This window comes from Antedon bifida, chromosome 11 (assembly GCF_963402885.1).
Source record: "Antedon bifida chromosome 11, ecAntBifi1.1, whole genome shotgun sequence".
Taxonomy (NCBI): domain Eukaryota; kingdom Metazoa; phylum Echinodermata; class Crinoidea; order Comatulida; family Antedonidae; genus Antedon; species Antedon bifida.
Window position 1 is genome coordinate 365,240 of NC_136236.1, and position 103,968 is coordinate 469,207.

A 103,968-nucleotide genomic window follows, 5' to 3' on the forward strand; every position below is an offset into this window, starting at 1 on the left:
GGCCTAACTAACTCGATTACTAAATATACCATAGAAATATTGACTTACTTTATGTTGTATGCCTTCATTCATGTAACCATCTCTTCATAAATAACAATATACATATGTGTATTTGCGTAAATCCAATAATAATTCCAAATTTGCAATTAGAAAGTTAGACAAAATATAATTAATAATCCATCAAAAAATTAGTCGTCTGCCACTTCGGTGACGTATGTCGCACGTGTTTGTGTTTTTAAATCTAGCGCCACCATCCGGGACACTCTGGAATGTGATAGAGACTGGGACAATTCAATACAAATAATTTTTATAATAAATCTTAATATTCTATGTTGTTTTATTTCTTGATAATAAACAATAATGTGATGGGCGCAACATTTAATGTTCGGGTGGTAATTTGTCTAGGAGTTGTCCGCATACGCTCTAGCTAGATGATGAAGAAGATTTTAACACCCCCGTTTTTAATAATGCTATATTCCAAATGTCAAGGTAGGCTAATTGAGGTCACCAGGAAGTTTGCTGACACAGTTAGAAAAAGGAATTCCCCTTTTGTTATGATCTCGCGCCGGTTATCCACTGTAATTGTGTTTATCTTCATAGGGCTAATTTCTTCTTTGTTCTACAACATAATACAAGTTTATATATCAACGATTTATCATAGAAATATGGGACGAGTTGACTCTTCATCCTTATCATCTCCAGATAAAGTTATAACCACGAATATAAAGCTAACTTGGGCTGTAGACTTTGAAGAGAAAACAATCAAAGGAACCGCTGTACTCGACATAAAAACACTTGAGGATTCAGTTACTCACTTAGTAAGTAAAAAAACTAGCAATCAAATGTAAATTTTTGTTTTGTAGATTTAGTATGATTACCTAAGTACTAACTAATGCACAGTCAGTCAGTTTGGTTGTGATCGAAAGCATACCGTAATTTTTATCATAAAGTGCACATAAACAGTGTCTTCTTCCAATTGAATTTTAATTTATACTATGATTTGTCATTTAAGGTTTTAGACACGTCTAACCTTACAATCCACTCTGTCCAAGACTTCGAGACTGGACAGAAATTGCAATTTCAACTGAAAGAAACCGTCAAACCATATGGACAGCCTCTAGAAATAAAATTGCCTCTGAGCACACAAAAAAGGTACTACTATAGTTTTAATGTTTTGGGATCATTTAAGACGGATGGAAAGCAATGGATCAACATTACATCAAATAGATAGGCCTATAATATATAAACATGATACCATCTGCAGAGGGAGGGAAGATAGATCTATGGTTAATTTTCAGCATCATGTGTAGTAAAGCTATTACATCATTAGCAATTGTTTATTTACAGGGGAAATGTTGCACAGATTGCTATTGAGTATGTGACCTCTCCAGATGCATCAGCATTGGCTTGGATGGCACCGGAGCAGACCTCTGGAAAGAAACACCCTTACCTTTACAGTCAGTGCCAAGTAAGACAAACAAAAAAAGTGTAAATTGGTCAAGCAGACCAGGTTTTGTTCTGCTGACCATTATTGATAACCGACTCATGCTGCTAAACATTGCAGGTCAATGACAGTGTTAGGTGATAGTGGCAGATTTCTAGAAACAAATACATGTATGAACACAATACTAACAATTTAGTTTTTCTATTTTTTGTTGTCTTTTTAGCCCATACATGCAAGAAGCATTATGCCATGCCAGGACACCCCTGCGGTCAAAGTCACATATCAGGCAAATGTAAGTATGTTTGATCATCTAAATCAATTTTGTAGTAATAACTGAAGGATTTATATGGTAGTGATATGCCTAAATATGATTTGAGTTTATGAGGAAAATCATCATAAAAAATACATATAAAGTGATAACATAAATTACTGACATTACAAATAATACATTTATAAAAAAATTTCCAGGATAGCCCAAAATGCTTATTTCCATTGTGGTCCTTTTATTTATATGCCGAAATATGGAAGTGGTATGCGATCATCATGTCCATATATGGGTACATCACATCCTAAATGTTTATATAACACAGGTAACGGTTCCACAAGAGCTAACAGCATTGATGAGTGCCACTAGAATGGGCAATGACCTTTCACCTACTGATGCTACACAGAGAGTCTACAAATTTGAGCAAAACGTCCCAATACCAAGTTACTTATTTGCTGTTGTGGTTGGTGCCCTGGATAGCAGGTTAGTCAACCCCTCCATCATAAGACATTTCAGATTTCTCCTCCGCAATTAAAATTACTTATATACAGTAGTACAATTGTATACCAGCAGGCCATTGTTTCAAGAAATAACACAACTTTCTTTTTTTTTTTACTACAGACAAATTGGTCCACGTTCATCTGTCTGGTCGGAAGCAGATATTGTGGAAGATGCGGCTATGGAATTTGAAGATGCAAGTGTTTTTTTTTCAAATTCAAGCAAAATTTGTAGAATAGTAGTTTATGATTTGAACGACTCAGTCGCATTCCAATACCGAATATAATAGCAGACGTATTGGCCTATGCCTTTCCTTAGGTCAAGAGAGAAGCCCTTGAACAATGTTAGGACCAATCAAGGTGCTTTAAACAGTCCTGTCTTTGTTTGTATCAAACCTGTTAGTGGCAGTAATTATCGCTGTTGGTTTTGATTGAATAAAATAAAAATTTAACAAATAAAATAATAAATTGGATTAAGCTAAAGAACAATGTTTGTTTAAATTTCAGACGGAAAAGATGATAGCAGCAGCAGAGTCAATAGCTGGTGAATACATCTGGGGTCACTACGACCTTCTGGTGCTCCCTCCGTCATTTCCATTCGGGGGAATGGAAAATCCGTGTTTAACTTTCGTCACTCCGACACTCCTAGCTGGTGACAAGTCGCTTGCTAACGTGATCGCTCACGAGATTGCTCATAGCTGGACCGGGAACTTTGTAACGAACCTCAATTGGGAACACTTTTGGTTGAATGAGGGACACACAGTTTACTTGGAACGGAAAATAATTGCTAAGTTGACTGACGAGAAAACGAGACATTTCCAAGCCATAGGTACACATTATACATATCAATCAAAATACATATTTGTGTCAAAAAAACAGTATACCCACAGTATGGTAATTTTTTAAGTAATTTGCCTTTCGTTTACATTCAGATTAATATAATATAATACTTTGTTTTACTATTTTTAAGGTGGCTGGAAAGAACTGATTAACAGTGTAAGTTAGTATCTATTTATTAATCTAACAATATAAAGACATTGTTATCGCTCCAAACAAATCCAACATTTACAATTGTATTACTACCACTCTACAGGTCAAAACATTTGGTGAGACCCACAAATTCACACAACTCATTCCACCTCTAGAGGGCAGCGACCCAGATGACGCTTTCTCAAGTATTCCGTACGAAAAAGGTCACACGCTTCTGTTTTACCTTGAAACGCTCGTCGGAGGTTCAGGTAAATCGTTTATTAGAAATATGATCTCAGCCCGTCGTGCATGGTATTTAATAAAATCAAAAATGGAAACGCCGTACTATGGTTGCCGTGGGTCTGCAGAGGACCCAATCCCAACTTCTTCCATTTGAAGATAAGTAAATATTGTAATGTTTAGAAAATGTAATTCTTTGAATTTCATTTTGCAGAGGAAATGGACGGATATTTGAAACATTATGTTAAAAAGTTTGCATTCAAAAGCATTACAACTGACGAATGGAAAGAATGCTTTTTGGGATATTTCAAAAACAAGGTAAGAATTATATTTTACATTTATTAATAACAAATGGTTTTGTTAATAACTATACAATTGCGTTAATGCATCCGTTTTAATTTCAGGTCTCTAGCGATGTTTTGGATAGCATTGATTGGGATGCATGGTTTACTAAACCAGGGATGCCACCAGTTAAACCCCAGTAAGTCTTCAGGAAAAAACATTTAAGATCAGAAATTATTCTAATTTTAAACTACAAATTCTATTCAGAGGAAGATATAAATATAACGAAGAAGAAACTTAAGAAATGTGTGCATTGTTTGTTTTTCAGAATAATTTTTACAAAATACAAATTATATTCAGAGGAAGATATAAAAGACATGTTAATACAGTCTAGAAGTAAATGCATTGTTTGTTTTTCTGTTAGGTATAACACCATTTTGGCAGATGCCTGCACCAATCTGAGTGACCGTTGGAGTAAGGTAAGTTAACATGAGTGGCCTACGGCAAATTACAGTAGAAATTTTTTTTAAACACCAAAAAAAGTCACGTACAAAATCACTGTCTTTTTCTAGGCATCTGAAGACGATTTAAAGAGTTTTAGTTCTGACGATGTTGCAGACTTTTCAGCGATGCAGAAGAAAGAGTTCCTTGAACAACTACTCCATAAGGTTTGTTCACTTTCACCAGGAAATTGGTGACAAAAGTAACTTGGCTAAATCGGAATGTTTAAAAAATAGAGGTTAATTATTAATCATTTATTTTAATCACCAGCGGGCTACACTTCCAGAATCTCTTTTAAAAGCCATGGACGAGAATTATCAATTTAGTGCATCCAAGAATTCAGAAATTAAATTCAGGTAAGGTTGATTCCAATATCATTCTATCTAAGAGTGTGGGGTAAAATGAACAGTGCAAAAACAATGCTAACTAACTAATCTGCATATTTTAACAGGTGGTTGAAATTGCAAATTAATTCCAAGCACGAGCCTGCAATCGACCCAGCGTTGGATTTTGTTAGCCGACAAGGAAGAATGAAGTTTGTGCGCCCTCTATACAGGTTAGTTGACGCAGATTATTCCCTTTGTAGAATGCTCCCTATTCTCATTAATCAATTAATTGTTTCCGTTTATTTTTTTCTTTGCAGAGCATTGTATGCATTTGACAAAGCCAAAGATAAAGCTGTTAACAACTTTAAAGTACAACGAAAGTTTATGCATCCAATATCCAGCAACATGGTAGCTAAAGATCTACATTTGGATTAAGACCGTGTTCACACATCGCTCATTTGGATTACAGCTCTATTCACATGTCCAATATCCAGCAACATGGTAGCTAAAGATCTCCATTTGGATTAAGACCGTGTTCACACATTGCTTATTTGGATTGCAGCTCTACCACTGGACTAAAGCTCTATTCACATGTCCAATATCCAGCAACATGGTAGCTAAAGATCTCCATTTAGATTAAGACCGTGTTCACACATCGCTCATTTAGATTACAGCTCTACTTTTGGACTAAAGCTCTATTCACATGGATCAATCCGTGCAGTGATCTATCTGTGCTGAAGCTCTGTTCAAAGACTGACGCTTTGTGAGATTTATTAACGGCCTGTTCAGAATAGAAAATATAAAAGTTAGAATCAATCACTTTTCTCAGAAATAACGTATTATTTTTAAAGTAAATTAAACGTTAATAAAGAGACTCTGTCTTTGTTTTCTTTGTATTTAATACAAAATACATGAAGCCTTGGCATAACTACAAAAAATGTGGCAATTATTATTTTTTTCTTGCAGATGAAATGCCACCATGCTATTAACACTAGTGGACAAAAAAAATCCCACTTTTATTCAGATGACAAAATTAATTTGATTATTATTCCTATATTTAGACGGTAGATGGCACGTTGAAAATTAGAAATACATCCGTATTTAGATTAACCCGAATGCCTCCATGTTTAAAATTGCGAATCTTTTAGGAATCTAATGTTGGTTGTCCATGTTGACTTCTTTGTCTATTTTAATGTTGTCTAGGCACTATGTACAACAAAAGCAAGGCTATGAAAATACCATTCTACATATTACATAATCACTTTACAACAAAGCAGCGTAGCAAACAAACAGCGCCCTCTGATCAATTGTTTGCGCTTCTATAATTTTAATTTGAAATAACATTCTACACATGCTTAATTCTGTTTGAATGCAAGAAACTATTATTTCTATTTATTTGGAATTACTTACATTTTCCCTCAATATTTTGAAAATTAATTTTTCAAATCACAGGACAAAAAGAATTGAGGACAAATAGACACTTGGAAATACCTAAACTATTACCCATAATACCTTGCATGACCTTTCTAAAAATAACATCAAATATAAGTTACAAGGAAAAAATTGTACCAAAAAAAAGGTCATATCGATTCTTGATATACAGTCAGATATACAGTACTAATTATCTATTGGGTATTTTCAAATGTATCGCCAACAACAAAACAGTTTTGTAGTTTTCTTTCATAGCAACAGACAATTAAGAGTATACAGATTACCTTTCTACAATATAAATTTTTTTAACAATCTTAATTTAACTTCAAAGGCAAACGGGGAAAAAGGGGTAGGACAATTTAAGCATTTTGTTGTGTAAGTCTAGAATTGATTTCTTAATTTCTATATTCTGGAGAGAGACTGAAACTGAGCATGTTGTTAGGGGCGGTGGGGTAAACACATCAAGTTCTATAGTATCAACTTCTTAATTTGTACCCAAGAATTAAACGCACTGTTTACGACTAAGGACTGGAGAGGGAGCAAGAACTCTATGAAACGTTTATGTTTCTAGGCTATTTTAATAGCACGAGAGGGTGCTACAAGTCATCAAATTAGACATTCCCATTATGAACTTGAGGAAAACCGTACATATTTTTTTTCAAATGATCCTTTGACCTACGACCTAGATATACTCTATTGAACTTTGACATCAATTAGCATAACTGGTTGAGAGAAATTGAAAACAAACATCAAATATTGTTTCAGTAGACTGCTTTCATTACAAAAATCTTCTTTATACACCAATTATCTGCAAGGCATAAATGCAAGCTTATCGTCACTGTTTACTGTTCTGCTATTTCATAGCTATTTCCTCCATTGATCGTCGCCGTGGCAGCCGGCAGGTCATACCCGCCCATGTGATCATCTCCATATTTGGCATTACTGCCATAGTCATTGTATTCATTAGATCCAGCTGGCGTGTGAAATGATTCATCGTCCTCTTCCGCCTTGTTTTCATCTTCTGGTTCGTCTTTGTAATTATCGTTTGCGACACTATTTACAGCGACCTCTTCAGTTTCTCGTTCATCTCCAACTTCCTGCGTTTCTTCTATCGTAACCCCCCTCCCAACTCCCCTACCCTTGGCACCTTGGTTCCCTTTGATGTGTCTTGGTCTGCGATCACCCTGAGGATATGTACGTCCACCATATCTTCCTCTTTGTGATATCATCTGCATATGAACCTATACAAACAAGACATAAAATGAATATAACATACTTTTTACAATATACAAAATAATTAATAGCGCAGCCCTTTGTTATAAGTAATAAGCAAGAGAGTCCTAAATTGCTCTCCTCAAATTTCCAAGGAGAGCAATCACTCTCCTAAAGAATTCTGAAGTTTGACTGTTTGAAATATTTTTATACATAATTGAACAGTCCAAACATTTAAACATCACAAAGTGACAATGTCCCTTACAAGGATACCGTTTTATTCACAAACCAACCAACCCACAAAATGGATATTCTGGTGTCCTGACATTCTTACCATAGGATCCTGTAAAGAAGGGTGGCCATACATAGACTGAGCACCTTGGCCATAGAAGTAAAAATTAGGGTCATGACTTGGTGACATGTTCCAAGACTGGTGATTTGAATTCCCATAGGAGCCACCATACGAATTACCACCACTATTACCACCACCACTGGAACCACTACATTTAAAGGATTAAATATGATCAAATAATGAATGGTTACGAGGGCAATGGTACAAATAATGTCACGATAAAAGATTGAATATGGTCAGATAATGAATGTTTATGAGTGCGATGGTACAAATAATTTCAACATAAAATATTAAATATGATCAAATAATAAATGTTTGAGTGCGATGGTACAAATAATTTGAAGATAAAAGATTGAATATGATCAGATAATAAATGGTTACAAGGGCAATGGTACAAATAATGTCACGATAAAAGATGGAATATGATCAAATAATAAATGGTTACAAGGGCAATGGTACAAATAATGTCACGATAAAAGATTGAATATGATCAAATAATGAATGGTTACGAGGGCAATGGTACAAATAATGTTACGATAAAAGATTGAATATGATCAAATAATGAATGGTTACGAGGGCAATGGTACAAATAATGTCACGATAAAAGATTGAATATAATCAGATAATGAATAAAATATAATAGTTAATTATATAATGAATGTTTATGAGTGCGATGGTACAAATAATTCAACATAAAAGATTAAATATGATCAAATAATAAATGTTTGAGTGCGATGGCAGAAAAATTATTTCAAGATAAAAGATTGAATATGATCAGACAATAGATGTTTATAAGTGCGATGGTGCAAATAATTTCAAGATTCAATACGATCAGATAATCATTAGTTTATCAGGACAATTGAGTCAGAGCAATTGTATGACACTTACCTTCTGGTGGCTCTCATACCGTCACTACCGGCCCATTCACCAACCACCATCCCGGCAACCTCTAGACGCCCTCCTCTGGCATTCATTGGACGTGCTGAAAGAAATATTTACAGATAAACTTTTAAAACTTAATTTATCCCAAAATGAATTGAGTATGGTATAATAATAATATCCTGGATTTATATAGCGCCTAATGTTGTGAAACCTCTAAGCGCTCAACATTATTACCCCAGTCATTTTTTGGATCAAACACGTATGGAAACATACTCCCATGATCAAGGAATTAAAATTTTAAAAATACTACTCACAGTATATAGAACCTCTTCCTCGTCCCTTGCCGCCTGGACCCTGGTGCACCATTTGCCCAGCTGGTCGGAAGTTCAACCCATAATCCATCGGAGGTATCGGTGGTGGGTATGAGTAGAGGTGGTCGATACCGATGTGCGTTGGTAACGTTGGTCGTGATCTTGCAAAGTCGTAAGCAAGGCCTTCCATAATTGCTTGTCTCATCCTCTCTACTTTCCCTACTTGATCCATCTGCAAGAGTATTATAACTTTATTTTAAAACAAACCATTTGTAGAGATTAGTTACACGTGGAAGCTTGTATGTATGTAATGCAACATTTATATAGCGCTATTTCATGAAGATCAGAGCGCTGTGGACTTAGATGTTACCTTTTCAACAACATTCTTCTCCCCTAATAAGGGCAAATTATCAAGTTGTGTGAATAAAACTAGAGCTACTGTGAATACTGATCCAGCAAGCTCTTATGGAGATTCAAAGTGCTGAAGAACAAAGAGCTATATAAGACTACCATCATTATTATTAGTTCAATAGAAGCCAGTGTGTTAACATTGTTTCAATTATTGGGCATTTTGGTCTATTACACAATCAAACAAGTTGATAGTCATTAAAGAAACACAATCTGATACATTCACATGAGAATACAATGATTATAAATTGTGTTCAGCTTTCTTTTCGGACTTGGGGTAGATACAGAAGCTACCACAACAGACATGTAAAACAATTGCTGTACTACTTTACCTTGCCATCACACATATCTCGCAAGTGACTGCTGTTAATGGCTCTTGATAATTTGTATTGAAACAATTTGCCATCAAAATACAACCATGGACAACATAGTTCCCATGGGATTGGTGACCCGCAGGCATCATTTGCCATCATGGCAGCCTCGATGCCTCGCATGAAGATTGCTCCCAGTTGTATTCCACGTGTTGTGATATGTGAAATCTAAAGATAACAACATAGCATAGTCAGGTTTGATAGTGTAGACAGAGCTGCTTAAGACATACTGTGATATCAACATAGCATAGTCAGGTTTGATAGTGTAGACAGAGCTTAAGACATACTGTGATATCAACATAGAATAGTCAGGTTTGATAATGTAGACAGAGCTTAATTTTTACTGCAATATTAAGTGGCTTAGTAAATTGTGCACACCATTATCTCCTGAAGTGTGTAGAATAGTAGTGTATTGTAAGAACAAAACATTAACAACAGTTAAGTTTAACTTTAAAATGTGTCTGTGAATTTGGACACAAGACTACACTTTAAATACACAATAATATGTCTAACTCTTACAGGGCAGTTATTGACAAACTGGACTGGATTTGACAAATGTTTGTATTAAAGCTCTGTCTACACTATCAAACTAGTTTGACTAAAAAATGTGTGATGTGTCCAAATACGTGATATGACATCATCATGTCCATATATGGGCACATCACATTTTTTTCACATAAAGTTTGATATAAGCACTCTAGGCGTTGTTTACTGTTCTGATGATGAGAATAGTTTCTCGAAACATGTCACATTTTAAGGCAGTTTGCCTTTTTATTAAATGCCTCGCTATAGTCATTTTAACTCGTAAGTTTGATAGTGTAGACAGACTTTGAAATTGATTGGCTTTGTAAATTTAGCATACCTTCATCTCCTGAAGTGCCTTGGGCTGGTTCAGTATCGGTGAGACACTCTGTGATAAGAACGCATCCAGTTCATGTTCTCGTAACATAGGAGGGCTGAAATGCATCATGTATCTATAATAGGGAAAAAGTAAAATGTAGTTGATGACACTGAGAATAATACAGTCAACACTATCAAAACAAGACAATTGGGCTGTCCTTAAGATCAATGGCTGTTTTCACCAATCACACTTAGCTAAGAGAAAAATACATTCTTAAATATTTATTGACTTATAATATGATACTTTGTATTTAAGGGAAATAACTTGATTGATGACTATGACCAGTTTCCAAGAAAGACAAGTTTTGATTTCACTAACTATATCATATTTTAAAAGAATTATCCTGTATAAAAATAAACAAATGAAATGAGTTTATGTATAAAAAGACCTGCTTACCGAAGCACACAGCAGAGTAATATTGCATGACGTGGTACAAAGGCAGTCTTTAGCATAGAGGGTGTATCACTGGACATACATGATAAAAATGCCCTTAAACGAAAAGATTTATCTTCTGACTCTCGTCCAAGCCACATACGACTGATAGGGGGCGCCACCCAGTCGAGTGGCATCGCTTCAACTGGATCAGGTTGCTGCATTGTGTTCTCTTGATATACACACCATTCCTTAATGACAACTCGCGGAAATTCTTCTACAAAAATAAATAAAACAAATCAGTAATACGGAAAAGAAAACACAATATCATTAGAGACATTGAAGGGTATGATCTTCCGCATGTGTATGATGTCTACTGAAGAAAACTGAAGCAGGAGGGGGGGGGGGGGGGGGCAAGCAGAATCAGTAATAGTGGTAGTCTCTCAATAATAATTTACCAAAATTATTGTACTGCAGTTACTGCAGTTACTACATTTTGTTTACTGTATAAAGCTTTTTTTTAAAATAATCATACACAAATGTTTATTGTAGTGACTGCCTCAAAAACTTATACATTGAAACAGATTTAAATCAATCATTACTTCAAATGTAGTTACTGCATCAACTGCAGTAGCATGTTTGCATAATGCCTTACCAATACAATAATGATACATACCTGTGTTGTTAGGACTGTAATACTGTTGAATGCTGAATAGAAGACCATATATCTTTTGTCTGATTGGACGGAACATCAATGCTGAAGGGGTAAACTCTGGTCCCATCTCATCCTCTAGCGTGTAGCCTAAACGGATCTCTCCCTAATACAACAAAAGCAACATTAGAATATATTTAAAATATATATGCTATATTTAGCAGGGCTAACACTAGCTGTAAACAATCTAACAAGCGCAAAATGATATGGAAGTAACTGGAAGCATGTAACTGGAAGCATGTAACTGGAAGCATGTAACTGGAAGTACATTTTGGAAAATTAATTTTAAAAAAGATGATAGAATTTAGAAGATCATGCTACCATAACTTTGCTAGACTAAAACGCAACAAACTGCAGCTAGTTTTCAACTATCAATTATCATTGCATACTTATAAATCTTGGGAAATCTAGGTTGCTAGATAAAACAACACCCTGATCTAAAGCTCTGTCTACACTATCAAATTTGATGTGCCCATATATGGACATGATGTCATATCACTACCATACTTGGGTATATCACTACCATATTTGGGCGCATCACATTTTTTTGTCAAACTAGTTTGATAGTGTAGACAGAGCATAAGACAGGCAAGTAAGATAGTTTAGCAGATTGTCTCACCTGGCTTAATATTTGGTAGACTTGTGGCATAAGCATAGCATTTTCATGTCGATGTCGTGCGATCCTTAGAACCTCTGGCGCTACGTGTGGAAGCGGCGGTGTACTGATGGAGAAGCACGGAGCGACTGGCTGTGACATTAACGATGGTATCTTGGAGATGTCCACAGACTTAGCCAATCCTTCAGCGTCATCTACCGATTCAGAATCGCCATTTGTTTTCGGTTCTTCTTTACTGTTAATCAAACAACATTAATGTTACACACATACACAGTACAATCAACTCTCCCAATACCGGACACCTTTGAGCTGATCAAATATGTCTGGTTTTCCCGGGAAGGCTGTTTGGAATGGTAAAAATGAATTTAGGACCTTTTGAACCTCGCATCAACATGCAGTGTCTGTAAGCGCTAACTGTATAACTCAATAGCCATGGGATGTGGGATCATGGTTACAAGAACCAGTAATCTAAAATATTATAGCTATGCCCAACACGAATGCATACAGATTTCTGTATGGTGCAACAAACTACCTTGAATGGCTGTCTGCATTCGTCTTCTCTTGATCAATGCTGAGGCTAGACATTCTCTGTGATAAGTCAGATGTTTCTTGGCTTTCAAATTGGGACTAAATAAAAACAGATTGTTAATTTAATTGTTGTATGATGTCTTACGGCCTTGTGGAAAAACACCAGATAATTATTTTACCTTTATTTGGTATGTGAATCCAGACTTAGTATGTGAATCCAGATATATATAAAAATATATATGTAATTAGGTACATTATTTTGAAGAACAATCAGTGTCCCCATATATTCATACATTCATCTTTTTATTTCGGAATACCATAATGACATAATATATTCATAGCAAAAGGAAGATTCATCTAAGAAATCATTTTACAGATAACAAAAAAAAATATATATATATATCATATCACACAGCTACTATATCATATCACACAACAATAATGGGTATTGGCAGCTTATAACAAGAGAACAATCATCATGAACCTCATACCTGACATTGTAAATCATCACCTGGTCCAGGAGAACTCGGACTTGGCCCAGTAAAACTTGGATAGCCTCCTGACGCTGACGACGACGTATTGCTCCTGCCATAGTTATCTGAATAAGAGAAAACAGGTGTGAACCCTTGCCATTGATATTAAAGTTGGCAGGGTGCCATACACAATTTCTTTGATAGTATCAGCATCTTTGAAATCTTTCCATTTTTATTTCCAAATTTCAAAAAAAATAGAAAAGGTCTACATCCTGCACATATTGCATGACAAAAAAAAACATTTTTAACTTACTTTTTCTAGAACGACTCCACGCATCCCTCGTACCGTTCCAATAATATTTTACACACGCCTTGAATTTGCTGATCTTCTGTTCCAGACCAGATTTGGTCGCCTTAAATACCTCCCGTGCTATCGCATCTTCATCGTGTATATTGGGGATTGAGCGCACGTATTCGGCGATACTTGGCACGATGACATCACAAGGTGGTAGTACTAACTGGTTTGCTCGTGCCTAGGAGATACAGGACATACATACATTTTAAAACATGAACAAAAATGCGTCTAAATTCAAACCTACATTACAGGTCTTCTTTATTTTAAAATCGGTGTAAAGCTCTGTCTACACTATCAAACTTTATGTGACAAAAAAATTTGATACACCATATATGGACATGATTTTTTGTGAAACTAGTTTGATAGTGTAGACAGAGCTTTACTGCAGAGATTATTTTCCCACATTCCGTTATCCCATAACACTGAATAATACAGAATATCCTCTGGTATAGAGAAAACAAAATTGGGTCGACTTTCAGGGGTGGGACTATACCCGGAGAAACCTTGGTTCAGGAAAAAATGATTGGTAAGCATTTCTTGTAAAAACTCATTTGAACTGGCTAGAAAGATGCCTACATCCAGACCAAAAGTGAATACTGGGACTATAACAGGGGATATGCCTGTTTGTGAAATCAGATATAAATTAGGAGTGGGATTAGACCCATATACAGCAGTAGTTATATTTAGTTCTGGTCATATAACAATAACATTATCATACACTACAGTATGCAATTGCAACATTCAAAACAAAGAAAAATAGGTATGTGTAAAAAAGGTAATTCCCTTTGCTACAATCACCACATTAAAAGCAATATAGCAGGTGAATTATCAACTACATAAAATCTAAAATAAATGTAGCTAAATATTATCAATTTTAGAACTATTATGAAGAGACAAAGTCATTAGACATTTACACATGCTTTGTATTGGCTTGCATGACGAAGTTAAATACTTGGCTTGATGCCAAAACATCACCATTTTCAATCTAATGTATTATGATGCTGAGTAGAATAGTTCCCCAGGGAGGCAATGTTTCTCTATCAACCAAGAATGTTCTCTTACAAAACGCATTCAGCAATTTCATAAGCAGATGTACGCAAGTCATTTTTATTGTTGATGAAATTTCTCAAAGAACAATGTACTGGATTTTAATTTTAAACAATACACAAAATCGTAAGAAAAACATTGTGGGTTAAAGCTTTAGTTGGAAAGTGAATTTAAAACATTTAATATTTAGCAAACTTACCCGCAAACCATTAAGCGGATGCTCAGGTCCTAGCAAGGACCACTGGAACACAGCCAAGTCTTCTTCTGCTAAAATGTGATTTCCTAAAAAAAAAAAACACCAACACATTACATTATTAATTTATATAACATTAATGTTTTAATTGATGCTGACTACCACCCTCCTCATTCTTTACTCTTAAGACCAATTTACACAGATGAGTGGCAACGGTAATACAAATATAGAATCTGTGTTATCCCTTATGACCATTTACACACAAAGCGGAGCGGACAGTTTATACTCGGGATAGATACAGATCCATGCGACAACTACTGTACGCCGTTTTCCGCTTAACATCACCGCTCATCTATTGGCCTTTAGTCACAGTTATAGAACTCCAGAAATGACATTTTATTTATTTTTTCTTTATCGATTTGTCTATTTCTTGGACTAACCACTTTACTTACCTAGCAAGGCAGCAAATACAACAAATCGTTCAGGGTGTAGATCCAATACCTTCAGTATCTCATTCACATGATACTGTAACGTTAACAGTTCTCCCTTCCTTGTTAATTTCAGATGATGTGAGGAGAACACCTGAGGGGGGTCAAAGATGAGGAAGTCAGCACTTTGGGCCAGAACGCCTTGGCAACCATGGTAACGTAAGTAATTAATCACTTCGTACTGATGATCACGGAAGCTGGCGACTGTTTGGATGCCGCATTGACGAAGAGCGAGTCGGATACAAGTGTCTAAAATAAACAAAGAAATTCATTCATACTATTAGTAATTGTATGAGGAATAGAGTTACTATAGTCCATGACATGGAAGCAGTAGTTGAAGCTGAATTTAAGCTCTGTCTACTATCAAACTTTATGTGACAAAAAATGTGATGTGCCCATATATGACATGATGGTGTCATATTATTACCATATTTGGGCACATCACACTTTTTTTTGTCAAACTACTGCACATGTAGTTTGATAGTGTAGACAGAGCTTTAGCTTTTAGAATAGAAATATATTACAGTATTACTGTAGGATGATCATGTGAACATTTTTATACTACTAAGTTACATTTTGTTTACTTCTTAATTATACTGTACGCACTGTTTATTGTTGGGTGACTTTTACAGTACAGTGAACTGACAAGATCATACATTACAGTAGTACAGTACAGTATGTAAATGTAGTTACTGCAGTAAAAATGTAGTTACTGCAGTAGAATCATTTTGCCATGATCTCTTAATAGCAAGTACACAATTCATTACAGTCTATACATGGTACAGTAGTTTTAATATAGCATACAAAAAGGCATGATCCTGACCTTGGAGAAATGTCAAGACATGCACTAGGATAATTAAATATTACTACTGTATGTGTTTTATTATCATTTAAAAAACATTTATTTCTTGATTCAAGGCAGGCTTAGTGTAACGGTATAAATAATTTAATCCATAAAAAAGCAATTACTTAATTTTATTTTATTTATTGTAACTGTGTGTAAACATTACAGCTTACTATTGTCATCGTTATCTATTTTAATATTAATATCAAATTTAACAAACATATCTGTGATGATGCATATCAAATCGAATTACGTATGTATGACCCAATTATAGAGAAGGGTTCATATAAAAGTGGTTTTTTAAATCAACACACAGCAGAAAAAGACTAAAATACCAATAAACCACACATTAACTCTCAATGATTAATTTTTTCCTGGTTAAAAATCAAAATTATAAAAACCGCAAAAACCAACCACCAACCTTCAATGTAAAAAAATCAGTACAAGGTTAATAGTTTTAATGTATTATTGTTGTAAATAACAATAAATAGTGATAATAATAGCTAGAATGATGATTATTAAACAATCACTTATTTTTTTATGACTTACAATACAATAATAATCCCGTAACTACATCGCTAAAGCTGTGTCTATACTCTGTACTGTGTTAAACTTTGTGACCAAAAAAAATGTGATGTGCCCATATATGGACATGATGTCATACTGTATCACTACCATATTTGGGAATATCACTACCATATTTGGGAATATCACTACCATATTTGGGAATATCACTACCATATTTTTTCGTCACATAAAATTTGATAGTGTAGACAGAGCTTAAGACAAAGTTGCTAAATATCAATTAACATACAGTATGTAAACCTGCATCCAGAGCATTTAGTTGGTTTAAATCTTTTAAACTAAATAAATAAACACACAACGAACATGACCACTTGATTATTTAACAATCGTTTCTTTTTTTTATGAATTCCAATTTTGCTAAATATATAGATGTAAACCTGCAATCAATCAATTATTTATCTTTTAAACTAACTAAATACACACACACCAAACATGACCACTTGTGTTACAACACAGCATTGGTATTGTTCACTGTACATCATCTCAAACAACCACCCATCAATGATTTATTATGACACATAGCAATAATTTTATTCCATATTTCTTCTTCAACAAACAGTGACTCACACATGCAGATTTTGAAGATGAAATTACATTTTTAATCAGATTCAATAAATTTATAAAAAATTTGGGTTGAATAATTCAACAACTAATTACTGTAGTTTAATGATTCCAAAGATTAAATATTTTATGGACTTTCTTAAAAACGATGTTCATAATTAATTTTACAGAGGTAATGTAACAGTTTAGCAAAGTAAAACAAATATTTGATGTTCTTAGCAGCCATGGCCATTGACCTCACAATAACGACCTTAGGAAGTAATTAATAATTACAAATATTTATCATAAAATCTAAATACAGTATAACTGCACTTATCTTTGAAAATAATTATTTCTAACTGGTTTCATTGAAATTTTATAAAATCAAAATGTACAGTAGGAACATAGTACAGTACAAGGATACTCATATTTTTATACTATAGTAGTAATATTTAATGTCCGGTCACTGACAGCATTACTGTACAATTAGTTGATTTTAATTTATTAGGAAAATCATCATAAAAAATATACAAAGTGATAACATAAATTACTGACATTACAAATAAATACTGATAAAAGATTTTCCAAGATAGCCCAAAAAAGCTTATTTTCATTGGGATGCTTTAGTTCTGTTCAGGGAAGAATTATTCACTCATATAGATGGGTGTTTGGTTCTAACACAAAACAGTTAATGTAGATATTGTTGTTGAAGCTATCTTAAATTCACAGCCACCCACTCAGCTCAATGAAACTAATCAAAATATTATGCATAAAACTATATCAATTATTACTACTGTTAGATTGTGACATTCAAAACCAATTTCTACAAAATGCTTATTAACTAATTATAAATTCCTTCTCAAAATGTATTGACTTATTTTGTTCATATTTCAATCTACAGCAACAAACAGAACGTCTTCCGTTATACACAGGTCAACAACACTAAGACATGGAGGCATTCTTGGCACAAGTCCAAGAGATCTATAAAGCGGGAGCAAGCCAGTATCTAAACAAAGACTGCTTGAATCAACATAAGTGCGTACAGTTTATAATAAGACATAAAGCAAGAAGCACATACTGCACACATTGTTACTATCCTTTGTTACAAACCCTGGACATTTGAACACATTAACAATTTCATTTCTTTGTGTGAATGTTCTAAAACATTCTACAAGCGTCGCCGTTACATGATTATTGCTAACACACACGCAGAACCTCAGCTCTTTTGTTGTGTTGCTTGTGTTGTAACAGCAGCATCTAATTTTAGAATATAGGACTGTAAAGAATCTATTAATTTACCACATGCAATAACAACTTCCAAAATGACCTTGACTCCAAACCAGGTCTGAAAGCACTTTCTATTATAACACAATAGAAAGCTTGGCCAATATAATAAGGCTAAGAACCTTTTCATTTACATATTACGCTTTGCTATTATTTAAGTAGTATTTAACCATGGAGAAATTTTAACTGAGATTTGGAGATTTAATTGATTACAAATAACGAGAGGCAAGCCATGATTCGATCTTTATTTTGATGATGATCAAATAAAGATCGAATCATGGCTTGCCTCTGGTTATTTGGAGTCAGTTTTATACTATGTTATTTAAACATTATCAGTGCATCAATTGGTGTTAAGTAGTATTTGTTTTTAATTATTTAAAAAATATAGTAATATTTTATATAGTATATTAATTAACTATGGTAGCATTTTAATCTAATTGACAGCTAATAACTTTCACCCATCTGGATTTATTTTCTACCATATTTTCAATGGAACACAATAGGCTTAACATTTTAGGCTACTGCAGTGTAGATACAAATAAGGAATCCAGTGCCTGGGCTGGCTGCCAATTACGAGAGCCTAGAAAGTTGGTTATAAATCAAGTACAAAACAATCAAATAAATTAACGAAAACCAGAGAGAGTAAATCAATTTCAACAATACAGTATTTTGTAGTGTGTATTATTCGTTTAATTCTTGCACAGTATATAAAAATTAACCATTGAACATAATAACTTTAAATTAATGAATTATTTTTTGACTGCCGAATGTGCAGAACGCCACAACTAAACAATCTTGCACACTTCACAGTTAAGTACAAGCTGCATCCTAATTTATCTTTTTATATTTTTATTTAATTATGTATTATTACGGCAAATTAACACTTTACAAATTAAAGTATACATAAACATTGTACATCAAGATTTATTTAATTTGCTTGATGATGTTGGGTCGTTGAAAAGCTTTTAGTTTATGTGACCCATTGCATGCCAACTACAAATTGTCTTTTCTGCTGACTGATGTTATGGGAATTCAATAGATAATTGTGTATGTAAATATATTGGGGGAAAATAGTAAAAAGAATAAAAGTTTAATCATATGAACGTCACATCTTCACGGATAGATAGAATTTTTTTTTTACAGTTATGTATGTTTTTAAATATTTGATCAGTATGAATTATGATCGGTTAACTGAGTCAAAGAAAAGTGAAAACATAAAATACCTACCACCTTTATTTTATATAATAAATGTGATACTAGGCTATTAGTAGGTCCTAAAACTAATGCATTGTTTTCTTCCTATGTTTACAAACATTAACAGGCTACCTACTCTACCATAAAAATGTGGTCAACAAACGACCCTGGTTGGCTGAGCTCTGTGACCACACAACACGCGCCAACTGCCCCACATTTGCATGGAGCGGATGCAGTCAATTCCGAAAGAATCACAATCAAAACAAACCATTTATTTCATATATTTTACTATAATTAACTTACCTAATGCAACGGGAGGCACAAACCATACTTTTGGTGGGGGAGTGCCTTTATTATGAACATGGCAAAGAGCTTGATAAGCCGTGTTTCGTCCTTGTGTTTGTTGTTTTATCCATTCATGTGTGTGGTGAGTGTCCAGGCTCCCTTTGAAAAATACAACCAGTTTGATGTTGTGACTTCTGCATGCTTTTGCAAGGTTATCGATAAACTGGAACATGCTATTCCATTGTCCACCACATACCCAATCGGTGAAACTACCTCCATATAGTCTGTGCAAGCAACTGTCGGCATCAACAATCACATTCAGGGGGTTTTGGCCGACAGGAGCCCGTCCCCGTCGAGTGTTCAGGCGCTTCAACGCTACCTGACCCAAATCGACTCGCTCACATGCTTGCGGACAATTACGTTCTACGTAGTCTAAAAATCCTGTAATTCCCATGATGTCGCTTTGGATAAAAGCTTGAAAAATGCTAATAAATTTACTTGTAATAAGGGAAATTAAATTGCCGTCAAGGCAGGGAAAGGTCAAAACTTTCAGCAAGGGTCCTCACATCGTATCGTCTAACGGGCACATGTGCTCTTCAAAAACACAACATCGCTGGATTTTGCGCGTGCTCTATTAGTGTGCATTGTGGGAAATTTAAAAACAAACGAGCATCGATTGAGTGTATCAAACAAAAATAATTGGGTTGATGTGAAGTGTTTTATATTGGAATTGTTTGAAAGATGTAATAAAAAAACTACTACTAAAACGTATATTTATAAATGAGTTTATTAATTTAATATTATGAGGCGATGTGGTTGTGAATGTCAATACAAATTAAACTTTGAGAGGATAAGTGAACATAGCGCCCTAACTTCTGATGATTTTTTTTTTGTTTGAAGTTTTTAATATCATCCCATGCCAACAGTTTTATAATTTATGCTATAAACAAATCAATATTCAATTCAATAAACACACTGTTGCTTATTCATTAATATGACCTTTTGGTAATAGATTTTAATGCTCTTAGTAAGTTACATGCTGTTGTAATACTGTACAATACAAAAAAAATGGTTACAAAAATGCTGTACAATCATAGAGGGCTCACTTCCATTAAACAGATCTGTCATGATTTTAAATGGATCAATATGCTAATACAGTATATTTTTTTTTCTTTAAAACATGATACATTCGCAGCAAATTTATTAATTCAAATTTGAGTATACATTCAATTTCATGGCCTTAAGTTTCTGTAATTTTTTGCTCCAGCTTTTTAAATTTGTTGATAACATTGATTCATTTCTATACTCTTTTGAGAAAAGACAGTAATAAAAATAAATTGTTTAATATTTGAATTTTTTTCCATAAATTTATTGAGAATCAGGTTTATTACGCTTGCTTCGCCGGCTTTCAACTCCATCCTCGCTACAATGATCATCTTTTCGTTTTGTTCCAACTCGACGAGATATTTTTGCTGGAAACACAGGACTGAAGAAGAAAAAGTAAAAACAAAAAATTATAATGCTACATATTTACAATATTTATTGATTGATTTTATTCGATATTCATAAAATAGTTAAAATATACAATGTACATATTAAAAAAGAATACCAGGATAACCCATTAAGTCGATAAATAAAAAGTAAACTTATTTCCAATGGGGTCCAATCCGTATTAACTGAAAAAGTGAGTGGTTTGGCCTAGTACAATACATGATTAAGTTGGATGCAGTAAAAATGGAAAAACAAGAAAATACATATAAAACTAGACATGAAACTCGTCACTTTGACGAGTTAGTTATCCGCACCACGACAAACGCCACGTGCACGTCATACGTTGGAATATTGCACACAGATAAAGATTATGGCATTATGACAAGAACTGAAGAATATGACATGCTGTTAGTGCTGAATTTTGTGTCATATAGTATATACATGCAAACAGTATAAGCTGTATAATTACATACAGTGTAGAATAGGTGAAATTACGGGACCCGCCATTTATTCCAATTTTTAACATGGCGACGGTATCAAAATGAAACACTTAGATAGCAATTTCAGAAGGAAATTATCTCAGGAACAACATATTAACGTGTAGAAGAAATTTGAATACGTAAAATATAGATGCGCACCCTTTTAAATGTGATGAACTATTACGCAAAATATGAAAATACGACTTTTTTTATTCAACTGGCCATATGATGACATCACAACATCCGATTGGCAAAATGTTTACATGAATTCGTATCTACAATCCAATAGCTTCCAGAAAACGTTTTAATCGTGATTATCACATTTTATTCTTACGAGCTATTACAGATTAAAATTTACTGTAAAGATGAAATTAATGACCCACGTAATTAAAATTTTTAGGCATGATGACGTCATAAAAATTAAAATATTTTTATCTCATGCTAAAGAAAGTTGATTGACCTACACAATATATAAATGTAGGAGAAAAAGGAATACAGATAAGCGCGATGCGCTCCATTGAATGTGATGAGCAATAACGAAAGAGACAAAAATCCTATATTTTACATTCGTGTGGCCATACGATGACGTCACAATGTTTTTTTAGCCTTATTGATGCATGATCCGATATCTACAACTCATCAACTTCTAGATTTTGTAATAAAAATAAACGGTTAACGGTTTACTTTAGAAACTATGACTGTTTAAAAAAAGACATAATTTTGACGATTTTTTAAGCTTTTTCATAAAAAACGCGCACGAATTGTCTAATTCAACGTGTTCGTATGGCGTTATTTAAACTGGAAAAGGTCTAAATTGTTTTCAAAATCACTGGGAAAGGCTTGAAAAATATAATTCAAGAGAAAAAAATATGTTTTTAACGCTATGTGCGCACCGCGCGCATAAAAAATTGCGCGCCCGTGGGAATTTTTGACATGCTCAAAATGACAAGAAACGCGTAAAAAGTTGATTAGAAATTAATTTTGCGCATTTTGAAATTTTAAATGCGCGTGCGCGCGTAACTTCTTGTCAAACATGCCATTTTTAATCCGTAGAAAGTTTGCCCCTGATATGACTTAAATTTTGTCAAAGTGTCAATACTAAATGACTTTTGGTTTTTAATCTATGATCAATCATTGAAATTCATAAAATTGCGCATAAGTCACGTTGCGCAACTATGACGTCATTCAAAAATAGGAGGTGCACAACTTCACGTAAATGCCCATATGTTGTCAAAGTTATGAAATGTTATGTTTACACATTTTAGAGGAACACGACTCACAAAAAGGAAGGAAGGAAAGAAGAATAATACAGAAAAAAAATATTGATCTCATACAATTACAAGGAGTTATCCGCTTGGTATACCAAGCGGATAACTAACAAGATAACATCAAAAAACAAAATTATAAAATAACTTAATTAATAGGGCCTACTGTACTTGTCTGGATCTTTACTTGGCATAAATTGTGTCGATTGACGATTGAAATGCTTGCCTAACAATGCCAGGGTTCTGTCATAGCCAATACAATGCCACTACCTAAGCCTCATGACTTGGTTTAGAAAGCATGGGTTTCCAACCTCATTAGTGAGTTTGCTGTTAAATTTGGTGTATAAATAACAATAATTAAAATCGAGCTGAAAAAAGAAAAGTTCTGCTTACCTTACTACGATGTTACTTTGACCTTTGTCCTCCTCATCTGCAGATATTTCACTTTGCGGTGTTAAAACAAATGCATTAACCGGATTGGTTTCTTGCGTTGCTAGGGAAACAAGAAAACATTTAATATTAGTTTTTTAAATCGCCTACAAAACTCAGTATACACCAAGGGTGTGAGTAAAAGGAATTTAAAAAAAAAAGATTCTTAATCACCTTCTGACGATTCACTTGCCATAAAATAACTTGACTTTGTAGATGATACTCTACTGTCCTCTACAACAAGTTGATTCTCAGATTGTTGCTCTGACATGACCTCTGACATGACCTGAGAGGATTTTGTTAAGTCCGGTGTTTGAGCCTTTGAAGGATCTGTGCTTAAGGTTCCAGCTTGTTTACTTGCTAACTTGTCTTTAATCTCTTTATTTTCAGCTTCTTCTAGAGAACCAATTGACGAAGATGAAGTTGTGTCTGTTGAGGGCGCTTTTGATTTGTTTGCCTTTGCTTTCATTTCTTGTTGCCGTCTTTTTGTCTCCTCTATCATTTTACTGAATTGGCTTTTATGCGATTCCACTTTTTAAAAGAAACACAAAAATATTACAAATACGTCACACAAGATTCATTTATAAAGCTCTGTCTACACTATCAAACTTTATGTGACAAAAAATGTGATGTGCCCATATATGTCATATCACTACCATATTTAGCCATATCCCTACCATATTTGGGCACATCACATTATTTTTGTCACATATGTTTGAGAGTGTAGACAGCTGAAAGTTCATACAATCAAATTAAAAAAATAAAACTTACAATACTTCTTCCTTGATTTATCGAACTGTTCATCAGTGTTTCCTTTTTCAACAACTAATCTCTTTAGAATTAAAGATAAAAATAAATCATTATTTTAGTGCACTTGTTATATATCTGAATAAAGGCCAATTTACACAGACGAGCGGTAACGGTAAGCAGAAAACTGCGTGGCCTGTCTCATGTAGAATCTGTATCTATCCTGAGCAGAAACCGCCTGTCCGCTCCATGCTTTGTGTAAATGGTCATAAGGAATAACATAGATTCTATTTTGTATTACCATTACCGCTCGTCTGTGTAAAGTGGCCTTTAGCAATCAACACCATTTATTATGCATTGAATAAAAATTTCAATACATAAAATTTAAAATAGAAATAATTTCGACGTAAAATAATGTAAATTAATAACTTACATCTTTCACTGTCTCGTTAGAGTGCTTCAACTTCTGTTTTTGAGCAACTGCAAATTCTTTTGAAATCGCCTCCACTAAAAAAAACAAAGGATTGTTACCATATAATAATAAATAATAAAAAATACTTTAATCATCTTTCTTTACATAATAAATACAAAAAAAGTTTCCACAGAAACCATACGACAGTGGAACATAATAATCATGCCATCACAGAAGGAACGCCAATTTTTACAGTTAAATATAATAATGTAAAATATATCCTATCTTTTGGTAATAGTGTAACTCTATAAGTGATTTTCACTTGACTATAGAGGGCGTTGATGGTGGAACGCTCAAATAAAGTTGCATTTGTAGCTACTGGCTGTCAAGTCTCTATTTTCGTGAGGGGCCACTATACAAGGTCAAAGGTTACAATAGATCCATTGTTAAATTAAATACATTTAATATTTAAAATGATACGATACCTGGTTTAGGATTGTCTGTGTCGCAATACGAATTGTACAGAAGGGCAAAATCTTTCAAGCGCTTTATTAAAACCTATAAAATAAAAACAGAAATTTAATCAAGATACTTTACAAATACTACAAAAGACACGAAATCAACAATTTGTAAAAAAAAAGTGCAAAGTTCATCTTACTGGGCGTGTTCCTTGGTTTGCGACGCTGTATTCTTTCAGTTTTTTCCGTAGTTCTTTGTCCGACATCAGATTATAGACAAATTTTAGAAGTGGACGCTTTTTAGATCTAAACAAAACACAAAGTATAATTAATGTGTTTATCATTCATTCATTCACATTTATTTAGTTATAGTTTATAACTTTACAATTACAGTGTATAATTGATGGATCCTGCATAAAGAAGTTTATAATTCTGTTTTCGCAAGACCCTTTTAAATAAAAACATAACAATAAAACATAAATAAAATAAAAGTGAGAAAGAAACGTCATGTGTATAGCCTTCATTAAACATTGTCTAGGTATGTGTACTGTATCCTAGTACAGCTCGCTTGAACCCACTTTTCTGTGATGCAATAGCCTTTAAATAGCCTTATATTTTACCTTAAGGATTCCTTTTTGCCTTCACCAGCTAGACATTTATCTAGGTGATTGTTAATGAAACGCTCCAGTACACTAACGCCACATACTGGGCAAGACGCTGACAGAAAAACAACAAAAAAATGTTTTATTTTTTTTATAAATATTTAGGCAAATTGCCAAGGATAACCATAAGCGAATTAATTCACTATCCTTCTTAAAAGTGGCAATCCTGTTCACAAGACAAACATATACACAAGACAAACATATACACAAGATGCTGTACATAAACAAAGTCTTATTACAAGTCTTTGGGAGTGAAGTTGTAAATTGTCATTAGAAAAATTCCTGACAGGATTTGAAACCAGAACTCTCAGATTGGTAGACAAGGATCATAACCACCAAGCCACAACTCCACTCTATATCAAAATTACACCTAAAAATAAATCATTTTATCGTGACTACTTTCTACTTTTTCCCATGTCTCTCAATCTTTTTAATTTCACAAATACTTGTAAAATGTTTTTAGCCTACCTCTGGTATTGTTATTGGCCACTGTAGAGGGCGTAATTGGTGATGGAATCGTAAGTGAACAAGGGTCGTTCTGGTTGGTCTTCTCTTTAGACGAACCAGGTTTTGCCTTTTCATCTTCTTCATCATCTTCCTCCGTAGACGATGCCAATGTTTTGCAACGTTTTCTGTTGAGGGTTCGCTTTGGAGTACGTACACGAGGGCTTTTTGTAAATGGTTCAAAATCTGGGTCATCAACATCTGAGGAACTTTTTGATGCTGAAGGTGATTTTTTTGGGAGACTGCTTTTGAAGTATTCTTTACTTGAATCTATTTTATCAAAGGTCGTTCCTGAGGCTGACCTGCTAGGCCCATCACTAGATGTCTGTTTAGTTTGCTCTGAGGCAGAGGTGCTGGCAGGAACTTGACTTCCTTTGGCTGTACACAGCTTTAATATCTGAGGCCTAGATGAATAACACATATACAACAGAAAAACAAAATGTAAAGTTCAATATTTAAACACAGGAGAAGTCTAAACAAATTTATAAGTATGTACTGTATTAAGTTTCACAAAAAAAGTGTGATATGCCCAAATATGGTAGTGATGTGACCAAATATGGTAGTGATATGACATCATCATGTCCATATATGGGCATATCAAATTTACTTAGTGTATAGAATGTTGTAACAAACCACAAACCTAACAGCAAGGAAGTTTTTTACAATATCATCTAAAAGTCGATTGTTTTTCAGATTTGTCTCCAGGAACGATACACTGCAGGTTGGGCACTGGTTTTTATACGCCATATATGTTCTTATGCACAGGGAACAGACTGTAAGAGAAATCCAAATATATTATCATTAACAATTTATGTGCCTGCTGGAATTGATAAAAATATGATATAAAAATTCAAAATAAAGGTCTACTCTACTATAGTAAAGGAAGTACTGCTGTATGCCTACTATTCTTTTGACTGGGTGAGTGAGGCTCCCCAACGCTACACTCTAGTCTGTACAAATAATAACCCTATTTTTGTATTGGATAAAAATATTTACAAATTTATAATATCATTATAGGCCTAATAATTATCTACAACAAAGTTTTCTTCTTACAATTGTGAGAGCATTCTGGAACCATCATAGACGTTTTGAGAAATTCATAACAGATGGGGCATCGAAGAAGAGTGTCAATTGTCTGTGGGAAAACGAATTTATTGGATGAATATTAATATTATTAATATATCAACCTAAAATATCTAGGCCTAGCTAGCCTAGCGCCTGCATCATCCCTCATCATGACATGATGGAGGAGGAGGATGATGGTGGGTGGAGGAAGGCATTCAGATTACCGAGACTGTCAGTGACACACACAGTCGAGTCTGTGCATCATAAAAACTGTTACTTCTCTATGCTTTTTCTACTTTCACCTAGCTTAAGTTCTTACCCTAAGTTCCGGCATAGTGCTTGGCCAGTCCGTCGGGTCTGTAACTGTCAAAACTTCCATCAAAATAATGTATTTTATCACCACCGTGGTACCGCGAACATATCGAACTTGGCGGCGGTGAAGAATGACTGTAGTGAGTAACATACGAAACGCACCGACCCACCCTTTATCTCGCGCTCGGTTTTTGTTTGGCCTAGGCTAGCCATATTCCATAAATTATGGGATATTATAGGCTCGGGCCTAGCTAGTTGTATCTCCATTATCAACTTTTAACATAATATTACAAGACATGATAATATTAATAAGCTAATAAGGATTTATATACGTTTTTTAATTGATAATCTACAAAAGTTCGTAATATTTCTTAATTTACTCAATGCCAACATTTTGTTTTTCACTAGGGTTATCTATTAACACGACGGCCGGCCATACGTGTTTCTAATTTATATTTTCTATCAGCACGGCGATAATTTCGTGCGCATGTTGGTTATCGTGTCGATAGAAAAACTGTAAGTTATATAAACGGTCACCGGACGTCTCTGACGTCATCTTCCTTGAAAACTTGAGGGCGACATTCTCTCAAAATGGAAGAATACGCACGTGAACCGTGGTAAGAAAAACACGTAAAAAACTACTATTTCATGTATTTTATTTACAAAATGATTAAATTATGATTTTAGTAAATTATTTCATATACTTTGAATTCCATAAAACGATATTATTTCGTGCCGAATGTCCAAAAAGGATATATATCTCTAGCTAGGCCGCTGCTATATTATTATTACATCATTTGATCATCTCTGCTGGGACTGCTGCTGTGTGAGTTGAGTGGTACTGATGTGGGGTATATGTGGGGCTAGCCTAGGCCTAGCTACCAATTCATGTATTTTTTAGAGTTTCGTACGTATGCTAATTGGAATAGTATTCCAAAAATGTTTTCTAACTCATCTTGATTTCTTAGTCCTTGGCGGATAGTCGATGACTGCGGTGGCGCTTTTTCTATGGGCGTTATTGGTGGTGGAGTAGTACATTCGTTTCTAGGAGCACGGAATGCACCAGCCGTAAGTAAACAGCAAGATATTCATGTGCTGAAATTGTATCAACATAAAACATAAAAATGTTTAAATGTTTGTTATAAATATTGTTTATTATATAGGGTTTCAGGTACAGGTTAGCAGGAAGCTTGATGGCCGTCAAACACAAAGCACCAATAGTCGGTGGTAAGATCAATTTATTTACACAAAGTTTATAAATATTTTACAATTTGAAAAATCAATGAATGTCAAGATAGATATTTAAATAAAAATTGCATTTTGTTCCAGGTAATTTTGCAATATGGGGTGGTTTATTCTCAACGTTTGATTGTACATTAGTTCATCTGCGTCAAAAAGAAGACCCGTGGAACTCGATCACAAGTGGCGCTCTAACCGGAGCAGTGTTAGCTGCAAGAAGTACGTTCAAGAAGTTCTTTATGGCTGACTAGTTCCTGCTACGAGATTTTAAAATATTAAATTTGTACATTTTTGTTTTTTCAGGTGGGGCAGTAGCAATGACAGGATCAGCAGTTATTGGTATGTGCAACAGTATATCAACAGTGGGAGGGGGAGGGGGAGCGGGAGCGTTACATTTATTTCTTATTATTATGGCAAACCTCTTAATCTATATACAATTATTATAGGTGGTGTGCTGTTGGCAATGATTGAGGGAATCGGAATTTTAATGACACGCTTCTCAGCTGAGCAGTTCAGACCAAGTGAGTTCATTTATTAATCAATATTACTAGAACAAAAACCTTATCAATTTTGAAATTTGTTCTACAGTAACTGGTTTGCTGCCCTCCTTTAAGTTATATAACTTTATTTTATTTTGTCGACAGCTAATCCACAGATGCAGGACCCATCACTCGAAAATCAGGAAGCGCCATTATCGCAGTTTCAATGATAAATAACCTTATGACAGAACAGACTTCATTCTGAATTAAAAAATAAACTTGTAATCTTATTTGGAATTCTGTAACTAAAGTACATGCTAAAAGTCATTTAAGTCCAATGGTAAAATTAAAAGGGATCTGGGTTTTATTAAAAGGGATGCACGACTTTGGTGCAAGTGTTTCAGACGAGATGAGAAGCTTTTGATGACAAGTACTACAGTGTCGCCCTCCCACGTTAAACTGCTGTGATGCTATAAATATATTTGATATTAGTCATTTTGGTCAATAGTACTAGTATGACTAGTGCAGTAAGTAAGTAATTAACTGTAAAGCTCTGTCTACACTATCAAACTTTATGTGACAACAAAATGTGATGTGCCTATATATGAACATGATGATGTCTACCATATTTTGTGATTGATATTTTGATAGTGTAGACGTAATGTTTGCTGTACAAGAAGGTATTGCAGTCATGTACCATAGCAACAGTGGTTGCTGTAACTCTAGTTAAAGAGATAAACACTTGATTGGAAGATTTAAAGATTGTCTATATATTGTATTTTGTTATTATTATTATGTTACATTAAACTCTTTTATGGAAATCTGATTATTCTTTGTGAGCCTTTAATTTGCTTCTGGAGTTGTAGTCTAGGTTTTATACGACGAGAAAACATTTTGGCATACATGGCGTGTCATAAATAGACAAAATCAAAACTGAGTTGCTTCGTACCTCCCAAATGAAATGAAATTAGCGAATGTGTTGCCTTGGCGTGAAATGATCTTTGAGTCCCAGGGTCGACGCCACGGCAACTTGGCAACTAAGAGACCTTAGGGAAGAGAGTTGAGGAACTGATTACACTTGCAGCAACTAGCATTGAAGGCTAACATTACTTGAGGGCTTTAACAAACTTTATTTTGTTATAGTTGCTTTTTGCAAATAAAAATGTTTTTTCTCTTTATTGTCGAGCGCATAGAGACATCGTTTATTTGCGCTATATAAATCTATCTATCTATCTATTATTATTATACATATTAACATTGAATATTAACTATTGCAAACATTTTTTGGCAACAATTTCCTTCCATACAATGCTTCAAAAAACTTATTGACGGAAACTGTAGCAAGCTTTAAAGACTGTTCAGTCAGGCGAATTCAGTAACTGTTAATTATGATATCAGAATCTGTAGAGGCCTAACATTCAGGAGTTAATACCCCAAGGGTAATAAATGACATTTAAAGCATTAAAAAAACATTAATGTTTTGCAATTTGCTTTAGATTTATGGAAATACATCTTAATGTTTGTAATGCATAACTATATCATTCTTTTGGTAAATAATTTTTTCGACAACCCACAGATACACTGAGGATACTAAGGCTTGAACTTATTAAAATAAAGCAGTTAAGCCACCTTTTGTTTGATTAATTGCACATTCTGAACAATTATTTTTAGAAAGCACATCATTTCAAAGTCAACAAGAATTTGAAATTTCCTTATTGTATGTTTGTGGACACAAGAAGCAAGCCTTTGCCTTATTGTATGTGTATGTGTGCGGAAACAAGAAGCAAGCCTTTGCTAGACAGATGCTGGTCACGTCACATTGTTTACACAGTCTGCTGCGATTTGTTTGAAATATTTGCTGCTCGTGCTATTACGGCATGACACATTGATGGATGATACAATCCAAATTAAATCCATTTAGCTGCTTTAATGTAATCTACATTATGTGAAATGTCACTAATATTTAGCTCTTTGTGAATAGTTCATCACTTTATTCTTTAGTTTCACTTCTAATATATTCTTTAATACTCTATATCTTTATATATTACGGTAATGATATAAAAAAGTATATAAATTTATTAAATTAATCAAAAAATAATTATCTTAAATTAGCAACAACAAAAATCCAAATGAATTAAATCATTGTTTTTTCAACTTGCTAATGATACAAACAAAGGTACAATAACACTGAGGTCAGCATTGAGGTCACTAAGGTCAGCATTGAGGTCAACACAGAGACCAAACTCAAACTCTTGCATGCAAACTCATTCATTGTCAGCTTATTTGTCCTTTGTGTAAAGCACCCGAAATGTAACTTTGTTTTTAAGTGGCTGGACTTAACACCCAAGTCAAGATAAAGACATTTAAAAATAATATATTGATAGAAATTGGATAAGATTTAAAATTGTTGAAATCCCTGTAGTAATATACATACAGTATTTTAGATTTAATTTGTTTAGCTGGATACCCACATGACTGAGAACACCTGTGAGTTATGTACTGGCTGGTCTATGCACCTTAGATTGCTGGTAAATGGAAGCAGTGATGTGGGTTCGATTTGGTCTTGTTTTTTATTCAGTTTTTGTCAAATTTATCAATAGTATTTAGTATTTAGGTTTAAGGTTAATATGTTTCATGGTTTTCACAAGCGCCTTGAGCACTTTAGTGGATATGTGCGCTGTATAAATCTTATTATTATTATTATTATTACCCGATTCAGAAACCTTACTGTACAATACAACATATCTAGTAGGTGTCTATTACTGTAGGCCTACTAAGACATGGTTAGTACAATTTTACCCGTTGATTTTCTCTGTTGTATATACTTAAATGCTTCGTTAACCTGAAATGACAAATGATAAATTAAATTAAATTATATTATTGAGAGGTAGAATTTTAAAACTGTTAAATTTAGAAAAAGTGGGGCATATTCCTTCCTTTAGTTAAATTAATTACATGCTTGAAAAAGTTCTATGATGTCATCTTTCAGCAAATTCTTAAAGGATAAAACTGTTGGCACTTTTTTAAAATTTAAATGCTTTAAACTAACCTCATGTAGTGGGAATGTACTTCCAATGTGTGGTTTAATTTGTCCTTTTTCAAAATAAGACATAACCTCATTTATTGAGGCCTTCCATGTCTCCAACTCCTTATTGCGAAAATCACCCCAGTAAAGTCCTATAGCAGAGATATTTTTCACCAGAAGAATATTAGCTGGAATTTTGGGAATACTGCCTCCAGCGAAACCGATGATGACAAGTCGACCTTCCCAAGCAATACTGAAAAAGACAGCCATTCATTAAAATTTTATATTTGCACAGTCATTTTTTATCAATGAATAAATACATATTTAGGTTTAGGACTACAGCATATATACAGTATATACAGTAGACCAAACCGGCACTTCATTGATTACAGTAGCCACCTATGTAGCTCTGAGCATGCTCAGAATGTCTTTATACTGCGACCAAAATATGTTATTATATCAGAATTTGTAGATAACTTTCAAATCTTTTTTGTATGATATAATTTATTCAAGATACTTCTGACCTCACCATCTTAAACACTCGTTAAATGCGTCGCCCCCTACAGCATCGAAAATCACATTTGCTCCTCTACCCCCGGTGAACTCTTTCACCTTTTCACGAATACTTTCCGCTTTGTAATCCACAGCGTGGGTTGCTCCTCTCTTCATGACCAATGAGCATTTGTCGGGGCCACCAGCAGCACCAATTACCTTCACAAACAAAAATTATAATTAATTTTTACAGATCCTCAAAGGCAGAATGATTCATACAGGTTGAGACACTAAACAGTTTTTTCCCACAAATTCATTCAAAAATAATTATCAAACTAAATCATAAATGTACTGTGTGCCCTTGACTGCAATTAATTGGCAAGACTTTCTGGCCTGTTGTAAGACTTCTGGCCTGTAGGCCTAAACTGCCTAAACTAATATAGTTTTTTGAAGTAAACATTGGAGACACATCAATTTTAATATTATAATTTTATTTTATATTTCAAAACAAAGTCTTATACTTTGATTTATTCTGTAAAAACTAGGAAATACGGCCAAATAAATGGATCAAGCAGTTATATTACATAGCCTATGTAAATACGTGAACGTGATTGGTTGAAACTGCATCACATGACAACCACTGCGAGGATCGTAAATCGTATATATCCTCGAGAACGATGATATTGACTGAGTAATTTTCGCGTAATTATCGTGTCCCTGTCATTAATCATATAAATTCTCGAGTTCGATGATATTGACTGTGTAATTTTCGTGTGGCAACACTCGCGTTAAACAAAAGTCATCTACTGGATCTTGAACCTGCGATGGAATGCGGTGGAATTGTCACCTCCATCACAAGACAACGCTTCACGCACTGCGCCACGGAACTTGCTTGAAGAAATTGATCAACTAAACTATTTAAACTATGCATACATAGCGCCCTCATTTGTTATTAGTCCTCCCTAGATGTGATGAAAGACCATTTGTGATTGGTTAATACTCACAGTAGTAACCGGTACGCGCGCGACGCACGATACTCTCGCAACTGAACATCCGGTGATTCGGCTCGAAGGAAGAAGACGAATTGTTATTTATTCGGCCTATGATAATATTATTATTATTAATGTAGGCTTATTGATGGAAATTCTTCTGTTATTATTTAAACGACCTAGGCTAGTGAATATTTTATTGCCAAGGAATCATTAATTAGTAATTATCTGTATATTATTCTTCACAAGGTAAGGTGTCTAGGCAGCTTGTTTACATACAATACAACAAGAAGGCTTAGATATAGCCTAGCCTAGCTTCACCCGACCCAGCAGACTTGTTCTTGGCTATGTAATATAACAGATATCGCCTTTTATATCGGTAAAATATAAGATTTAACATCCCCTCGGGATGATATTATGTTCTCGGGGAATTATATATATCCCTCAGCTGCCGCTTCGGGATATATATATTCCCTCGAACATAATATCATTCCCTCGGGGATGTCAAATCTTATATTTCACCTCTAAGTAGGCAATATCTGTATAATATTAACCTTTGCTCCTATAACATTGGTTGCAAGGTCCATGGTTGCCAGGCCAACGCTTCCTGCTGCCGCTGTTACTAGCACTGTTTCCCTGCAATATAAGGAATACATGAACGCTATTTTGTATCATAAACCTCGTTTTTAAATGTGTCTTTTGAAATGATTGCAATTGTAAAGTTTAATGTATTTAGTTGTCATAATGTCAAACTAATAGCCAATTACCAGACATACTAACATAAATGGTAAATTTGAAACGCAACAACTCTTTTTTGTCACCAACCAACAAAACAAAACAAACAAAAAATAAGGATAAATAAATCATTTAACCATTCATATTTAAGCTTTACTTATTATTTACCCATGTGTATAGGACAGTTATTCATCGGTTATGGTGACTATGGGGACATCACAAATTATATAAAATGATTTGAAGCTAAATTCTAACCCAAATTGAAAATGATCGTTTTTATTAGAAACGAAAACATCAAATCTCAATGGATTCAATTAAATTTTAGAACATTTCAAATTGCAAAAACAATTATTCATTTAACACATAAAAGTTCACTTAACAAATACAAGTTCATTTACTTTTAAAATCGAGTCAAAATTAAAATAAATGGAGCCAAAATGAGGTCAATAAATAGTGATGGCCATCAATGACTCAGCCGAAACAGGTGGAGTGATTGTAAAAGATGGAGGCCAGTAAAATTCCTCAAGGAAGAAGAGGGAAGTAATAGTAAAGATGTTTGTGTTTCCATGGCGCCATTTGAATTCTAAGTATGCTAACTCCGTTTTAAGTCATTACCCTTCTTATCATAAATATATTAAAGATGATCTCTTTGCAATTATTATCACTTTCTTTTCTCTAGCGTATTTACATGAATCAATCCATAAAACGTTAGTGTGTCCAATTCGTTTTAGTTACATCATAAGTGAAAACAGATACATAGAACCTTTTTTCTCATTCATGTTTATCGTAATATTTCTTGCTTACGCTAATACGGTACAATTTCTCATATGCCTTACCGACCCATTAAAAGGTAAAATATGTTTTAATAGGTCAACAGTTTTTTCACTTGCTGTTTAAAAGAGATTCTGCTAGATATTTCAACTTAGTATTATACTGTATCAATGTATTTTATTGCGTCAGTATTTCATGTAGAATGATGACCAGGTATTTTTATGACATGACTATAAAAAAATCTGAGGTCACACCCCCAAAATCAAATGTGATCCCTTTGCGTCACCATAAGTAGTATTCTGACAACATTTTCTTAAATTCAAATTTTTAGCCACACCCACAAAATTTAAACTTAAAAGTCAAATGTTGAAGGCTAGATAAATCTTTTCATTGATGTGCCAATAATGTTTCAACTACCAAAACCTTGAAAACTTGAAATCAAGCCAAATTTGAGTGTCTGTTTATAGACCAAATGTTTAAAAATACACAGAAACACCAGACCTGGACAGTTCACTGCCTGACAGGGAATTTAGTCTTTTGTACCGATAATAATTGCATGCATACACATTTTAGCTTTCAGATTCCAGATTTTTGTTTTTTCTTACCCTTTTTTGGTATTTGATTTTCTAGTTAGGCCAAGCCACGCTGTCCCATAGCTTACGGGTAAAGCAGCGCCCTCTTCAAAACTCATGCTGTCAGGTAATCGCCATAAATCCTAATTTTTGAAAGAAAATATAAATCTTGAGTAAAAGTGTCATAATTATAGAGGACAAAGTTGATTCATGTATGTTAAAGTAAAAAAACATTACTAATGTTGTCAATAACAGTCAATGACTACCAAATGTTAAGAAGACTATTTTAAGACTTATTCTAAGATTATTTCAAGATTGTTCCTGCAAGCAATTAAACAGAATACAAGCCAATTCATTTCATGCAGAAGCGATTTTGTGAGATCAACTTTATTTAACCACAGAGGCCCAGATCAACTCATGGGGGTTGTTCTAGAGCCGCAGAGGCTTAACAGCTATGAGCGCTCACTGGTTTAACCCAGGGACCTCGGAGCTTATGGCGGGGGGGGGGGGGGCATGAGCATTAAAATATGCTGAGGAAGGCTAAAAACGGCCAAGGTCTCCAGCGTTGAAACTTGGTGAGCCACTTAGGTTTCCTAAATCAGGGGCCTCGAGGCCTCTGCATTACACCACTGTAGAGTCGTTTGGCACATAAACTTAAACATCCCGTTAATGTAAACACCTTTTTGTACTCTCAAATGAAACAAGTTTTTGTCATGCAACATTGAGCGCCAACGTCGTCGTACCAAGGTGGTCGTGATTAAGTCATGAATCATAACTTCCACCGCTAGAGGACGTTAAACTCTGGCGATAATTGATGCCACAATCAGAAACTTTGATTTCAATTTCCGCTCAGAAACCGCAAATATTCAGAAATGATTTTTAGTAACATTAACTAATGGGTAGAGCCTGAAGAACGTAAGTGAGAACAAGGTTGAAGCTACCAAATGTGTGTGGCGACAAGAATGAAATATTTATTTTTATTTATTTGTTCTTTATACTGGGTGTCCTCTTCAGTAAAAAAACTGTTATCCCAGAGGATTACACCACCGTGGAATAAGAGATAGTTGGAAACAAGAGAAAATTACAGGGTTGAGAAAATGTGGAAAGAAAGAGTTGGCCAGGATATAAGGTTTATTGAAGTGCTATCAAATCTATTTTTGTGCCTAGTTTAAATATTAAAAAGTGATAATTTTTTAGGTCAGAAGGGTGATTGATACAAGGATGCGACTCTCACTTATGGACAATTTTAACAAGTGAAATTAATGTCACAAATCTCGTTTAGAGATTGTTACATATCATGTTCGTTTTACCATTTCTTCAAGAACACATTCTTGTGCATATCCTTGCATTGCTTGTGATAATCCTAAAACACGATCTCCCTGAAAATGACAACAATTGGCGATTATTTACCGTTTCTAGTCAATCTCCATCAAAGGAACAAAATTATATATTATTATAATGTATATCAAAAATAACCAAGTTTTATTTTTATTTTCGATACTTATTTAACTCTACCAATGTTATCAAGCACTGTAACCAGACGATCTAGTTATCTCTTACTCATATTATTATAATATTATATATACAGTATATGATGGTCATAGGAACAGACAAAATATTATATTATATAATATATATACAACTGTCCAATGTGCTTATAAAATTGTTAAGAGCTCAATGAAATGTATTGAGACATTTTAAACACAAATCAATCATTAATTTCAAAAGCATGTAATCTTAAAATGATACAAAAATTAAATAATGACCTTCGAAAACTTGCTCACACTTTTACCGACTTCTACGACTTCCCCAGATACCTCCGTTCCTAAAAATAAAATAAAAAAACTTTTTATATGTTTCAGGGGTTCTTGATACATCAACTGAAAAAAAATTTCACGGTCAGTGATATAAAAATTATTGGAAGTAATAACGTTGGAAAATTATGAAAAAGCAAAATCGAAGGAAATAATTAATGATATCGTTTAAGAGAATTCCTCAGATATGTAAATTATGAACACTGACAAACGCTGATAAACAGACAGGAGGCAACCATAGAGATTTGTATTTCTGGCAACCTAGCCAATTGAATCAATCTATTTTAAACCTAATATTACAGTAAATGCTATAACACAGTGGCTCAAGGCACAAGAACTTTTTTCATGCTTAAGCCTTGTCCACACTATCAAACTTTATGTGGCAAAAATGTGATGTGCCCATATATGGACATGTCATATCACTACCATATTTGGGCACATCACACTTTTTTGTTACATAAAGTTTGATAGTGACAGACAGAGCTTTAGAATATTCTTTGGATTCAAAACAGTTTTTTTAAACTTTTAGTAAGAGAAATTTATTTCGTTTTTTATTTTAAAGTAAAATATTTCAAGAAAAATTAAATCTGAACTGTTTATAATTGTTTAATTTCATTCAGTAGATTCCACTGAGATTTTCAAACTTCTTTGAAACAGTTTCAGATTTATAAATTAAAAATACTTGAATTCTTACTTATTCAATTAAAAGAAAATTAAAAGACAGAAACGTGTCTCCATCAAAATGGAAAATCACTGAAATAATTATATTTAGAATTTATTTTCTATTATTTCTTAGTCCAAAATAAAAGATAACTGAGCCGCATGGATTGCTTATATCTTCATGCATGAACTACGTCGTCCCTCAACCAAATGATACTTTGTTGTTTTTTTGTTTGTATACATATGTTGATTTAGTCTAAATTAATGTTGAATTGAATTTAATATGAAATGTACAATTTGATGACCTGAGATGACCTAAGACCTAAAAAGAAGTCAAATCAACTCGGTCAAATTCAAATGCTTTTCTTAAGCACCTTTGGATCACGGTAGTATTCCAAATATCATTGTTTATTATTATAAATTTGTATTTTATCGCTCACGTTCAAATTACTGTAGGTAACTGAATAACAGAATAAACAATATATAATGATATAAGTCAATTTGCATCATTTTCAAATAATTCCTGGCCGTAAACAAAAACCTTTACACTCGCACACAACACTGATTGTACTTAAGAACTTAACCCCGCCTAGTCAGATACTAATGAAGATGAAATTCTGATGGATTTGACCAGTTGTCCATTCCAGAACGACATTGAAAATTCCTCAATCCTCACGGAATCATAATGACGCCGATGACTAATACGAAATGACAATATTTCATTCATGTTTTAACAAGTAAAGCTGATGTGTCCAATACCACTTCATCAGCAGTCAACATTTGTTGACATTGAGGAGCAGATGTCATTTCTATCTCTAAATTCTACCATAAGAGGTCTTTTGTCAAATTAAAACATTCATAAATATTTTGTCAAATTATTCTTCTATCTAAATTATATTTTTACATTCTATGAGGAAGAACTTATTGACAATAATAAACAAAATACATTTACTAGGAGCAAATAATAACATAACTCAAAGTTCTACCATAAAATATCTTTGTCAAATTTAAACATAAACATTTTTTTTTAAATTTCAATTTCCACCTAAGTTACTACACAATTAAATGTAAATCATAGTGTCTATATTTTAATTATAAACTCAGTACATAAGAAGAACTTGTAGAAAATATCATCTAGTTGTTATTATTAGTTTTAACCAGGAGCGAGTAATAACAACACAAGCCCTAACAGAATAATTGCCCTTACTCCATCATAACACCAATCAAATATACAAAAATGATGTATAGAAAGTTGTACAAAGTATTTTTAAACCAGTTTTTGAACTTTAGAGAAAAATAAAATAAAAAATACAGGAGCTACTTGATCATATCACACGCATTCAGAGGAAATTTGCAACTAAATTGGTTTTCTTAAGCAGTTTGATTGCTTGACTGAGGATCTTATGATAACGAAATGTGAAAACAGGATGAAATAATCAAATCAGAAGTAAAGCGATGATATGCGGGTTTGTCCACGACACTTGGCTGATGCTGTAAGGGGTTTTCCGCTTGAGTGATTTTCCTACTCATGTGTAATAATACACAACTAATATTTTAACCAATCAAATGGCTAGAATACAACACAATTTATTTGAATCCAAATTGTGTTCTTTGGGGACATTTTTTTGGTATTGTCACATGTGACTTATTGTCACACTAAGGATGTAGTTTAGACAAAAACAAATGACAAACATTATTATGATATTAATACTGCGACAAGAAATCTTAAAAGAACCAATAAAAACACTATAAAGTGAGCAGTGCAACACATTACATCTTTCTCAAATTATCTCTAAACGCTTTTCTGTTCCTCTTTGAAATTTTAATATTGAAAAGGTCAAATTCTGAAATGGTTTCAAAGTTTTAATAACCATTGCTAAAGCTTACAAAAGACGCCAATGCGGTGGTAATTCTTTGTTGTTTTAACTGACACGCCTGACGTAAATAATTGTTGAGGAAGGAAAGACGAGTCAATATAAACATTCAAAAAACAATAATGAACAGATTTAAAAGACCAATCGAACTTTCATTTGACAGGTACCAGATAAATGCATAAATTTAACAAATGAATTATGTACGTGCTTATATATCCTAGTGACTAATCCTTGGCTTAGTTTTTTAGACTATGATAATTTAAGCTATGAGAAATACCCTGGACTTGAACCCAACGTTTGAATTTACTGACGTACCTGGTATAAATGGTAAAGGGGGTTTCTCTTGGTACAACCCTGCTGCTAAAAGAACATCTGCAAAGTTTATTCCGCATGACCGAACAGCGATTCGTACCTAGAAAGAAAAAGAAAGAAGAAAACAGAAGATCAAAAAAATTAATAATGGACAAAAATGACACTTTTGTTTCTGTTGATTGACAAGGTAGCTATAAATATTGTTTTGGGTTTTAATATTTGAAGTCTAAAGTTTAATGACATGAAGATGGATATTAATTAAGCAAACCCAGCTTCAGACCCCCGCCCCACCTTTTCCCTTCAAAATACTAGTGGTAATCAGTGACAGATCCAGGGGGATTGTGGGAAGCTTGGCTCCAAATTGGATACACTTATAATTCTTATGATCAGTTACCTGGCTTCCAGTTAGATCTTGTACAGAAGGAACTTGTGTAATCAAAAGAGGTTTTCCTAGTTCTTTGCAGACGGCTGCTTGATGCGTCTTTGTCCTACTAAGCACATGCTTACATTTTATTATTGATGCTTTTCTGAAAGAAAAAAAGTCTTTAATATTAAAGATCAAATCAAGAATAAAATAATTGAATCATCAAATTATTATTATTGATGCTCTTCTAAAAGAAAAAAAAAAGAAAAAACAGTCATTCAAATCAAGAATGAAAGGATAATATAGATTGAATCATCAAATTATTATCGATGCTTTTCTGAAAAAAAGAACCGTTTAATAATACAGTACTAATCAAATCAAGAATAAAAGGACAATATACAATATACATCAAACTATCTAAGTCAAAATATGTATTAAAATTGAAGAAAAATATTATAAAAAAATAATATGCATTCAGAACTTTACTAAGCGGAAGGATGGCGTCAAAACGATTTAAATTAAGTTATTTAAAGAAAAAAGTACTTTTTTTTGTGATTGTATCATCATAGTACTAAAGCCAAATATTTGGCCCTGAATTTCCGGTTGAGTAATACAAAAGAAAGCATTAATGTTCTGAATACATTATAATGTATACATAGTTCCACAAGCCATGTCTCTCAAACATGACACAAATTAATACAATTAGGAGAAGGAAAAAGTTGGAATTAATCCAATGTCATAATTACTTGTAATCAACCGAGAGGCAGCGTTTATTAGCAGGAAGGCGCTACTCAATATAATTACCAACAACTTTATTGGTAAACAGTGCCTGCGCGCCCAAGATTTGCAGTCACATGCGCCGCTTCCGTTTATTTTACCAGTCTAGCCATGAAAAATCACTTAGTGTGTACTTAGTGTGTACTTATTTGGATACTCTGTGCAAGTGTGGACCGCTTTGTTTGCGGCCTCAGTGCTTAATCCCAATCGGCTTTGGACAATAGTCATCTTTCATCTCGTCGTCCGGCATCAGATCAATCATGGAAAATACTAACAGTTCACGCTGGGCGTGTTTTAAGCAGCAGATTTCGAAAAGTTTCCAAAGATCTTTCAAGAAAAAAACTATTTTGCCTAGAAAGCAATTTCCAAAAACACGGAAAATAAACTACTCTTGGACAAAAGGTAAGTATCTAAAACACAATGTGCTTTTAAATTTGTTTGCGTAATCAAAGATATTAAGATACTGTTTTACAGTTAAGGCCAATACACAGACGATGTTATTCCATTTGACCATTTACACAAAATGCTGAGCAGACGGGTGGTTTCCGCTCAGGATAGATATATACAGATTATATGTGGAACAATTAGCTACATGGTTTTCTGCTTACTTTTACCGCTTGTCTCTGTAAATTGGCCTATACTTTGATCTTAGTTAAGTACATCAATTTGTTTTATCTTATTTTTAGCCAAAGTTTAGAACTTTATTCTGTCTGATACTATACCTTGAAGAAGATATGAACAAGACATAGATAATAGACTTTATTTGTCGTATTTGTAAAAAAACATTCTACGAAAGTTGTCTTCAAGTTGGCAACATAAAATATTAAACACTTTTATATACTTTAAAATATTTAAAAATATTTCAAACATACAATTGCAACAAATAAACTATTGAATTAAAAGTTTGAATATAAAATTTAAATCAATTCATTTTCATAATTTCCCGCCTCTGATTAATATCATTAATTAAATACAATTTGTCAAAATTTAATTCAATAAACTTTGACATTGTTATTGTGAATGACAAGATTGTTTGATACTATAAAAGTCAAAACAAGTTTTTATTATGTTTTTGGTCTGCAGTGATGTAGTTCATGAGAAATAAAGTGGTCTGGTTTTCAAAAGAAAAGGGAACAGTCTCTGTTCAAGCCACAGGGTTGTCAAAGGCCTCTGTGAAAAAGTGGTCAGGTTGAAACCTTACCAACCATACTGGTGGCTACAGCCCTGGTCTGTTTATCCATGGGGAATTTATGTTTGATTAATTTAACATGACAAATGAAATATTAAAATTCAACAAAACTACAATAGGAATAGTGCGTTGCCAACTGAGTTGCTGCCAGTAGCTAGCTAAGCTAAGTCGCTAATTGTTTAGAACTAATCACGGTCAAAGGAAAACCTTGACTTAAACAGCATAAACTAAATTAAAACTGTGTCAATCTTAATTAAAAGATGATACTAAAATGGAAAACAAGATTAACACAAGAGATTTTGTTCTTTAAACTTGAATTTCTATTTTAAATATTCTATTATAAAATGTAAGTAAACAAAACAATTTCTTAAATTATCTGTAATAGTTAATATTTAGAACATGGCAGACAAGGCCAAGAACATTTAAAAGTGGAATTTCACTATAAAGGAACTTTGTATAATATGATGGTGTAGTGCAGTGGTAGATCTACCATGTTGCTTTAGTTTTTTATTTTTACAAATAATATTTAGAACATATATGGCAGACAAAAACATGGCAAGTATATTTAAAAGTGGAATTACATCTATAAGGAACTTGTATACGATGGTGTAGGAAAATCCAGGATTTTGCTTCAAGGGGGGTTTAAAATTATTAAGTTATATCTTTTGGCTTGTAATTTCCAAAATTTAGAAAAGGAGAGAAGAGGAATCTGGGCCCTTGCCTATGAAGTGCACTTTTTTAAAAATTCAAATCTGCTGGAAATAATGAAGGAATGTAATATAGTAGTTTTAGTTTTTTATTCTTACAATTAATTAATTAATCAAAGACCCATCAAGACAGCGCGTGTGAATACTGGTCAAATTTGTACATCTGAGTAAATATAGATTATGTGTCACTGCACAATCAACTAGATTATTAAAGAAAAAATGATTGATAACAAAGTACGATTCAAATTAGTGTGGGTAGGAAGAAGGTACAGTATGATATAAACTATCCTTCTTTTTGGATCTACCACTCTGTCGTACTGTATTTTATTTATGTGAAAAAAAAGAGAAATGCGCCATCAAATATTGAATCAAATTGTTCCACTTTTAAACTATATTGTGTAAATAAAATATATGAAGAAATGATAATTGGAACACAATAAAGTGACATTTAATTTAAGAGTTTCACTTTATCAAATTTAATTACTCAAAATTTGAATTCACTGTTTATTAATCAGTAAACATAATCCATGCTTTATATTTTGTTTAGGTTAATGAACTTTTATCTTAATTTATAGAATTTATGGAATTAATGTGGCACCAAGCAGTGTTATAATACAATTTTGATAATTTAATTCTTTAATTTAAAGTTATTTTTTTGTACAATTTGCAAAACAGAATGAAATAAGTGTTTGAATTTAGTAATCTACAAGTTTATGTTACAGGGTGAAAACAAAAACAAATTACGTTGTTAGACAAACCCGTCTTCCAATTTAGTATCTCCCTTATGTCACTTAGTTCATACTTAAATCATGGAGCTATAAATTTATAGCTCCATGCTTAAATGAGGTCCCTCCTGGTACTTTAACAGAAGAAAAACAACTACATTAAATGTCACTTAATTATTCCCTGCCAGACACAATCCAGGTATTTCATTTGTTTTACGGATTTAAACTAAATAAAAATGTAAACTTGATCTTTTTGCAATAAAAATATTAATTAACATATCAATGGCACTGTTGTAGACACAGAAGATATAATTTAGTGATGATATAACTGAAAAAAAAGTCATTTTTAATAACCTTCCAACTTCCTCTTTGAACAATATTATCATCATATCATTGTTAGCAAGTATGGAACGGCAAAATGACATTAACCTTCTCCCTCAATTCTGTAATTGGAGTTTATTAATTAATCACTTATTGAAAATGTTTTTAATTTCTTTCGAAACTAAAACAGAATCAAGGATTCTTCAGTGTTGACATATATTATGGTCTAAATCAATTTCTTTCCTATTTGTAAGAGGAAGGAAACAAGACGAATAGCTTAGAATAGTGCGTGCTAACATTCAAAGTACCCACTTACTCATACCAGACCACCTCATAGTGCACTAGAGTATTCTTGTCAATGTAATATTTTTACACTTATTATTTGACGTTCATTTGTCATTTTCTGGGATTTAATATACAACTTATGCAAAGGAATTAGTAGAAGGTATAGTATATATTTATTGTTATCATTTGTGAATCAGTATTTGAGAGGATTTTCTTTCTTCACAAACTTTAAATAAGTACACTACTTAAGTTTATACTTAATCTAACCATGGAGAACAACATATTTCTATCTAATCTATCTCAAATTTAAAAATAAATTGTTTGACCAAATTTGCTAATCAATCAATTAAATTAATGACCTTTTAAAGAAAAGATATCAAATTAAAAAAACTTTTATTATTTTTACTCTATTCTTCAGCTTTTAGTTTTTTTCTTCATCCTAAATTTTGATTGATAAGTTCTTGTTGACGTTGAAAACAAGATTAAGTTGCCAATTTGCAGGTACTTAGTTAATTCCTAATCTGATGGGAAATTGCCCCATGGGCTTAAATAAGATACTTGTCCTTGAACGACGGTAGAAGCTAAACTCAGTATGACGATAAAAAAAGTAGTAGATGAAGACTTAGTGAATAAAGACTGGGGGATGAGTAGGGACTAACTAGACACGCTTAAGTCAGAAGCAAAATGGATATACGGGATTATTACGGGATATGGCGATCAACTGTCTTATCCTCAACTAAGTAAGACTTATTAACCGTTTAAGTACGATATTGAAATATGGTATGATTAAAATAAATAGCAATGTCATCTAAGACACGCAAGCATGATTTGTCTCTTTTCACTGAAACTTAGTTTTTAGAAATTCTGATAGCAAATGTTGCGACAAAATATAGTTTATTTATTTTGAATAGTTTTCATGATTGACACAAACTTGTGTCTAGATTCAAGATTCAATTTATTGTCACATAATATTACATACATGACATTTGTTTTCCTGAGCTTAGAAACATAGATACAATACAATTTAAAACACAATATAAAAACATAAAAACGTAACACCTTAACTAATTATCTCTTGAAAAATGTACATTATAGGAACATTTATGTATTATCCCTTCACACACCCTCGCCGAGTCCCCCCCTCCCCCTTTCTTGTTATAATACTAAATAACAAATTACCTTGAAGTTCATAATAAATTAATTAGGACATCCCCTTATCATAGAATATGATCCAAATAAAAGGCCATGACATTTAAAGTTATATAATTATGAATTTTGAAATTCTAAGGGGCCCTTATTATCTATTGTAAGATATAGTACAAGGTTTAAAAACCCTTTTTTGGTTGAAGGGGCTCAATAAGACTAAATACTAGTGAAAAAAAATAATAGTTTCTCGAAACATGTCACATTTTAAGGCAGTTTGCCTTTTTATTAAATGCCTCGCTATAGTCACATTTAAAACATACAATAATATAATAATCACTATTTTTTTAAAACTTATTTGTAGAAATTTGTTTTAAATAGATTTTTAAAAAGAATAAACATTTTAGACAGGACATGTAATGAATGTATATTTCATACACTGTATACAGTTAAAACTCTCCCATGAGACACCCCTATTCAAGGGATACTTTCCTGTGAAACAAATAATGGCCCCTGATTGTCAGCTGTTTAGGGTCACCCTCTATAAATAAGGTGAAATAAAAAATAAAATATATAAATAAATGGTTAACTCTTACAGTCAGCGGACACCCCTGTTACCCCTGTTAAGGAGAAAGTCTGGGCCCTAGGGGTCCCTCTGTACATAAGGAAGAATATTAGCATCTAGTTTATTCTGTAGGCCAACATACTGGTGTTCAGTTAATTTACTTCATGTGAATACTTGTTTCTCCTCATGTTTAGTTAACTTTTAATATACTGTATTAGTACATAAAGTACTTACTGATAACACCTACAGAATTAAACACAATATGACAATATGTAATTACTCATCAAAACTTAAACTCACTGAATAAACAGGACTTTACACATTTTACATATATCTGAAAATCTTATAAATCCTGAGTGAGGTCACATACTATAAAAAGGAAAAAGTACTTTAGCAAAGAAAAATACCAACTACTTCCTGAAAGTTGGGGTTAATATAAAAAAAATCAACCCACGAAAGGAGCGAGCGCACATTGTACTCAACAACTGTATTGTGTTTGATGGTATAGACAAGATACAATGATGTGATTTATATTTCATTTTATTTGGATTTTATATTGAAAGCTGAATAACAAGGAAGAAATATTGTGTAAATGCATTTCCTGCTATTTTGATATATTATTCTTAGCTAGTATATTTGATTATGTTGTATATACCACAGTTAAAAGTAATAAATTGGAATCGTAACAACTCTTGGATTTATCATGGTTTCGTGAAGGAATGATTGAAATATATCACCCTTTTGGGTTGTCATTTCTTTCTACGTTTTATATCGTTGAGGATTTTTAAAATGATAATGGAGAAGAAGGGTATAAGGACATCTACAATCCTTGAGTGTGACTGTGATTTAAGTAAGTTTACAACTAATAAAACATTTTTTTCGTTTGATTAAAACTGCATTTGGTAGATACATGCAATAGGGGTGACAGCCCAAATATACAAATAACACGCATTAGGCTAGCCAGTATTCACATGGGACCTTTTGGAACGATTTGAATAATATAATATTTACTTATTATTTTCTGGCTGTATAGTGTTTCCCCTGTTGAGGTTTGTACAATTTCCCCTCAATATTTTGAAGTCTATAAACTATATTATATACTTCCTCTAATAGTTCATATTTCTATACCTGACCAACTTATTGTAAAACAACAAAATTCATTTTATTTAGCTCAAAATATGAAATGACAAAGTGTAAAACAATGTATGAGGCTTGGGATTAATATTGTTTTAAAAGAAATAACAGTCTAGGAGGCGCTCCACACAATTGTAACAAAAAGTGATAATAGATTTAACATCTAAAACCCCCAACCAAAATGCGATGGTACCATGGTTTAATACAAGAAGAAAACAGTAATATCGTTGGTATCCCACGTGTGCCATAGCTTACCTGGATAAACCAACATTGGCCTTATCCCATCCTAGGGAGTAATTATATTTCTTAGTGAATACTCTTACAATTACCCATTCAGCAATGACATACACAGGTATAGGAAATATTAGGTATATAGAAATATTTAAAATAAAATTCAAATATAAAAATTAAGAAAAAAAATTTAAAAGATAGGATATATATAACCTTGACCAAGTTTTAACCTGGAAATAACAACAAAGAAAAATGTTGAAATCCTTGTTGGGATATTAACCTCCATAATGGACATGACATGTGGCTACTGTGCTGTAGAATTGCTTACATTTTAATCCTCATTATTTATTTTATTTATTTATTTTCAATCTTTCTACATAGCAAAAAAAAACAGTATAATAACAGGGGAGTAGCGGAAAAGCAAAAGTAATAAAACTGTCATCTTGTGGTGCTTGACCAGCCCCTGTCAACTAGGATGATACAATAAAACCGACATTAAACAAAAAATATAGAAAAATACATAGAGAAATATGATTGTTGTTTTATCCACAACAGCAAAAATATGTATACATTTTAAATTTGATTATCAATCTAATTGCTAATTACCAAATAGTTAATGATAGAAATGATGCAATTAGTAACCAATTAGAATTTGATAGTTTGTCTTAATTTGCATAAATTACCATATATAAACACTGTGTATTATAATATGAAATGATAAATATTATTAAGAAAACATTGCTAAATATGATATAGCAAAAAAAATGGATGAAAATAAAATTAAGAATTAAAAAAAAAGTTGATATAAATAAATGAATAATTTGACTATCTTTATACCGTAATAATACAAAATGTGATGTAAAGTAATAGAAATATATTTTATTTTTTAGTAAGAAATTTCATTCAATATGCAAGCTAAAAAATTCCACAATTCCAATGGGATTGTGTAGTAATCTTTGAAAAGCATAATTGTATTTTTAAAGGGCATTCTGTAATGTACATTAGAAACGTGATAAACCTTCATAATCATTTCTTGACAAATTGAAAATATAAACTTGGTATTGTTCATTCATTATTAGGATATACAGTATTTTAAGCTCTGTCTACACTATCAAATATTATGTGACAAAAAAATGTGATGTGCCCATAATAATGGACATGATGATGTCATATCACTACCATATATGGGCACATCACTACTATATTTGGGCATATCACTACCATATTTGGACACATCAAAACTAGTTTGATAGTGTAGACAGAGATTAAGATAAGATAATTCTTTTTTCTCATGAAACAATAGGCAAACATTTGGTTTACAATACTGCTTTTTTATTCTTTCTTATGTTAATATATTAATAATGTAAACATATGATTAACAACTGACTTTACTATAAACAATAGCACTTTGCTAAAACTAAGCAGGTGCTAACAATAAGACAACTTCACAAATGAACAGTGCGTGCAATTCTAACGCATAATTTATAATTCATTAGTCTCTGTCTAACGAAACGTATTTATCATAATAAAATCCAGTCTTGTGTGTATCTGTGTTCACTCAAGCGTGAACAGATCCACATTTTATAGACTTAGTAGGAAAGATGTGAGGAAGAGGAGGGACGTTTGACGTACCGAATTGACGTATAATATATGCATGATTACACTAATTTAGGAGATTTGTTTTGATTACGAAACAATGTGGTATCAATGCAAACTATTACTGCATAGGACGTCTTCAGAGCACAAAGGTAAGTTAAAAACTACACGGCAACAGACCTAACCTAACTGTCTTTGTCTTAGCAATCTCTATTTTTCATTAAAAATCAAGTTTTGTTGGATTTCTTTATTATTCAGTGTAGATTTAGGTTAAGTTAAATTAATTACCAAAATCTGGAATTGGCCGGAATAAGTCTAATTTCTTTTCCGTTTTGTTGAGAGGTTTTAGTATCAAGACAGAGGCTAATTTACAGGATTTTTCTATAATTTTGGTTTTTATTTATTTTTATATAAAAGAATAATAATAATTGCTTATATAGCGCTTTTCCACATTGATCAAAGTGCTCCACATTATGATAAGGCCTACAATTTTGATTTACAATTTTTATTATGAATTAAAATTACATATAGTAAATAAATATATAAAAATATATATGGACTTTTCACCTCCTGTTTCCAAGAGTGTGGAGCTTCATAGGATATATCATATTTAATTGTATGTATCTATGTACAGTAATTAATTATTAAATATTTGCAATTCAATTCCTTATACTTCAATTTTAACTACTATAAATAACGCATTTTCTTAAAATAACCGTTATGTAATTCAATCCAATTTCCCTTCATTTTGTGTCTGCTGCTGTGTACAAAGATAACCTGCTTTGAAAATATTAATGTTTACTACTGCTAACTATGAACTTATGCTATGAACGCAAAGAGAAATTGTCATTAGAAAAGCCATCCACAATTATACAATTGCTGTCCAGCATTTGCGGAATTTTCAATTGTATCTAATTTTATTCTTTATTGCCAAAAACATAAACAAACAACTAAGTGGCAGGAAACACAAAAGGGAACTAAATCCCTTTCCGGCTAAGAGCCAGTGTTACCCTCTTAGTCTTACCGAGTAGCATATCCAAATCTATGTTAATAAAATGTTTCATTTAGCTAAGTTTGGAAAACAGACTAGACTTTAAAAAGAAACAATTTATGAAATATTATATGCATCTTACAGTATGTAATTGACCTACAGCAAAAATCAATGTTTGTTAACCTAGTTTAGTTACAACACTTGATGCAATGACCTTACATATAACTTGATTAGGATCTATGATCACAGAGTGTAAAGAATCACACGAAAATCAATTATTTATAATAGAAAGATAATTCACCAAAAAACTGAGGTGAGAAGAGGAAGCACACTCCAATAATAGGGAGCTTTGATTTGCAACGACTAAACTACATCATTGTGCGGAAATATTGGGACGCGTGTCCTCATTCCGGACTTGTTTCATACACATTTATTCAGTTATAACAATAATAACTGGGGACCACACTAGAAGCAAAAGCTTGTCTCATGAGGGCTCCGACAATACATGCATATAAATATAAAACAATACACAAAATAATACAAAAAAAAAATAGATAAAGTATTGAGCATAATACACATAGGTATGATGGTTTTTAGGTCCAGTTGACAACTGACAACACATCGATTGACCTGACCTAGGTAGGTCATCGATCATTGCGAATCAAAATATCCCTATGATGATGTCTCAAATCAAATGCTCTGAGTCTCTCTTTAATAATGCGACTATTTTTTATATCGATATTTAATATTAAAACCCTCTAAACTGTAAAAAGTAAATTTCAAACAATGATGACAAGAAATATTGGGTCAAATTACAAAATCTTTATTCGCATGGTAATAAAAATTGAAATTGATATGTATCAATAAAATCGTAGAGAGTCCTTATTGTAAATTGCAACAACATGCGATAAGGATATACTTTTACCTGGCAGTCTATAATATTTGTGAAAATACATTATTTTGCATCGTAGATTTGCAGAGTATTAGACCATAAAATGTTTAGTTCCACATATCATTTGTACACAGACGTGGTCAGGGATTTCATTTGTGGTAAGTAATGTTTGAGTTTAAGACGAAAAAAACTGCTATGTGAAAGTAATACAGTAGATCATACAGGTAAAAATGAGTCCATAAGAGTCAGATGCCAACTGGATAAGAACGTTATTGTACAGCTAAATGTTTTGTGAATACAGTTAACTCTCCCAATACCATACTCTCCGACAACCAGAAACTCTCCAAATATCAGACTTTCCTCAAGGTTTAAAAGGTCCTAAATTCAATTTTACCATTAAAAAAACATTTTGAATACAAGACTTTCCGGAAAATAATATTTGGTGTCTGGTATAGGGAGAGTTGACTATAGTACGTAGTTAACTTAATTATTTTACACCTGTCTGCTTATTGTGCCTTCATTCATAACTAAGTGACAATCTAATGTTTTGTTTATTTACTGGGTGCGTTCTATTTTTCTATAGTTCTAGAAGAATAAACTAAGTTTGTTATCTAAAAGCAAAGCACCTACTGTACAGTATGATATTAAAACAGATAAGTTAAATAAGGTTATATTTGCATTCAAGATTACAAAATGCTAACATCTAGAGAGTATTTCTATGGTGAATCTTACAGATACCATCATAAGTGTCTTTGTCATTTGTCAGCTTTAAGCTATAGTGACAATTTCAATTGTCACTCTTTTCTAAACGGCAAGTAAATTGGTCGATTTGACAAAAAGCAGATCGTCACTTGCGAAACTCTGCTACTTATTATTGACGTAAATTAGCTTAAAAAATTGATTATTGTTACCCACTTACACCCCTTAATGGGATACTAACGTAAAGTGCCCCTGTCCTAAAAGATGTGATATGAATCTTCCCTCGTGGTCAAGGGATCAGCACCCAATTATCTTACTTTCTAAATTACTGAAAAACGATGGAATATTGATAACATATTAAAACAATTGAAGATGGAACTTAAATGAAACAAGGGAAGCATTCCTTTATAATTTCACTTTCATAACAAGGACTAAAGTGTGTGAAATTACAAACTAAGTTTACACTCAGTTTCTACCTGGTGGCCACAATTAACTGGACTTTTTAAATTGCTTAAATATATTCTTGCGTACTAAGATGGATAAACATTTTAGACCAATCTTTTGTTATGATCTTACTACAGGTAAGGGTACAGGTATCATGATTTCAACATTGTTTTAAGTACAGACTTAAAGTGTCTTAAGAATCAGGAAATGTCTTTGTTTTAAGACTGTTTAACGTCCGGCATGATTAATACACACAACACAAAATGTTAAATAGAAATTTGCATTTATTTTTAATATTCTATTGTGTGTATTATATTTGTATTTGTCTTTATAGTAAACCCCCTCCTTTGCGGCACTCGTAAAAAATATCTCGTGAAACAATACGGCGGAAATATAAAAATTATTTTGGGCCAAATCAAGTCAGTTTTGGAAAGCCCAAAAAGAACAGTTATTAGAGAGAATGACTTACTAGCTAGTATACTGTAGTAGAAACGAATATAATAACTAGGGCGGCCATGATATCAGGGATAATTACAATTTTCAATTTATTTTTGGACTGAAAATCAGAGAATATAAATTACATAATGATACATTATTTACATTGGCAATAATTGTATAGTGTAATATTACCATTATGTTTATTCTATGTAATAAACATTACTAAACTGTTTTAATTCACAATGTATAATGTTCAGAGATCCCTGGACCAGGGTTGTGGTCATACGGTTGCTGTGCAACTGAGCATCTCATCAACTTCTCTTGAAACCCAAGCACAAGTCCAGTGTTTAATTTTTGTCAAAAAATCGCTGCTGAGCTAGCTGCCTAGACAGTCATCCTAACACTATACTCTTCAAAATAAGCTTGGGGCCACCCTAATTTTTACCACAAATCCAAGATGGCAGCCAAAATCCAAGATTCTCATGGCTTTATTGATGATCAGCTTCAACATTAGTACTTAAGTTCATTAATTAAGTTGCAACCCTCCACATCACTAAGTATGGACATGACATTATGTGAACATTCAACAACACATTTGTTTACATAATCTAGAACACTAATTGACATTTTCATGGCTTTACTCAAATCATGTGACTAAACTACAGTTTCACATCAAATGTTTTCGGCATACTTCTGTAAAGCTCAAGATTATGTACACAGACTACGTACCAGTTTTGTAGGCCTGATATTTTATCATTTTAAATATACAAAAAGAGATGAAAAACTTTAAGTTTTGTTATAAAAATCAAATAAATATAAAAATGATGGTGCGTAAAAAGATTTGATACACAAAAAAAACATCAAATTATATAAATTAAAATATTAATATTTTATCATTTTAAATACACACAAAGTGACGAAAAGCATTCAATTTTGTTATAAAAATAAAATAAATATAAATTTATGGTGCGTAAAAAGATTTGATCTGAGAACATCAAAATTATATATATACAGTAAACAAGGAGGAAGTTTTTTAATTTAATCCTTTTAATAAATAATTTTCATTTTATTTCATAAAAAAACAAAATAAAATCAGGTCAGGAAAAACAAAAGCATAATTATTATTTATCAAAACAATGTTAGTTTTGCAACAATATTTTATTTGACCTTAGAGGTCAAATCAGGCCCTGGGAATTAAAAATAACACCTGCGGCAATGAAACCTTCCAACAAAGATATTCTTTACAAAAAATTTAAAAATTGATTAATTAGACTTTAATAGTTTAGTTCTAATTCTGCAAATTAGCTGTTTTATTTTGATAGCCAATCCCAGGGCAGATGCCATGAGGATGATGTCAATCTCATTCCCTTCCTGAATTCATAAAATTATTAAACTATAAATAAGTCTATAAGATATATTATTACTATTAAGTATATAGCACCCCCTCTAGTGGAGGCATTGAATAATATACTACATTTGTCAACAATGTCGTTGGCCCATTTAGAATCGTTCTCTCTTTCTGTAAAGAATAATTGATTGATTGATGACAACTAATTTGCTTTCTTTAAGAAAATTAACTCAATAATATTATATATCTTTATTTTAAAAATAACTTATTAAACTATAGTAGTACAGCACTGGTACCACTAAAATATTTAATGTATAGCCAATTATGTTTATTTTCACAACTCATTCATTGCAGGTACAATCATGCAATTCCTAATTAATTTTAAAACTTCGATATAAATAATTTGATAAATACACTTGAACTTAAATCATATTATTTAAATCCCTCTAAAATTACAGTTTATTAAAAAACAATCAAGCAAAAACAATCAAACTAAACATGCCCTTTTGATGATGTATGTAGTTACATGAGGCTTAAATACGAAGAAAGAGGCGAATATACGAATGTTATAAAATTACAGCTCAATCAATTTTGTGTAGGCCTAACACATTGCTTAAGCACTGCACACTACCAGCACACCCCGGCTAAGTCGGCAGTGATAGGCACGACACTGACAGGCCATGCTGCAACACGACGGGCTAAGTCCGTGGCTAAGCCATTAGTTAAGCCTGGACTGTGCAAACTTATCGTGTAGCTGCTCTAAGAAGTAATTCTGGAGGGCATCTAAATATAATCGACATTTTTTTCGAAACTTTTGTTTTTAAATATCTTTATTTATATTTTTTTGCACCACTTGCTGTCGTCTGCTACCACCGGTCGTCGATCACCTCATGGCACTGGTTACCCAGGTACCAAAAACCACCCAAGCGTAACAAAAGTAAACGCACTTTAACAAAATCCAGTCTCCTCAAAAACAAACACGGTAACTAGAAATATTTACCTAACCTAAATTAATTAATTTAAAGTCACTTTTTAACATGTTATCCTCCCATAAATAAGTAGGCCAAAATCAGTTAAATTGTGAGTAAACTTTTAGTTCTTAAAAGTCTGCGCCGGGATTTAATTTGCGGAAATGACATAAATACAAAATTGAAAGACCAACAACATAAACTAGTTTCAGTCTGGAAAAGCGACTACACACGGTAACAACAAAGAAAAAAAAGTTAAAGTTGAAGTTAATGGAGCGTCCTAAGGAAGTACCGCGCCGTAAATTTTTAAAGGTGCAACGATATGTTTTTGACGATGATGAGTACGTGAGGGCTTTTCATTTAAGGAAACAAATGGCCAGTTTGAAGATCAAAAGTTTGCTCTCTGTATTTGAAAATGAACAAGCTAAAGGTAGGGTACCAATATTCGTTTTTAGGTGAAGTTGAGAGGACCAGCAGGGGGTGTAAAAAGAGGCGGAAGTTAAAACAAACTAAAAAGTTTCCGGGATGATCCCAACTCCGGTTCACGTACTTACAACCCCATGGAGATGATTTAATTTTTGGCAAAACGTTCTGTCTGTTCTGTTTTCAGTATATGGTTTAACCATTAAATGTTTAGAATTTACTTTACGTGCCAATCTAGCGCGCAATATGACCCCTTCCCCCACCCTCCCCCGAAATCGCGCAATCCCCAGGGTCCCGTTTTTACCATTATCTTCAAGAAAATAAATTTTGAAATAGTACACATTTTTGTTTTGATTTCTTGTTGATTCTGTTTCCCCAATATTTAATGACTTACTGTGTTTTTTTTTTGGAGTTTGTGACTTTTGTATCTCATTAAAATGTTAATAATGGGACCTGGATTGTTAAGGAAATAAGAACACAATGGCCAATGAGTACTTAGTATACTTTTGGTTGTAAACTATCTAATCATCAGGCCTCATTAGGTTGCTTTTAATTGTATCCAGGGTTTCTGTCAGAATTACATACTTTCACTAATACTCAACAACTCAAACATTTCACAGAATTGTTTGTGCATTTATTTTGTTTATCTTTATCAATTCTATTTATTTTAATTGTTATTGTTGCATGTTTATGTCTTGTCATATTGTATTTTTGTGAGGGTCCCTAATGATCAGCTTCGGCTGCATGGACCACTCTCGTAAAATATTGTTGAAATAAATAAACAATTCAATTGATAACAGAATACTCTGTATAAATCAAGCACCCATACTGGTGGGGGTGGGGCAAGATTCAAGTTTGGGGTTGGTAGAGGGTGTTTAAAAACAGTTCTATATCACCCTCAACTCTAGTTTAAAAAACTATGAACACAATTTTCCAATTGTGTATTTTATCTTGAGCCCTTTGTTCTTCTTCTGTTCGTCTCAAAATTATTATTGTTATTATATTATTACATTTTGTGTTCAGGGCCATATTCAGGAAGTAAAGCTATTTTATTTAACAACACACCTATAGGTTAATATTCATCAACTTGTTATTGTAAACACGTCCAGTACCGGATGTACAGAATTACACTAAAAGAAACCTGAAACCAATTAGCTATATAATATAACATTTATATTATATAATGGCAAATGTTCAACAAAGTTTAGTATAAAATGACCATGTCTGATAACTGGATTGGTACCTAACTTCCAGGGGCGGATCCAGCATTATAGATTAGGAGGACTATATATTTCATAAATGATAAAATCGAACCATTGGGTCCCAGAAAAATGATAATAGTTATTATTTCATTTTAAAAAGACATGGCTGTTAATTTTAGGGTGGGGGGGGGGGGGGGCGTAACGTAAAGCCTGTATATCCGTGCCTGCCTTCTTACATTGAAAACACAATATTCCCATAATTAGCTCTACACGCATGATGTTTCGAAAATGATAATTGAGTAATCTTTATTTGTTCATTTTATAGATGCTACTATAATAGTACAGTATAATATAAATGGTTTATAAACTAATAATCTCATTTGAGTTACAGCGATGTATATTACTTAAGCTGCCCCTGCCTAGCATTTTCTCATCTTTTTTTTATATATATATATATATGTATAATGTTATGCTCGAATAAAATTATGGTCGAATAAATAAACGAAACGAAACACAAAAGCAGCAGAACTACGTGGGATCATCAGAAAAATATTTGTAAACATGAAAATGACAAAAACGAAAGAAAAGAGACATAGATGGGTATTCCCTTTGATATTCTCAAGGTTTTAGTATTTTAGCAATACAATTGAATTTTTTTTTTTATTTCAAAAGAATAAAAACCTTTATTTTTGGAAGAGTCTAGTTTTGAAATTAGTTTGATGAGCTCATACATGTCAACAGTGAAAGTAGTATCCTCCTCTACACAATGAACTCCATGTGCTCACTTCAACCGCAAAGTGAGTGTGCTTCACGTGGTTGCCTTGGAGACAGATAAACGACCTTTCTAATTTCCACTTTGTGACGTCATTGAAGCGTTTCAGAAGACATTACTTCCTTTTTAAAGAATTGTTGGTTGCGGGTTTAGCCTGTACTAGTTCACCTCTAATCTGCCTCACTTCCAAATTCATTTACTGCTTTTTGTTCTCCATTTTGTCTTCCATTTTGTCTGTCTGTTTGTTTGGTCTGCTCCTTGATTGTTGCTTCTATGAATGGATGACTTTTGGGAGCAGGAACGCTAGTAGACCAAACCCAGTACCGTTTTGATTGTTGCTTCTATGAATGGATGACTTTTGGGAGCAGGAACGCTAGTAGACCAAACCCAGTACCGTTTTCATTTCGATCATTCTGGAATTTTCCTCTTGATGTATGAGAATGAGATTAGTTTTAGTTTTTGCTTCCAGTCTCAATTTTGCATTTTGTATTCGTTTTGTATTCAGATTTTCCTTGAGAAACTTTTCCATTCCTAAACAAATAAATATTACTCATAAATATTTATTATATAGTAATAAAAAAATGTTTTATAATAATAATAATTTTCAATTTATATAGCGCAAAATGCAGGGCGCCTCTAAGCGCTGAACAATCAACAGAAAATGTAAAAAGCACAAAAATGAATTAATGATGAAAATGCAAATTCAAAAGATAATATATTATTAAAAATACTACTTCTATAAAAATAGGCCCTGTTGTAGAAATATTTCATGGGACAGGAAATGATTAATTTGTGGTAAACACAAATTGTATTGTATCTCTCATTGAATAGCTATAGCCAACTTATATTCTTAAATTTAAAAAATTAAATTTTCCTTATAGGATATGTGCGCTATATTACTAATAATGATGACGCTATAGTTTGTGGTCAGATCATGATAATACTACAAACTAGATCAGAATGAGTAATAAGCAAGAAAACTCAAATTATTATTATTATACTAAATCTGATGTGTCCATATATGGACATGATGATGCCATATCACCACCATAATTGGGCATATCACTACCATATATGGACACATCACACTTTTTTCAAATTTGTTTGATAGTGTAGACAAGGCTTAATGAGTAATAAGCAAGAAAACTCAAATTATTATTATTATACTAAATCTGATGTGTCCATATATGGACATGATGATGCCATATCACCACCATAATTGGGCATATCACTACCATATATGGACACATCACACTTTTGTCAAACTAGTTTGATAGTGTAGACAAGGCTTAATGAGTAATAAGCAAGAAAACTCAAATTATTATTATTATACTAAATCTGATGTGTCCATATATGGAAATGATGATGCCATATCACCACCATAATTTGGCATATCACTACCATATATGGACACATCACACTTTTTTCAAACTAGTTTGATAGTGTAGACAAGGCTTAATGAGTAATAAACGGGAAAACTAAAATTATTATTTATACACCTCCGAGTTTCCTGCTGTTAAACTTTATCTTATGATGGTTCCCACTAGGGTGCAACGTAAAGACGTAAACATAATGCAAGCAGGTTGACCAATCACAAGCAACAGTTCAAATAATCCATTGCTTGTGATTGGTCAAATCTTTTATGTTGGCCAAAGTTTGCCAGTTTTTTTTATTAAAGTACAAATTATTTGTCATAGTAAATGCTTCTGTTTCAAACTCTAATTCAATTGTACCTTTATCTTAGTTACGATTTCCTGAAGTGATATATAAAAAGTTTTTAATGACAATTTAAACAAGGTTTTATTGTTGCTGACCCTTGGCTACGATGACCTTATATACTTCTACACTCTCTAAATATACAATTAAAGCTTTATGCCATCTTAAACAAAACTTGTTTGGAAGAACATACTATATTTTTTATAATTAGGGTGTCAAAGTCCTGTGTAAAGGTTAACCACAATAGGGTATGCATGGCAGTAAGAACAAAATGTTGAGCGCAAACGAAATAATAAAAATTGTTTTGTGAAATAAAACTGGTACAATTAAATTATTTGAATGGTTTATTTTAAGCGTATAAATACACATATTGTGTTAAATTGTTTTGCTTGCTTGTTTTATTAAAACATCTCTTTGTGTCAATCAAGCCAATTTTTCATGTTCATGTTTTTTTTTATCGTGCACAAATATGCTAAGATATTTCGTACACAAAGTAAACTAAACATACTGTAGTATATACCATATTTAAATTTGTTGTAACTTGATAAGTTACTGTAATTTATTCAGCATTTTATTTTGATTGCTCAAATACAAAAAACAGGGAATTTAAGTGTAAAATTAGAGTTGTTAAAATCAACATCTGACGGATGAATAACAACAGGGTGGAGTAAAAACTGTATTGTGTATGCTTAGAAGTCAATTCGTATTATTGATTTTTTTTTGACAGTGGTATAGGATATTGTTGTTATCTTATGCTCAGGAAAAGGAAATACTTATGTTTGTGTAACACAAAATCATTTGGAATATCCCGTACCAATACCAACATGGCCGTCAACCAAGATAGCCAAGCTAATGATACAAATTTAATCTTAGTACAGTGTGTGTATTGTAAAAGGATATTTTCGAATCGGACCATTTTCTTGGATTTTGTTTACAACCCTGTATGTTCTCTTAAAGGTGATTACAACTCCTCAGGCAGTACGGTGAAGAAGAAAGAACGGTCCTCGCTCGATAAGGAGAGCCTGAAGAAGAAGGCTGATGCTGTCAACATGATTGGCTCGTCCCGGCCACGATGCCAACACGGATCACCGATGATGAAAACAAGTTTCTATGACGATGAGGATGACGAAGATAAACTAGGTATGTCATTTTTTCATGTCATTTTGTAAACATTTATTTATATTGCATAGAAAATAAAATAACAAAATAAACCAAGAAAAATACCAATAATAATGAATGCTAATGTGACACATTATAAATGATTATTGAGAAAATCATTCTTTGTGATCACAACATTATTTTCCATATTAGAACTTAATTTCTCCAAATATGTCCTACTCACATTTAAAAGGTGCAGATAGTTTTATTTTTAATTTTCAATAAAGTTACACCACTGGCTTTCCTATTCCTAGAATTCTATGTGATCACAACATTATTTTTCATATAGGACTATTCAATTAATTTCTCAAAATATTTCCTAATGACAGATAAAAAGGTGCAGATAATTTTATTTATAATGTTAATAAAGTTACACCGCCAGAATTCTTTTTCACATTAGGACTATTAAATTGATTTCTCCAAATATGTCCTAGTTAAAAAGGTACAGAGTTTTATTTATAATGTTCAGGTACACCACCTGGCTTCCTTGTTCCTAGAATAGGTCTGAACACAGCATAATTTAGTCACAAATGACAGGAAAGTAAACTACTATATTAATCCAGTGTCAGGCATAATGCCACAGTATATTATTGTAAATTAAATGAGTCATGAATTATATCTCAATCTATCTTTAATCCATTTATTTCCATTCTTCAATCTTATGGGAAAAAACAAACAAAACTAGAATTTAATTCGTCACTTTGACGAATTATAGGTGATCATTTTTAATAGCACAATATTTTTTAATATGTTGAGAATAAAAGAACAGAAAGGGAGTAAGAGCTAATAGAATGAGAAATCTGTTACAATACATTTCAAGAGCAGATCCAAGGGGGAGCCCCAGCTGGCCCCCTCTCCCCCTTAAATTTCACAAATTGTAATGCAAAAGATAGGACATCAAATTAAGCTCAGCCTTCTGAACATTTTTAGATGGATCTTGGATCCGCCACTACATTTAAACACACAATTTAACAATAAATAACTATAAATCTACTACTTTTTATTTGTACAAAATAGGTTTTTAATATAACTTAGTAACAGTAAAGGTTGCTGACAGTTTTTATTGTACATTTGTGAAATTGATAGACAAAATGTCATAATATCAATTTACAGGTAATTATTGTATGAAAACTTCTCTAAATTTGGGGATTTTACCTTTTCAGTACTTTATTGTGTTTAACAACCTGAATTACAAACAAAAACTACTTTATTACTACTGTACTATTGTCCATCAAACACGTTTGTGAAAACTTTTAAAAAAAACTATAGCTATCAGGTATGAGGCATAGCCTAAACATTGGCCCTGTCATAAAAAAAATATAATACAATTATTAAATTGTAGTTGTATTCAGTGCTGATATATATTTTCACTTTTTAAAAGTTTCCGTGGTAGATTATCAAATATTTAGATCTAAACAAAACTAAATTCAAACGCACATTCGGTTTTTACTTTCGATTATAGTTTTTATTACTTTTCATTTATCAGCATACTGTATTTAGGTCTACTGTTTTCGTTTTTACATCAATTTAATATTGGGAGATTTATACATTAAAAGTATTCCAATCGGAAAAGAATTCTCGTTGAACAGTCGACTTAAAGTTTCAAGATTTGTTTTTCTCTACAACAATATGGAAATATGTCATTGACCTCAAGTGACCTAAAGATTGAGTATTGTATGGATTTATAAATTTTGAATAATGGCAGTATGTATAATACTGCATGCACTATTGATCATAATGTCGATATTCTACGTCGGGAAAACCGTGAAACAAGAAAGAATCGACCAAATGGGGTATGTCTTGAAGGTTAGTTAAGACCAGGTATTACCCGGTCATTCACTTTATAATGGGGTATGTCTTGAAGGTTAGTTAAGACCAGGCATTACCCGGTGGCCATTCACTTTATAATGGGGTATGTCTTGAAGGTTAGTTAAGACCAGGTATTACCCGGTGGTCATTCACTATGTCTTGAAGGTTAGTTAAGACCAGGTATTACCCGGTGGTCATTCACTATGTCTTGAAGGTTAGTTAAGACCAGGTATTACCCGGTGGTCATTCACTTTATAAAAATATAGTTTCTTATCTTGGCTAAGTACTCTACTTAGTACTACTAAGTCTGTACTTGTCGAGCAGTGGAGTAGGCCAAGTCTACGGTACATTTTACATTTACAGTTTAGTATTATTAAGGCAAAAAGTTACATCCCAATACAGCCAGGAAAAAACCACTTTCTTTCTTCTTGGAATGTTACCAGTTGAGTTTCTTAATTAGAATAAACTTAATAGGAACTAACATAACTATAATTATCATCAACTTAGTAGGAACTAAATACAGTAGCTTTAGAATCAACTTAGTTGTAAAAATGTGTTGTATTATCCTATATCTTTAATAAATACAAATCACTTATTAATAGAAAAGGGGAACTTGCTTAAAAGGTGTACAGTTCCTGTCTAAACTGAATAATTACAAGTACCATCCCTTTTTCATATTGAGACCATGGATCAAAAGGTATAGTACTAATCTAGATACCATCATTGAATTGTGACATACGGAACAGGAAATACACATACTAGATTAAACAACAAACAAGTTTTTCTTTTAATATTTCATGCAACGATACCTACGACCCAAAGTGGGTGCAATTATTAGGGGACTGAAGTTGAACAATAAACCATTTTGTGACATGAACTTCCTTATTGAGATATAACCTCAACCGTTGACAGTTGAGGGCAGTATATTACTGTTAGGTGATTTTGACAGACACGTAAAGGCCACCTTACCGCATAAGATGAAGTACCACATACAATTAAATGAGATTTTCATACAGTGATACAGTTTTATCCAAGTATAATTATTGTCCAAAAAAAGACTAACAATGACACAGATAGGCAGAAGGGTGAAACTATAACATTTTACAATACAAAAGTTACAATTCACAAGAAAATATATGCAAAAATGTATAAATGTATAACAATTTATAGAATAGGCAATTAAATATAAAACAGTAAACAACATACAAATAAAAAAGGACGGCAATATTAAATTAAACCTGACAATAATAAGGAGTCTAATCAGGGCTGGAATAGCTGACTTCTTTTGAATTTCATTTGTTTAAACCAATTGTTAGTTCCAATCCCAGGGTACAATTGAGTTCAACTTAGTTCCTGGTGAACTAATATAAGGATTTCCTCAATTACAAATATTAGTTTAATGTATGTTATACTTCAATTTTAATATGGGACTTATTTAAGCATTTTACTTTCTCGTCCCCAGCAGTAAATATGTCCAGTGTTTTTGTTAAGGCAGAGAGGTAAAGACTTTACGCAGCTAATTTTAGTTTTGCGTAAATTATGGGTAGAAAATGTAATCTCCTGATTTATAGAGGTTGTCACCACATATCTTGAATCCAATTTATTTATTTTCTATATTTATTCCAACTTTATTTTACAAGGGTAGATCTAACAGCTGTACTACAGCAGTACAGCTGACTTGAAGAGGCCCTCTTAAAAACAATACAAAAATATACAGACGACATTCAAACATAAAGATACAATAGGATTAATAAAGTTAAAATTGTACAAAAATTAGAAAATTCTTGAAATTCACTAAAAAATAAAACTTTAAAAAAAACGCTGCATGTCATAGAATATCAGTAAATCAATCAATATACACAAAGACTGTATCTATTCCTTCACTTCACTACATTTAATAATGTTGGACAACTTAGGTAAATTTAAAGAGTGAAGGAGAGCAGTGTTTCTACAGAATTTAGGTAAACCCAACGCTGCTTTAATCAATATACTTGGCTGTATCTATTCTTTAGAGACGTGCCACATCCCCCCACTTGTTGCACTTAAGTTTCTCCACTTAAGTTCCTATAATAGGAAGTAATAATATTGATCAGAGAGTAAATATGTATTATATAAAACTGTAAACGAATGCTTGTATGCATAGCCTTACACATTATTGGTAGATGAACCGTAAGCCACAAAAATAGCAAATAGTACAAAACAAATTGGACAATGCCTATTATCACAAAGATTTTTCTTTCAAAATGTAGTAGCGAGAGAAATCTAACTACAGTGGGGAACTTTTCTAATTGTAAACAATATTGTATATAAAAATTGACTTACTAATAAACAAGGTGTACTGACAAGGGTGTGGGGAATTTAACCTTGGTACCGTGGGTAGTTAAAAACCACCAGACTAAGTACGGTACTAACAAGAATAAGTATTCATTACCAACAACAGTAACTAATGAAGCAGTGATAATGAAACAATAATAATATTGTACTTATATAAAAATGTAGTAATAATAAACAAGGGGTATAGCAAATTTAACCTTGGTACCGTGGGTAGTTAAAAACCACCAGACTAAGTACGGTACTAAAAAGAATAAGTATTCATTACCAACAACAGTAACTTATGAAGCATTGATAATGAAACTGTAAATATATTGACAAAAAGGAGATAATAGTTAAAATGATTCTAAAGAGCATTAAAGCAAAGTTTACACTTCCTGATTTTAAACAACATCATTGAAAAACAAAACTGGACGACATCAAGTGTTGAGTACACACTCGGTTTCTGATTCGAAATAAAAATAAATTATCTACCTTACTTCCTTATTGGCAATGTAACTAACTAACTGGAAAAAATCATTGGATTTTCAATTAGTGTACAGTATAAGAAAATAATTCATTTGATGGTAAATTTTAATCTGGTATAATCGACAAATGAAGAACGAATGCATTTAAACAAAAAGTTCCTTTTAACAACGTTAAACAAAACAAATTATTTGTAAAGTAAAAAAGATGGAGGTATATTATGTAATTTGATTTGAATTTAGGTATCTACATCTAGCAGAAGTGGTTCTCGGTCGTGGGAACTTTAATCAGTCTTTAAAAATTTTTTCTTTTTCGATTTAATTTACAATAACTTTCTCATTTGTTTTTGCACAGAAAGTAAAAATAATAAAAAATTGTCATTTTGCAGATCTAGAATTCAACTTTGACTCGTTGGACAATGTACAATTGAGACCGAGCTCTGCGACGAGAGACGATGAGTTCTTTTCAAGAAGGCGTTCCAGATCAGTACCTAATTTAGCAGATCTTAGTGGTAACACTTTGCCGATGAAAAACCTAAAGGGACTTTTTCTTAAAGCACAAAATAATGATACAAAACCGCCGGACAATACTAGAATGCCTCGTGAGACGCCGTCACCTGATTTATACACTGTTTCAGTAAATGGCCCTGAAGAAGAAGAAGGTAGGTCTCATAGTTTTATTTTGGTATAGATAACACACCTTTTCTATTAGGTTATGGTCAAGACAAGTTGGACATGCTACCAAGGAAAAGAATATTTCAGGTTCATAGTAGGACATCTGAGTGACAAACTAAAGTACGAATGAGTCCAAGTAAAGGTACAAATGCCAACAATTTTTAAAGCGAACAGCTGGCCTGAATTTGTTTTGTTTCGTAAGTTAATAATTACAAGACAGAAACATGTGTAAGCAAATAAAAAACATATTCAAAACAAACTCATTACATGCGATACTTGACGGCACGATGGATAGAAAGAGGAAATTAACGAGTAAGCAAAAAGGAGTGTAGTAACACTCGAACCTGTAACCTTTATACACCCTGCCACTCAACCAGAAGTACAAGCTACTAAGAATCTGCAATATTGATGTTAAATGTAAGCTGTCAGTAATATCATAAGGACTTATTTTTTTCGTTTCGTTTTGTCTGTTTTGTTATGGCGTCCCTGACACAAGCATTTGCTCTTTAGGGTTTTTTTTCTTTTATTACTAAAAATATTTTCTTTTAGTAATGCTTTCTAGGTGACGCCACCATTTTTTGGAAATAAATGGTTCATGATTGATCGATTGACTAGAGACATAGAGCAGTATCATTTTTGGAAATTAAATTTTGTTGGTGGTTTTGACAGCAAAATATTTCTTTGGCTATAATAGTTTTTGCCGTCCTTTCCTTAAACTTATCTCGTCATTAATTGATAATTTGCCTATTCTACTTTTAATTACCCATAGCAACATAAATAAAGTCTATTTTTATACGTTTCCTTGAAACGACCGTGACATTAATATTCTTGATTGATCATTACATTTTAATTGAGTTTAATGTGTAATAAACTCTCATTGAAATAAACATTTATTATTTATTCCTACTGATAACGATACAAGTATTATTTATACTACTGTACTTTTGTGCAAACTACCCTGATATTGTCTAGTATCGATGGGAATAAATTGTCAAAAGGTCAATTCGTTGAAGCGCGACAAACTTCAATTAAAAATGAAAGGCGGGTTATCGCTTCACAGCATACATCTACATAAAGTTTGTTGAGATGCAAATGTCCTGGTTAGCTTTTGTCAAGTTGTAAGAGAGTTTCATTGTATTCTGTTTGGGGCTACATCAAAGTTGTTTTGATTGAAATCTGTTCAATGGATATTCTTGTCTTGAGGAAGAGTGTTAAACTAAATTAGAGCGTGGATTTAAAATGAAGTAGACGTCCACTGATAATCTTACCAACCCTAGTGGGATGAATGTTTGTTCATACCAATTGTTGTGTTATCCTTATACGGCCAGTACTGATTTAATCACTATTACCCATTGAAGAACAAATGGGAGTTGAAGCTGTTTGAAAACTATGGAAAAATATCGGTCGTCATTACTTCAACTATAATTTTGAAGCTTACTATATATAGCTGTCAAGAAGGATGTTTATATTTTGAGGAACAACGTAATATGTAAATTGTGTGTTTAGTACAGTCCCAGGTATAGTATACCTGCTATCTACTGTAAACAGTGTTGTGTATATAGGCAGTCATTAAAATTTTATTCGATCACTTTGATACTATCGGTCAATACAGTTCTATATTTACGTGGATAAGTTTAGTCAAAATGGAGGAGAAAAGAATCGAAAGTGTGAAAGACAGAATTAAGTCTTTGGATTTAAATTTGGAAGAGAATGGAGAAGGTAATTTAAAATTAATTAATTTCTTTTTGCTATAGCGGACACTAAATAGACCTTAGAAGTTAGTAGGATCATAGTAGCAGATTAAAATTCATGCTTTTTTCTTCAATCTATTTTTGTGTGAGAATTAACGGCAGATGACAGCATGCCCATGACAGTATGTCGATGACAGTATGTATTTTTTGGAAGATTCTCATTCTTCTTTAAGATACAAGACAGAATTAATAGACTGTCTGAAGGCATTTTAATGGCTGGAGTTTATAGCCGACATGTCCACCTGTTCTGAGCCTAAGCCCAAGCTACTGCGGCTTATGGAACAGTAACTGTTCAGTATGGAACGGTAACTGTTCAGTGTTTAAAAAGTTAATCTGGATATCTCACAGGGTTTGATTCTAATTCTTTAGGATTAAACCACAAGTTACAATTAATCTAAATATTTGCAAGGTCAAAACTAATCAGCAACTTAAAACTTTTCATAGATTTGTTTTATTCATTACTGTTTTTTTTTTAAACAATTTTAATTTTTGAAAGTTTGAATTAAGCTGTACAGGTAACAACATTGAAATAATAATCATAAACATAGTCATTACAGTCATAGTCACGTACAACATTGAGTTTGAACTCTGACATCAACCAAACATACAATGTTAGTTCCTAGTGTTTGACATTATATTGACATATAACTTGACACATTCTAATTTATGCTTCTTTTATGACATAAATAATCATTCTTGTCAATACAAGTGTTTATCTAGATTTTTTTCTTCTTGTCTACTGTCTATAAAAACAAACTATAAACAACACAGTAGGGGCCTAGCAGAGGATAAAACATTGGATTCATAAAATGAGACACACTTAATAAGTTAAAGTAGTACCAGAAAATGAATGTAGAATTGACTATACCCAGGGCCGTAGCAACCAGTACGGTTTGTAAGGTTTCAACCTAACCACTTTTTCACAGAGGCCTTAATTTGACAACCCAGTGGCTTGAACAGAAATTGTTCCCTTTTCTTGCGAATACTGCACCACTTTATGTCTTGGGGCTACATCACTGCTACCACCAACATAATAGGAAACAAAGGAAAATTCATTTGGATCTAATTATTATAGAAGAGAACATTTTCTTTTTTGATCCACTGATTGTTTGCGAACGTACCATTTTAGTACTTTCGATTTATTTGGATCAACACAAAAAAATGAATTTCTTCTAGGAAACATGAAACAAAACCAACATTAGAATAATAGTATGTACTTAGTATTCTTGTATTATACGAGTTTGGAATATCAAAGTACCCAAGATTATTTTCAAACTCGGTTTCATTATTGCATTCTGAGTATTCTATCTAGCGCCCCCTTGCATGATTAAACAACACATTATAAAATAATTCCAGAATCACCTGTTACTAAGTGAAACCTTCAATGCTGCCACCTATAGTTTCATAAATGTCTAACTTTTTAAATAGTTTATCTACTTGCTTCAATTCCATTTTAAATAACATTATGAAAACTAGATATCATATCAGTAAATATGTCAGTTGTTGAAATTTTAATTTAATTGAAAAAACAGCATAATTAGGTAATCTGTTGAACACTGATAAATTTGAATAAATTTCCAGAAAATGCTAAAAGTTCAATAATGTCATCAAGGACTTTATGGCAGTATGTGAGGGACATTACTGACTCACTAAGCATCTCAGAGATAATAATTTTGCCAGAAAAAAAAAATTACCACTAAGGGCCTCTGATGCATAAAACGATGGCAGGAAATTTAGCATGTACGAAGTAATTTGCCAAATTACCAATCACTTTTAGATCTTAACGCTGCTGCTGCCAGGACCTCATTTTTATCTGTATGAGTAAATCTTTGTAGCCAATCAAAGATGCGTTTTTATAATACATCGTCTTCTGTTAAATGCTTGGGCTATGATTAACTCCCATTAGCATATCTGATGCGTTGAAAACTGAATCATATGATTTTTAATCTTCATTTGGGAAAATTTATCAAACATTTATGTTCTAAGGATTTAACTGTACATTACTAAGGAACAGGAATTATTATACAAAGGATTTACTAACCTTATAGGTTGCTTTGATTGGCTGATTGGATTTTGAAATATTAATTTATGTTGGTATGTAAATATGTTGTTTTATTGTAGTGTTGTTTAAAATAACTTTTATCAACTTTTCATTTAAAAAAAATTATAACTTGTAATTATTATTTACTGAACAAAATCATAATGTGTGTCAACGTTTAAAAAAAAATTATAATTCACAAATTTTATTAAATGTTACTACACTTTTATTTTATGTGTTCATAATCAAAATTTAACTTTTAAAGCTAAAAAACGTTTGATTGAATCTGAGCCCGAATATGAAGAAATTGTAATGATGCGGCGTAATAAAGTTCGTCGAAATCCGGACTTCTTGAGGAGAAGGCGTCGGTCATGCTCGATACCGGACGTCAACATGTGGCTGTCACCGTCGCAACCGGCTCCAGTAGAAGAAAGTTTCATAGAAATCGCTGAGCGGTTACAACAGTCCCGTATGCGTAGATTACAAGGAAAAACAGGTTGGGCTTTTTGCTGCATGGGATACCATTCTATCGTCTCTATCTTAAGCATGAAGCTGTCTTCAATTTTAACTATGGATAACTCTTTTGAATTTTGACGACGACTTCAAACAGCATGTTGGGTTTGGTATAATACATTGAAAGCGGTCAAACAGATTTCAAGTTACTGCGGTCAAAACAGAATTCCTTCACTTTACTTACTGCTATAAATGCTACATCATCATGATATGTTGTTGCATTGAAAGCGGTCATTATAGATTTACTTTCACTTTTAACATCGTACAAATTACTACCGTAGCTGTACTTAAGCATGGACTTAAGCAAGATTAACAACATTCTTCTTATTTTGTTATTGAAAAATATTATTTTTACGAAGGTCAAAGTTTAAGAAGCGGGAGTAGGCTCCCGGAGATTCCACAAAATAACGTACAACGGTCAGCGAGTACGGACAGCATGAGGTCACATGCAATCAAAGAAGAATCTTTTTTAAATTCACCTTTACTTCCAAAATCAGACGACTGGATTTATTCTTTAGCGGAAGATATTTGTCAAGTAGCTCACAGTTTATCCAAAGAACAGAGAGGTGAGAGTGAAAAGCATGACTGCATCTTGTCAATCATTGTTACTCAGAAAAAATTCTTTAAAATTATTTTATTTTAAGATTTTTAAATCTAGTAATAAACGAATATTGTAAGAGTATTTATCAACCTCTAAAGCTCTGTCTACACTATCATAGATAATTTTATATTTCAGTTAGAACGCTGCTGAGTTAAGCTCTGTCTACACTATCAAACTTTATGTGACAAAAAAAGGTGATGTGCCCATATATGTACATGTACATATGTACATATACATCACATTTTTTTGTCACATAAAGTTCGATAGTGTAGACAGAGCTTAACTCAGCAGCGTTCTAACTGAAATATAAAATTACTTTTATGAGTAATTGAATGTAAATCTGTCTAAAAAAAGTTGCATAAAGTTTAAATAAATGGTGTTTCGATTTATCTGTGGTCTTTGAAGACCTGGCAATGAATGATTAACAGAATTGATCGTTCCTGACAGGGTTCACGGTTATTAATTATATATCTTTTAACCTCATCATTGGTAGTATATTAATATTAATCCAATGAAATTGATTTATCTTTTTTACAAATCCTAATAATTCTGGAAGTACTTGTCAATAAGGTTGCCAGATAGTTTAGTATTTTCGAAAGTTTGGCATGTTTAATTAATATGTCCTTCTGATCAGTGAAGTTCTAATCTCTGGAGAATCATCTGAAAACTATCAATTTCCGCTTCTTTTAAAGACACTTGTACCGAAAAAAGCGCCCCCACAACAAAATAAATCCAAAGGCAAATTACTGAAAAAATGACTGTGGGTATCAGTGGCAGAATCTCAATTGGAGATACAAAATAAAATAAGCAAAAAGCTAAATAAAAACAATTAACAAAAACATCCAGAAAAAATAGCACAACAAAATATAGTTATATAGTAAATGAAAAATTAACTTTGACAAAAAGAGATTAAATTAAATATTATTATTATTATTTTACATTTTGTAACAAATAATATGTAAAAAATTGAAAATAAGTAATTAAATTTTATATCATTTACGAGTGTTTTTAAAGAACATTTAAAATGTAAATATTTTACATTAAATATGATAATACTGATAAAATTTAGTAGGCCTATATTTTGTGTATAACCCGTGCCCTCAATGCTTCCTCCCCTTAATTAACTAATTTCTGGTTGATCTAACGAGTGACTCACGGCAACGGCCTTCTACGAATAATTATTAGAAACTTTTAGAAAGGCTGTAAAATTATTTTAATTAAAATGTAGATTTATTAAATTCATATAAAATAATATTAACAAATGTACAGTACCTGTACAATATACTAGTTTTTGTAGTTGTATTAAGATTTTAATGTAGCTGTACTTAAACATGGACTTCAAGATTAATCTTATTTAATTACCTATTATTTATTTTAAACCTATAAATAAATTTGTGTAAGGCTTAAAATTATTTAAATAATTAAAATGTAGATTTATCAAATTCAAGAATATTAACAAACAACTTACAGTATCTGTACAATATACTAGCTTTTGTAGTTGTATTAAGATTTTAAATCTATACTATTTTAGCTGTACTTAAGCAAGACTAACAACATTCTTATTAGTTAAGATTTTAAACCTGTAGCTGTACTTAAGATTCTTCTTATTTAATTATCTATTATCTATTCTAAACCTATAACATAAATATTCATTAGCTAATTTAAATATATTTTATTTTAGTCATCTTGTTATTAAATTAGGAACTTACTTTAATACAGATGATACTGTAACCATATAAAACAAAATACTGTACAAATTAAGATTAGTTTATGGTAGTTAAAGTAACATTAAACTTTAACTTTAAAGATTGTTTATATTTACTTTTATCAAATTATTAATAATTATTCATAAATTATATGACCTTTGACTTGAGCATCAAGGTCATGCTTTTAAATTTGACCTTGTTGTCTTATCAAAACATAAGTATGTATGTCCTCAAACCAAATGTATGATAACATTAACTACAATTACAACTTATTTCCTCTATTAATATCTTGAAAATGGCACTGTAGAATTTTAATATATGTGCCTGCTTTGCAAATCATGGGGCTATGTTCAAATCCTGAGTATTACCACAAATTTGAAACATGGTCACTACCTACATGCCAACTCCCACGCATACAGGAGTCTCACACATGAGGACCGACTTTTTATTTCTCACGCATCCATAAAATGTCATACCTAGGCCTACTAACGAAGAAAGCAAAATTTTATTTGATGTTAAATAAAAACAATAAATATATTCATTTATCCTCATCACGGAGAACTAACTTATTTCTCCATGTCGTCATTAGATTTATTAAAAAGAGGCATACGAGCGTCAATCGTATCCATCGGCCCGGAACGCAACATTTTTTTCGAAATTCCTGACAAGGGAGGAGGTCAGGAGCTGCGCATTTATGATGAAGTTCTGAGAATTTCGAGAAAACCAGAAGAAATTGAAATGAAAGTATTTAAGATGTCCGGCGGTGATTTGAGTTTTGAATCTGAAGATTCTGATTCGGATGATTATGTTGAAATTGATACTTGGATTACACCACAACAGAGACGGGGTAGGCTCTTGCATCTGATTGGTCAAAACTTTTGGACATTATATGCATGACTGATTTCAAGCTCTTTTTGAATGCATCTTTTGAATTTGTAGTTGACTTGTTCCTAACAAAATATTAATGGCCTAAAACCAAGAAATTTCCAGAAAGCGAATGCATTAGATCCGTATATCTACTAAACAAATATTTCTTTACAGTATATTTCATTAATTTTAAGAAATATATTTAAAGAACAAACTTTCCTAATTCAATTATTATCTGAAGGACAATTGGATGAATTTTTATGGTTGAAGGATTTTGCAGCGTCCAAGTTTTACTAGGTAGGTTACCGTGGGTAACAAGTAGGTGGTGCTGTTCATGTAGTCACGGTGATTATATAACTTGGCGTCCATTCAGAAACTTGTCAAATAGATTTAGCAAAGAAGAGTTTAAAGTGTAATAAAATATTAAAGGCTTTGAACGACTTGGAAAGTTTTCTTTTCCTAACAGGATTTAATAATAGATATGATGATCTGATGAGTGATGAACAAGTGTACTGTTGATATTTCATCTACTTGAGTGCCATTATAGATTTTGGCGGCGATAGATGGGTAGTGGCAGTGTCAATACACTATAATAGTTTCAGGTTTTTTCTTCTAATTATATTTAAACTAAAAAGCATTGGAAATGTTTTATTCTGTACAAGAAATGACACTAACATCCTGTTTATCACACCTTACAAATATTGTACTTTTATACTTTATTGATATACACTTTGATTTTGTGTGACAAAAAAAACTAATAGGACTCTTTTTTTTAGGAAAAAACAAAAATTATATGATTGACGTATTCCCCAGATCAAAAACATGTACACATAGAGATAAAAAATTAATTAAAGACTATTTTCTTGTACTTTTGTTGACGCAGAATTTGGTTAACCCAGGCGTTCCCCAAATTAGGAGAGAGAAATATGCATTTTTGTGTTTTTTTGTTGATGAATAGATGATAATTATGATCAGTGTTGCACTTTGGGTTTCCCTACAGTTTACCCTGTCTTACAAAACATTCTTAGAAGCGTACATACATATTTTTACCGCACAATATACAGTGTATTTTTACTTTACTTTGAAACATTTGATATGTTTACTTTTGTTATCAGCTGTCAATAGACAAAAAGGCGACAAGAAAACAAAGTTTTATTGATTTTGTATAAAAAAAACAGAACTGAAACCATGGTTTGTTTAAATACAAAACTTTACATATCAATTCATGGAAAATGTATTTATAGTTATTTCCTTATATTAAGTAGATGTAGATGAAATTTTATCAAAAAAACTTTTAATGTATTTTTTATGGGGCTTTCCCTAAATCCTTAATAACGGTATCAATTACAGTACTCCTATAGCAGGAGGAAAAGATGCTCCACCAAAACGGCGATTACAATTTACTTGTCACCTAAAAATGGTTTAATTGCACAAACCACTTACCTGGATAAACCGACATTAGCCCTTCTCCAGAGCAATACAGAAACAATAATTCAACACCCCTGAAAATAGGAGAGTACATAATGATCTTTAGTTTTGAACATACCAACGTACTACCACCATAATTTCTTTTCTATCATGGATAAGTTCTTAAGTTCTACTTAAGATTAGAATCAGTACAAACTATACAATCTTAATTGATTTGTATTTACTTATTACTTATACTTCTGTCTAAGTGGATGATTTTTTACTATTGTGTGTGACGTAAAATAAATAATATTTCCACTCCTATCGTGTTTAAGATACATAAAATAAACGGTTGCTAACTTGTTGGACTGATTTTGTAATCTTTTTCGCCGTTCCTCTGTTGTCATGTTTTGTTGGAGGTCATGAGTGTAGGTACTGTAGGATGTAGTACACTTATTTATATATGTTTCTGAGTCATTTCTCATGCATGGGTTGTAGTAGTGTCGTCTGATAAGCCACATAAGACTCAACCGGTCTGTTTCAAACAGCCTCCTCGATGCGGTGATATTGAACAGTTTTAAAATTTGGAAATCATGGAATTTTTCAGGAATTTTACTAGTGAGTAATAATAATACTATTGACAATATATATAGTTGTTAAAAGAATTATGTTAAATTTCCGTAGTTTCAAATTCAATTTACGTTGGACTAGAATTTATTCAAAGTAAATATTTTATCAGCTGTTTTTTGTTAGTATCAGAATATTATTAGAAACTAAAGTTTCCCTTTAAATCTACACAAAATTTAATAATAAACATTTCATGGCTTATCCATTTCATTGTAACGATATAAAGGTCTCTACTAAGAAGTACATACAGTACTGTAGTACTAGAATAGAATACATATAGTAGTCTAGAAAATAAATATGAAATAAAGATAGAAAGCTTTAATTTGTTTATAATTGTTAATATTAGAATGTATTTTTTTTTAAATTTTCATTTAGTTAGTTCAGTACTGTATACAGTAGTCAGAATATCCAAAATTTTATTATGAATTTGAAATATTAGATGTTTAAAAATGAATAGTTTTATGAATATTTATAGTTGATTTTGAATAAACATTTTGTGATGTTCACTTGAAGAATTGACCTCAAATGAAAAGAGATGATAGAGCACATGTTATTAAAGTGTTTTACTTTCATTTTAAGGTTTTTTAATCAATTTTTTGACAATTATTTCAATACACTTTCATTAGGAAGTAGGATCTTTGATACATTTTTTGTCAACATTAACCTAACCCTATTGAAATATATAATGACAATGATCAGTATAAATGTTTCTTTTAAAAAAAAGGAATAAATATTTATTTTTTAGTACTTAATTACCTTTTAAACAATTAGTCAAAACTAAAGTAAAGACACCATTCAAATATCTATAAATTATCTACTGGTAGTCTGTATCTAGTATTATCAACACAAAATTAAAATCATAATATAATAATTCTTGATAATTTTGAAGTTGAATCTGCAAATTTATATTCTGCACAAACAGTGGAAGCTTAATAGGAGAGCAAAACATTTTGCACTCGACCAAATTTTGTTATTCATAAAATTTGTTTTATTCACCTAATTATAAAATTATAAATACACATTTCCACAGTATTTATAGACAATTTTATCCAGACCTCTGAAGTTATTTTTAGAATCTAAATCTATACCTCAAGACATCTTGATCGAATATGCAGATAATTTAACTTTGACTGAAAGCAGTGGTGATTCCCCGCGCTTCCAAATGGGATGTTCCGTTAAATTACGGTAGACTATCGACAGGAAACAAATCAAACAATACAGTGCCAATACAAAGCAATAGACGATCCATAAATGAGTTAAATGTCATTGTACACAATGGGAGCAAAACAGTTTAAGTAAATTCGGAGGAAGAAAGATTTTAGTCATTGTCCCTAGACCAACAAAGATTATGAAAAACAATTTTTTCTTTTTTTTTTTACTGTATTGCACATGGTATAGTACTAATTTCAAAGTTCAATAAATGTCCATAATTTATTAATAATTATAATATAATTAAAAGATATCCTTTTTTAAAGAAATGTTTAAGATCTAAATTGAATTTGTATAAAAAATGTCACTCTGAATGTTATCAAAATTTGTGGAAAATTTTATATTTTATGCTGACTCACTATACAGAATGAAAACCAAATTGCGTTAAAAGTTTGTTGGTCGGGCAAGAATTCAATCTTGACCTTAATCAATACAATTCAGATATTCAGGTCAATATAAGAGAGTTACCGTTGGTCATTGGTCATTTTAGGTCAACAGTAAAAATTGAAGTAGAAAGTACAGTACAAAAAGAAAAAAGGAATACCTAGAATTGAAAGAAAAAATGAAAGACAAGGAAATTCAATAGGTAGATTTTAAAGGGTAAGAGGGTCTGTGCGAGAAAAATCTGGGGCCTGGTTTTTCAGGGAAAAAAAACTATTTAACATAATACATCAGATTCATTTCACTATGTACTATTTTTATGCACCCACCCGCCTCAGTTTGAAAGTTAATCTTTCATGCGATTGAAAGATAATGAGAAAATAAAAGTAAAACACTTCTCAAAACATGTGCTCATTCAGAAATGTACTAGGACTAGTCCAACAAGGTTTAACACTAGGAGATTCAAATAGATTTTTTTATACAATATAACTGAATCCTTCTGCTTTGATTGCTATCCAATCAAAAGGTTCCCGAGAGCGTAGCTCAGTGACGCGGATCCATCGAAGCTCCGGTACGATGATCATAAGAAAGAAAGACAACCAACGTTTGTCGGATTCAGTGACCACATCTTCACCGTCCAGTTTTAGGTCAAAGTTAGGTAAACGTCTCACACTCGGACCATCGATAAGCAAACGGTCAAAATCCGTAGAGCATCTACCAGGTACTGTTTTACTATATTTCAAAGTTTGAATTTCTTTCTTAAATAATATTAAATTAACTTGATTTATGCCGATCTAGTCTGTAATTTACAGTATAATCAAATTATTTTTTTCAAGTGGCAAATTTGTATTATCTTGATGTATAAAGCAGATTAGAAGTCATAGTGTTTTTTATTAAATCTCAATCGGTACCTTTGTGAATATGCTGTATACATAGATTTAAATAAAACTGACATAAAACATGTGCATGAAAGCATCGTGAATTTAACATTTTTAGTTTTTGGTAATTGTCAAATTTTCAAACAATTACTAACCAATACAAAATCTAAAATACAATATTGTTGTTTAAAAAGTTGATAGTTAAAAAAAAGACAAGGAATAATCTTTTTTTAAAAAAGGGTTCCCATTCACAGAGAAAAGGACACATAGCCTCTTCAGTAGAAGGTTGTTACAATTATCTTTACATGCTATTTATAACACACTGGTACACCTGGTTGTCTATATTGTCATTTATAGATAATCTTGTTTAGTCACTTTAGTTTTGTCACAAATGATTTTGTCATCATTGTCACCTTGGTATAAATGAGTGACAATAGATCAAAGGCAGGTGACATGACTGACCACTAATAAAATAGGACAATATAAAGAACATAAAATGTGTTTTTTTGCCAGTCACAACATATGTTTTGTTCCATCATCTGTTTGCACGTCTAAGCCTACTTCAGTAGGTACTATTTAGCTTTAAAAAAAGAGTTGATGCTTTAAAAGAGTTGATACTTCAAATTTAGTACAGCATGTGAATAAAGTGATAAGGTAATAATATGTGCATTAATTAAGTTTATTTTTTGAAAATAATTTATAAATTACAAAGTCTGAATAAACTAATGTAATTTTTAAAATAGAATTATGTTGCTTCAAGCATACAAACATCTTGTTATTCATATAGTAAATACCTGATTGAATTAATTATGTTTTAGACATTTCCAAACAAACTTTCAAATCTTGACTCATTTTCAAAATCCAGGCACCAAAATGATGTGCAGTGTCGTTGATAAGACATTATCTCTACCGTCAATTATACACAAGGTATAAGGTAGTGAGATTATAATTTAACTAGTAAACAAATTGAATTAATTTCACGTGTTAGGTTTGACCCGATCACGTCCTAATTTCAACGAGCTGATATGCCATCTTACCTTGCAGCATTTCTTGTTAATTAATCAGGTAACGCCTGAACTTAAAGGATTACAACCAATCGCATCGTCATTCTAGCCGACCCTTAGTTCAGGTTTACTTGGAATCTTAAGAGTTAGGTATCGTACCCCTGCATCTTGTGTTATCTCACGGTTCAACACACACACGCTATCAAACCACCTATATAGGGCAATTTGCAACGCATGGTGGTAGATAAGTCCCATACGAGTCCTTTTGTGTCCATCATTAGGGAAATCTTGACGTTCTCCCTTGAGGATCATGTGGGTTACATTCTGTGTTTGATAAAGGTCAGGTTTCAGTTGGTGTCTTGATAGTTTGCCTTAGCTCTTGGACGAGGCAACATTTCTGGAAATTTTAGCTGTCGACTTAGTGAAGAGCAGGTAGGTTTATTGGCTATCCTGTTGTTTTTTTTTTTTGGTTTGGTGCAATTTGAAATTTATTAGTTAGGCCTATACCATTACTTCACTGTTGGTCTCTCGAAAAGAGAAATGTTCCACTAGTCTGAACAGTTTCAAGACCAATCTATTCGCTGGTGTAATCGCACGTTGCTAATGCACAAAGCGCCATGAGCTCCACATGGGTGGGGGACACCGGAGCTATACAAGTTTTCATTTATTATTATTATTATTAAGAGCACTTCATCCGAACTATGACCTTGTACAGGGACTGTTACATTAAGAACTGTGATTTAAACTTTTGCATGTATATACTAAAGTGTTTGCTGAGGCTAACCTCTTAAATTTATCTTATCTTGTCTTATTTTACTAATATTATCTAATAAGATGGTTGAAGCATTTTCGTCATAACCTTTAGCTTAGAGAACTTTTTAAACTTATAAAGATACTGTTCAATAAATACAGCGCATTTTTCTGATTAATGCACTCAAGCATGACTTCTTGGAAGTGAGTTTTAACCACAGAGCAACTTTTATAGAATGAGTTCGATCATGCGTTAGTTATTTTGACATAATCATAAAACACACGCACGGCACGTTTGAACTTTCGTAAAAAAAACCTGAACCAACCAATGTTTTTTAATTCCACCTAAAGAGCTCTTTCAGAAGTCAAATAGTCTGACACGAGATACCATGACAATTGATAACCGAGTCCACGAGCGTGGTTCTCGTAGACGCAACCTGTCTGGTCCAGGTTACCTAGAGTTATTGAACACACCTGTCGACGAAAACACGGAAAGTAAAGAAAAAGCCAATATGGACTTAATAGCACTGTCGCAAGAAGTAACAAACTGGACGACAGAAAAAACCCATAATTCTGATCTTCAAAGTAAGACACAGCATGCTTCAATGCACAAAACGAAAGTTTATTTAACTTTCCCAAAGATAAGAGTGGAAATTATTTGTATTTAAGCTTTAAATTATTTTTAGAAATGATGAGCAAGATAGGGGGACGAATTTGAACATTATTTGTTTTCAATTTTATCATAATCCGTGATAAACGTTATCATCATAACATTCTACTTTTTTATGTCCTCTAGTGCTTTTTCAAATTATGTTATCTGCTAATAATATTTCACCTACTTTTTACGTGACTTTTTAAAATTATGTTGATTATTTAATTTAAGCCAAATATGATTTGCAAGGCTATGTCATCCACAGTTGATAACATTTTGAAAAAAAAACTAGTTTCGTTCTGTCTTCTGTACATAGTGTTATGAGTTTTATATCTGAACCATTCTTGCACATTGTATCATTAAGGAATTGATCTTGAGATAAATATTCCGTCACCGACGTCGCCATTATCACCGAATACGAGTCGTCCAAAGTCGCCGTCAACTCCAAAGTCGCAACGTATGAAAGACGATTTCAAATGGTTTTCCAAGAAAAGATTAGCAAGAGTTGGGAACATCTTGGACACAGCTCAGTTTAATCTTCCAGTCTGGTTTCCGTCTTCTCCTAAGAGCAAGTTACCGCCAAAAAGTCCTTTTAATAATCGAGGTAGGAAACTCGCATGCCCTCCTTCGGAATGTGCAGTCTTCTTTGCATGGGTTGTTAAACAAGAGTAAAATTTCTTCTGTAAAAAAAAGTCATTTTAGGTATTTTCGAAATGTAATTGTTTTAGTTGTATATGTTCTATTACTGTTTACATACTTGTTTTAGTTAATTAAAATGAACCAAAGTGATACTTTGTTCTGATTGGCTTAATATTTTGTCATGTGATCATAGTTGTCATGCATGACTGGTTCAGTCTATCAATCTGTGTAGTTACTGTATCGTAGTAGTTTTTATTTTTTGTTGTACATTTGTTATTGAATTGTTTCAGTGTTTGCTTGGAATTACCTTCAAAGTCCGACACAAGAGGAAATTAAGAACTTTCGCAATGAAAATGATTTGAACCAGGAACTTACGACGGAAAAACGAACGGTAGAAGAAATTAGCAGTTGTAAAAAATCGCCACCTTGTTGCGAAGAAGCATTGTACGAGTCCATCAGTCCCGCGGGATCTCCAAATCATATTGTTGACGAGCCGGAATTTTTGCCAACAATACCAAAAATAAATGTTGTTCCAGCAACGACAATTTCAAGTATACAAATGCACCCAACCAAGAAAATCTACCGACGCGATCGGAAAATAATAGCCAAGCCCAAGAAACACCCTCCCCCACCACCTCTTAATCTGAAACCTGCAGGTGCGGACTGCATGCTGCATGCCTCTGTTCTGTTTGTTTGTTTTAATTTCCATCTTTTTCTTTTAGGAATTCTGTATTAATAATGTTATGTTCTCTTTTTATAAACATGTTAAACATTAAAGTGAAACATAATTCATTTGTAATTGTGATGTAATAAATATTTTGTACTTTTATTTTATTCCGTTCACTTTCTCTTTTTTAAAAATTCACATTACTTAATCCATACAGCTGCTTTATCATTTCTGATTATATATTTTCAATTCTTATTTGATAATATAAAAAACTTATTTGACCTTTGCCATTACTTTTTTCTTCCACCCACCTAATTCCTTCCCTTTTCTTTTTATTCATTAATATTTTACTTCCGTTATTCTTTATCTCTTTACACATGCACTTCTAATTTCTGTACAGTGTTTTCCTTATTTTTACAAGAAGAAAAAAATTAGTAATTCAATACATTAAGTCGGACAAACATGAATGTTGAAACCACTATGAGCTAAATTTACATCACATAAGGAAATACTTCAGACAGTAATGTTGTATCACATTATAATGTACTGACATTCTTATGAGTTCAGGGACCGATAACATTAACAAAAATTCTTATTATTTTACAAAATCAAGTTCAAATTCTGAAATCAAATGTTTTTAATTTAGGCACAACATTATTGTGCTTTGTACATAATTTATGAATTGAGGTCTCAATAAAAACTACTCATTTGTCAAATTCAGGAAACTTTATTACACAGCGTAGTTAACTGATAAATTAACAAATCATGTGACTCATAATATGACTTGCTGTTTGTTACAACATTGAGGGCAGCACAACTAAAGATTAAAAGATAAACAGTATTCGTGTGTCTTTGTAAATAAGATTTTAATTACTTTTACTGTAAAATATCATGTTTTAATCGCACTCCAAAATTTAGAGGCTAAATTATACTTTGGTAAATCAATTGCTAATGCAAGCGCCTCTTATAATCCCACACCCAAAATTCCGTACAATCTGGCAGCCTGGGAAAATTTGACATGAAATTGAATTGTTAAAATCAAAATATGTGATTATGAAAAAAGCAAGGTTACAATAAAAATGCATGCATTAAAACAAAAAGTTAAATTTTAACTTGAAAATGTGTTTTTAATTTACTTTAGTACCAAAGAAGCCATCGTTCTTGAAGAACCTAGCAACGAAAAAGCAGCAAAATGGCAGCCCAAGCACCACCCCAAGCACCACCCCAACTGGAAGTTGTTCACCAACAAACGTACAACAAATTGCTAAAAAATATGAGGATAAACCTAGCCCTGTAACACCAACCTCCAAGAAACAAAATCGGCCCTCAAACGTAAAAAGTATTCGTGGAATGTTTGAAACGGGCAACTTTAGTTCTCCGCCGGTTGTCAAAAAACAGACGTCATTACAAAAAAGTTCGACAACAGACAATAATAATGTACCTGAAGTTGCGCCAAAACCTAAAACGGAACCAGTTTACGACGATCCAACTAGCGTACAGAAACCAAGCTGTAATGACACTACCGACGGGTACTGTGAACCGTCGCACCATGTACCGTATGATTCGGTACCGACAGAAAACATTGGACCATATGCCGTTGTGAACCTTGACCCGACCAATAGCACTGAATCCGTCGCAGTAAAACGAAAAAAAATCTCTCGTAGTAGCAAAGATCGAAGGAAAATATACGAGAACATTGCTGCAAATAAAAATGCAGGAGAAATCACAGATGGATCAAATACAAGCGGTGATTCGGGCTATAGTCCACGAGATTCTAAAAACTCTTATTCCGCAGAGGAATCGGACGACGATGATCCGATTGCGGGAGATTCAGATTTTTCTGATGATGAATTATTGAGTGATCAAGAGAAAGATGAAACAAAAGTAAGTACTAGCCAAAATAAATTATTATTTAAAATCAAAATTTCTTTTCAAAAGTTCCATTCTTCCATAACTTTACTTATCTCTGCTTTTCTACAGTAAGTATACTGACTAAAAACTATTTAAAACCCAGTCATAACAGACAGTTTATGTTATTTTTTTATATTATAATAAAAATGATATTAAATGAATTGCATTGCATAATACATAATATATCAATATCAATTAAATAAACAATTATTTTATAAAACACAATTTGCAAAAGATTAAATGGCTACACAAAAAGATACAACCAGTACAATTATACAAATCAGAAAAGTTATAAATTATTATTTAATTTTAAAAAAACTAAAAAAACACCTGATATTTAAATTACATAGACCAGGAACACTGACCTATACATACATAAGACTATATTTTAGTTTCAAACAAAAAATAACACCAAAAAGGCTAGGCTGCCAAAGGCTGTGAGCTCAGTAGTGGTAGTGTGGTGGTAAGCTAACCAGTGAGCATCCAAAGCATTAGTTCAGAGGGCTTAGCACACCCTCAGACAGTCTTGTAAACAAATTTATTATTAAGAACATTATTCATACAACTTCTTACTAATTAAAATAATAGTTTAACTCACCAAAGATTGTAATAATTCCAAAAATATCCAAATACTGTAATTCCAGTAAAAAATAATGCACATTATATCCACATAGTAAATCTAGGCCTGTGGTACTAGCTAGCCTGTGTAGTCAGTCTGCTTGACTAAGCAATAGCAACAACAACTTTTCACCTGATATGCAAATTGGTTGTGACCTTACTTAAGACTAATGAATATTCAGGAACTTTTAATGGGTCTTCAATAAATATAAACTAAATAAATCAAACAAATTAAATGTTCTTAATAAATTAAAAAATTTAAAAAAAATTAAACTAAATTAAGAAATCAAGTTAAAGGAGACCATGGTTAAAAAAATTTTTTTTTAAATTTGTGATTTCATATATATGTATAATGGTCTAATGTAGGACATCTGCATATCAAGCATTATGGGTTCGAATCTAGGTTGAGCTACTTTTTTTTAATCACCATTAAATTAATTAATTTCTCTATGCCTATAGATTTATATAATATCAGTGGCATCCATATTAATTAAAATGTGATATAGTATCATTATTTTGCCCAGATCTTACTTTTTACTAGTAAAAGTCAATGTAATAAAATTGCATAAATTAAGAAAACCAATGTGTCCATATTTAAACTTATCATAGTTATGGTAAATTAAAACTATAGCTATATTTCTGCTATAAACATTAAATTTTAAAAATAGTAATCGCATCATCGCTTTGTTTAATCCGAGTCGTTTAATTTAAGTCTGATCTGACCTTGTAAACTGAGTAGAGACTATCAATTCAAGGAAATGTATAGTGTTTTATACATTCATAACAGTTCCTGTGTGCTAACCACCAACAGTGTATGATGTGTCTTGGTCCAGTGCTTCTAGACCGTGCTTAAAAATGTTGCTTAAGTAAAGGGTTTTAAGTGTCGTTGGATTCTGGGTTTAATCCACTTTTGATGAGAAAGTGTAAATAATGGATTGGATGAGGGATAGTGCTTTTTGGTCAGATAGCGAAAGCAGCCATTTTGAATTGGAATCTGATTTTGATATTAAGGTAATGTTAGGAGATAAGAATGTCTTATACACCTAATAACTGTACAATACGCCTACACATTCATATTGCTTACATGATGTGGTGTACAGTTAATAATATACAGTTTAATTTGCTTCTATGGGTTAGATCATTCAATGAACCAGTACTACATTTTATACAAGATATCCCGGAAAAATATTTCAAAACTTATTAGGTAATTCCCTGACATGAATAGTGTAGCGTCTTGGTTAATTGTAGGCCTATAGTAATTAATCAAAATATTAAACATATTTTATTAATTAATAAACCAAATTTATGTTTATTTAGGTTAAAACCCTTTTGAGAAATTAATGTACAGCAATGCTCTGATAATATCTTTAACATTGATGTCCAGTATAATCTATCAATTATATGAATGTTACATTAGATGTTGTTATCACATGTTTTCAAATCATTCTTGAAAATAAATGGTTAATTTTTGTTTTGGTATTTATATCCAATCAATAAGCGAATAAAATTACATTCAATTAAAATATATTCAACCAAGTTTTCAATTTATGAGTTTCAAATTCTTATGAGGAATATGGTGACACATAAAGGCATACCATGGGTGCAATAATTTATATAATTGCTACCATTTACATAATTTATTAAATGATAATGCTTCGTTGAGCCAGCGTTATCGAACCAACGTCAATAATCTCTGTAATCTATTTGGTTTCGTCGAGGGATAATAATTTCTCTACTACTCATGTTTAGAATTATGATTATTCATTTTTCAGTTCGTTATTAACAATTAAAAAGAAAGTTCATTTAATTTAAATTTTAAAACATTATATTTTAGTGTGATTTTCCATTTTGTATTAGTTTTTGTTGTATGGAATATTTATTCTAAAATAAAGTGATCAATTCAATTCAATATTGAGATCTTCAATTCTTCAATGGGAGTATTTATATAATTTGTTCAGTCCTTGAAGACATATTGTGTTGTTAATTCAGTTAATATTCCAGCGGTTGTTATTGACATTTTTAATTAAATAGAGAGAAACTTAAATTTAATATTATGTCGTTTTTATTTATTTTTTTAAAGTAGAAAGTAAACATTTTCTGAGTTACAAAAGGTTTTTTTTTAAATGTGAATTTGAAATCACAAACTATGTAGATTTGTATTTAATAAAATTAGTTGTTTATTTTATGGTAATGTACCCAAGATCATTAAAGGCTATACTACACGTTTAAAAATCTGAATAAATGTCAAAATTAATTTATTTCGAATCAAGTACAAAGACTTAACGTCAAAAGTCATCGTCGTTTAATCAAAGATGAGTCAGATATGATAATTCTACCGATTTATAATGTTTAAATATGTACCTCATCTCAATACAAATTTATTCATTATAATAGTATAGTATATTGTTTGAAGGTTTGCATGGCGAGCAGTTCTTTTCAGAACTAATATATGGGGTGTACCGCAAAATTTATGTGATCAACAATAGTAGAGTTAGTACACAAGCCAGTGATAGTGTTGCTGCTTACTATACCCTTTTCACACCAAAACTCCGGAGTGATTTCCGGAGTTTTGCTTTTGGTGTGAAAGGGGTACTATACAAGAAGCCTTGCCACAACTATCTCTTATATTATTGGGGTTTTTTTTCTATGCCAAAATGATTTTGTTTCTTTGTCTTTACTTTATTATGTTTCTTATGATATTTCCAATTACTGTACCACTTTGAAAATCAGTGCACTTGTACTGAAAGTGCCTGCAGAATAAAAAAAGAATAAATAAATAAACCTACACTAATATAACACACACTATAATTAATATAAATAATAAATGAAAACTTGTGTGGCGCCGGTGTCCCCCGCCCATGTGAAGCTCATAGCGCTTTGTGCATTAACAAAATGCTAGTAGTACATAAGCAAATAGCGACGTCTTCATGTTGGACTATGACAAGATCTTTTGCTCAACGTTAGACTTTAAAAACACAACACATTGATAAATCACATGATGTGTTTATTATAATACTAAGACATCTTGTAAGCTGTCAATATCAGGGATCATGTCACCTAATCCTATAGAAAACTGTTACTGGTTTATATCACTGAGATATAACAGGATTATAAATAGACAATACAGAATTTAAGGTGGAGTTTAGGAGTGGTGTTACTAATTTGTCCTTAATAACTAAGTGCTATTAATCTTTTAATAGATTTTTCATTTTCAGGTCAGGAAAAACAAAAGGGAGCTATGACTCAGTGAGTCAGTAATTCCTTCATACAATATAAAAATATATAAATTTGAATGATTATGAAAATCACTAGTAAAGCTTCATTCAATCATAAACAACATTATCAATATTTTCGTTATCTAAATTCATGTTGTGTGTTTCAAATACTGTATTTTATCCACAAATTTTGTGGGGAAAATATATACGGAAAATACCATGTTATACACAGTATATATTTATTTTGCAGAAACATACCCTTACTCTATCCCTACCATGTCACCTTTACCTTACTTAAGCCAGAGAATAATGACTTAATAATAGCTTCTAACCTCATTCCTCCACGCTTAACTTGAATGTCATGACTTTTATTTGTTTTTTCAGCAGACACAAGTAAATGATTTAACCACGTTTACAAGCGACTACCAGAAAGTAGCCTATGAAGTATTAACCTCTGAGAGGACGTATATTGAAAAATTACATCTGCTGGATCAGGTAGGAATCTCAGTAACATCATCAGAATAATCATCATTATCATTGAAATCATCTGATTTACTGTATATTTAGAAATTACATCTGCTGGATCAGGTAGGAATCTCAGTAACATCATCATTAGAATAATCGTCATTATCATTGAAATCATCTGATTTACTGTATATTTAGAAATTACATCTGCTGGATCAGGTAGGAATCTCAGTAACATCATCATTAGAATAATCGTCATTATCATTGAAATCATCTGATTTACTGTATATTTAGAAATTACATCTGCTGGATCAGGTAGGAATCTCAGTAACATAATCATTTAAATAATCATCATTATCATTGAAATCATCTGATTTATATTTAAAAATTATGAAGGATGAAAGTTTATAAATTGTATATGACATTAAAATTGCTTATTCCAAAAGAAAATATTTTAAAAATTCATATATTTTTTCAGGGAGACAATATAATTTTAAATCTTTAAGAGAGACCAGTCTTTTTGACTGATTGGGCCACCCTGGTTAAATATTGTGAATAAATAAATAAAGATTTTAAGTATGGTATGGTAGATTTGACAATACATTTAAATTGATTCATATTTAAGTATGACAGATTAAATATGACAGATTAAACATGTTGAACTATTAAACTATAAACATCTCACTTGCTGCTTTCATTCATAATTCCAATGCTCAATTCCATTGGATGAGTAAAGGAAAACACTGTAATATCCTGTTAATACAGCCACTCCTTATTTCAATCATAAAAGTACAATATGAGTGTCACAATTAAGGACGTTTTGATATAAATTGGGTTGAGTTTCTCTCTTTACATTGACTTTTATTAAATATGGTATAATATATATATTTATCATATTTATATTTACTTAATTTGGTTATCTTTCTATTTCTATACTACTTATAAACTAAAAGAAATGTGTTTTCCTTAAAGGCCAGGTGCGGGCACAAAATTTCTATTGATCATACATTCCAATAATTATCGATCTATAGTTTCCCCTATGTTTCATAATTTTTGGGATTTTATTTGTGTTACACGAGCTTGTTGAAAATAAGCACTTTCTTATCAGTGGGGGGATAGTTCAAATTACACAGTAAAATCTATATTCTTTTGTACACAAATTTTGTAAATAGAGAGGCATTTTAAATAGCTATGAAAAATAAACGGTGTGGTAAAAAATGTTATCAGATGACTAAATATAGGTAATATAACTTGAATTTTACATTTCTGGTATTTTTATTCAACTTCTGATTTTTATTTTCATGCTATAGCAAAAATTATCCACCATATATCTACCATCTTTTTTCACCTTCTAGGGAGTCACCAGACATGTTATTACATTAGGTTAAACTACCTAACTACTGAAAAATAGTCTTCCTGGTTTTTATGGCAGAATTTTGCCAAATTTTGTATTTGACCATATTAAGGGAAATTCATGTTCTTTCATCTTGATTTCTGTTACAAATATTTGATTTATGTACAATTAACCAGATATTATATTTAAAATTCATGCCTGTACCTGAGCTTTAAGCTCTGTCTACACTATCAAACTTTATGTGACAAAAAATGTGATGTGCCCAAATATGGACATGATGATGTCATATCACTACCATATTTGTGTATATCACTACCATATTTGTGTATATCACTACCATATTTGTGTATATCACTACCATATTTGTGTATATCACTACCATATTTGGGCACATCACATTCTTTTTGTCAAACTAGTTTGATAGTGTAGATGCTTAGATTAAACAAGAGAGCTGGTCTGGTATTTTACAACCATCTAATTTATCTTTGTTCATTTTTAGGTGTTTCGTCACAGAATTGAAAATGAAAATCGTGAAAAACAGTTCTTCCCGCCAGAAGTAATAAACCTGGTGTTTTCAAATATCTCCAGTATTTACAGCTTCCACAAAGAATTCCTACTGCCTCAGTTAGAAGAGAGAATGATACAATGGTAACCAAAACAAATTAACAACTTTTTGACATTTTTATTCAAAAGAAATAAATGCATGGTCTAGTCTAGGTTGTAAACAACAATCCTGCTTAATAGTGGTACAAGAGAATAAGAATATATAAGAGCTGGAATCTAATTACAGACAAAATTCGCAGGAATAATGACAACATAGAAAAGACAATAAACAAACTTGGAGCTAGTCTAGACATGGTTGAATTTACTACAAATAAAGAAATCATTAAAACCTGTAAAAAACTTGATGAAAACTTTTGTGTTTTGACAGGGAAAGTAAACCAAGAATCGGGGATATTATGAAATTACTGGCGCCGTTCTTACGAATGTATTCCGATTATGTCGGAAACTTTGAAAACGCAGTGAAACAACTACAAACTTGGACGTCAAAGTCGTCCAAGTTTGCAACACTTATACATGAAATTCAGGTAAGAAGGTTTTTGAGCTACATCTGGCTACAACTTATTATGGCATGTTATAGTATTGCACATTGTTGTATAAATTTTTTTATTTATTTCATAAAACCTCCAGAAGGAGAAGCAGTCAATAAATCAATATAAACATATTTAAAATGGCAATAATAATCTGTAAATGCTATCTAAATCGTTATTAAATAATAACACACTGTCACAAATACCGTGGTCAATACGAAAATTATTTTTAAAATGCGACTTAACTTTCTTACAATAATAAACATCAAAAATAGACTTAATAAGTGAAAAATTGTCGGTGCAAACAGAATTAATAACACAAGAAATTAGTAGGCCTATCATTAAGGTAGATTTAAGTAGAACTCATCAAGGGTACTAAATTACAATACAGTCCTCAAATTAATTTCAGGAGCACTGTACATGCATCCTTCATTTATTATCAATCACCAATAATCATTTTTTTACCAACTTAATTGGCAATCATTCTGATTCTGATAAGAAGAGGACAGTTATACAAGGAAGTTTCAACATTAATTGTTCCAAAAACTTTTTTTTATAAAAAGAAAAAGAGAATCGGTTTAGTTTTCGAGAGAATAATATGCGTCAGTTTTGATTAATACTTGTGTACTTTGATTTAGTTTCATAGAAAATTATGTGAATCATATATTTTTTCTGGCCAGTTGTCTGACGCAGATGACACGCAAATGTGCAATGACTTAAGTCCTTTCTTAACCCAAATAACATTATAACAGGCGTTGATGATTGACTGATTGACATATCCGAATGTGTCATTAACCCATTAGTGGTTGCAAGCATGTGCTTAATAAATTGATTTGGCAGCCGATATTTAATAAAAACTGAAAGCTATTAAGAAGAAGAACTGCAGAGACATGAAGACTGGCTTAATCAGCAGATAATGTTTAATGTTGCAACCTTGAAATTAAGCTTCGTGCAGACATGGTCAACAGAAACAGAATTTGCGGCCAATTGGCGATTGATCAGTCGTCAGTACCTATCTCTGATAACTCATGCAACAGATAACCCATATACAGCTACTAACCAACATTTGTTTTTTTATCTTCTTTTCTCGCCCATGCGTCTAAAGAATGTGACTAATAACTTGTTTTGAGATCGCAAGCTTATTTAAATGAGTGAGTGGCCGAGCAGTTAAGACAGTGGAACCGTAATTACGTAGCCATAACATCAGCATGGTTCTGGTGGTAGAACAAGTCTTCTCGTATAATGACTAAAAACCGTAGGTCCAATGTGTACACATCTAGCTCATGTGCACTAGGACCTAGAACCTAGTACATTTTTCGAGACGAGTAGGGGGTTACCCCGGTGTACTAGTACATCACAGCCACTGATCATAACTGGGCCCTTTGGGAGACCAATCTTTGACTGAAGAGGTCGCCTAGTATAAATAAAATATTTCAATAAATATAATACAATGTATAATGTTGCATGCAGGGCCCCAATGAAAACCAGTTTTCAGTTTGGGCTACCCTCGGTAAAGAAATATAATAAAAATAATTATTCGTAATATTTCTTGTTTTGTCTTAAACAGGCGGATCCATTATGTCATCACCTGTCTCTACAACATCATATGTTAGAACCTGTACAGAGAGTACCACGATACCAATTGTTATTAAGAGGTCAGTGCCCTCAGTTATGTAATAATAATAATAATATCCTGGATTTATATAGCGAACTAAAGTTGTGAAACCTCTGAGCGCTGAACATTATTACCCCAGTCATTTTTTGGATCAAACACGTATGGAAACATACTCCCATAATGCAGCTAGTAATCAGCGCAAAGTTTTGTCTTGATCTAACCGGTACCCATTTATACACCTGGGTGGAGAGAGGCATATTAGGCCTATGAATAAAAGGAGTAGACCCCACTGAAAGCTGCACAAGGTTGACATGAAACAGTTTAAGAAAGTTTAACTGGTTTAAAGAAAATATAGATTTTTAAATTTTTTTTTCAGATTACCTTAAAAAACTTCCAGAAGACTCAGAGGATAAAACAGATGCCTGTAGTAAGTGCTAGTTATATACACTACAATTAATCAACATTATCATAAATATTAAAATGACTGATACTTAATGGTAAAAGTACACTACTTTAAGTACTTGCTTTAAATAACAATAATGTAACCTTATACACTACAATGATTAGACCTCTAACATTATCCTAACTATTAATTAATGTTGAGTGGTAAAAGTACACTTCTTTAATGTAACCTTACATTGTCTTTTCTTAAAACAGAAGCGCTTGACTTAATCTCAGCAGCAGCCCAACATTCCAATGATTTCATGAAAAGCATGGTAAGTAATACCCTTAAGTATCCTAGTAGTTTTGACTTAAGTCAATTGTTTCCTCATAAACTAATTTATAACTGTCTACATTTTTTTTTTCAGGATAAATTTCAGAAACTTTTAAAGATTAATGAAATGATTGACGGTGAGGACATCATTGACCCCACAAGAGAGTTTTTGAAAGAAGGAAAGATCACAAAGATAGCAGCAAGAAGTGGTGACCAACAGGAACGATATCTGTTCCTGGTAAGTGGTACTTAAGTTTGCTAGTTCGCACCATCTCTACAAACCCACAAACACGTAACAGTGAGCAAAAAGCTTGCAATGAAAACCATACCATGGAATTAAACATGGCCTCTTGAACCATGGAGCTACAATCCATCTCACAACGAGTGACGCCGCGATGTAAACAACTAACAAATCTTTGTTGAGGTGTATAGTGCGCATGCCCAAATACCGAATGACGCACTTGTTGGAAAAGATGATTGTTCAAAGGGATTTATTTTGTTGTTACTCCTTCTAATTATAGCTCTATGCTTGAACTAACCAATTGGTTTTAATTTCAGTTTAATGATGTCCTGTTCTGTACTCAGAATCGAAAACTAATCACAGGAGGAACGTCGAGTTACAAAGTCAAGGCTAGGTTAGACATCGATGGAATGAAGGTATTTATTTATTTATTTTATTTCAACAATATTTTATGAGGGTGGTCCATCCAGAAGCTGATCATTAGGGACCCTCACAGAAATACATCATGACAAGACATAAACATGTAACAATAAAAATTAAATTAAAATAAATATAATTTATAAAGATAAAACAAAGCACAAACAATTTAAAATCAAAAATTAAATAAATTAAATTAGGTATGGTATCGCCCATGGGTAGCTTCTCCTTTTCATGTTTCCCTTTCTTCCGCCTAAAGTCTAAAAAAAAGTTATAAAATCTGTTTAGGATGGTCTGTTATCCTCATAAAATATTAAACAATAATAATAAGTTAATGACTTAACTTTTTTGATCCACCGACCCTCATTAGAGACAGGATATACTCCAGTTTCAATTTATAATTTCTTTTTCAAAATGCCATTATTATGGGAAAAATAAAATGTTGTATTTTTAATATGTTATACTTTTCTTCAAAAACATAAACATTATAAAACAAACTGTACAGTATAAGTATATACATATAATATATAGTACTGTATAACTTTAATAATTTAACTGTACAATATTTCTAGATTTTTGATGGAGAAAACAGCAAATATGACCATACATTTAGACTTGAGAGCAAACAAAAGACGTTGGAGTTACAAGGGAGTTCAGATGATGAGAAAGAATCATGGATGAGGGTAAGATCTCATTATACAACCTGTCATTTGGGGACCCCCTATTCAGGGAATACCCCTATTCAGGGGACAACAGTACTATTGTTTCAACACTATCAGACCAACACTTATTCAAAGGACACGCCTAAGTGACTCTTTATTGTGTCCTGAAGGTGTCCCCTTAATACTGTAATTAAAACTTGACCTATTAAATAAATTTGCTTCTCATCACCAATGCGAGACAAGTTTTAACTTCTAGAAGGGATCCATGATAATAATGACTACCAATTACTGCTTTATCTATGTTCACTTTAATATCTTTTTTCTATTTTGTATATGTTCATTCATTATTATCTGAATAAATGTTGCCAATAGCTTAACTGTATTTACAACGTGATAATATTTAATTTCAGGCAATACTCGGTGCAATACAAGAATTGTTAAGAAGAAAAGAGACATTTAAAGCGTTATCAGTCGATAAAGATGAAGTAAGTTTGATTTATTTCTTCAACAATGTAGAATTGTTCAAAATCTATTTGTTTTACAATTTTAAAATACATGATGATAATAATTTTGGTTGTGTTTATAGAGCACTTTATTTGATGTGTTTAAAAAATAATTAGTAAGAAAAAAAAAAAAGTTTTTTATTATTTTTTTTTTTTTTTCTTTAAGACGGACAGTCGGCCAGTAACTGAATCGGGTGAGGATAGTTTTCATCTTGGTTTGCGTGCGCCTCGATGGATACGTGATGACGAAGCAACTATGTGTATGCGGTGTGCCCTTGATTTTGGGCTGACACGCCGTAGACACCATTGTAGAGCATGTGGAGTGGTAAGTCACTTACTTAGTTTTATACCAATGGAGTTAGATTGGCAGATACAGAAGGACCCATGATAACGGGACACCTTTGAAACCACAACCACAAGTGTAAAGAGGTGTCCCCTGAATAGGAGTTGGCCCTAGTGTTAAAACATATATTACCCATTGTTTAATTAACCAGAAATGCCCTCTTAATAGAGGTGTACCTTGAATAAGTGTGTCCCAAAGAGGGGTCCTACAGTAGATAGTTTGTTTTAGTGGTATTCAAATGTCTATTTAAAGTATTATTATTTAAAATGTTTTTATTTTATAAGGTGGTATGCTCAAGATGTTCAAATCAGCAAGCTGAGCTCGCATATGACAGCAACAAACCTGGTCGAGTTTGTCGCAAATGCTATGTCAAGTTGAAAGGTATCGATGCTGAAAGTCCTTTGTCACCGGAAGAAAAGAAAGTAAGTATCTACCAAATGTCAATAAGTTCATTGTAACTGGGTGATCAAAAACATATCGCTGGATAAAAATGTGTGTGAACACAAAATGAACCACTGGACTGTCTAAAGCTCTGTTCACACTATCAAACTTTATGTGACAAACAAATGTGATGTGCCCATATATGGACAAGATGATGTCATATCACTACCATACTTGTGCATATCACTACCATATTTTGGCACATCGAACATTTATTGTCAAACTAGTTTGATAGTGAAGACAGAGCTTAATGATAGTGAAACTATTCTGGATATAAGATAACACAACAGGGACTTGACTACAAAAAAGAGATTCCAGATAAAACAACTAGTTTATCTAAATAAATGGCCCTAATACTATTAATATTTTCTTTTAGTTATCTTTTACGGAGGAAGACACTCTGTTTGGGTCTACAATGTTTATACAACAAAAAAGTGGATGGAACAAACTGTGGGCTGTAGCGACTGCTGAGGATCTACACTTGGTTCGCGCACCCAAGGTAAGTTCGCGCACTCAAGGTAAATTTTACAATAGAAAAAATAATTCTACCAATATTAAGATAAGTGACAACCGGTACTTTAAAAAAAAATTTATTCTGGTTTGTTAAAACAAAGACATGGCAGTACAAAACTGAATTGCGTCCAGTAACAATAACATAAAAAATATACCAAAAACAAGCAAAATTACACAAACATCCAATATAAAAATATATATATATACAAAATGCATTCAAAAAAATAAAGAATATACAATTACAAATTTACAAACTGCGAGCAAAATTATTAATCATCCATGATCCAACAGAATATAATATTCTTGGAGTAATAAATGAATTGCTATTTTCACTAGGAGGGCACTCAGAGAGCGCAAACCTCCACCTAGGCATATGAAAGTGTAATCACATGTTCCCATAAAGCTATGAAACCATCCTTTAAAATCATATGACAATCGGGCAATGACTTTTTGAGGAATATAGAAAGAAACACACACACCCGATTGACCTCGTAACCTCTCGCCATTCCGGCGGATGTAATGATTGAAAATTACAAGTAAACTATGCGTGAATATGTTCGGTGCCCATTTACTCTCCTTAACATACAATTTATTTTCGTCAATTAATTTATATTGTTATTTTCACAGGATGTCCGTGCCGTTGTATCTATTCCGTTATCATTTTATAATATATCTGACATCGATAGCGGTGACGTCATTGACAGACCATTTGCATTTAAATTTGTTGAGAAATCTGGTAAAAATATTTACTACTTATCGACAGAATGTAAAGAACTTAAAAAGAAGTAAGTAGATATGTTTCCTTTTATTTTTCTTGAAAAAATTATCACAAATTTTTATACAAAATATCAAAAAGTGTGTTACTAATGCTTGGTCCAACTAGAGACACAAGGGATCTAACCAATCACAAGCGATGGATTATTATGACTGTAACTTGTCATTGGTAAACTCGCTTGAGTTGTGTCTACGTTCATGCATTGCGTCATAGTGGGAACAAAGCTTTACGACAATCTGCTGTAAAACATCTATGATTTTTAAACAATAATGAAAAATTATTCTCTTTTTAGGTGGATGGCGTATTTACAGGAGGGTATCCCAGATGACAGTGGCAGAGCATGTACGTTATAACACAAGCCTAACTTATTTCCTTCTAGGACCAAAGCAGGATTTTGGAATTAAGGTTATTAATAACTACAACTGAGATACACACAATGTAATCCATTGTAATTATATACACTATATATGTTTTTAAGTACAAACAATTAAACATGCAATTGATTTTAGCTTAGACTTATTTTCAGTAAGTCACACAGCCTAGAAATGTACACTCTGTTTTTTTCTAATTGCCAAATGTCATTTAAATGTTTTGATATTTATAAAAATATATGTTAAAAAATATCATGTTAAGAATCTGTTTGAATTAAAATGACAAACACACTTCCAAATGAAACTTCCAATTTCAAATGCAAACAATAAGACGTCGTCACGGATACAAGTACTATAAATAGATTACAATACAAATTATCAACTATGTTTTATTTAAATGTAATTGGTCTGTTTACAAGTAAGCTTTCAATATGTGACGACCTACGACCTATGTTAATTCATTGTGCGCATGCATGGAAAAATGCTTTCTCGCTCCCCAACACAAATTTGGTGGTTTCTAGGTCCACACGACGACCGATGACATATGAATTGACCTCACTTGTCTCTAGGTCGGGGCATATCAAAAGCTAATCCCAGACCGTAATACTCAGCCTGGTACAACAAGTATTAAATAATAGCAGTGATTGATAAAGAGGTACAATATGGTGCTAACTAAAGCTCTGTTCACATTACCAAACTAGTCTAACAAAAAAAGTGGCCAAATATGGTAGTGATATGACATCATCATGTCCATACACATGGGCACATCACATTTGTTGTCACTTAAAGTTTAGTAGTGTAGACAGAACTTAAGATCAATTTTGTATTTAGTTTTAACAAACTAGTAGTAGAGATGTATATTATTTAAAATGTGAATATTAAAGAGAACATTATAAAATAATAATTAAATTACAATAATATTTTAATTCTATACAGCATCAATAACATGTAAACTTAAGTTATTTGAGGAAAATGTCTTTTTGTATAAAACATGGAAATATATAAAAATAATACAACTTTTAGATGGTTTTAAGAACATGCATGTTTATAGTGTACAGTTTAGGACATTTTTTTTTTTCCTTCAAATTCTCTTTATAAAATTGTTTTTTTTCTTTAAAAACAAAATTACCACTGCGTGAACATTTGGGGGAGAGTTAATTTCATAAATCAACAGTTTTTATAATGTTTATAGTGTATTATATGTTTTAGCATGAAATGTACATATTTTCTTTTTTTCTTATTTTCTTTTTTTTTTATTATTGTTTTGTTTTGTAGCTACAATTCCTTGCATTTTAAGGGAAAACTTGAGTAAACTCGGACGTTTTACACCTGATGTTTCATATAGAAATAATCTGGTCGTGTAAAAGCCAATTTACACAGACGATCGGTAACTGTAAGCGGAAAAAAAAACATGTAGCTTGTCCCACATCGAATCTGTATCTACCCTGAGCGAAAAACCGCCTGTCTACTCCGCGTTTCGTGTAAAAATGGTTTAATTTTTACCTAAAAAACCACCTAATATTTAAATTATATAGACCGAGAACACTGACCCATACATACATATAAGACTATATTTTAGATTAGAACAAAAATAAGACCAAGAAGGCTAGGCTGCCAAAGGCTGTGAGCTTAGTAGTGGATGGTGGTAGTGTGGTGGTAAGCTAGCAGTGAGCAACCAAAGCATGAGCTCAGGCTAAGCACACCCTCAGACAGTCTTGTAAACAATGATAATTTATTATAAAGAACATTATTTTTACAACTTCATAATAATTAAAATAATAGATTGACTCACCTAAGATTATGATAATTCTAAAAATATCCATAATTCCAGTAAAAAATAATGCATAATTATTATATCCAGTAAAGCTATGCCTGTGGTACTTAGCTGCCTGTAGTATGCTTGACTAAGCAGTAGCAACAACAACTTTTCACCTGATATGCAAATTAGTTGTGACCTTACTTAAGACTAATAAATATTCAAGAACTTTTAATGGGTCGTAAGATAAATTAAATATTCTTAAAAATGTAATTTTAGTTTAAAATAATGAGAAAATAAATCCTAGTGAAGTAAATTAACTAAATTGTGTTAAAAGTGACTGTGGTTTAAAACAATTTTGATTTTTTTGTTAAATTTGTGATTTCATATGTATGATAATGGTCTAATAGTAGGACATCTGCATATCAAGCATTCCGGGTTCGAATCTTGGTGGAGCTACTTTTTCTCAATCACTGTTAACTTAATTAATTTCGCTATGCATATAAATTGATATATGTTAATGGTATCCATATTACTTAAAATGTAATATAGCAACCAAAAAAAGTCAATGTAATAAAATTACATATAAATTAAGAAAATCCGTATTTTGACATTGCGAAAGGATTTGTTAGCCTTATTAAGCTAATTCACACTGCGTCTTGTTGTTAAATAAAACATCATATAAAGAATTAAAAGGCTTGCTGTCTTCCGTTCCGTGAAACAGAACAAGTGTGATTGAATATAGCTTTATCAAGTCATTTTAATTTGTTGTGTTTTTTTTTAACGAATGGTAGCTCCTTTTTTTTAAACAAGCAACTAACTTATTTATTACAATAAAATCCTAGTTCTTTCATTTTTATGTTCTTTTTTTTTAATAATAATTTTTTATTAATTATTTAAATAATTATAATTAACTGTTTGTATACCTTGTTGTTTGTAAAGTGTGTATTATGTAAATAAAAAATTACACTGAAATTGATTGTAGTTTCAATTGTATTGTACTCAGATAAGTATTTTTACATAGACATGTATTGTTCAAGCTCTGTCTACACTATCAAAGTTTATGTGACAAAAATGTTATGTGCCCATATATGGACATGATGATGTCATATCACTACCATATTTGGGCACATCACTCTTTTTTTGTCAAACTAGTTTGACAGTGTAGACAGAGAGCTTTAGTACACTTTTGTAAAATTATTATTAATAAACTGTGGTGGCGTCTTTAAATTTAAGGTAGAAATATATTTGTAAGAGTTTTATTGTTGAAATTTTCTTTAAGATTTGCTAAATAAATTAAGAGTATACATATACGTATCAAATATCAGATTTATTATAATTTGTGACAGAGATGTATAGCTTTTTATCTTGACTATTTTGTATTGCTTAATCCCTGGTTGGGTATGCTATATGCATTGTTTTTGTTAGATTAGTAACAACACAATTGTCTGTAATTATGTTGTCACTATCATGACAATTACTAAAGAACACTTTTCATTACGCATCCTCTGATCATTTTGTACAAAGCACACTGCTGGATGGACTCATCCACAAGATACAAGTATAGGCCTATTAGCTCCAGTACGATAATTTATGTTCACACTCGTTCTGGCACGGTTCCGCTCCGTCGCAGCAAATCAAACCGAACATCAATGTTTTGTTTTCACGTGGCTCTGTGCTGAAACAGTTGTAAAAGACCCTTAATACAGATGGTTTAAACACGGTTATGTTCATAATGACAATGCTAAAATATCAAAACTATATTTTTGTCTTGCAACATTTTTACGAAAGTTGACTGATGGAATATAAATGTACAAATACTCAATTGTAAAACAATAAAAACGATTTATGAAAATAGTGGTTTTGCGTAAGAAATTTTAATAACTTTGTTAATGATATGGTATACAAAATAATATGTCAAAGCAAGAAAAGCATGTAGATATAGAAAACATACAAGATATAAAAAACACCTGGAAATAGCATTATTATTACTAGGCTAGACTATGGCTGTAGGGCCTATAATCTTTTATACCGTATTATACATTTGTTTAGCACTACGGCGCAGATCCTGGGAAGCCTGATGGGAGATAGGCAAACAAAGACAGTAGGCTGCAGTGGGTACGCGGAGGGCCTAACCCAAATTTCCTCAGTTTGCAGTTAAGCTTGAGAACCAGAATAATTATTTTACCTTTACCATAAAAATTCTATTCTATACATCTTTTTAAGAAAGTGCAGTATGATATTCGTTATTTATAGAGGTTAACTGCCAAGAGATGTCTTGAATTTACAGAGTACAAACTACGCAAGTTAGCTCAAGATTCGCATATGGTTTACAAAATACTCCGCCACCTGAAGAACATCCTGCTTCAACGACGAACAATGTACTTGCATCCTTTAGTGGAGCTGCCAGTTTTGTACCAGGTAAAACAGATGGGTCACCATCCACGCATATGTACTCTGTACGCTTAAGCTCGTCTCGATTAGCCATCAAATATCCATCATATTCTTTAGTCCAACCGTTTGGACAATCTGTAACCGCTGGCATCATAAGTGTGACACTTCGTGCTGCTTGACAAACGGCACAAGGAACGTCATGGTTGTGATTGTTTGCTAGTGGAGTGATCTTTTGTCCATACCTATATTCTGTAGGGAAAATTGACCCCCTTAACATTTGATGATCTGGTACCGTAAAGTTCAATTGTCGTTTGTCAGTCACACAGAGATAGTTTGACCCACTTCCATTTGCACCATCAGGTGCGCCAAGTGTCCTACCTAAGATGTAAAGATTACAATAATCCTTAGTTTAAAGTTTTCAATTTGGTTTACTTTAAAATGTATTATTATTAAACGGGAACATGGAAGCAACAAAAATAGGTCTAAAAACAAAGAGCAAAATAAAAATGATCAATCATAAAATGGCGAAGGAAATAAAACAAAAGGAAAATCATGGACGGTTAAACAACTGCGTATAATTCAATAAAACTCTTTACCTTTGTAGACCAATTCCGCAGTATTAGGACAGTCTTCACGCCCCCAACGAGTGAATAGAGTAATTTTAGTAGACTCTGTGGAACAATAACATGTACTGAATACTAAATACACAATTTATCATTTAATTTTTATTTAGGGCTCTGAATGATATAAAGCCTTTGCTTGCCTCTGTGCTGTACCACAAAGCAAAACATGCTAACCCAAACTAATAATCTCATGTTATGATATTATAAGAATAATTCAAGACTAAACAAAGCAGCAATAGTTACTTTGTTTGAAAAACCCTGCTATAAAGCTTACCTTTAAGTTTTGAATTTAACATGTTTTCCTAAATTAAAAGAAAAAAAAATTATAATAAAATAATATTCGAATGAAAGTTCATGTGCTGGTAAAAATATTTGAAAATGTAACGTGTCTAAAATTCAAGGTATGTTGAATTATGTGCTGTAAATTCGTTTCAAAAACATTTTATAATAAAATATTAATTATGCAAATTAATTAGCATTCAATTTTACACTGCTTTACATTGGCCATTCAGTAAACTTTTAACAATCATCATACATTTTTCATCATCATTACACTATGCTGTTTTTAGCTTAGTAGCTTTAATTCAAATTACCGTTTGGAATCGAGTGAGGAAACTTGTTATAATGTCTGTATGCGCAAAATGAATTAACATAATTAAACTTTTAAATCGAAAGTTCTCTATCTATTATTGTCTCAGCTGATCACACCTATACTTACATCAATTCTTGTAAGATGCTCGATGAAGGATTTCTGTGACTTGATAGTCATGATACTGAAAACTGCTACTACAATACATACAAGAATGACACATCCAACGGCAATACCAAGTTTAACATGGTGTTGCTTCGGTGGAACCGGCAAAAGTCTACCATGATGTTTACTGTGCGTCACTTGTTTTCCAGAAGAAACGTCAATATTACTATCTTGCCACTCGGCCATCCCTTTCTCTGTACTCTTAGTCGGTAGACTGTTCATATACACATTATCCACCTCTGCCATACTCTGATTCTTTCTGTTGTTTGACCGCCTTTAAAAGCAGTTTTCCAAACCAAAAAAACCGCATGTTGAGGAAACTTTACATATTTAGCCGCTTCCTTCTAGGTAATGTATCAAATTATTTATTGTACATAGTTTTATTTTCGTTTCGTTTATTTATTTGACCAGCATAAAATCAATACAATAAAAAAAAAAAGGCTGGGTAGGGGCAGCTTAATCAAAATACATCACTGTAACTCAAATGAGTCATCTACATCTCAAAAAAACATTAAAAAAAATAAAAAATGAAAACATATAAAACTAAAGTTAAATAAAGTTAAATAAATAAATTTCACAAACTTTGTACACAGAAGTTTTCTTCATTAAAGCCATTATTTCCTTATTGTTGCAAATTGTATGCCCTACTAAATAATAACCACAACACAAGGCTTTGTTTAAAGATGTACAAGTGTTATATTAATAAGATTAAATTACAAGTATTGGCATATATCCGTAAATCAATACTGGCCTATATACTACACAAATTGAAACAAATTCTTAAATTTCAATATAGTAATATCAGTTTTCGTTTGTTTTCTAAAAAACATAATTTTGAAGTGGTTATGGGTAACGATTTGTTTTGATATAAAGTTTGCGGTACAATATATATAAAACTGGAGGACGATCAAAGCAATGGCGTAACGGCTATGAGCTTATGAGGGCCCTGAGGAAAAATCAGGCATTCAAATATTTTATTTCGGAATTTACGGTCCATAGAAAGTAAAATTACATTTATGGAATTAAAAATAAACAAGACTGTACTAATTACTACTACTCATCACACTTTTTTGTCAAACTAGTTTCATAGTGTAGACAGAGCTTTCTGATGAATCCGGGACAATTCGGCCCACTTTTGGTGAGACGAAACGTCTCACTTTAGACCAATTTTTTTGTAGTATTTATCAAGTTTTTAAAGGTGTTTAACTATCCATATTTTATTGATATTGGAAATGTTGATATATATCAAATAAATTACTAAAAAAACGTTCACACTCGTTCTGGCATGGTTCCGCTCCGGCGCTGGCAAATCAAACCGAACGTCAATGTTTTGTTTTCACATGGCTCTGTGCTGAAACAGTTGTAAAAGACCCTTAATACAGATGGTTTAAACACGGTTATGTTCATAATGACAATGCTAAAATATCAAAACTATATTTT

At 32.3% G+C, this 103,968-nt stretch overlaps 7 protein-coding genes across 14 annotated transcripts; 3 read left to right on the plus strand and 4 right to left on the minus strand.

Moving 5' to 3' along the window:
* Positions 1-499: 499 nt before the first annotated feature.
* On the plus strand, positions 500-5,350 carry LOC144855643 (leukotriene A-4 hydrolase-like). Its single transcript, XM_078713554.1, has 16 exons — positions 500-818; positions 1,013-1,152; positions 1,348-1,468; positions 1,668-1,736; positions 2,035-2,192; positions 2,331-2,403; positions 2,714-3,035; positions 3,177-3,202; positions 3,300-3,444; positions 3,630-3,733; positions 3,820-3,896; positions 4,122-4,176; positions 4,270-4,365; positions 4,469-4,554; positions 4,650-4,754; positions 4,842-5,350. The coding sequence occupies exons 1-16, from the start codon at positions 555-557 to the stop codon at positions 4,957-4,959; spliced, it is 1,959 nt and encodes a 652-aa protein (XP_078569680.1). The 5' UTR covers positions 500-554; the 3' UTR covers positions 4,960-5,350.
* A 59-nt stretch (positions 5,351-5,409) lies between these two features.
* LOC144855640 (constitutive coactivator of PPAR-gamma-like protein 1 homolog) lies at positions 5,410-20,501 on the minus strand. 3 transcript variants are annotated; one of them, XM_078713553.1, is made up of 15 exons: positions 19,927-20,501; positions 15,141-15,425; positions 14,695-14,777; positions 13,407-13,626; positions 13,112-13,218; positions 12,625-12,719; positions 12,096-12,327; positions 11,441-11,582; positions 10,789-11,038; positions 10,354-10,465; positions 9,453-9,659; positions 8,716-8,944; positions 8,408-8,501; positions 7,502-7,667; positions 5,410-7,196 (listed from the first exon to the last, which is right to left on the minus strand). In XM_078713553.1, the coding sequence occupies exons 1-15, from the start codon at positions 20,360-20,362 to the stop codon at positions 6,798-6,800; spliced, it is 3,057 nt and encodes a 1,018-aa protein (XP_078569679.1). In that variant the 5' UTR covers positions 20,363-20,501; the 3' UTR covers positions 5,410-6,797. The 3 variants fall into 3 exon arrangements, with proteins under 3 accessions (XP_078569679.1, XP_078569677.1, XP_078569678.1); XM_078713551.1 differs by having other exon boundaries at positions 10,789-11,041; XM_078713552.1 differs by having other exon boundaries at positions 10,789-11,041; positions 13,112-13,202; positions 13,394-13,626.
* Positions 20,502-20,901: 400 nt separating this feature from the next.
* LOC144855644 (E3 ubiquitin-protein ligase RAD18-like) lies at positions 20,902-27,862 on the minus strand. The gene is made up of 12 exons (XM_078713555.1): positions 27,740-27,862; positions 27,409-27,490; positions 26,996-27,128; positions 26,320-26,759; positions 25,810-25,906; positions 25,390-25,495; positions 25,217-25,289; positions 24,753-24,826; positions 24,344-24,404; positions 23,747-24,103; positions 23,537-23,636; positions 20,902-21,394 (listed from the first exon to the last, which is right to left on the minus strand). Exons 1-12 carry the CDS (start codon positions 27,797-27,799, stop codon positions 21,277-21,279), a joined length of 1,701 nt encoding a protein of 566 aa, XP_078569681.1. The 5' UTR covers positions 27,800-27,862; the 3' UTR covers positions 20,902-21,276.
* A 455-nt stretch (positions 27,863-28,317) lies between these two features.
* On the plus strand, positions 28,318-30,276 carry LOC144855653 (mitochondrial import inner membrane translocase subunit Tim17-B-like). Its single transcript, XM_078713568.1, has 7 exons — positions 28,318-28,349; positions 28,701-28,800; positions 28,896-28,959; positions 29,062-29,190; positions 29,275-29,310; positions 29,418-29,492; positions 29,616-30,276. The coding sequence occupies exons 1-7, from the start codon at positions 28,324-28,326 to the stop codon at positions 29,678-29,680; spliced, it is 495 nt and encodes a 164-aa protein (XP_078569694.1). The 5' UTR covers positions 28,318-28,323; the 3' UTR covers positions 29,681-30,276.
* A 1,022-nt stretch (positions 30,277-31,298) lies between these two features.
* On the minus strand, positions 31,299-42,063 carry LOC144856157 (quinone oxidoreductase-like protein 2 homolog). Its single transcript, XM_078714116.1, has 10 exons — positions 41,993-42,063; positions 41,089-41,221; positions 40,698-40,794; positions 37,801-37,859; positions 37,345-37,413; positions 36,068-36,177; positions 34,511-34,592; positions 33,005-33,186; positions 32,500-32,728; positions 31,299-32,292 (listed from the first exon to the last, which is right to left on the minus strand). Exons 1-10 carry the CDS (start codon positions 42,061-42,063, stop codon positions 32,224-32,226), a joined length of 1,101 nt encoding a protein of 366 aa, XP_078570242.1. The 3' UTR covers positions 31,299-32,223.
* On the plus strand, positions 42,017-100,521 carry LOC144855638 (FYVE, RhoGEF and PH domain-containing protein 2-like). Of its 6 annotated transcripts, none has more exons than XM_078713543.1 (23): positions 67,569-67,780; positions 70,116-70,346; positions 70,723-70,929; positions 73,260-73,517; positions 80,145-80,378; positions 80,810-81,049; positions 81,375-81,740; positions 82,893-83,635; positions 87,880-87,990; positions 89,814-89,962; positions 90,246-90,402; positions 91,973-92,060; positions 92,397-92,447; positions 92,678-92,736; positions 92,830-92,973; positions 93,294-93,392; positions 93,966-94,076; positions 94,466-94,540; positions 94,725-94,883; positions 95,186-95,323; positions 95,719-95,841; positions 96,483-96,640; positions 96,923-100,521. In XM_078713543.1, exons 1-23 carry the CDS (start codon positions 67,705-67,707, stop codon positions 96,981-96,983), a joined length of 4,038 nt encoding a protein of 1,345 aa, XP_078569669.1. In that variant the 5' UTR covers positions 67,569-67,704; the 3' UTR covers positions 96,984-100,521. The 6 variants fall into 6 exon arrangements, with proteins under 6 accessions (XP_078569673.1, XP_078569674.1, XP_078569672.1 ...); XM_078713544.1 differs by lacking the exon at positions 67,569-67,780 and adding an exon at positions 69,319-69,906; XM_078713545.1 differs by lacking the exons at positions 95,186-95,323; positions 95,719-95,841; positions 96,483-96,640 and having other exon boundaries at positions 99,171-100,521.
* Positions 100,522-100,687: 166 nt separating this feature from the next.
* Positions 100,688-103,035, minus strand: LOC144855649 (uncharacterized). The gene is made up of 4 exons (XM_078713560.1): positions 102,493-103,035; positions 102,049-102,076; positions 101,748-101,822; positions 100,688-101,529 (listed from the first exon to the last, which is right to left on the minus strand). The coding sequence occupies exons 1-4, from the start codon at positions 102,772-102,774 to the stop codon at positions 101,042-101,044; spliced, it is 873 nt and encodes a 290-aa protein (XP_078569686.1). The 5' UTR covers positions 102,775-103,035; the 3' UTR covers positions 100,688-101,041.
* Between the last annotated feature and the right edge of the window lie 933 nt (positions 103,036-103,968).

Excerpts from the sequence above, each read along its gene's own strand:
- LOC144855640 (XM_078713551.1), bottom strand. The coding sequence starts at position 20,362 with ATGGGAATTACAGGATTTTTAGACTACGTAGAACGTAATTGTCCGCAA. Across the intron at positions 15,426-19,926 it reads TGTGCCTCCCGTTGCATTAG|ACACTTGTATCCGACTCGCT; the intron begins GTAAGTTAATTA and ends TGTTTATTTTAG. Across the intron at positions 12,328-12,624 it reads AATGCAGACAGCCATTCAAG|TAAAGAAGAACCGAAAACAA; the intron begins GTAGTTTGTTGC and ends TTTGATTAACAG.
- LOC144855644 (XM_078713555.1), bottom strand. The coding sequence starts at position 27,799 with ATGGAAGTTTTGACAGTTACAGACCCGACGGACTGGCCAAGCACTATG. Across the intron at positions 25,907-26,319 it reads GGCCAATAACAATACCAGAG|CGTCTTGCCCAGTATGTGGC; the intron begins GTAGGCTAAAAA and ends TTTTTCTGTCAG. Across the intron at positions 25,496-25,809 it reads GGCAAAAAGGAATCCTTAAG|ATCTAAAAAGCGTCCACTTC; the intron begins GTAAAATATAAG and ends TGTTTTGTTTAG.
- LOC144855653 (XM_078713568.1), top strand. The coding sequence starts at position 28,324 with ATGGAAGAATACGCACGTGAACCGTG. Across the intron at positions 28,350-28,700 it reads GAATACGCACGTGAACCGTG|TCCTTGGCGGATAGTCGATG; the intron begins GTAAGAAAAACA and ends TTGATTTCTTAG. Across the intron at positions 29,191-29,274 it reads AGCAGTGTTAGCTGCAAGAA|GTGGGGCAGTAGCAATGACA; the intron begins GTACGTTCAAGA and ends TTGTTTTTTCAG.
- LOC144855643 (XM_078713554.1), top strand. The coding sequence starts at position 555 with ATGATCTCGCGCCGGTTATCCACTGTAATTGTGTTTATCTTCATAGGG. Across the intron at positions 3,445-3,629 it reads AACGCTCGTCGGAGGTTCAG|AGGAAATGGACGGATATTTG; the intron begins GTAAATCGTTTA and ends TTCATTTTGCAG. Across the intron at positions 3,897-4,121 it reads ATGCCACCAGTTAAACCCCA|GTATAACACCATTTTGGCAG; the intron begins GTAAGTCTTCAG and ends TTTTTCTGTTAG.
- LOC144855649 (XM_078713560.1), bottom strand. The coding sequence starts at position 102,774 with ATGGCAGAGGTGGATAATGTGTATATGAACAGTCTACCGACTAAGAGT. Across the intron at positions 102,077-102,492 it reads AGCATCTTACAAGAATTGAT|GAAAACATGTTAAATTCAAA; the intron begins GTAAGTATAGGT and ends CTTTTAATTTAG. Across the intron at positions 101,823-102,048 it reads GTTAAATTCAAAACTTAAAG|AGTCTACTAAAATTACTCTA; the intron begins GTAAGCTTTATA and ends ATTGTTCCACAG.
- LOC144855638 (XM_078713543.1), top strand. The coding sequence starts at position 67,705 with ATGGAGGAGAAAAGAATCGAAAGTGTGAAAGACAGAATTAAGTCTTTG. Across the intron at positions 92,448-92,677 it reads GGATAAAACAGATGCCTGTA|AAGCGCTTGACTTAATCTCA; the intron begins GTAAGTGCTAGT and ends TTCTTAAAACAG. Across the intron at positions 95,324-95,718 it reads TGTCACCGGAAGAAAAGAAA|TTATCTTTTACGGAGGAAGA; the intron begins GTAAGTATCTAC and ends ATTTTCTTTTAG.
- LOC144856157 (XM_078714116.1), bottom strand. The coding sequence starts at position 42,063 with ATGACTATTGTCCAAAGCCGATTGGGATTAAGCACTGAGGCCGCAAAC. Across the intron at positions 41,222-41,992 it reads GCGGTCCACACTTGCACAGA|AAAAGCATCAATAATAAAAT; the intron begins GTATCCAAATAA and ends TTTTTCTTTCAG. Across the intron at positions 40,795-41,088 it reads AAGATCTAACTGGAAGCCAG|GTACGAATCGCTGTTCGGTC; the intron begins GTAACTGATCAT and ends TTTTCTTTCTAG.